Source organism: Phacochoerus africanus, chromosome 1, assembly GCF_016906955.1.
Source record: "Phacochoerus africanus isolate WHEZ1 chromosome 1, ROS_Pafr_v1, whole genome shotgun sequence".
Taxonomy (NCBI): domain Eukaryota; kingdom Metazoa; phylum Chordata; class Mammalia; order Artiodactyla; family Suidae; genus Phacochoerus; species Phacochoerus africanus.
This window is the reverse complement of record NC_062544.1, coordinates 85216184-85360362: the sequence shown is the minus strand read 5'-3', so window position 1 is coordinate 85360362 and position 144179 is coordinate 85216184. Positions and strand designations below refer to the sequence as shown.

The 144179-nt window shown below is 39.3% G+C and overlaps 1 long non-coding RNA gene and 1 other non-coding gene across 3 annotated transcripts; one reads left to right on the top strand and one right to left on the bottom strand.

The window, feature by feature from the left end:
• Positions 1–7085: 7085 nt before the first annotated feature.
• Positions 7086–7188, top strand: LOC125114047 (U6 spliceosomal RNA). Its single transcript, XR_007131679.1, has one exon. It is a non-coding gene; the product is annotated as a U6 spliceosomal RNA (small nuclear RNA).
• Positions 7189–34945: 27757 nt separating this feature from the next.
• LOC125111968 (uncharacterized) lies at positions 34946–117861 on the bottom strand. Of its 2 annotated transcripts, none has more exons than XR_007130996.1 (4): positions 117731–117861; positions 112031–112125; positions 109294–109385; positions 34946–35145 (listed from the first exon to the last, which is right to left on the bottom strand). It is a non-coding gene; the product is annotated as an uncharacterized LOC125111968 (long non-coding RNA). The 2 variants fall into 2 exon arrangements; XR_007130997.1 differs by lacking the exon at positions 34946–35145 and adding an exon at positions 99948–100007.
• Positions 117862–144179: the final 26318 nt, after the last annotated feature.

The window sequence follows — 144179 nt, the reverse complement described above, 5'->3', positions numbered from 1 at the left end:
CAAAGCCATTTTTAGAGTGTGAGAGCATCTCAACATGGCCATAGGGTCAGAACTGTTCCCTCTCAAAGACTCCAAATGCTCCAGGAGTGCCAGTGATAGAGTCCCCCCCCCCTTTCACAATGAATGGAAATGAGAAAGGTATCTTCCTCCAAAACATGCTAAAAATATAGCAATTACCCGATACAGATGTGGTGTTATAAACTCCTATGCCAAAACATTCTGTTTCAGCCATGATTTCCATTGCAGAAAACTGTACTAATAGGAACATCCCGATTAATCTGAATTTGAGATATTTCATACAATGTATATTACCTTTCTGCTGCCTGCAACCTTCTGCCAGTTGTTTTTTTTTTTTTCTTTTTAGGAGGTGCTTTGAGGGGACCATACCATGAGAACAATACACAGCTGCTGCTGTATAGAGATATCTAATTGTCAATATTGTGGAAATTCTACAGCTTATTACGTGCATTCAGTCTAATTCTGGGCAAATTGCCAGTCACTTCAGGGACAATCAAGTGAGCCCCATTACACGTGGTACAGCATCACAGCTTTAAGATACCCGGCTGTTTTGCCTCTGGCCAGAGAATGTTTGTACCAGTGCTACCGAGTGAAGGGGGGTAACTACAAATAAAATAAAATTTGTATTTTTTCAAGTGGGCTGCATTTCAAGTCCAGATGTTAGTAATGAAAGATTCAATTTAAGGATTTAAATTACAAATAAATAAAGTATGAAACAGATGTGATTTTTAAGGAAGTTCAAATTATCCAGGAAGAAAAATATCTCTGTGCATGACAAAGTAATAGGGATTGTCTTGAAGAGTCTGTTGAAGACAATCTGCTAAGCGCAGTTCACCCTTAGGACAGGATTGGTTTGGGATGGGAAGGACTGGTGGAGCTTGTCATTAAACAAAAATTGTGTTTAATAAAACTTTATAACCGTGATTAATCCTATGAGGCCCTAAAGGAGTTTGCAGTTTCTGATAAACACATTTTCCTTGTTTGCAATGGTAATGATATTTTGAAGTGAATTGAGTAAGAACAAAAACTCTAAGGGTAGAAAAAGGAGGGCTTGGCAGGTACCACCTAGGCAGAAATTTCAGGGACGTGTAAGAAACAGGGGCCAGCCATTAGGAGACTGCATTGACATGTGTGCGACACACTCCCTCATAGATGGGGGCAAATATCACTAGAAACCAAGCTACTGAAGAGGCAGTAATGGAGCATGTCTCTATTTATACAGACAAGCTAAGAAGGCTTCTTTTCATTCTAAGCTGATCACTAGGTTTGCCTATCAAAAGGGTGACAGTGACTTAAGACACAGTGACTTAAGACACAAATTTAGAGAATACTCCTTGAAAACGAAATCAGAAGGGACCATCCAGAGTTGCCCTGTCCAGTATAGGAGCCACTGGTCCTATGTGGTTATATAAATTTAAATTCAGTAAATTTAATATAAAATTTCCTGCAAACTACTACATATAGAATGGATACACAAGGTTCTACTACATAGCCCAGGAAACTATTCAATATCCTGAGATAAACCATAATGGAAAAGACTATAAAAAAGAATGTGTGTATGTATATGTATAACTGAATCACTTTGTCGTAGAGCAGAAATTAACACATTGTAAATCAACCATACTTCAATATAAATAAGTAAATAATAAAACAAAATTTTCCATTTTTCCATCATATCAACTACATTTCAAGGACTTAGTAGCCCCATCTGGCTAGTGGCCACCATACTGGGCAGTGCTGAAAAAGAACATCACTATCACAGCAGAAAGTTCTATTGCATGGCATTATTTCAGAGTGAGGCAGGAAGATTAGATTTGGACATCAGTGGGGAGAGAGACCTTGATACTTGGTTCTCTTTATTCCAGCTATGGGACACGGTTCTCCATGGTTTTATCATCCCAAATCTCAAGAATGCCTCTGTGCATGGGCATACATGATGCTCAAACTAGGCTGGTAAAAATCATTATTACAGAGAGCTCCGGAGGCCCTAAGGAAAAGCTAATCCACAGGCCCAGCTCTGTTGACCTGGCCCCTCCTGCTGATCAGTTATCTCCAATAGGTGACTGAGGACAAGCACTTTCAGAAGTTCATCATTGCTGTAGAGGCATAACATGCATGCTGTAGCACCAACAACCAAACCTTGGCTAATCAAAAGGCCACAAAAGTAAATAATTTTTTGTGGCAACTTGGATGTGGGGAAATGCAAATTTGCAAAGCAATGGGCCTTTAATAGGAGAACCAATGCAGAAAAAAAAAAAAGAGTTAATCCCTCAGCATACAAGCTCTAACAATTGGGTCGTGTCTGGTGGAAATCTTGCCTCCTGGGCATCTCTCTGGTACCCACTGAGCATCCTTGGAGTACCAGCTCACAGGCAAACCCATCCTAGAAGAACCATACAGCTTCTTTGTGCACAGGGCATGATCCCTCTGCCACATGAACTTTTTCTGACTCCTTGGAACTGCCAGCAGCCATTCCCCTTGGATTCTGGCTGTGACAAAAGCATCACTGCCTCCCTGGCATCAGATGGAAAATGTAATTTGATGAAAACTCCAAAGTCAAAATCTTTCAGAAGTCAAAACCCTTCAGTCTGTGCCATACACTTGAGAGACTTTCATAGGGGCTCTACACCCTAAGAGTGCTTTCAAACTTCATACATTTTCCTCTATATTAAAATAGATGCCTTTCCATCATCTCTCACATGGCCCTCCCTCTTTCTCTATTTACTGAAGGGTTTTTGTTTCATAACACCACACGTAGTTCTCTCTCTAGCAGATTAGGGTAATGTGAGTATTAAAGGAATCCCAGTGTAGCAGAAATTGATACAACATTGTATACCAACTATACTCTAATAAAAAATTTAAAAATAAAATAAATAAAAGAATACTAGCTTTTTGGGGATGTTAGAGGTGGTCTAGTCCAGAGGTTGTAACTTGGGGTCCCCAGACAACTAGGAGATTCATAAATGGGCTACAGGAAGCATGTGATTTTTTCATTACATAGAAATTGTGTATGTACATTTTTCTGAGAAGAGGGTGAGCACTTTTATCAAAGGCCAAAGAAATGGTCAGCTCCAGCCCATTTTTTAATAAGAAAACTGAGGCTCAGAGAAATGAATTAACCTTCTAGAAATCACGTCAGTTAGCTGGACTCAAGTCAGACTGCAAACTCTTCTCCAGAGTCATAGCAAACCACTGTGTTCACTATAACAGACTACAGAGGGCATTTTCCTAGGGTCAAAGTTAATTCAAAATCCTTGGATCTTGTTGTAAGTCAAGAGAGCCCAAAAAAATCAGAAGTGATGATTTCAAGGAAATGCTCAGTTGAAGGAGTGTAGTGTTCTGTGTTACTGTTACCCAGATTCTCAAACTGTTACCTACATTGAGGGAAATTTGGAAAATTCAATATTGCTTAGCAAGACTTAACTTTTTGCCTTTCCTTAAATTTTGGAATTATTTTAGAAAGAGAAATTCACCACTGGTTATTTCCTAGAGGAATAATATTTATTTCATTTTCAAATACACCCATTTACTGGGTTGTGCTATATGCCTTAGATTTGGGAGTCAAGATAAGCACATAGATAACCAGGAACTGCATGTGTGTTAACACCACTTGCTCACCAGCAATTCTGAAGAGCTTGAAGAGAAAAAAAAATTGTTTTTGAACTGAAGCTTTTAAGACCCTTGAAGTATGTTTATTTATTTCTTCTGCAGCATGATGGTTAAAAGCCCAAACTTTAAAGCATATGGACTTGGACTTAATCTTGACCCCATCATAGAAGTTTTGTGACCCTGGATAAATTGTTTAACCTCTCCAAACTACAGCCTTCTCATCTGTGCAATGAAAATAACTATATAAACCACCTCACAGAACTGTTATGAGGATTATTGTAAAATAATAAGCCCAAAGACTTTGTACTGTGTATGACACAGAGAAATTGCTCAGTAAGGATGAGCTCATGATTACAATAAATTTCAGATGCCAAAGGTCAAATCTTTTCAGGTATGTAAAAAGATCAACAAACCCATTGTAGTAGGTTGAATAATGGCTCCTGAAATGACGCATCTGCCTCCTAAGTCCCAAACATGTTCAGGTAACCTGATTTGTAAAAAGGATCTTTGCAGATATAATAAAGTTAAAGATCTTAGGAGGCAACCACCTTGGTTACCCAGGTGGACCCTAAATACAATGATGAGTGCCCTTACACACAGAGAAGAGATGCACAGAAGGAGAGGAGAAAGCACATGCAGATGCAGGCAATGGTTAGAGCCTTGCAACCTTGCCAAGGGTCTCCTGGAACCACTAGGAGCTGGACATAGCAAGGAAAGATTCCTGCCAGAACCATAGGAATGCAGCTGACCACACCATGATCTCAGACATCTGGTCTCCTAAACTAGAAAAGAATATATTTCTTTTGCTTTAAGCCACCATGTTTGTGGTAATTTGTTACAGAAGCCTTAGGAAAAAAATACACCCACTATGCCTTAAGTGCAATTATATGTATTATTGATACACACAAAGGCTGCAACAATATAAAACTGCAATGATTTTAAAAATCATTGCAGGTCTCACACATAATAAAAATGTTTTATTTATACTTAACAAAACTGGCAAAAAGTTAATGAGAACTCCACCACTAGGCCACTACAGAACTCCAGGTACCTCATTCTTCTTGACAGTTTCCCTGGCATCCAGGTCTACCTTCTGGGAGCTGTACCAGAGTAACACGATCTGCAGAAAAATCTGGGGTCACTTCAGAAACTCACCCTCTTCTCCACCCCAACACGCCGATCCTCTTCTCTTGTCCTCTCTCAAAGAGAACAAACTCACAGGAAGCCCTGCACTTGGTTTCACAACAAAGAAGGGAAAATGCACAGTTGCTCAAACACAAGAATGACCCTGCTGACCACATTAAAGGAGCAAGCTGAGGAAAGGGCAGCCCAGACAAAGACATACACTGATTCAGTCCTGCCAATGGAATTTCTCTTCTGCCTCTTTTGAGGGTTTAGAATAATCAAAGGAGAGTGGTGCTGAGAAGGGGGAAAAAAATAAAACAATTTTATTTCACTCTATTCCTGTAAGTCAAATAATAATCTCTTTAGGAATGTTTATATGCCCATAAAATGGCATTATCCAAATGGTATTCATCAATGCCAAGTAATTTTTTTCCATTAAAATGGTCAAACCAGTTTGGTCACTTGCCCTAATGGCAAACAGGATCAAATACATGATCCATCTGATCTGTGAGTGCTTGGCCCAAGATCTCTCATATCTCCTTGATGGGGGTCTGTGCACACATCCCCACTCCCAGTTTGCCAATTCCAATGGTAACTGCCTCCAGGACCACCTTCCTACACTGGGGCTGCCTCACGGCACAGACTGAAGCTGAACACACCTGGGCATTTGCAACAGCTGCTCCCCTGCCCCACCTCCCACCCACCAACCAGTCAGCAGCCAGTCACTGGCCTCAGGTCACAGAACATCTGGTGGTCCGTAGGGAATATTACTTTCTCTCTTTCCCATACCTCCTTCTCCCCCTTGCTTATTCTTCCTGTGTTCCCATGGGACGGAAGAAGAGAAAAGGGTTATTTCCTAGTGGGACTGCTCTGACAAATTGGGTGTCTCCTCTTTTGGCCAAAAATACAGTTCCCTTATAAGAACACTCCCCTATCCTGGGCTGTTCCTGAGTTACATGCCTTATCTGTCTCATATGAGTCAGTTAGGGTTCTCCACTGGCCCCATTAGAGAGGGAATCCATCCCTACCATTTCATTACCCCTCCTTTGGTAGTTCTTTGAAAAAAAATGAAGCTTTATGTATGAATGATCCCCAGCAGGTGCTCTCTAATGCATGAGTCTTTTTGCCCCACATTGTAGAGGTCTCCAAAAGTCCAGCAGTGAGTAACCCCATCCATGCTCTAAATTTCCATTTCCTCTCCCTCCCCTCCTGCACCATCTCCCTCCTCTCACTCCATTTTCTCCTCTCCCTCAGCTTCTGAAAAGAGGACCAAGTCTTTACTGCCCACAGAGGATAGGGAGGTGGGAAGAAAAGATGAACTAGCCTCTTCAGCAAAGTGTGGCAGTCAGCATGGACTCCAAAAAAAGACCTTCTGGGTTCCAGTCCTAGCTTTATGATTTACTAGCTGGTTGTGTTGTTTTTTTACCTATTTTCCATTAGCAATAAATTTATCCTTTCACCCTTCTCTAGAATGTATGACACTGAGCTAGCAATCTACAAAGTGTATTTCCAGACCCCCTTGCCTAGTAGCCTACCATTCTACAGACTGAAGAAAAGAGGAAGGGGGACTTCTAGCTCCTGTCTACATCACTCCAGCAGCAGAAGACAGCTATGGTCCAACCTCCTAATCCCTCTGGTGCTCATGGCATCACCCTTATCACACCCTCTTATCAGCAGAGTTAACAGCAGCCATGCTAGTGGTCTCTATCCCACCTCCATGATTTGAGTTCCAGATGGCCTTGTTCTTTTGGCTCCCTGAATACCTTTCCTATCTCCATGGTTCACTATGTCCCTCCCTTCCCCCAGATTTCAAAACACCAATCAGCCATGCCTCCCACAGAAGTCTGTGTACCATGCCTTCAAAACTCCCTTCCAAGACTTAACCACTTGCCCTGCAGAAGTTCTTCCTCCAAGCTCCCAGCTCTTCCCACTCCAGTGATGGCTGAGCCCTACCCCCAAGAGATTCTTAATTAATTGGTCTTGGGTAGGGCCTGGGATCAAGATCTTGAAACACGCTATTATGTATCCAAAGTAGAGAACCACTGCAATAAGTCATTTTACAAAAAATGAGAAAGATCTTATGCAGATGCACCCACATATTATCACACTAGTTCTCTAAGACTATCAGCACATTTGCAAAAATGTTGTTCACAGATAAGGTGGAAGCAAGGATAGGTGTGTAATTAATTTTTGAAGTCAGAAGGTACTTACCGAAATTCCATACTTCCAGCACTAAATTGGGTACTACTCAGGACAGAAGGAAGTGAAAGACATGGTTCCTGATCATCAGATAACTTTAATTTAGTTAGAGAAGTCAAGATTAATAAACATGAGTGTCACTTAGGCAGTACATATACTTAAACTGGAATGATACAGAGATTAGCATGGCCCCTGCGCATGGATGACACATAAATTCATGAAGCATTCCATATCTTTTCTTGGGATAGAACATTTTGGGAGGTTATATGAGAAGGAGAATGTATATGTATGTATGACTGGGTCACTTTGCTGTGCAGCCAAAATTGACACAGCATTGTAAATCAACCATACTTTAATAAAAAATAAAAATTAAAAGGAAGTCAAAAAAGATTAATACACATGAAAAAATGAAGGCCTGATACAGAGACATAAAGGAGGTAATTGGCATGAAAATACAAAATCCAACAGAGATAGTTTAGTTTAGCATTAAAAACAATGCTTCTCTTTCTTTTAGGACTCACCAAAACAGGTGATCAGGTCCACCTATGGGTCTCGAATTAGATCGCAAACACTGAGCATTAGAATTAGCAGAGTCATGTTAGTTTAGGTTTCTCATGGTCCAGAGCAAGTCTGCCGGGTTGAGGGACCTTGAGATCACATCCTCTCATGAGCACACCAAAATCACAACTACTGAACAGCCATGGGTAAAAAATGACAGGAACCTACCAAAATTCTCAAGCCCCACCTGAATATTTCTGAGTCAGAGGGGCTTAGCAATCTGTATTTTAACTTTCCAAGTGATTTTTTTAACTCTCCAAGTGATCCCAAATGAGGTTGTTTTCCAATCATCCATAGAAAAAAACTGGATTAGGGATTACTCCCTTTCTTTAGCAAGCAGTGTCCTGTGTGTGGGATCCAGGGTCTGACCTCTCAGCCCATTGCCCAACCCCCCTCCTTGCCTGAGCTCCTGACCTCCTTGTCACAAATAATCTTCAGGTCCAAACTGCCCTTTCAAGACTTGAACAAGATCTCTAAACCAATCCCAGCTCTAATCTCTATCCTCACCTAATCGTTGCTGACCTTGGAGTGTACTGAGTCCACCAGCTCCTGGGGCTTTCTGCAATGTCTCTTACATGCCTACCCCCAGCCTTGTCTCCTTGCTTTTAACCTTGCCTCTGAAGCTCAGCAAGGCTCCCTCAGGCCAGATGGGCTAATATCCTCTGGGTTGTCCTTTCTGGAAAGTGAAGTTTTCTCTGTACTCTGCAGTTTGGAACAGAGTGACACTAATAGGCCATTCTGGCCACCAAAACTCATACCCTTAGCCTCATCAATTGAGAGCTTTGAGCTAACCAGCTAATGGCAGGAAAACATATTCAATTATAGAAATTACCAAATTATGACTCCTCCCTCTTGGGGAGGAAACTAGAAAGAGCTAACGGGCTTTGTGCTGTTCTGAATAATAATACTACATGTGTAAGACAGTTTCTGCATCACAAAACCTCTTACATGTCCTACCTCTGTTGATCCCTTCAACAACTTTGTAAGGGAGGCCCTGCTGTTATTTTCACGCCTGCTTTGTGATTGAGGACACTAGGGCCCTAGGGCTTGCTTTGGAAGACTGATGGCCCTCCAGAAGACTATTCAGTCATCAACTGGCATTCCTCAGGGTCCAGAGAGCCCTACAGTAGGGATAATGGGCATCCAGGCTGTGCCAGGCACTTCACATGTATTAGCTTTCTTGACTCCCCTGGCTCATTCCTCTCCAGACCCACTGGCTTCCCTGCTATCCCTCCAACAGGCCAGACACCTCCTGCCTCAGGGCCATTACCTTTGCTGGTCTCTGACTGGGATGAGCCCCTTCCAGAGGCCTATGTAACTGGCTTCCTTCCTTCATTCTTTCCCTCCTTCCTTCCACCCAGACTTTAATCAAATATCCCTTTCTCCATGCAGCCTTCCCTGACCAACCCACTTAAAATCCCAACTCCCCACCACCAATTCCTGCCCCTTCCCTGATTTTTTTTTTTCACCATTTGACACAATATTTATGTTCTTTATTGTCTAGTTCCCCCACAATAGGATATAAACTTCAGGAGCATGGATTCTTATCTGTCATATTCACCGCCTAGAGTAGGCAGGCAATACATATTTGTCAATTGAGGACACTGTAACATCCAAGCCTTCAGCATTCCTGCAGGATACGTGTTATTAGTTCCACCTTAGAGATGAGAAAAGTAAGACAAAGATTTTAAGTGACCTGCACTCAATCTAGATTTGCCACATTTAGCAAACAAAACTATAGGATGCTCAATTAAATTGGAATATCAGAAAGAAAAAAAATATATATTGTATGTATGTCACATACTTGGGACATAACACAGAAAAATCCGAAATTTTATCTAAAATTCAAATGTAACTAGACATCCTGTATTATATCTGATTGCTACTAAATCCCATTATAAGCAAGAGACAGAGCTGGGAATCTCACCCATGTTTCTTTGACCCCCAAATCTCTGCCCAAAGCCCAAAGTCTCTCATTCTGAAAAAAAAAGAGGTTCAGCAAACAAACTCATCCAGCCCCACAAAGACCACAGATGAAGATACCACCCCATCAAGCTTTGCCAAGTTTCAGTTGGGGCTCTGATATAGCTGTTCCTACTCATAAAAGGGAAAAAAACCTATTTCATTCTCCTGGGCTGTCAGCCTTATAGCTTTCATAAGCATTAAATTAATTTAAAAATCTAGAGCCTCTCAATGGAATTACAGTCCTCTAATTCAGTTGCCTGTTACTTATTCTGTATTAATAATCCCATTCTATGACCGGCCACTGGATATAGATGAGTTGATCTCATAAAATTTTTAAGTAAACCTGTTTCATTCCCAGGAGGGTCAGTGTGACAGAACATATTACAGGAGATTGACAAGAAAATATTTGGGTAGCCAGGACATTCTCCGGAGCAGCACAAGATATTTAAATGATTTGTTGGGAGTGAGGTGATACACTAAGAAAAGAATGGGGGCTGGCATGACGAAATTTTTTCTGTGGCTCTCTCAACCCATCATGTAGGGAAACTAACCAAATCTAATGCTGTTTAGCTTCATCATCTCTCATTTAGATTTTCATTAGCAAATATCTTTCCTCACCATTACCAGACATTATCATTTCCTAAGTATGAAGATTATTATAAACATGAGGAATTCAAAATCTTGGAAAGAGAAAAGTTTGGACCTCATGATCTTTCAAGGAACTTTAGTGTCCCAGAGTCTTTCTGGGTCTTCCCTATGTAGAGCTGCTCTAACAAGTTTGCTTAATAAATCACACAACTTGACACAGACCCAGCTGAGCTAGGATGGATGCACAAAGGACTTTGGGAAGGCATTCTGCACATTAAGCAGAGGGTGGAGTAGCCCATAAGGCACCTCCTGTAGAATTAATCACATCTTACTTTTTTTTTTTTAATGAGCTGAAGAATTTGTTCCACAGATGCAATTTTACTGTGAAGACATTCAAGTTATTCCTCAAGGTAAATTACAAGTTCAGAACCTCTCATAAACTATTTGTTAATTCTCAGAACACCCCAGTGGCATACAAAAGATGTAGTAGTTCTTGTGGTCTTCCTACCATGTCTTTCCTCAACTTCTAAAAGCACACACACACATGCTCATGCAGATGTACGCAAAATTCTTCCTGGCCAATCTAAACCCTCATCCTTCACCTCAGGATGACTGGTTGGGGTGGGTGTGTGACCTGAAATGGACCAAACTGAGCCTTTCCTTGAGTTTTTCTAATTGGTGCTAGCAAAGGAGTCCTCCCCTCTTGGGTCTCAGAGCTAAAAGAGTATGAACCCAAGGCTAATGGTCATCATAATTTCTGGCCTTGTGAAGAGAGCTGTCTGCTCCAGAAAAGAATACCAAGCAAGGACAAAATGGACAGAGAGAGAGTTGTTGCAGAATGGAGCCTCCCAATTTAGTCTCAGGGTCCAAAGCTGCCTGTTTCCTCCTCAAGCTTTTGCTTCAGACTTTATGAGCTGACCTAGAGTCTTTCTAATAAAGCCTTTTTTCTTTTAATTTAAGCTATTTTGAGCTGGGTTTCTCTCACTTGCCACCAGAAGAATCCAGAAAAACACAGGGAGAAAATATTATTCCCATTTTATAAATTAAAAAAATAAATAAATAAAGCACTAAAGGTTATGTGGCTTTGCCCTAACTGTAAACATAACATTAGACTTTGAAATTGCTGCTATCCATCTGAAAACTAATTCTTGCAACACACCTTTCTTAGGCAGTGACTTTCAGAGTCTTTTACAATTCACTGTAAAAAAAAAATACATTTCACACTATGGCCTATACATATGTGTATGTATGAAGCAAACATTTTGCATAATATTTACCCTTATTAAGTGTGATGCACTCTTTTATTCTCTATTCTATTTCATTCTTTCAAATACTGTTTGTGACCCACTAAATTGATTTCACCTTACACTAAACTGATTTCACAACCCACTAGTGGATCCAAAACTGTAACTGTTTTAAAAAATTGTACAATAGCCCTTTTCACAATATATCGCTAATTAAATAATCCTTCCCAGTACTACAAATTTCCCTTCAGTGAAACTCTAGAATATGTAGATTAACCTGTGCACTCGTTGTGGCCTGAGTATATGTAAATTTCCAGTCATTCCTACCAGGAATGATTAGAAAAAGAGAATATTGGGGACTGGAAGGAGAAAGAAGAAGGGTAAAAACCTGAGTGCAGTATTTTGCCATCCATCAAGCCACCAGAGAGATGAAGAGAGTGAGGTCTTATGATGCCAGCCTGATCTTGAGTCACCTCCTGTGTCTCCCCCTTATTGCAGCTTTAACATGTCCAAATCAGAGGTCTTGGTTTTCTCCCCTCTCCTGCTTTTCTAGACTTCTGGCCTCACTATGGCATCACCATGGACCAGCATGCTCAAGCCAAAGACCATTCTCCAAACCAAGCTCTGCAGTCAACACATATCTCGAATCCAACCAGCACTTTCACAAAAAGCACTCAATTTAGAACACCATCATCTCTCATTTGGACTTCTATAATCACCTCCTAATGCTTACCCCCAATCCGCTCATTCCCCCATGATCCTGTCTCAACAGAGTTGTCAAGGTAATCTTTTTACAATCTTTTTACAATCTTTTTACAATCTTTTTACAACCTTTTACAATAGGTTGCTTCCATGTCTTGGCTTTTGTAAACAAAAGATTCTAATGTATCTTTTAGAAATTAAGAGTTTTCTCTGGATGTATGCCCGGGAGTATGACTGCTGGGTCATATGGGAATTATATTTTTTGTTTTTTAATGAACCTCCATACAGTTTAAGACAAGTATTTAAATGCAGGTATCCTGATTAGAATTGAGTAAATTTGTGATAGAAGAGTTTAGGATTAGTGGACTCAGTAGGCAAGGTTTTTTTTTTAATTATAGTTGATTTACAATGTCATCTTAGTTTCAAATGTACAGCCCAGTGATAGATAGATAGATGATAGATAGATAGATAGATAGATAGATAGATAGATAGATAGATAGACAGATACAGATGTAAACATATTGAGTATATAGTTCCCTGTGCTATATAGTAGGTCCTTGTTGGTTATCTATTTTATATATAGTAATGTGTATCTGCTAATACCAAGCTCCTCATTTATCCCTCCCCATTCTCTCTCCTTTGGTAATCGTAAGTTTGTTTTCTATATAGAGAACTACCATATGACCCAGAAATCCCACTCTTGGGCATGTTGGGCATATATCTAGACAAAACTTTCCTTGAAAAAGACACATGCACCATGTGTCTTTTTTTTTTTTTTCCCCCGCTGTCCTCACAGCACTATTCACGATAGCCAAGACATGGAAACAATGCAAATGTCCATTGACAGACAATTGGATTAGGAAGATATGGTACATATACACAATGGAATACTACTCAGTCATAAAAACAACAAAATAATGCTATTTGAAGCAACATGGATGCAATTAGAGACTCTCATACTAAGTGAAGTAAGTCAGAAAGAGAAAGACAAATACCATATGACATCATTTATATCTGGAATCTAATATACAGCACAAATGAACCTTTCCACAAAAAAGAAAATCATGGACATGGAGAACTGACTTGTGATTACCAAGGGGGAGGGGGAGGGAGTGGGATGGACTGGGAATTTGGGGTTAATAGATGCAAACTATTGCCTTTGGAATGGATAAGCAATGAGATCCTTCTGTATAGCACTGGGAAGTATATGTAGTCACTTAAGATGGAGTGTGATAATGTGAGAAAAAAGAATGTATATGTGCATGTGTGACTGGGTCACCTCGCTGTACAGTAGAAAATTGACGGAACACTGTAAACCAGCTATAATGGAAAAAAATAAAAATCGTTTTTAAAAAGTTTGTTTTCTATGTCTGTTGGTCTCTTTCTGTTTTGCAAATAAATTCACTTGCGTCATTTTTTTAAGATTCCACATATAAGTGATATCATTTGCCTTTTTCTGTCTGGCTTACTTCACTTAGTATGATAACCTCTAGGTCCATCCATTTTGCTGCAAATGGCATTATTTCATTCTTTTTATGGTTGGGTAATATTCCATTGTATATCTACACCACATCTCTTTTTTTTTGGCCATGCCCATAGCATGCAGAAGTTCCCAGGGCAAGGGTCAAACCTGTGCCACAGCTGTGACCCAAGCCACAGCAGCAACAACACTGGATTCTTAAACTGCTCTGCCACCAGGGAACTCCTACCACATCTTCTTTATCCATTCATCTGTCAGTGGATATTTAGGCTGCTCCCATGGCTTGGTCATTATAAATAGTGCTGCAGTGAACCCTGGGGTGCAGTGGGCAAGGGTTTTGAAGAGTAACTAGTCATCTGATAACCTAGTCACGTATTATTCTAAGAAAGGGTTCTTATTAGCCTGATGAGATCTAGTTTATTTGCCTATTATTCTGAAAAAAAGTAGGTTTTCACAAGTTCCTGAAAAAATAAGTTTATTTGCAAATTAATTTTTCCAGACAAAAATTTTCTGAAAGAAGACAGACAGCCAAAAAACACATGAAAAGATCCTCACCATCATTAACTATTAGAGAAATGCAAATCAAAACTACAATGAGGTATCACCTCACACCATCAGAATGGCCATCATCAAAAAGTCTACAATCAGTAAATGCTGGAGAGGGTATGGAGAAAAGAGAACCCTCCTACACTATTGGTGAGAATGTAAATTGGTGTAACCACTATGGGGAACAGTATAGAAGGTCCTTAAAAAACTAAATATATGACTACCATATGATCCAGCAATCCCACTCCTGGACACATATCCAGAGAAAACTCTAATTTGAAAAAAATACATGCACCCCAATGTTCGTTGCAGCACTATTTGTAATAGCCAAGGCATGGAAGAAAGCTAAATGTCCATTGACAGAGGAATGGATAAAGAAAATGTGGTTCATATATACAATGGAATATTACTCACCATGGATAGACCTAGAGATTATCATACTAAGTGAAGTAAAACAGAGAAAGACAAATATCATATGATATAATTTGTATGAGGAATCTAACAAAAATGATACAAGAGAACTTATTTATAAGACAGAAAGAAACTTGCAGTTTTCAAAAGCAAACTTATGGTTACCACAGGGGAAGCCTTTGGGTGGAGGGTTAAGTAGGAGGATGGCAATAGTACAAACACACTACTGTATAAAATAGGTAATTAACAAGAACATACTGCATAGCACAGGGAAATCTACTCAGTAGTTTGTGATAACCCATATGAGGAAAAAGAATGGATATATGTATATGTATAACTGATTCACTTTGCTGTACACCTGAAACTAATACAACATTGTAAATCATCTATACTCCAATAAAATTTAAAATTTTTTCTGGAAGAGTAGTCATGTTAATGCAATCTTAGTTTTGTTTTTGTTTGTTTGTTTGTTTTTTGCTGCACTCACAGCATAGAAAAGTTTCTAGGCCAGGGATGGAATCCAAACCACAGCAGTGACCTATGCCACAGCAGCAACACCAGACCCTGAACCTGTTGTGACAGTGGGAACTCTACAATCTTAGTTCTTAATCCTATTAAGCTAGTAGCTGCATATGGTTTCATATATAAAGATTTTGTTTATCTGAGTTAATAATATAATGAGCTTAGAAGAATGCCTGACACATAGTAGGCACTTTAAATGTTTATTGCTATTGTCCTATAATTGCAGAAAGTCCCTGTCAGGTACACAAGAAATGTTTGCTGGATTAGTTAATTAATTATCATAGTTGGAAGGATGGAGGTGGAGCTAAATCAAATGTAAGAAAGAGAAGACTTCGATGATTGTATCACCTGCTATCTCCTTAAGGAGTCCCACTTGGAGCTATTATGGAGGGTATACTAGGAAAAATGTCAGAGGAATTCTCTGCCATTGTGAGCTGAGTGAATTAATGAAAACTCCCTAATATCATCTCCACATCAAGTATCCTTGTGCTGTGGACCACAGTGTAACCTGATCAAAAGTTAAAAATATAAAAAAGCAAAACTGTTGAACCCAAATGGAAGATGAGACCCAAGGAGGTTTGGGCCCTTCAATGCACCCACAACAAAGCAAGTGATTTTATGTCTCCTTGAAACTACAGGGGAAGAGAGATTCTGAAAATTTTCTATTAAGCAAGGATTATGAATGGAAATTGATTTTGCACTAATAATAATGTAAGATGTGTAAAGTCTTATACATAATGGCAAAGTATAATATTTTATAGTTGAAAACAAGACTCTCATACAAATATAAGATGAACACCTGCCCAAGATTTATTAACTCATTAATGAGAGAGGCAGTAAGACGAAGGTAATCTAGTTCAGAGAGCATTTTGAGGAATGGGGCATTTATAGGCATTTAAAAAGAAATGTTAGAATTAGATTGCTAGGTTAGATACAAAATGGATTAATGTTCCACAGGACAATAAAAACCATAACCCTTGGGGTTATCTTTGTACCAGACAGAAATTATTTGCATCTTTGCCATACAAAATCTACAAGTTGGCATGTAACTTCACAGAGTTTGAGCCCTTAATTAATAGTAAATAACAAAGTCAAGCAAAGGTGCATCCCCAAGATAATTAATTATGCTTACGTGGCCTGGTTAGGCAATGCTCCTATATATCATTGAAAAGACATGCCTTATTTCCAAGCTTTGGAGAACTCTATATCACAAAATTCTCTTTACTATGCCTGTGATCTTTTTGATTTTCATGAACTTAATTTCCATAGATTTATTCATTTCCATAAGCTTTTACAGGTTCTCTCTATCCTGATGCCTACCTTTACAGTGCCCATAAGGTTAAAGGTTTTTCAACTGCATATTCCACTATGAGAGAGAAATCTTTTAATTTGTTTATTTTTTCTTTATTTGGGGGGGAACATCAGCCTCACAATTGAAAAGGACTGTTTTGTACTTTGTGTCTGTGTCCCTTTAGACTACAGTTTCCTCCAGGCTAAGACCTCGTCAATTCAGAAACTTCAGCACTTGCTCGCTACACATTTTCTACTGTCTAGTGATGGCTGGCACATACTGGGAACACAATAATGATGCCTAAATAAATGAATGAATGTGATTAAAGCAAAAAATGTGCTACCCTTAATCTGGAAAAAGTTAAGAAGTTACATGACAATTTAACACATCAGTCCAGACCAAGAAACAGTCGGACAAAACAAAGGAACAGCTTCAGAACTGCAGGAGGATGCCTATTCTTTTAGGACAAGCAGAAATTAGCATACAAGGAAAAGCCTTAGGGGTAAGGCAAAGATTGTTCCAATCAGCACTTACCCCAGGAGATACCCTTTTTGCCTATCTAAAAAACACGAATCTCTTAGATCCCAACTACCACACTTAGGAATGAGTCCTGAAAAGATCTGCATTGGAGAACTGATCCTTCTGGTTTCTGGGTTTTTCCTGCCATGAGAGAATTTGCCCAATACCTAAAAAGAAGAGAAATTGTAACAGAACCTACATGGCTGTTTGTTATATTTTTCCAAGGTCTCATATGGAGAATAAACTTGAGGCGGCTTAAAATAAAAGATACCCCCTAAGGCATGTTTTTTTTTTGTAAGGCTGCACCTGTACATATAGAAATTCCCAGGTTAAGTGTTGAATTGGAGCTGCAGCTGCCAACCTATTCCACAGCCACAGCAATGCCAGATCTGAGCTGCATCTGTGACCTATACCACAGCCTCAGAAACGCTGGATCCTTAACCCACTGAGTGAGTTTAGGGAGCAAATCCACATCCTCAAGGATACTATGTTGGGTTCTTAACCCTCTGAGCCACAGTGGGAACTCCCCCAAAGATATTTGTTAGTAGAAGAAAAGTGCCATAAAGTAAGGAAGATAGGTATCTATATCAGAATCCTCATAGCCAATGCAAGAAAGAAAAATTTAACAACAAAAATCCTATTTTTAGCAAGGGAAAAAAAATAAAAATTTTTCATTGTGCGATATGCAAACTGTATGTTAATTTGCATAAATTATACAAAGAATTGACATACAAAGCTTTGTATAGGAACCCCAGATATTATGGTCAAAGCCCTTAACACGAGCTTTACAAAAGCTGAATTTATGGTCTTTAAATTTCTGTTTCTAATATTACTGCTTACCAAAAGCTAAGTCCACACTGTTATATCACATTTAGGCAACATATCCAGATAGGAAGCATTAGTTGGTCTAACCAGTTAGAAAAACAACTTAGACAATTTGTCAAAATAAAGTTAGAAAATCTTTTGGTTTAACCACTTCAGATAATAATTAGACATTCACTCTGACCAAAACTATATAAAGGCCAATTCTAAACTGAGATCTAAATGTTAAAAAGGCAGAGATATGAGTTCCCACTGTGGCACAGGGCACTGAGAATCCAGCTGCAGTAGCTTGGGTCACTGTGGAGGCACAGGTTCAATCCCCAGCCTGATGCAGTGGGTTAAAGGATCTGGCATTACTGCAGTTGTGGCAGAGGTCACAGCTATGGCTTGGATTCAGTCCCTGGCATGGGAACTTCCACATGCCACAGGTACAGCCATTAAAAAATATATATATATGCAGCAATATGTCTCACTAATCTTTGTACTCTCAGTGCCCAATATGGTGCCTGACACATAGTAGGTGCTCAACAATACTTGACAAACAGCAACTAGTGAGTGCTGCGCAACCTTCCATAACAGAGCAGTCAGAGTGTCCTGCAGTAGCAAAGATGCCCTTGAAGAGAACTCACAATGGAATACGGGCAGAGGACGGCCATGCTCTAGCTACCTGTGTTAGTATAAAGTACATCTCTTCAGGTTTAAGGCTTAATGCAGTTAGAAAGTGGTACCATTACCCATACTTTTAGAAATATATATAGGTTAAGGTTCAAAACCTACATATATGGAGTTCCCTTCATGGCTCAGCAGTTAGCAAACGAGACTAGGCTCCATGAGGATGTGGGTTCAATTCCTGCCTTCAATCAGTAGGTTAAGGATCTGGCATTGCCATGAGCTGTGGTGTAGGTCGCAAACATGGCTCAGATGCTCATTGCTGTGGCTGTTTTATAGGTCGGTGGCTGCAGCTCCAATTTGACCCCTAGCCCCATACGCCATGAGTGTGGCCCAAAAAAGGAAAAAAAAAAAAACCCTGCATATAGTCTATTCTTTAATAGAGGTTTAGTTCTTGCCAACAACTCCTTTGATGTACCTGGGTGTCCAGTGGATGTTCCTATAGTGCCCTGGCTTCCTAATCTGCAGAATGGGCAATGGGGCCAACAGCACTGGGTTCTCCTGCAAGCAACCATGATGATGCTGAGATCAGAGTGATTCCAGTGACCCAATTCAAAAACCGACCTGCCAGACAATCAAATCTGCTAAATCAGAGGTCTTCTGTGCTTTCCCTGGTTCAATGCATCCTTTACATGCACACAAAACGGGTTTTTCTAAAAACATCACTTTGACCATGCTGTCTATTAAAAACATTCCATGTTGGGGGAGCAGAAAGCAAACAAGAGAAAAAAACCAAGATAAATGTTGGGGGAGGAGTCAGGATCAAGATGGCAGAGGAGTAAGACATGATGCTCACCTTCTCCCACAAACACATCACAAAAACACATCTGGAGTTCCCATCATGACTCAGCAGAAACGAATCTGACTAGCATCCATGAGGACCCAGGTTCAATCCCTGGCCTTTCTCAGCGGGTTAAGGATCCAGCATTGCTGTGAGCTGTGGTGTAGATCACAGACGTGGCTTGGATCTAGTGTGCTGTGGCTGTGGTGTAGGCCAGCAGCTACAACTCCAATTTGACCCTTAGCCTGGGAACCTCCATATGCCATGGATGTGGCCCTAAAAAGACCAAAAGAAAACAAAAAACAAAAAACCCACATCTACACATGTAGAACGATTTGCACAGAACATCTACTGAATGCTGGCACAAGACTTTTAACCTCCAAAAAAGGCAATAAAAGTGCCATATAACTGGGCAGAACTAAAGTGGGGGGGGGGGAGAGAAAGAGAAAGAAATCAGAAAAGGACTAACATTCCTGAGAGGGAGCTGTGAAAGAGGAAGGGAACCCACACCCTGGAAAGCCACCTAACTGACAGGGAGATCAGCCTAGAAAGTGGGACCTCAAACCCTCAGAGAAAAGGGCAGCAGCTGGACTGATGAGGGCAAAGCAGAGAGAGACATTCACAGACCATCAGTACCACCACCCCCAGATACAGCAGCCTGAGATATTCAGGCAGGGACTGGGCGCTGAGACTCAGACTCCGGAAGGCAGTTCTGGGGAGAAGACTAAGGTTAACTGTGTGGAGACGCCTGAGGGGCTAAGGAGTGTGGTGTCCACAGGCTGGGGAGCAAAGAGCTGTAGCCAAGAGAACCCAGGAGGAGGTCTGGGTCCATAGGAGAAGCAAAGCACCACTGTTGGGGAGGACAAGAGGAGGAGAGGTGGACAATCATAGGAATATCTTTCTCTGCACACACGTGAACTCTCAGAGTACAGGGCTATGGGGCAGTGAGGCCCCTCTTGCTCACGCTATGGGTGGCAGAGCTGCCTGTGGGGCTAAGTATGAAAGGTTGCCATTTGTGTGATCTACAGATGGTGGGGGCAAACCAGCACAGTCATCTCAGACACCAGAGATAGCTCTGGCCTGCCACCACTAGGGGTCCATAAACAGGCACCACCTACGGCCCCAGTTACATCAGAGGTCAGTAGAGAGGAGGGCCCTGCAACCGAGCACCACCTGTTGTTCTCACTCCCATGGGGATGAACACACCCTGCTGCTGCCACTGCCAAATGCTCTGGGCACCACCTACACCTGCCTGAGAGTCACTGCCTTGTCCCAGGGCCCTGAAACTAGGAGCAGCCTATGCCACCTTCCCTCAGGTCCTCACCACTATCAAGGGCCCAGCAACCAGGAACTGGCTACTAGCCCTGACCATTGCCTCCATCTCTCTGGAAGCATGTGCAGCACCCTATCAAGGGGATAACAGACTGGACACACTGAGGAAAAAGACAGCAAGCATCCAAACCAAAAGCAGCCCTCATGCCAAAAATAAATAGTAAGCCCTCACAAAATACCCAGGGCGCTCTCGCATATAAATCACCTTCCAAGACTGCAGTGGTTGTTTTACGTAAACTCACAGAATAAGAAAAAAATATAAGCAAAATGAAGAAGCTCAGGAGCCATTAAAAGAACAGAATCCTCTTAAAGGAACAAACAATGAGACAGACTTCTTCAGTCTAACAGGCACTGAATTCAAAAAGGAGGCAGTGAAAATACTGAAGGAATTAAGAGAAAATATGAAGGAATAGAGAGCAGGTATGAACAGTAATGCAGATTACTTTAGAAAGGAACTAGAAAATATAAGGAGGTGCCAAAAAAATTAGAAAATTCATTTGCAGAGATGCAAGCTGAGTTAAAGGCACTGAAGAGCAGAATGAATAATGCAGAGGAACAAATTAGTGACTTGGAAGATAGAATAATGGAAATCACTCTATCAGGACAGCAGACAGAAAACCAAATTTAAAAAAAAAACATAAAAGCAATATAAGAGATCTATAAGCAGACCAATCTACATATAATACAGATTCCAGAAGGAGAAGAAAAAGAAAAGGGGATTGAAAATGTATTTGAAGAAATTATGGTTGAAAACTTTCCGAATCCAAAGGAAACAGATATCAAGATTCAGGAAGCACAGAGGGCCTCAAACAAGTTGAACCCAAACAGACCCACACCAAGATATATTATAATAAAAATGGTAAAAGTTAAAGATAAAGAGAGGATTCTAAAGGCAGCAAGATAAAAACAAAGACTTAATTATAAGGGAACCCCCATAAGGCTATCAGCTGATTACTCTACAGAAACACTACAGGCCAGAAGAGAGTGGCAATATATATTCAAATTTCTAAAAGAGAAAATTTTGCAGCCAAGAATACTCTACCCAGCAAGAATATCATTTAAAATAGAAGGAGAAATAAAGAATTTCTCCAAAAAACAAAAACTAAAATACAGCAATAATAAACCCATTCTAAAAGAAATACTGAAAGGGCTCCTCTAAATAAAAAAGAAGTGAGAAGAAATCAGATGGAGGAAATCATAATTGGAAAGCAATCACTTAAATAAGCCAGTATACAGATCTAAAAGGAAAAGAACCTGTTGTAAAAGTGACAATAAACATAGGAACAGCAAAAGAATAAACATGAAGATGTTAAAAAAGGACTTCAAAATCATAAAATATGGGGAAGGAAAGTAACAAAATCTGGACTCTTTTTTTTAATAATGTGTTAGAGCCTATATGACTATCAGGGTAAAGCAAGAAGATATAGGAAGGGGTTAACACACTTGAAAAACAGGGCAACCACAAATCAAAACCAAACAATACATTCATAAAAACTAAAAAGAAAAGGACACAAGTATAAAATAAAAAGAAATCATCCAACCAAAAAAAGAAAGGAACAAAAGAGAAACATAGACTCAACTGGAACACAAGGTTTAAAATGGCAATAAACTCATATTTATCAATAAATGTCTTAAATGCCAATGGACTGAAAACTTCGATCAAAAGACACAGAGAAGCAGACTGGATAAGAAAACAGAGCCTACAATATGCTGCCTACAAGAGACTCACTTTAGGGCAAAGGACACATATAAATTGAAAGTGAGGGGATGGAAAAAGATATTTCATGTGAATGGAAAAAACAGGAAAGCAGGAGTTGCAGTATTCATATCAGACAAAATAGACTTTAAAATGAAGGCCATAAAGAAAGACGAAGAAGGATACTATATAACAATAAAAGGATCAATTCAAGAATAGGATATTATACCCGTCAATATATATGCCCCTAATACAGAGGCACCCAAATACATACAACAAATGCTAACAGACATAAACGGAGAAATTAATGGGAATACAATAATAGCAGGAGACTTTAACACTCCACTCACATCAATGGACAGATTCTCCAGACAGAAAATCAATAAGGCAATGGAGGTCCTAAATGACACAATATAAAAGTTAGACTTAATTGACATTTTTCTGGACATTACATCCAAAAAAAATCAGAATATACATTATTTTCCAGTGCACATGGAACATTCTCAAGGATTGACCACATATTGGGGCACAAAGCTAACTTCAACAAGTTTAAGAGAAGAGAAATTACTTCAGGTATCTTCTCTGACCACAATGGCAAGAACCTAGAAATCAACCACAGGAAAAGAAATGAGAAAAAACTGACTACATGGAGACTAACCAAAATGCTACTAAAAAAATCAGTGGGTCAATGAGGAAATAAAAAGGGAAATTAAAAAATACCTCAATATGGAGTTCCCATTGTGGCTCAGCAGTAACAAACCCAACTAGACACCTAGCCTGGGGACTTCCATATGCTGCAGGTGCAGCCCTAAAAAGAAAAAAAAAAAAAAAAAAAAAAAAAAGGAAAAAAAATCTTGAGACAAATAACGAAAACACAACCATTCAAGAATCTATGGGAGGAGTTCCCGTCATGGCGCAGTGGTTAACAAATCCAACTAGGAACCATGAGGTTGTGGGTTCGGTCCCTGCCCTTGCTCAGTGGGTTAATGATCCGGCGTTGCCGTGAGCTGTGGTGTAGGTTGCAGACGCGGCTCGGATCCCGTGTTGCTGTGGCTCTGGCGTAGGCCAAGGGCTACAGCTCCGATTCGACCCCTAGCCTGGGAACCTCCATATGCCGCGGGAGCAGCCCAAAGAAATAGCAGAAATACAAAAAAAAAAAAAAAAAAGAATCTATGGGATATCACAAAAGCAGTTCTTAGAGGGAAGTTCATAATGATACAGGCCTTCCTCAGAACAGAAGAAAAAAATCTCAAATCAGCAATTTGACCTATCGCCTAAAAAAATTAGAAAAAGAAGAACAAGGAGTTCTCTTCTTGGCACGGTGGTTAACGAATCCAACTAGGAACCATGAGGTTGCACATTCGGTCCCTGGCCTTGCTCAATAGGTTAAGGATCCAGCATTGCCATGAGCTGTGGTGTAGGTTGCAGATGTGGCTCAGATCCCACATTGCTATGGCTCTGGCCTAGGCCAGCAGCTACAGCTCTGATTAGACCTCTAGCCTGGGAACCTCCATGTGCCTCGGGAGCGGCCCTAGAAAAGGCAAAAAGACAAAAAAAAAAAAAAACCTAAAGTCAGTAGAAGGAAGGAAATGATAAAGCTCAAGGAGGAAATAAGTAAAATAGAGATGCAAAAAACAACAGAAAAAAATCAATAAAATGAAGAGCTGGTTCTTCGAAAGGGTAAACAAAATTGACAAACCTCTGGCCAGACCCACCAAGAAGAGGAGAGAAAGAACTCAAATAAACAAAATGAGAAATGAAAAAGGAGGAATCTCAACATATACTGCAGAAATACAAAAAAAAATCAGAGAATACTATGAATTATATGCCAACAAATTTGACAACCTAGAAGAAAGGGACAACTTTCTAGAGACACATAGACTGCCGAAATTGAATCAAGAGAAACAGATCAATCGAACAGATTGATCACTAGAAATGAAATTTAATATGTCATAAAAACACTCCCTAAAAACAAAAGTCCAGGACCAGATGGCTTCAGGGTGAATCCTTCCAAACATACAAAGAATTTATACCCATCCTTCTTAAATTTTTCCAAAAGGCTGGAGAAGAAGGAATAATCCTAAAGACATTCTGTGAAGCCACCATCACCCTAATACCAAAATCAGACAAAGATACCACTACCAAAAAAGAAAATTATAGGCCAATTTATTTTTGATGAATATAGATACAAAAATTCTCAACAAAATTTTAGCTAGCTGAATCCAACAACATATAAAAAAGATTATACACTATACGAAGTGGAATTCATTCCCAAGTTCACAATGATGGTTCAACATACACAATCAATGTCATACACCACACTAACAAAACAAAAGTCAAAAACCACATGATCATCTCAATAGATGCAGAAAAAGCATTTGAAAAAATCCAACATCCATCTGTGATAAAAACTGTTATCAAAATGGATATTGAGAGAACATACCTTAACATAATCAAAGCCATTTATGACAAACCCACAGCCAATATAATACTCAATAAAGAAAAGCTGAAAGCCTTCCCACTCAAATCTGGAACAAGACAAGGATGCCCACTCTCACCACTTTCATTCAACATAGTATTGGAAGTCCTAGCCACAGCAATCAGACAAACAAAAGAAATAAAAAGTATCCAAATAGGAAGAGAAGAGGTAAAATTCCACTGTATGCAGATGACATGATACTATATATAGAAAACCCTAAGGGCTCAACACAAAAACTACTCGAACTGATCAATGAATTCAGCAAAGTAGCAGGATATAAGATTAACATTCAGAAATTGGTTGCATTTCTGTATACTAACAATGAAATATTAGGAAAGGAATACAAAAATAAAATACCTTTTAAAATTTCACCCCCCAAAATTAAATACCTAAGAATAAACCTGACCAAGGAAGTGAAAGACATATGCTGAGAAGTATAAAACATTAATCAAGGAAATTAAAGATAATTCAAATGAGTGCCCATTGTGGCACAGTGAAAATGAATCCAACTAGGAACCATAAGGTTGCAGGTTCAATCCCTGGCCTTGCTCAGTGGGTTAAGGACCCTATATTGCCGTGAGCTGTGATGTAAGTCACTGATGCAGCTCGGATCTGGCATTTCTGTGGCTGTGGCATAGACAAGTAGCTGTAGCTCTGATTCAGCCCCTAGCCTGGGAACCTTCGTATGCCACGGTGCAGCCCTAAAAAGCAAAAAAAGAGGATTCAAAGAAATGGAAAGATATTCCATGCTCCTGGATTAGAAGAATTAATATCATTAAAATGGCCATACTACCCAAAGCAATCTACAGATTAAATGCAATCCCTATCAAATTACCCATGACATTTTTCACAGAACTGGAATAAATAATCCAAATATTTATATGGAACCATAAAAGACCCAGAATTGCCAAAGCAATCCTGAGGGGGAAAAAAAATCAAGCAGGAGGTATAACTCTCCCAGACTTCAGACAATATTACAAAGCTACAGTAATCAAGACAGTGTGGTACTTATACAAAAACAGACATAGAGACCTATGGAACAGAATATTGAACCCAGGAATAAACCCAGACACCTATGGTCAATTAATCTTTGGCAAAGGAGGCAAGAATATAAAATGGGAAAAAGTCTCTTCAGCAAGTGGTGTTGGGAAAACTGGATGGCTGCATGTAAATCAATGAAACTAGAACACACCCTCATACCATGCAAAAAAATAAACTCCAAATGTCTTAAAGACTTAAACATAAGACAAGACACCATAAAACTCAGAAAGAGAAAGACAAATACCATATGATATCACTTATCTCTGGAATATAATATATGGCACAAAGGAACATTTCCACAGAAAAGAAAATCTTGGACTTGGAGAATAGAGTTGTGGTTGCCAAGGGGGAAGGGGAGGGGTGGAAGGGACTGGGAGCTTGGGGTAAATAGATACAGAATGTTGCCTTTGGGATGGATTAGCAATGGGATCCTGCTGTGTAGCACTGGGAACTCTGTCTAGTCACTTATGGTGGAACATGTAATGTGAGAAAAAAGAATGTTTACATGTAAGTGTAACTGGGTCACCATGCTGTACAGTAGAAAAAAATATATATATAAATAAATGGTTTAAAAAAACTCCTAGGAGAGAAAATAGGCAAGACATTCTCTAACATCAACCTTAAAAATGTTTTCTTAGGTCAGTCTCCCAAAGCAATAGAAATTTAAAAAATAAATAAATAAACCAATGGGACCTAATCAAACTGACAAGTTTTACACAGCGGAAGAAACCATTAAAAAAAAAAAAAGACAACCTATGAAATGGGGGAAAATTGTTTCAAATGATGCAACTGACAAGGGCTTAATCTCCAAAATATACAAACAACACATACAACTCAGCAAAAAAAACCAACACCCAACTGAAAAATGGGCATTTCTCCAAAGACATACAGATGGCCAATGGACACATGAAAAAATGCTCAACATTACTAATTATTAGAGAAATGCAAATCAAAATTAAAATGAGGTGTCACTTCACACCAATCAAAAGGCCATCAAGAGTAAGTCTTCAAGTAACAAATGCTGGAGAGGGTGTGGAGAAAAGGGAATCCTCCTACACTATTGGTAGGAATGTAAATTGGTACAACCGCTATGGAAAATAGTATGAGGTACCTCAGAAAACTAAATAGAGAACTGCCATATGACTCAGCAATCTCACTCCTAGGCATATATCTTAACAAAACTTTCATTGAAAAAGGTACATGAACCCCTAGGTGCACTGAAGCACTATTCACAATAGCCAAGACATGGAAACAATGTAAATGTCCATTGACAGATGAATGGATTAAGAAGATGTGGTACATGTACACAATGGAATACTACACAGCCATAAAAAAGAAAAATAACGCCATTTTCAGCAACATGGATACAACTAGAGACTCTCATACTAAATGAAGTAAGCCAAAAGAGAAAAACAAATACAATGTGATATCACTTATATCTGGAATCTAATACATGGCACAAATGAACCTATCTATAGAAAAGAAACGAACTCATGGACTTGGAGAACAGACCTGTGGTTGCCAAGGGGGGAGGAGGAGGGAGTGCGATTGACTGGGAGTTTGGGGTTAGAAGATGCAAACTATTGCATTTGGAGTAGATAAGCAATGAGGTCCTCCTGCGTAGCACAGGGAACTATATCGAATCACTTGTGATGGAACTGATGGAGGATAAAGTGAGAAAAAGAATACATACACACACACACACACACACACACACATATACATGTATGTATTACTGGATCACTTTTCTGCACAGCAGAAACTGACAGAACATTGTAAATCAAATATAATTTTTAAAAAAAAATTTTTTTTAAAGAGTTGGGAACTGGACAGCAATGAAGACATCCCTCAGGGACCATCCCATACCTGTGCCAAGATTAAACATCCAGTAAGCTCCTGGACAGCAAATGGGTCAGAACACAGATCAAACCCTTTGGAACCAGAAACTGTGGCTTTGCAAAACATACTCCATTGTGCATCCTCCTGCCTTATCTTTGTCTCAAATATTCTAGGGGGACAGAAAAGGAAGGGTTCTCTTGGGAGGTTATCAGCTTGATAAAATGACAAAAATGACAAAAAATGCTATCCATTTGTAGAGCAAAGTAGAGTTTCATTTATAATCACTTCTTAAATCTCACAGTAACCCACCTTGTGGACTCTAAAACAATAATCTCAAGCAGGGCTTCTCAAACTATCCCTGAACCACTTTAATTTTCTGTTTCCAATCCGTTGAGGATTAGTACTTTTGTAAAATAATGATTTGTTTCTTCATTTTTATAATAAAGATATACAAAAAATAAGCCCATACTATTATTATATTCAACTGATATAAAAAGAGGCTCAAGTTGTTTTAAAAGTCTCTGAATATTTACTGACAAATTCTGTACTTGTTATATACCAGTAAGGATCCCAGGCTGGCACCAGTCAGCGAAAAACACTGAATAGCACTGGTTTAAAAAGTGTGTTGGAAAACCCATTAGGACACCAGACAAACTTCTTGTCTCTTTCCCTCTGGGTACTCTGCTTGAGAAAAAGTCATAAAAACAAGAAACACAAAATGCCTAATGACTTTTTTTGAGGAAGGGAGAACATATCAATAAATCACTAGGTTTTGTGACATGAATCTAGCATGTGAGTTTCACTGACCTATATCCATTACCAAATGATCAAGTAAAGGTCAGTCCTTGGGATACAGGTGATTTGGTCTCTGGGGATGCATAATTTAGATTGCCATACTAGAGATCATCACAGTGTGAATTTATTAAATAGTGGCACATGCTTAGGTCCAAGACAAGTCCCAAAAGTATTCACCATTTCAAAAAGAACTCTGACTCTCCTGTTCACCACCCCCAAATTTGAGCTAAGACACTCTGGCCATTTTAAGGTTCATACCATGAGCAGAAAAGATTTGATGTTTCCATCTATGCCAAAGATCATGCAAACTGTTCAACATACACTTTATTTTCCTTCAGCAGATAAGAATCGAGACAGAATTCCTAACCCACTGGTTTCTTCCAACACACATTCAAACAATTTTCCTGTTCATTGAGCTATTTTCTCTTTCTCTTGAACTAGTTTACACTTCTCCCTGCAGTGAGATGTGGCCTTGGGATGATGGAATGTGGATAGAAGGGGTGTGTGTTTCACTTTCATACCTGTCCCTTAAAGACCCTATGTGCCTAATCCTTCATGCTCTTTCCTCTCCTCCAACAAGGTTTGAAGCCATGTGCTAAAGATGCAGAAGCCATAAACTGGAGGAGCCTCCTTACCCTCATTCCAGACCACTCATTCTAGACATTGGGAGTGAATCTGAAATGGGGTTCTGCCTTTGAGATTTAGGGGATTTGTACATCATAACAGCTGATGTCACCTTAGCTAATAAGCCTTCACGTAAACAAAAATACTCTTCTTCTCCATCATTGCACAAGGTTGGCTGATGAGTTAGAACTTCTTTATTCATCCACTCTTGTCATGATCCACTTAATGGGCCTGCTTGTATCTATTCACTAATTCAAAAATTCTTTATGGATCTTCATTGGGCACAAGTATCATATCTAAAGGTCCTTTAAAATGACACCTAGAAGAAAATTCTCTTACTTCAAAATTGGTTCTAAAGTAACTGGGCTCTGACAGCTATAATGACAAAGCAGAATGCACCTGGGGAAGTTACGCTATGGCACAGTGAAAGCAAACCTTACTAATATCCGAGAGGATGCAGGTTCAATCCCTGGCCTCGCTCAGTGGGTTGGCAATCCGGCGTTATGGTGAACTATGGTGTAGGTCACAGACACATCTTGGATTCCACATTGCTATGGCTATGGCCAGCAGCTGCAGCTCTGACTCTGATTTGACCCCTAGCCTGGGAACTTCCATATGCCATGGGTATGGCCCTAAAAAGAAAAAAAAAAAAAGAATGCACCTGGAGACTCTTTAATCTCACCCTTTTATTCCTCTCTACCCTCCCACACTCACCCCTGCACTCTTGTGTGCCAAAGCAGGGGTGGAGCTCCAGGAATGATTATGATTTTGAGGAAATGAAAGGAAATTTTCCCCGGGAGATTATCTTGTTCATCCTCAATTCAGATCCCCAATTTCACAGAGATGTCAATCTAAGATGATCATTTCCGTTGTGCTGTGACATCAGAGAGACACACGGAAAGAACATGGTTTGCCCCTGGAAAAATGAGAGATTTTGCTTCTTTTTATACGCCATCCCCTCCTCTGGGTCTTCAAGTGACTCTCAGTAAATACCAGGATTACTTGTTAAGGCTTTTAAAGTATGGTTATTTCTCACTGGTGTATAACAGCCCTGAGACAGAGCTTGGGGTGGTGCAGGGGTTGGGGGGATGTCCATATCTGAATGTGATGTGTACAGAATTGAATGGAATTTACCTGTGCACCTTACTCCAGATTCCACTCTGAAGCAGACGCGTCCACTGCCCTCGTGTTTCAACACACATTTTTCTCCTAGCTAGATATTTTGCAGTCTTTGCAGAAAGTTTAACTGTTTCACATGATCCTTCCTATACAGCTGAGCGGCTCCCTTACGCATCATCAAATTTGTTTACTTGAAATGGAAAGTTGGGATTTGCAAATCGATTTTGCTTTGATTTTTTTATAAGTAAAAAATTAAGTTTAGATGACTATAACCCAGTATATTTTATTCTTTCCTGCTCCTCACATCCAACCTGTGGTCCTATTTCTCCAAGGAAAGATTCTTTTATTGTCCCATTGTCCCATCCATACTACTCCCTTCTTCACTGTTTGTAAAAACACTGCTGGGAAATTAAAACAAGAAATGCTATTTTCCAAAGAAACTGCAGCATATCTGAGCTTAGGCAAATGACGCTGTTTTAAATGATATGAGAAACTCAGCCGAGTACAGTGTATCGCAGGCCCTGTGTAAATGGTTCATTATGGTGATGGAGATGATGCAGACACCCACTGACCTATCAGGAAAAAAGCAAAGCAGGCCTCAGGTTTCCAGACTGCTGACCCAGCTCAGGGACCAACGCTCACTCAGAATATGGATTTCAGGAAACTTCAAAACACCCTCCATCTGCAGGATTTAAGCCCCCAAGGCCAGAATCATCTATTTTTCACATTTGATTTGGGCTGGGACCTGGGGCTGAAATCAGATACCATCCCCCCCTTCTCCTCACTGCCTTCCCCTGTGCCTCAGTAACGCTGTTATTTCTCCTATTAATATCTCATCAACATCAGGCAGGTGCTTCCTATACGGAGGTTCTTCATTAACAAGTTGTCAGTGGGACAAAGAGTCAGATCCCCACTGTTGAAGGAAGCTGGCAAGAGCCTCGGGCAGAAGGAGGCCAGAGAACATCGTGCCTGTTTTCCTATAAAGCTTAAACTGGGATTCACCTATCTGACTTCTGAAAACTTTCCTGGAACTTCCCTCCCGAAGCAAACGTGGTTCTCGGATGAAATATATTTTTATGCTCCATGTCATATCTGAATCAGCAGTTTTTAAATACTCAATATATCTTTAAATGCCAACAGACAACAAGTATAGCAGGTGTTTAATTGTGGTTTAAAGATCCACATTGTTCACATTTTACAATCACAATTAAAATTAAGCAATAACACCAAAGGAGTTCCGGTAGACGGCAATAATACTTACCCGTATAGTGAAATTGATAAGGATCCAGATATAATGATGCCCATTGTAGTAACCCTGTGGTGACTGATTGCTATTCTGCCGTTAGCAAACAACCAAGAAATACTTTATTTTTTCAGAATTATCAATTTGTTTCTAGGGTATGTGAACAATGGAAACCTTAAGGGAGAATGCAATAGTTAGTGAGGTATTAAAACAGTTATATAACTAATAAAAACACTAAATCAACTTAGATATGCAGCAGTGTGTCATTTCCATTTTAATAAAAAAGTACATTATTCTCTTCCCGAAATTACAAAATTTTATTTTTTTTTTACTCTGTGCCAACATATTTGGAAAGTAAAAAAGTCATAAATCTACGGTTTCTGGAATTGTCATTTATGTGATTCTCTAGTCCTTAGAAAAGATAGAAGAAAAACAGGCATTTTTATAAAACAATCGATTTGAAAAATTATTTGCATTTGCTGCTTGCAATTTTTTTTCTTTGGGAGGTTGGGAGGGGGAGTGCAGAGACATAGGGATAAAACACATTTGATTTTTCATAGCATCCCTGTATGCTGCACGTTAAGATCTCTGGATGTGCCTGCTCAAATAGGCAGTGTGCAGAGATGCTTTATTGAGGAGAGCTTTCACATCCTCTGATGTGCAGTCTGCATGGTAACAAAGGCTCAGGCAGAGGGTCAGACTCCTGTTCAATTAAATCCAGGCAACGGCCAGATGGGAGACAGATGAGAAACTGAACCAGAAGGCTACAACAGGCTCTTATATTTGCAGGCCTGAGGTGCCTGGGAACTCTCAGCTCCCAATCTGAGCCAAGACAGCCAGACCTTATCAAGAAATGGAGAAGCACGAATTTTTCTTCTCTTAAAACACAGAAAAGGGCTTCACCAACAGGGGCCACACATAGTTTCCAAACACCCTTGAAAAATTCTCATGAGTTTATTTCCTGAGTTGCTAGTAAATACCCTCCCATATGGAAGAGCCAAAAGTAGCTTTTGTAAGAACTAGCTGTAAAATTTTAGAACTGCAAGATTGTTTGAGAAGAACTGAAGGAAAGCAAGAGGACAAAGAACAAAAGTAGTAAAAAGAAACTTTGAATTTATCCAGGGCACTGAGTCACATTTTCCCACCAAAGGCCATGGAACAGTGGTCTTTGCCTTGCCTGCACATCAGTATCCCATGGAGAGCTTTTAAATATATACATACATTGACACTTATTTAAAATATATAAATACATTGACACTTATTTAAAATATATACATATATCCCAGGTCAGTTGAAGCCACATCCCTGGGAACAGAGCCTGGGTGATTCTGACATGTGCATATCGCCAAGGGACTTGAGGGTGGATACTCTTATCTTAAAGTGTATGCACATTTTGTAATTCAACTCAGTAAAGCATTTGTTTCATTAATTAATTAATTAGGTTTTCTTTTCCACAAATATTCCAGTAAAACAATGAACCAAGATGACAGGCCATATCCCCCCATGACTTGCCCCACACCTGAGAGTGTTAGGAATGCCAGGGAAGCAAGGGTCTAAATTTTAAATTGCATAAATGAAGAAACTGAGGCTCAGAAAGGTAATGTCTTTTGGGCCTTCGGATCACACTCTACCATCTGCTCCTTTATACCATATGTAAAGGACAACATATTGATGAAATATTTTGGATTCCATTTAAGAGAACATAAGAAAATATGAAATGGCTAAAAAGTCTGATAAGAGAACCCCGTAACAATGGCAGTTACAATTTACTAAACCCTGCTAAATATCAGAAATTTGCATATTCATGTATTCATTCACGAAATCCTATTGAATATTGTCATAGAAAAAGTACTGATCTAGCCATATGGGGCTACAAAGATATTAACATGAGATGTGTTCTTTGTTCTTGGAACTTCAGGCCACTGGGGGAGACCAAGATGAACCAAAAATCACAGTCATAAGGAAATACCTAGGACGTGTGATAAATGCTCTGAAGGGAATATGGGTCCATGAGAACAAGAAGAAAGATGATCTATTAGCAGGAGACTCAGGAAAGGAAGAGAGGCCTGAGCTGAGAACATGAGTGATGCAGAAGCTCACCAAATACTGGAAGAGGACAGGGTGAGTAACGAGCATCCATCACAGAGAAAACAGCATGTACAAAAGTCCTGTGGTGAGAGAAGGCAAAGCACTTTGGAAGATGTGGGGGAGGGTTAGAGAGGCTGGAATAGAGAGAGCGTGTGGAACAGCAGATAGGAGAGGCAGGCTAAGGCCAGGCGTTTATTAGAACTAGATTTTATAACCGTCCTATGTGGAAGTTGTTTTGGTTCCATTTACAGATAAGAAAACCAAGCTCCAGCGTCTAAACAACAAAATCCAAGGTCACATCACTAGTAAGTGGCTAAGCTGGTGTTCCCCGTATGGCTCAGCAGTAATGAACCCCTACTAGTACACATAAGGATGTGGATTTAATCCCTCACCTCACTCATAAGGATGTGGATTTAATCCTGGGTTAAGGATCCAGCATTCCTGTGGCTGTGGCATAGGCCGGCAGCTGCAGCTCTGATTTGACCTCTAGCCTGGGAACTTCCATATGCCGCAGGTGCAGTCCTGAAAAGACAAAAAATAAATAAGTAAACAATAAATAAATAAATAAGTGGCTGAGGGGCAATCAAGCAAATCTGCTTTCCCGGATGATCCCCTCTGCTGCCTAGCCACTATTCATAAACACACAGAGGTTGTCTATTATACCTCCTCTGTCCCTTCTGCATCACACCTGGCTTAGGGGCCTAGACTGCAGGGTCTGCCAGTGCTGAATGGAATGCAAAGGAGTTTATCTGACAAAATCTAACTTGGCTTCTGAATGACCCAGAGTCAAAGAGCAGTGAAACAAGGAGAGAGAAACTACAGAACAGCTGAGGCAGCCAGTGCCACCCTCAAACTTATGTGAAGTGTTCCTAGTCTTATGAACAATTTTAAAAATTTTTTTATTAAAGTATAGTGGATTTACAATGTTGTGTCAATTTCTACTGTACTGCAAAGTGACTCAGTTATACACACATATATATAAACACATTATTTTTTATATTCTTTTCCATCATGGCCTATCCCAGGAAATTGGATATTGTTCTCTGTGCTATACGGTAGGATCTGTTGTTTATCCCTTCTAAATGGATGCAACTAGAGATTGTCATACTAAGTGAAGTCAGTCAGAAAAAGAAAAGCAAATAGCATATCACTTATATGTAGAATCAAAAATATAGCACGAATAGGAGTTCCCGTCATGGCTCAGCAGTAACAAACTCATAGTATCTATGAGGACTCAGGTTTCATCCCTCGCCTTGCTCAGTACATTAAGGATCCGGTGTTGCCATGAGCTGTTGTGTAGTCTCAGACGCAGCTTGGATCTGGTGTTGCTGTGGCTGTGGTATAGGCAGGCAGCTGCAGCTCCAGTTCAACCCCTAGCCTAGGAACTTCCGCATGATGCAGTGCAGCTCAAAAAAAAAAAAAAAAAAGACAAAAAAATTATATGGTACAAATGAATCTATCTACAAAACAGAAAGAGACCCACAGGAATAGAGAACATGCTTCTTATTGCCAAGGCCAAGGGTGGGAGTGGGGGACAAGGAGAAGGATGGACTGGGAGTTTAGGGTTTATAAATGCAAACAACTTCTTTTGTATTATTATGATATGTTTAACAGCATCCAACAGAAAACTCAAATTTAAATGGTTTAAGCAATGAGAGTAGTTTATTATTTCACATAACACAAGTTCCAAAGGAGGACAGCTCCAGGGTTGATTTATTCCAAAGTTCAATGAAACCATCTAAGACCAATTGGCTTCTGATCTGTTCTTCTTAGCTTGTCTGCTTTGTCCTCAATGAGCTTCCATCATGGCACAAGACAGTGGTTGCAAGTTAAGTTTCACCTGTGGACAGGACAACAATCAGCCAGTGAAGGGTCTGTTTCTTCCTTGTGGCTCCTTTTTCAGAGTGGGGAAATATTTCCCCAAATGTCTCTGCACCAGCAGACTGATCCCAGTAGCCAGAACTGGGTCCTAAGCCCACACTACACCATTAACTGTCTAGGGCAATGAATGGATCACATGTGGTTAAGACTAATCATGATTTACTTCCAAGCTGGGGATAGGGCCACCTGAAGGGCAATTATGTGAACAAAATTGGAGTCCTGTTAGCAATGAGGTAGGGGATTTATTTGAGGTAAGTAACCAATAGTATTGTTTCTACTCTCCTTGTCTTGATCAGACAAAGTCCCACCCTCTGGGCAGCAGGAATTGAATGACTTCAGGTAGACGATGTATTTAAGATCATTTAAAGATAAAAATGGAGTAACTATGGGTCAGGTATCCAAAATGTAGTCAGGTGGCCACTGCAGATGTGTTTTCAGACAAGTCACTGCATCACTGAAAACACAAATCTTTTCTGAACTGTGTCAAACTCAAGACCACCAGCCATTTTCAAAAATAATAGCTGCTAAGAGCTGCTAGCTGCACCCTTGTAGTTTCAAAGTCTGCCGACTCTTGGCAACTGTGTAATCATTTCAGACCCCAAACCAATCCTTGCTTAGCTTATTTCTCACCAGCTCCAATCCTAATTCTTGACAAACAATTTACATAACCTTGCAGGTTTTGCCTTTATAAGCTTATTTCATTTTATATTCTGGAAGAACACAATTTAAGAGCTTCTTGAATTTTGTCTCTGAGGCTACAGTCCTAACAAACCACAATGAAATACTTGTCATTTCCATCAGGTCTCTGTTTCTGAAATTGTGGTCAACAAAGTTCACTGATGGTGGTTCTGATCAGCTCAACATGGTAGAAATACAGCAGTTCACAATGGGCAGAAAGAAGACAGTCTAACTTTGAATCCTGGATCCCTCCATGCTGGGAGGGGAAGAACTGGACCCAGTGCTGGGCAGGCACTATGGTGCTGTGAAGGAGTTATCCAACCTACAGCTGTATCTCTTGCACTCCACGGCCCAGGTTAACCTGTTTGCACATGAAAGTCAGCAACACTTTCAGGCCAGCCAGCCCTAAACTCAAGGACAGAGTTTAAATTATCCTCAGATCCTATTATCAATCAGTGGGATGAAAATCATGGTGCAATCATTTGGCACATCTCTCCCTCTGTTTCCATCTCAGGGGACCAAGGTGAGCTATAAATATAAACATTAATTTGGAAAGACCCGTGATCCTCCTGAGATGATCAAAGGGTTGGAATCACAGAGGCCTTAGAGGACAAACAGGCAAGCCACCTAGCACCTTCCCTGGGGCTCAGTGACAAATGACATTAAGATTCGACAACTAGTGGGTAACTCACAAACCACTGGCAAACCTTAAAAAAAAAAAAAAAGTGCTATGCAGAGTTGCAAACAGGACCACCGGCAAACTTAGTCAGTACTTTCTGATGTTTCATTCCCTGCCCTCTGCAGATAACACCTCCCTGTTCAAACTCCCTTGATAATTCAGGCTTTCTGACAGAAGAGGAGTCATGGCTTCAGTACACCAGGGAGGAGGATCAGACAGCCGCAGGACAGGTGGGAAGAAACAAACTCTCAGAAAACAAAGATCCTTAAGGTATATGGAATGATTGGCCATCAGGGACCTGCTACATAACAGAGAATTCTACCCAACATTCTGTAATAATCTATGCGAGAGGATGAATGTGTGTACATCACTTTGTTGTACACCAGAAATTATCCAACACTGTAAATCAACTATACTTCAATAAAACTTTAAAAAATGAAAAAAAAATAAGACAAAAACAAAGATCCTAGGATCAGCAGATGGTGGTGGTGAAAGATGCCTCAGAAATAGTGTAGGACTACTTCCTCATACCACACTCTTGGCACTGTGGAATCTCAAGAGTTCCCCAGAATTTAGAAAAACGAATGCCCCTAAAAAAAGTCCAGAGATTCATTCCACGGTTACAATATTATAAACAAGCCCTTGAATCAATCCCATGATTGATGTTTCTCTTTAAAGCTTCAATCATGAACCCAACACATTCATTAGGTATCTACTACAGGCCAGGAGCTGTAGAGGTGATTTTAAGGCCACACACTTGGCATTTTGCACTCATAATTGCTTCCCCTGGCCATGACCCAAAAAAAGAAACTACAACTGACCCCATTTTAAAAGGCTGGTGTACTGGAGTTCTCATTGTGGCTCATCAGATTAAGGAACTAACATAGTCTCCATGAGGATACAGATTCAAGCCCTGGCCTTGCCCAGTGGGCTGAGGACCTGGTATTGCTGCAATTCACGACATAAATCACAGATGAGTCTTGGATCCAGTGTTGCTGTGGCTGCGGTATAGCCCTATTGCTGCAGCTCTGATTTGACCCCTAGCCCAGGAACTTCCATATGCCATAGGTGGACCATAAAAAGAAAAAAAAAGAGAAAAAAAGGCTGGTATATTTCAAAACCATAGTTGGTGAGTTTTAGAGATCAGATTTGAATCCTAGTCTATCTATGTATTTGTACAAAAATGCTGCCAAAAAACCACCCCAAATATCAGATTAAACCTACGTTCAGGAAGTTCCTATTGTGGCTCAATAGGTTACAAACCTGACTAGTATCCATGAGGACATGGTTTCAATCCCTGGCCTCATTCAGTGGGTTAAGGATCTGGCTTTGCTGTGAGCTGTGGTGTAGGTCGCAGACACGGCTCGGATCCCAAGTTGCTATGGCTGTGGCATAGGCCAGCAGCTGCAGCTCTGATTCAACCCCTGGACTGGGAACTTCCGTGTGCCACAGGTACAGCCCTAAATTAAAACAAACACGCACACAAAAAATCAATCAATCAATAAAGAATGTAATTATGCTCAAATGGCTCCTCATTGAAGTCAAGGAAAGGCCAGGCTCTGGCCTCAGCAAGCTGGTCACAACGAAAAGGAGTCCAGGGTATAGAAGAGGTTTTGATGACTCATATTAAATCAGGAGACAACCAAACTAGAACTGAAACTTTCTGCGGTTTGCCTAAGTCAGGCATTCCCTTGCTGGAGAGATGGACGTTATGATCAGTTAAACAGTTTCATCAAACTTCACACTGTAACCCTTGAGAAAAAACAGAAATAATTATTCACTGGTAGGAGTTCACAGCAAGAAGTGGGCAAACCAAAACTCTGAAAGAAGAGTGGCATCCAGTGGCCAGGGGTTAATTTGCAATGAGCCACAGATGCAGGCAGGCAACAGCAGTTGCTGGGTAACCACACCCCAGTAGAGCTTCAGCAGACCACGAGGGGTGGCAGACACCAGCCTGGGGTCTGTAGAGGAGAGAATTCAGCCAACGGCAAAGACAAATATGGTCACCCTCCTCTGGGAAGAACACAGAAACCTTCTACATTTCCTTCATTCCTGGTGTTCCCATCCAATCAGCTCTATGAAGCAAACTGTACCTTATATAACTAAAACGTAGGTTTAATTACCTCACAATTTACACCTCTACACCTGGGTCCATTAAATGTCTTAACTTGCTAATGTAAATTTTATCTTTGATCTCTCAGAATAGTTTGGTCTGTTTTTCCTTTCATTGCTGTAAAATAAGACATACCACCCATACTCCAAACCTTTAAAAAAAGTTTGATGATCCACCCTCTTACTCACTTTTCACCATCACAGGTGACTCTCCATGGGAGAGACTGACTGACTTTGTAGCTAAGGACAATATCTCAGGGTTGCAAGCAAACTTTAGCTAATCTAGTAGAATTTAAATCATACAAAGAATATTCTCTGACCATAATAGAATTAAACTACAAATCAATAACAGAAGAATAACAGGAAAACTTCCCCAATACTTAGAAATTAAACAAAACACAGTCAAATTCATAGATAAAAGAGAAAAAAATTTTTTCCCTAGGGAATTAGAAGACATTTTGAAATGAAAAAAATCCTTAGAGAGAAATTCATAGTATTAAATCTTTTCTTAAAACACAAGAACATTCTCTAAGCTTCCACCCCAAGAAACTAGAAAAGGAAGAGCACAATAAGCCCCACTTAAGCAGAAAAAGGAACTGGTAAAGAGCAGAAATAAAAAGAACTGAAAAAGTTTCCATCGTGATGCAGGGGAAACGAATCCGACTAGGAACCATGAGGTTGCAGGTTCGACCCCTGGCCTTGCTCAGTGGGTTAAGGATCTAGCATTGCCATGAGCTGTGGTGTAGGTTGCAGATGTGGCTAGGTCCTGCATTGCTGTGGCTGTGGCTGTGGCCAGCAGCTGCAGCTCCAATTGGACCCCTAGTCTGGAAACCTCCATATGCTGCAGGTGCTGCCCTAAAAAGCAAAATAATAATAATAATAATAATAATAGAAAACAAAAAAATAGAGAAAATCAATGAAACAAAAAGATTTTTTGAAATATCAATAAAATGGATAAACCTCTAACAGCACTGAAGAGGGCAGAGAGATGAGACAAATTATCAGTATCAGAAATGAAATGGAGGATCTCACCATAGACCCCCAAGTATTAAAAGATCATAATGAACTATTACATACATAAACTCAAAAACTTGGATGAATTGAACCTATTCCTTGAAAACCACAAACTACTGAAACTCACCCAAAATAAAATACACAACCTGAAAATTCTAAAAATATTTTAAAAGTTGAATTTGTAGCTTAAAACATTCTGGAAAAGAAATCTCCAGATCCAGATGGTTGCACTGGCAAATTCTACCAGGATTTAAGGAAGAAATGACACCAATGCTATACTTTCTCTTCCAGAAAGTAGAAACATGTCCCAACTAATTTTACAAGTCAAGCACTACCTTTATACCAAAACCAAAGACAGTACAAGAAAATGAAACTACAGAGCAGTATCTCTCAGAAAGGCATAAAAATTCTCAACAAATATTAACAAATCAAACCCAGCAATATATCAAAAGAATAATACAACACAACCAAGTAAGTATATTCTGGGGAAGCTAGTCTAGCTTAATATAAAAATCAGTATAAGTCACTGTCTTAACAGACTAAAGAAGAAAAACCATGTGGTTATATTAATAGATATAGAAAAAAATATTTGGCAAAATATAACACCCATTCGTTTGTTTTTGTTTTTTGGGTTTTTTTTTTGTCTTTTTTTGTCTTTTCTAGGGCCCCACCTGTGACATACGGAGGTTCCCAGGCTAGGGGTCTAATCAGAGCTGTAGTCGCCACCCTACACCACATCCATAGAAACGTCGGATCTGAGTCACATCTGTGACCTACACCACAGCTCACAGCAACCCACTGAGCGAAGCCAGGGATCAAACTGGCAACCTCATGGTTCCTAGTTGGATTCGTTAACCACTGAGCCACGATGGGAATTCCAATAATATCCATTCATGATTTCTTAAAGTCTCTCAGAAAATTAGGAATAAAAGGAAAATTCCCCAGGAGTTCTCTTGTGACTCAGTGGGCTAATGATGCAGTGTTGTCACTACAGCAGCTCAGCTCACTGCTGTGGCACAAGTTCAATCCCTGGCATGGGAATTTCCACATGTTGCAAGAGCAGCCAGAAAAAAAAGTTCCTCAAAATTATAAAAGACATTTACAAAAAATTTGCAGCTAAAATCATATTAATAATTAAAGGCTAGGTGCCCCCCCACAATCAGAAACAAGACAGGCTGTCAACGCTCACCACTTCTACTCATTGTTGTCCTAGAATTCCTAGACACTGCAATAAGGCACAAAAAAGAAAGGAAAAAAGGAGTTCCCATTATGGCTCACCAGTTAACAAACTCCATGAAGACTCAGGTTTGATCCCTAGCCTCACTCAGTGGGTTAGGGAATCCAGTGTTGTCAAGAGCTATGGCGAACATCGGAGGTACAGCTCACATCCCATGTTGCTGGGGCTGTAGTGTAGGCCCATGGCTGTAGCTTCCTAGCCTGGAACCTCCATATGCTGCAAGTGCATCCCTAAAAAGACAAAAAGACAAAAAAAAAAAGTAAAGAAAAAAAAAAACATACAGACTGGAAAAGGAGAGACAAACTGTCCCATTCAATGACCACACGATTGTCTAAGCAGAAAATTTAAAAAGAGATAAGTCAAAGAAAAACTCCTAAAATTAATAGGTGAACTAAATAGGATTGCTATGTTCAGATTTGGGTGCCGTATCTTAATAGGTCCATTGAGAAAACTGCTGGTTCTCTAAAGAAGTAGGAGTAGAAGAAAGAAAGTGTGGGAAATCATGCCATAATCAAAGCAAGTAAGGGTGCTTACAATGGAAACATAATGGTTTAACAGTTGCAAGATAGCTGTCCACAAATACCTTTCATGTGACATGTGTACAGACATTCTCCAGAGAATAAACCTTTGACCAGTATACCCTTATTTAAATATTTTATTAGAAATAATATGTAAAACTTCTCAACTACAGTGAGTTATATTGTAGGATAAACAGGGATTATATAATTTGATCCCCATACTTAATAGATAAGAAAAATTAAGATTTAAACTACAGGTTATTACTTTTCTGTCTAGTATCAGCTGCCATCGTCTGTATGTTGCTTGACACATTAAAGTGAAGAACTAGACTGAGTTGGGACCACCTGTCAAAAGAGCTGGACTGTTTCAAATGAACAGCCTAGAATTTAAATCCAATTTTTTTAATCGCAATTCTTAAGAAAAGTTTGACTATATATACATATATATATAATTAAAATATTGAGCTAAATATTATAAACACTTTAATGGGTGAGATCTGATGCTCTGGGGCCATATTTTTGTGTGTGAATCTCTGCCCCACTCATTATTAATTGTGCATCATTGGGCCACTACCTAACCTCTATGAACCTGTTTCCTTATCCACAGAATCAGGTTGGTATTACCTGCCACGCTGGGCTGTTATGAGAATTAAAGGGGTTAATACATGTAAAGAACCAAGACCAATCCTCGATAAGTTGTAAGTTGATGCCAGCTCAAGTCATTATTTTTATTCCTTTATTCCTGTTTTTATTATTATTATTATTATTATTATTACTATTTTGCTTTTTAGGGCCACAATCCACAGCATACAGAGGTTCCCAGGTTAGGGGTTGAATCAGAGCTATAACTGCCGGCTTACGCCACAGTCAAAGCAATGCCAGATCCAAGCCAAATCTGCAACCAACACCACATCTCACAGCAACGCTGGATCCTTAACCTACTGAGCAAGGCCAGGGGTCGAATCCTCAACCTCGTTCCTAGTCAGATTCGTTTCCACTGCGCCATGAAAGGAATTCCTCATTATTTTCTTATAAAAGAAATACAATGGGTTAAGTGTATTTGATGACTAAAATGTTTGCAAATAAATAATTTAAATCAAAAAAAAAATAGACTTAAAGTACTTGACCAAGATCTTAAAGCTAGCCCATACAGAGTCATGATTTAAATCTTGGCCTCTTGATCCTACCCAGGAATTGTCATGGTCCTTCAGTAAGTCGTAGAAGCTAGGACTGGAGTCCACAATATTTGGCTCTATCATTTAGTCAAGGGACCTGGGCTTCATGAGTGAGGCTGAAGGCAAAATTTGATTGTTTTGAAGGAACTTTCTAATTATGCTGAAGTTAGGCCATAGTGCTGAGTTTGAATACAAAAGGGTGCAAAATCTAATCGCCCAAGTAGTTACAGCCATTCATCAAATGAATGTGGGATAGGGTGATGAGGTGTGAGCAGATGCTATTGATGTTTTTTGCCGAATGTTTGAAAACCCAATGTGAATACTGGTGCCAAGAGCTTGTTGCTGGCTCTTAGAAACAAACAGAAGATGGAACAGCCATTTTCCCCCAATTCAGGAAACTGTTAGCCAAAAGAAGAATTTCAGTTTGATTAAGAAACACAAGTCCTTCATACATTTGCTCCTATTGTTAAATTATGGTTGTTGATGTTTTGAGGAGTAGACTCTCCTGAGAGGGTTATACTAACCACAGTGTACATCTTATGTGTGATGATGCCCTGTCCTGACAGCCAGATTAGCCCATGAATGGATTTTTAAATGATTATTCAATCCCTTCCAACAGAACCTCATTAGCTTCAACCATTGTCACCCTCTATCCTGCCAATGAGTTTGGTTTTCAGTTCAGTGAAAGCTTAGAATTTTCCTACTCATGCAAGCAGATTAAAGCTCTCAACTAACTCAGGTGTAACTCATTTAATTCACCACCCAACTAATTACTGCAGATGCAGATAAACCAGGCTAAAGGGAAAGAATTCACCTCCTCACACAAAACAAAGAGCAAGTAAGCATGTTTCTGAACACTCAGCAAAAGATGTGTCAGATGGCAGACATCTTAAAAAGTGAACAAATATTCCAATGACTTCAAAAATTAATTAATTCTAAGTAGAAAAAAAGTATAGCATGGTCTTCATACATTTGGAATCTACTTGGTTCAACCTTGAATACCATTTAACAACAGAAACAAAATCAACTGTTTCAATCAGGTAATATTTTAATTCAGCAGGTTCTCACACAATTCCATACTAAACCATATATTGTTTCTCCCCAAATGGGGCTGGATTAGCAATGAATAAATTACAGAGATTAGACTCAAGGACATGTTTTTAGATGTGAATTCTCTGTTCAGAGAGGTTAACTTTGAAATATAACTTAATTGAATGTCTTTTGCTCTAAAGAATATTAACTGGATATATCTTATTGTATTAAAAAATGTTTCGAAGGGAGATAATTTAAAAAGCAAACATCTGTTTTGACAGGTCATTTTCTCAAAAGGCATATTCAGGAAATAAGTTATTTGAGCATATACTTTGAAAACAATACAGAACCAATCTTAAACATCCTGTTAAAAATAATTCATTTTTTCATTTACAAAAGTTATGCACCGAATAAAAGTTTCAATCTTGGCAGAGAATGGTAGTCTTACTTATGGAAGTAAATCTCCATACAATTCTTTCTGTTTAATAAGTAACTACTACATGGTAACATTATATTCATCATATACCTACTAACCCATCACCATGAGATGTTTTGGAAAGATTTCATGCAATAACTACAATCCGTTCTGAGAAGTATGACCAAGGAGAACAGCCTTAGCTGTTCAAGTAGCAGCTCCATCATTCACTATGTGTGTGACCTTAGCAAATCCCTAACTCTCTGAGCCTCAATTTCTTTATCTGCAGAGTACCACAGCCTTGTAATAACATGCAGCAAACTGAACAGAAAGGAGCCTTTTAGCCAAAATTTCATTAAAATGACCAGGTCATTGGAATCTTGACTCAAAAACATCTGTAGAAATCCACTCAGTCTGGATTTTTACACCACACAGGGAGTATTTGAAATTAGCATTTCTGATAACTACAAAAGAATGTGTTCAGAATAACTGAATTTTGTTTCTGTAGTGAGAACCACAAATGACTTAACACATACAATGAACCAGATACCAACCTCCAATTCTTCTCATCCCCACTCCATCCCTCCCCTACCTCATCTCTCACTTAAGTGCTCTCTGACTGTGTGTTTTCTTAGGCGGGTAAAACTAGCAGTTCTCCATCCATGAGGCAGTGGAGGAGGTGTTTTTTTTAAACTCTCTTTGACATTAATTTACTTTTAGCTTGGAGAAAGAAACTATCAATAAACTACTGCTATGAAACATGGGGCCATGATTATTTCCAGAGAACATACTTAAAATGTCCTCCCAACTAAAGATTTTTCCCAAAAGTTATTGTCCAGAGTCAAATCCCAAACAATTTATTTTTTTGTTTGTTTTTTGTTTGTTTGTTTTTATTTTCCCACTGTACAGCAAGGGGTTCAGGTTATCCTTACATGTATACATTACATTTTTTTTCCCCACCCTTTGTTCTGTTGCAACATGAGGATCTAGACAAAGTTCTCAATGCTACTCAGCAGGATCTCCTTGTAAATCTATTCTAAGTTGTGTCTGATAAGTCCAAGCTCCCAATCCCTCCCACTCCCTCCCTCTCCCATCAGGCAGCCACAAGTCTTTTCTCCAAGTCCATGATTTTCTTTTCTGAGGAGATGTTCATTTGTGCTGGATATTAGATTCCAGTTATAAGTGATATCATATGGTATTTGTCTTTGTCTTTCTGGCTCATTTCACTCAGTATGAGATTCTCTAGCTCCATCCATGTTGCTGCAAATGGCATTATGTCATTCTTTTTTTAATGGCTGAGTAGTATTCCATTGTGTATATATACCACCTCTTCCGAATCCAATCATCTGTTGATGGACATTTGGGTTGTTTCCATGTCCTGGCTATTGTGAATAGTGCTGCAATGAACATGCGGGTGCACGTGTCTCTTTTAAGGAGAGTTTTGTCCGGATAGATGCCCAAGAGTGGGATTGTGGGGTCATATGGAAGTTCTATGTATAGATTTCTAAGGTATCTCCAAACTGTTCTCCGTAGTGGCTGTACCAGTTTACATGCCCACCAACAGTGCAGGAGGGTTCTCTTTTCTCCACACCCCCTCCAGCACTTGTTATTTGTGGATTTATTAATGATGGCCATCTGACTGGTGTGAGGTGATATCTCATGGTAGTTTTGATTTGTATTTCTCTTATAATCAGCGATGTTGAGCATTTTTTCATGTGTTTGCTGGCCATCTGTATATCTTCTTTGGAGAAATGTCTATTCAGTCTTTTGCCCATTTTTCCATTGATTGATTGGTTTTTTTGCTGTTGGGTTGTATAAGTTGCTTATATATTCTAGAGATTAAGCCCTTGTCGGTTGCATCATTTGAAACTATTTTCTCCCATTCTGTAAGTTATCTTTTTGTTTTCTTTTGGGTTTCCTTTGCTGTGGAAAAGCTTTTCAGTTTGATGAGGTCCCATGGGTTTATTTTTGCTCTAATTTCTATTGCTTTGGGAGACTGACCTGAGAAAATATTCATGATGTTGATGTCAGAGAGTGTTCTGCCTATGTTTTCTTCTAGGAGTTTGATGGTGTCCTGCCATATATTTAAGTCTTTCAGCCATTTTGAGTTTATTTTTGTGCATGGTGTGGGGGTATGTTCTAGTTTCATTGCTTTGCATGCAGCTGTCCAGGTTTCCCAGCAATGCTTGCTGAATAGACTTTCTTTTTCCATTTTATGTTCTTGCCTCCCTTGTCAAAGATTAATTGACCATAGGTGTCAGGGTTTATTTCCGGGTTCTCTATTCTGTTCCATTGGTCTGTCTGTCTGTTTTGATACCAGTACCACACTGTTTTGATGACTGTGGCTTTGTAGTATTTCTTGAAGTCTGGAAATCCCAAACAATTTATAAAAAAAAAAAAAACAGCTAAGGCAACTCAATGACTAAATGTTTGGGAAACATTACACAGTCACTCCATTCTTAAAATTCTTATTTCCTCTTAAAGGAGCTAATGTTTGCAGGCAATAGATCTGTTTAATTTTGTTTGTTATTTCCCAAACATTTTCAACTCTTGTCCTCATAGTAGCTAATTATAAATCATACTTGGGAGTCCCCTGGTAGCCTAGTGGTTAAGAATCTGGCATTATCATTGCTGTAGCTTGGGTCACTGCTGTGGCATGGGTTCAATACCTGGCTCAGGAACTTCTGCATCCCTTTGCCAAAAAATAATTGGGCTTTAGTTTTCCTCCAAACACATTTAGGAAATGCTGCTCCAATCGCTTGTTTCCTAGTGGACCAGGGAATTTTTTTTAAAACAGGAAAATCTCAGAAACCCAGAATTTAAGCAACACACTTCTAAATAATCCCTTGGTCAAAGAGAAAGTCTCAAAGGAAATTTTTTCTTTATCCTTGAACTTTAGAAAATTCACCAGACATGTTTATCAATAATTGCTATTTCCATAATACCTATTTCAATAATTTTGCCTGAATCATGGTAAACTTTTCTAACCCACTGGCCAAGAGTTGTTCTGTTTTGTTTTTGATGCAAGTTTTTTTCTTATGTTGTTCCTGGGTTCTTGAATTATTATTTATCTGCTTTCTTCCATCTAGTCACTTTTACCATATTTTTTTCTTCTATGTTCTTAGAGAATACTGTGCTTTAAATCAGTAAACCTGAGGGGGAGGAGGAAGGTTTGCAATCAGTAATGTGGTTTTCTGCAAGTACTAAAAATTTATATTACTATCTGCATCTTAGCCAGTGCCCCTTTTTATCCAACCCTGAAATTTTTTTACTATTAACAATTTTTTTTTCCATTATAGTTGGTTTACAGTGTTCTGTCAATTTTCTACTGTACAGCAAGGTGACCCAGTGACACTATGTACATACATGCATTCTTTTTTCTCACATTATCATGCTCCATCATAAGTGACCAGATATCCTGCTGTGTAGCACTGGGAACTATATCTAGTCACTTAGGATGGAGCATGATAATGTAAGGAAAAAGAATCTATACCTGTATGTGTAACTGGTTCACCATGCAATACAGTAGAAAACTGACAGAACACTGTAAACCATCTATAATGAAAAAAAATAAAAATCACTACTTAAAAAAAATGACCAAATATAGTTCCCAGTGCTATACAGCAGAATCTCATTGCTTAACCATCTCAAAGGCAAGAGTTTGCATCTATTAACCCCAAATTCCCAGTCCATCCCACTCCTCCCACCCCCCCACCCCCTCTCCCTCACCCCCATCTTGGCAACCACAAGTCTGTTCTCCAAGTCCATGATTTTCTTTTCTGTAGAAAGGTTCATTTGTGCCATATATTAGATTCCAGATATAAGTGATATTACAGTATTTGTCTTTCTCTTTCTGATTTACTTCACTTAGTATGAGAGTATCTAGTTCCAACCATGTTGCTGCAAATGATATTATTTTGTTCTGTTTTATGGCTGAGCAGTATTCCATTGTGTATATGCACCACATCATCTTAATCCATTCATCTGTTGATGGACATTTAGGTGGTTTCCATGTCTCGGCTATTGTAAATAGTGCTTCAATGAACACCCAGGTGCATGTGTGTTTTTCAAGGAAAATTTAGTCCAAATATATGCCCAAGAGTGGGATTGATGGATCATATGGTAGATGTATATGTAGTTTTTAAAGGTACCTCCATACTGTTTTCCATAGTGCCAACCCTGAAACTTCATAGTGTATATAGTAAGAGCTACCTGTGATAATGCAAATAATGTCCCTAGCATGGCATCTAGAACATAGCAACACATGTAAGCTACTGCTGTAGCTATTATTTCCATTTATATAAATAGTGTAGTACCCACAAAAGAACTAAAGTAATGTTTTTGCAGTAAAGAAAGTGTATGCAAAACTAGATATAAAAAGTCATAAATGGATTCTCCCAGTAGGCAAAATAAAATAACAATCATTATGTTTCTTTACATTATTTAGATAGTAAAAGCAATGTCCACAAAAAAATAATAAGAGGCAGGTGCAAGGATCACCATTCATCAACATTTCTGTAATGTTCAAGGTTAGGGCAGTCCTCTTACCTTTACTCAACCCCCTACTCTTTGTTCTCCTGTGATTTCCGGATAGTAAATAGTAGATTATTTTGGCTCTAGCTTGCTGTTCATACAAGGAATGAGTAATCAGAGAACTCTAGCACTTAGAAATACAGTTACTCCAAAAAAGAAAAGAAGAGAGAAAACGATACCATAAGAAAACTGTTTTTCACAGCCGCAATAACCCCAGCAATAGAACAGTAATGGCTGTTAAATAGTATCCTAATCCTACAAGAGAACAGATTATTGAAAATTTCAAAGTGGCAGCTTTGATTTGAAGATTCACCTCATTGACTATCTAATTCATTCCTAATGACATAATCATTGGTGAACAGTAAACGCAATTCAGAGGGTCAGAACTCTCCTATTAGTCATTAGCTTTTATATCCAGAGTGCTGTTTTACTACTGAGCCTTGTATTTCACTATTTAAAAGAAGAAGAAAGTATCCCCATTTCCAAGGTGATGATTATTAAAGTGCTTCCACAAACTGCACATGGTTATTATAGCACAAATAGAGAGCTGTCGGAGGCACACACAGAATGCATTTAAATCTATTCCACCAAAAAAAATTTTTTTCACAAATAAAACTCAGCTAGAGATAAATTAATTACCTTATTATGTTCCACAAGGAAAACAAGTGTTAGATACCCTGCTGCATTGTTTGTGGTAAGCAATCAATATTTTACTGTCTAACCATATTTAACTTTACGTGTATATCTACATCCCTTTCTACCAGGAATTCTAATACAGTACTCTAAGCATAACTTATAGCCATATTCAGGTGAATTAAAGATTCCCTGAAATACGCCACATGAAGGAAGTCATATTTCATCTGCATCTGTTTCTCTTATTCATTACCTAAGCCTTCAACCCCCCAATTCTCTCCACAGTTCTTTATTAATTTAAGCAAAATATGTTCAATTGGACTTTTCTTGGTAAGGCATAAATCTGCACACTTACCTATCACAGACCATTAACAAAGACCAAAAATTTTTTATAGTGAGTACTTATAACAAAATAGGTTTCTAAAATGTTACATGATTAATTAGAGAATTGTACTTGCTTGTGCTAAGCATCTTTGAAAGGTTTTCTTATAGATTCAATAGCTCCTAAAGTAAATATTGATGTTTCCTGGATTCTGAAGATGGATGGAATCAGACCACAGTAGGTGCCTGAGAAATTGTTGAATGAACCCTTTAACCACAGGGAATATTTGCATAACTACTATTTTGGTTTTTTTTTTTTTCTTATTTGAAACTTGTTATCAATGCCTCCATATTTCAAAATCCAAAACAGAGAATAACGTTCTTTAAAAAGGATATTGAGGAGTTCCTGCTGTGGCACAGTAGGTTAAGAATGGACTGCAGTGGCTCAGGTTGCTGCAGAGATGCAGATGTGATCCCTGACCCAGTACAGTGGATAAAGGAATCAGCATTACTGAGACTGTGGCACAGGTTGCAGCTGTGGCTTGAATTTTGACCCATGGCTCAAGAACTTTCGACCCCTGGCCACAAGTTCAGCCAAAAAAAAAAAAAATAGAGAGAGAGATAGTAAGCTTGACTAAAATGAAGGAGCAGAGTAGTAGGATGTGAAGCTCATTCCTCCCACAAATACATCAAAAATACATCTACAGGAAGTTCCCATTGTAGCTCAGTAGTAACAACCCTGACTAGTATCCATAAGGATGTGGGTTCAATTTCTGGCCTCGCTTGGTAGGTTAAGAATCTGAAAAAAAAAAATTAAAGGTTAAAAAAAAAAGAATCTGGCATTGCTGTGAGTTGTGGTGTAGGTCACATATGCAGCCCAGATCCTGCAGTGTTGTGGCTGTGGCAAAGGCCAGCAGCTGTACCTCTGATCTGACCCCTAGCCTGGGAATTTCCATATGCTGTGGGTGAGGCCCTAAAAAGCAAAAAGCAAAAAAAAAATCTACATATGGAATGGTTCACACAGAAAATTTACTGAATGCAGGCAAAAGATCTCAGGATTCTCTGATAGGGCAAGAAAATCTCCACAAAACTGGATAGGACAAAAGAAAAAGGAAAATGAGAAAGGAAGGGGAATGAGACCCATGCCCCTAGGAAGGATCTGGAAAAGAAGAAAAGTACCTGCACCCTGGTGAGTCCCCTACCTGTGAAGAGATCAGCCAGGGAAGAGGAGGAACTTCAGAGTCTTGGAGGAGAACACAGCAAACAGTTTGTAACAATTAAAACAGAAGCAGACCTGCACAGTCAGTGCTACCACCCTGAACTTCTCAGCCCAAGAAGACCATCCACTGGTTCAAGATGGAACTGAAACTCAGCCTTTGGAGATCAGACTCAGAGAGAGAACTAGGGCTGGTTGAGTGAGAAAAAACTGGGTTGGCAACGCAGAAACAGCCTGAAGAAGCTAGAGCACAGGGTGGCCACATTTGAGGGTAAAAGCTGAGGAAACCCATACAAGCATAGAGGCCAGGTGCCATTGTTTGGGGTGCAGGAGGGAAGGAGTGGGATCCAACACTAAAACCTGGTTCCCTGCACACACTCTTAGGTGGCAGGACACTGCCCACATCAGCTTCAGGAGTGATAGCAAAGGCTGATGCCTGGCTCTGGGAGTAGTCAAGGGAGTAGCTGCCACCAGCTCCAGGAAGCAGTCACACAAACCACCTGGCAACTGAAGGGGCCACAAGAGCAGCCACTGCCAGAACTGTCTACTGGAAGTAGTTGCATAAGCTGCCTGACTCTGGGAGGCATTGCAGGAGCCACTGCTGGAAGCCCCCACCCCCAGGTCCAGGAAAAGTCCTGTGAACAACTGCCACTTCCTTCATGGTCCTCATTGCTAGCAGCCACCTGGCAGCAAGCCAATGCCATTGCCATCATATGCTCTGGGTGCACATGAGGCAGCACCACCACCAAGAACTCCAGGACCAGAACCAGTTGTGGCATCTACACATCAGCTATCAAGGGGACCAAAAACACAGAAAGTTAGACAGTATGAGAGGACATAGAAGTATGCTTCAGACAAAGGAACAAGATAAAAACACACAAAAAAAAAACGATTAAATGAAGAGGAGATAGGCAGTCTACCTGAAAAAAGAATTCAGAGTGACAACTGTAAAGATGATCCAAGATCTCATAAAAAGAACCAAGGCACAGATCAAAAAGTTACAAGAAACGTTTAACAAAGAGCTAGAAGATTTAAAGAACAAGCAAACAAGCATGAATATCAAAATGAAATATCCAAAATGAAAAACACACTAGAAGGAATCAACAGCAGGGTAACAGAGGCAGAGTGAATAAGTGAGGTGGAATACAGAATAGTGGAAATCTGCCACAGTAAAGAATAAAGAAAAAAGAATGAAAGGAATTGAAGACAATCTAAGCGACCTCTGAAACAACATTAAATGTACCAACATTCGCACCAAGGGTCCCAGAAGGAGAAGAGAGAGAGAAAGAGACAGATAAAATATTTGAAGAGATAATAGCCAAAAACTTTCCTTATTTAGGAAAGAAAACACTTACTCAAGTTGAGGAAGCACAGAGAATCCACATAGGATAAACCCAAGGAGGAATATGCTGAGACACATGCTAACCAAATGGGCAGAAATTAAATAAAAAGAAAAAATATTAAAAGCAACAAGGGAAAAGCAACAAATAACATAAAAGAGAACCCCTATAAGGTTATCAGCTAATTTTTCAGCAGAAACTCTGAAAGCCAGAAGGGAGTGGCAAAATATATTTAAGGTGATGAAGGGGAAGAAACTAGAACCAAGAATACTCTACCTAGCAAAACTCTCATTGAGATACAACAGAGAAAACAAAAGCTTTATAGAATGCAAAAGCTAAAAGAATACAGCACCACCAAACTAGCTCTACAGAAATTATTAAAGGAGCTTCTCTAGGTTGAGAACTAAAAAGAAAATTATGAAAGGGACCATTCATCAGTAAAGGCAAACATACAGTAAAGGTAGGAAATATCATATCATGCAAATATGATATCAAGACCAGCAATTGTGAGAAGAAGAGAGTACAACTATAGGATATTGAAATTGCATTTGAAATTAAGAGACCACCAAATTTTAAAATTTTTGCATATATACAAAATGCTATATTAAAACCTCATGAGAACAACAAAACAAAAAAGTACAATAAGCACACATAAAACAAGAAAAGAAAAAGCAATCCAAATGCAACACTAAAGATAGTGATCAAAGCACAAGAGAAGAGAACAAAAAAGGAAAGGAAGAAAGAAGTCGAATATTAGCAAATCCATAAAAATTAAGAAAATGGCAATAAGTACATATATGTGAATAACTGCCTTGAATGTAAATGGATTAAAAGCTCCAACCAAAAGACATAGTCTGGCTGAAAGGATACAAAAACATGACCTATATATACACTGTCTACAAGAGACCCATTTCAGATCTAGGGACACATAAATACTGAAAATGAGGGGAAGGAAGAAGATATTCCAGGCAAATGGAAATCAAAAGAAATCTAGAGAAGCAATACTCATAACAGACAAAATAGACTTTAAAATAAAGAAGGATACAAGAGACAAAAGGACACTACATAATGATCAAGGGAACAATCCAAGAAAAATATACAAAAATTTACATATACATGCACCCAACGCAGGAGCATCACATTACAGAAGGCAACTGCTAACAGACATAAAAGGATACATTGATAGTAACACAATAATAGTGAGGAATTTTAACACCCCACTTACATCAATGGACAGATCATCCAAACAGAAAAATCAAAAAATAAACACAGGGCTTAAATGGAACATTAGCCCAGACAGACTTAATTGGCATCTATATATCATTCCATCTAAAAACAACAGAATAGGGAGATGGGATTAAAATGGCAGAAGAGAAGGATGGCGCTCAACTTCTTTCCTAAAAAAAACAAAATTCACATCTAAATGCTGAGTAATCTTCAACCAAATGGACTGGAAACCTTTAAAAAGATATCCTACTCCAGAAGATAAAGAGGAGGCCACATCAAGAGGTAGGAGGGGTGATTACATGATATAAACAACACACCTCCTGGGTGGGAAGCCCCACAGACTAGAAACTAACTGGTTCACAGAGACTCACCTACAGGAGTGAGAGGTCTGAGCCCCATATCAGACTCCCACCTGTGGGGATCTGGCACTGGAACAAAGAGCCCCTGGAGCATCTGGCATTGAAAGCCAGTGGGGCTTGTGCGCAGGAACTCCATAGGATTGGGGGAAATGGAGACGCCATTCTTAAAAGGTGCACACAGACTTTCACGTGCACTGGGTTCCAGGGCAAAGTAAACTCTCCATAGGAATCTGGGTCAAACCTGACTGCAGTTCTTGGAGGACATCATGGGAAAACAGGGGTGAATGTGGCTTGTTCTGAGGGAAGGACATTGAAGGCAAAGCTCTCGGGAATATTCGTCAGTAAAGTGCCTTTCTCTGGAGGTGGCCATTTGGGAAAATCTGGCCCCACCCATCAGCCCTGGGAAGCCCCAGCCAAGCTGAGAACAATCCAGATGGGATCACAGCCCCTCCCAGGAGTAAACAGGCTGCCTAAAGACTTCCCAGTCACGCAGCCACCTCTAATCCCATCCAGAGACTAAGCCCCACCCACCAGTGGGATTAGAATCAGCTCCACCTACCAGGGGGCAGGCATCAGCCCCTCCCATCAGGAAGCCTACAGCAAGCCCCCCTACTGACTTCAGCCACAAAGGGGGCAGACACCAGAAGTAAGAGAGGCTACAACTCTATTATCTGTAAAAAGGGCACCACACCAAAAACCTATAAAAATGAAAAGACAGAGAACTATAACTCAGATGAGGGAGAAAGGAAAAACCCCAGAAAATCAGCTAAGCAATGAGGGGATTCTCAGCCTCCAGGAAAAAGACTTTAGATTGTTGGTGCTAAAGATGATGCAAGGCATTGGAAATAAACTGGAGGCAAAGATGGATGACTTACAGGAAACACTGACCAAAGAGATACAAGATACAAAACTTAAACAAGAAGAGATGCAAAATACAATAACTGAAATAAAAAAATTCACTAGAAGCAGCTAACAGCAGAATCCAGGAGGCAGAAGAATGAATAAGCAAGGTGGAGGACAGATTAGTGGAAATTACGGATGTGGAACAGAAAAGAGAAAAAAGATTGAAAACAAATGAAGAGGGTCTCAGACAACTCTGGGACAATGTGAAACGCACCAACATCCATATTACAGGGGTGCCAGAAGGAGAAGGGAGAGAGAAGGGGACAGAAAAAGTATTCCAAGAGATAATAGCCAAAAACTTCCCTTACATGGAAAAGGAACCACTCACTCAAATCCAGGTAGCACAACAAGTACCATATAAAATAAGCCCAAGGGGGAATACACCAAGACACATATTAATCAAACTAACCAAAATTAAAGACAAAGAGAAAATCTTGAAAGCAGCTAGGGAAAAGAAATAAGTAACACACAAGGGAACCCCAATAAGGTTATCGGCAGATTTTTTTCAGCAGAAACACTGCAGGCCAGAAGGGAGTGGCACCATCTACTTAAGGTGATAAAAGGAAGAAATCTCCAACCAAGATTACTTTACCCAGCAAGGCTCTCATTCAGATTTGAAGGAGAAAGCAAAACCTTCACAGATAAGCAAAAGCTGAGAGAATTCAGAAACACTAAACCAGATTTACAACAAGTACTAAAGGAACTTCTCTAGGCAGAAAAGAAAAGGCTACAACCGGAAACAAAAATTCCACAAATGACAAGGCTCACCAGTAAAGGTATATACACAGTAAAGATACGAAATCATCCATGCAGAATTATGACACCAAAATCAGAAATCGTGAGAAGAGGAGGGTACAAATGCAGGACACAGGAGATGCACTTGCAGTTAAAAGAACAACAACTTAAATCAATCTCATATACATATAGACTCTTACATCAAAACTTCAAAATAACTGCAAACAAAAAATCTACAATTGATACACAAACAAATAAGAAAAATCAACACAAACACAACACTAAAGATAGTCATCAAACCACAAGGGGAGAGAACAAGAGAAGTGAAGAAGAAAGAGCAACAAAAACAAATCCAAAGCAATTAATGGAATGGCAATAAAAATATACATATCAATAATTACCTTAAATGTTAATGGACTAAACACCCCAACCGAAAGACAAAGACTGGCTGAATGGATACAAAAACTAGACCCATATATATGCTGTCTTCAAGACACCCACTTCACTTCTAGGGACACATACAAATTGAAAGTGAGAGGATGGAAGAAAATAGCCCATGCAATCAGGAACCAAAAGAAAGCTGGAGTAGCAATACTCATAACAGACAAAATAGACTTTAAAATGAAGAACTCTTTAAGGGACAAGGAAGGTCACTATGTAATGATCAAAGGATCTATCCAGAAGAAGATATAACAATTTTAAATATCTACGTACTCAACATAGGTACACCACAATATATAAGGCAATTGCTAACAACATTAAAAGGACAAATCGACACTAACACAATAATAGTGGTGGACTTTAACACCCCACTTACAGCAATGGACAGATCATCCAGACAGAAAATCAATAAGGAAACACAGGCCCTGAATAAAGCATTACACCAGAAGGACTTAATAGATATTTATAGGACACTCCATCCAAAAGCAGCAGAATACACATTCTTCTCAAGTGCACATGGAACATTCTCAAGATTGATCACATCCTGGGCTACAAATCCAACCTTGGTAACTTTAAGAATATTGAAATCATATCAAGCATCTTTTCCGACCACAAAGCTATGACTGGAAATCAACAACAAGAAAACAACTGTAAAAAACACAAACATGTGGAGACTAAACAAAATACTACTAAACAACCAATGGATCACTGAAGAAATCAAAGAGGAAATTAAAAAATACCTAGAAGCAAATGAAAACAAAGATATGACACTCCAAAACCTATAGGATACAGCAAAAGCTGTTCTAAGAGGAGTTTCCTCAGGAAACAAGAAAAAGCTCAAACAAACAACCTAACGTTACATCTAAAGCAGCTAGAGAGATAACAGACAAGACCTAAAGTTAGTAGAAGGAAAGAAATCATAAAGATCAGAGCAGAAATCAATGAAATAGAAACAAAGAAAACCATAGAAAAGATCAAGGAAACAAAAAGCTGTTTCTTTGAAAAGATCGATAAAATTGATAAACCCTTAGCCAGACTTATCAAGAAAAAAAGAGAGAAGATTCAAATCAATAAAATTAGAAATGAAAAAGGAGAAGTAACAACAGACATCACAGAAATACAAAGGATCATAAGAGACTACTATATGCAACTATATGCAACTATATGCCAATAAAATGGAAAACCTAGAAGAAATGGACAAATTCTTAGACAAGCACAAACTTCCAAGACTAAACCAAGATGAAATAGAAAAGATGAATGGACCAATTACAAGAACTGAAATTGAAACTGTGATTAAAAAACTTCCAACAAACAAAAGTCCAGGACCAGATGGCTTCACAGGCAAATTCTATCAAACATTTAGTGAAGATCTAACACCTCTCCTTCTGAAACTATTTCAAAAAATTTTAGAGGAAGAGATACTCCCAAACTCATTCTACAAGGTCACCATCACCCTGATACCAAAACCGGACAAAGACACCACAAAAAAGAAAACAACAGGCCAATTTCACTGATGAACATAGATGCAAAAATCCTCAACAAAATACTAGCAAACCATATCCAACAATTCATTAAAAGGATTCTACATCATGATCAAGGAGGCAAGAATATACAATGCAGAAAAGACAGCCTATTCAATAAGTGGTGCTGGGAAAACTGGACAGCCACATGGAAACGAATGAAATTAGAACACTCCCTAACACCATACACAAAAATAAACTCAAAATGGATTAAAGACCTACATATAAGACCAGACACTATAAAGCTCTTAGAGGAAAACATAGGCCAAACACTCTCTGACATAAATGACAGCAATATCTTCTCAGATCCACCTCTTAGGGTAATGACAGTGAAAACAAAAATAAACAAATGGGACCTAATTAAACTTAAAAGTTTCTGCACAGCAAAGGAAACCCTAAACAAAACAAAAAGACAACCCACAGAATGGGAGAAAATCTTTGCAAATGAATCAACTGACAAGGGATTAACCTCCAAAACTTGTAAACACCTTCTGCAGTTCAATACCAAAAAAAAAAACAAACAACTTCATCAAAAAATGGACAGAAGATCTAAACAGACAAGTCTCCAAAGAAGACATACAGATGGCCAAAAAACACATGGAAAGATGTTCAACATCACTCATTATTAGAGAAATGCCAATCAAAACCACGATGAGGTACCACCTTACACCAGCCAGAATGGCCATCATCCAAAAGTCTACAAACTGGAGAGGGTGTGGAGAAAAAGGAACCCTAGCACACCGTTGGTGGGATTGTAAATTGGTGCAACCACTGTGGAAAACAGTATGGAGAGTCCTCAGGAAACTAAAAATAGAACACACATTTGACCCAGCAATCCCACTCCTGGGCATCTATCCAGAGAAAACCATGACTCAGAAAGACACAGGTACTCTGATGTTCATTGCAGCACTATTTGCAATAGCGAAGACATGGAAACAACCTAAACATCCATCAACAGAGGAGTGGATCAAGAAGATGTGGTACATATATACAATGGAATATTACTCAGCCATTAAAAGGAACAAATACCAGCATTTTTAGTAACATGGATGGACCTAGAAACTATCATGCTAAGTGAAGTCAGCCATACAATGAGACACCAACATCAAATGCTTTCACTGACATGTGGAATTTGAAAAAAACACAGACTGAACTTCTTTGCAGAACAGATACTGACTCACAGACTTTGAAAAACTTATGGTTTCCAAAGGAGTCAGTTTTGGGGATGAGGGATTTGCTGGGGGTGTGGGATAGAAATTCTATAAAATTGGATTGTGATGATCATTGTACAACTATAAATGTAATAAATTCATTGAGTAATTTTTAAAAAATTTTTTAAAAACGCAACAGAATACACATTCTTCTCAAGTGCAAAGGGAACATTCTCCAGGATATATTATATCTTGGACCACAAATCAAGCCTCAGTAATTTTAAGAAATTTGAAATCATATCAAGCCTTTTTTCCAACCAACCACAATGCTATGATACTAGAAATCAACCACAAGAGAAAAAAAAAACTGCAAAAAATACAAACATATGGAGGCTAAACAATATGCTACTAAACAACCAACAGATCATTGAAAAAATCAAAGAGGAAATCAAAAAAAACCTAGAGACAAATGACAATGAAGATACAATGATCCAAAACCTATGGGACACAGCAAAATCAGTTCTATCTTACCTCAGGAAACAAGAAAAATACCAAATAAATAACCTAAGCTTACACCTAAAGCAACTAGAGAAAGAAGAACAAATAAAACCAAAGTTAATAGAAGGAGAGAAATCATAAAGATCAGATCAGAAAAACATGAAATAGAAACCAAGAAAACAATAGAAAAGATCAATGAAAATAAAAGCTGGTTCTTTGAAAAGAGCAACAAAATTGATAAAACTTTAACCAGACTCATCAAGGAAAAAAAAGGAGGGGGCTCAAATCAATGAAATTAGAAACAAAAAAGGAGAAATTACAACTGACACAACAGAATACAAAGAATCCTAAGAGACTACCATAAGCAACTATATGTCAATCAAATGGACAACCTAAAAGAAATGGGCAAATTCTTAGAAAGGTACAACCTTCCAAGACTGAACCAGGAAGAAATGGAAAATATGAACAGACAAATCACAAATACAAAAATTGAAACTGTAATTTAAAAACTTACAGTAAACAAAAGTCCAGGACCGGATGGCTTCACAGGCGAATTCTATCAGGAACATTTAGAAAAAGACTTAACACCTACTGTTCTGAAACTCTTCCAAAAAATTGCAGAGGAAGTAACATGCCCAAGTTCATTCCATGAAGCCACCATCACCATGATACCAAAACCAGACAAAAATATCACAAAAAAAAAGAGAAAATTACAGGCCAATATCATTGATGAACATAGATGTAAAAATCCTCAACAAAATATTAGCTAACTGAATACAATGATACATTAAAAGGATCATACACCCTGATCAAGTGGGATTTAACCCAGGGATGCAAAGATTCTTCAATATCCACAAATCAATCAATGTTATAAACAATATCAACAAACTGAAGAATAAAAACCATATGGTCATCTCAATATATGCAGAAGAAACTTTTGACAAAATTCAACAAGGATTTATGGAGTTCCCATTGTGGCTCAGCAGGTTAAGAACCCAATATAGTGTCTGTAAGGATGCAGATTTTATCCCTGGCCTTGCTCAGTGGGTTAAGTATCCAGTGTTGCTGCGAGCTGCAGCACAGTTTGCAGATGCAGCTCAGATCTGGTGTTGCTGTGGTTGTGGTATAGTCCAGCAGCTGTAGCTCCAATTTGACCCCTAGCCTGGGAACCTCCTTATGCAACAGATGCAGCCCTAAAAAGAAAAAAGAAGAAAAAACACACATTTATGATATAAATTCTCCAGAAAGTGGGCATAGAGGAAACCTACTTCAACATAATAAAGGCCATATATGACAAACCCACAGCTAACATCATTCTCAATGGTGAAAAGATGAAAGCATTTCTGCTAAGATGAGGAACAAGACAAGAATATCTGCTACCCCAACTTTTATTCTACATAGTTTTGGAAGTCCTGGCTATATCAATTAGAGAAGAAAAAGAAATCAAAGAAATCAAAATTGGAAAGAAGTAAAACTATCACTATTGCAGGTGATATGATACTATACATAGAAATGTTAACAATGCTATCGAAAACTACTAGAACTCACCAATGAATTCAATAATACTGCAGGATTCAAAATTAATACACAGAAATTTCTTGCATTCCTATACACTAACAATGAAAGAGCAGAAAAAGAAATTAAAGAATCGATCCCATTTACCAGCACATCAAAGAGAATAAAATACCTAGGAATAAACCTACCAAAAGAAGCAAAAGACGTGTGCTCTGTATAAGACACTAATGAAGGAAACTGAAGGTGACAAAAACAAATAGAAAGTTATACTGTGTCCTTGGATTAGAAGAATTGATATAGTCAAAATGACTATACTACCAAGACAATCTATAGATAGAGTGAAAACTCTTAAATTACCAATGGCATTTTTCACAGAACTAGAACAAATGATTTTTAAATTTATTTGAAAACACAAAGGACCTCGAGTATCCAAAGCAATCTTGAGAAAAACAGAGTTGGAGGAATCAGGTTCCCTGACTTCAGACTATATTACAAAGCTACAGTCATCAAAAGAGTATAGTGGTGGTGCAAAAAATATAAAAGTTGGTGGAACAGCATAGAAATCCCAGAAATAAACACACCTTTGGTCAATTAATCTCCAATAAAGAAGGAAGAAAACACAAAAGAGACAAGACAGTCTCTTCAATAAATGGTGCTAGGAAAACTGGACAACTACATGTAAATAGAATGATATTAGAACACTTTCTAAAACCATACATAAAAATAAACTCAAAATGGATTAAAGACCTAACCATAAGACCATATACTATAAAATGCAGAGTAAAACACAGGCAAAACAAACACTCTCTGACATAAATTGTTTGATCAACCTCCTATAAAAATGAAAATAAACAAATGGAATCTAATTAAACTCAAAATCTTTTGCACAGCAAAGGAAACCATAAGCAAAATAAAAAGACAACCCACAAAATGGGAGAAAATCTTTGCAAATAAAGCAATCAACAAGGGATTAATCAACAAAATATATAAACATCTCATACAGCTTTATATCAAAAAACAAACAACCCAATTAAAAAAATGGTCAAAATGAGTTCCCACTGTGGCTCAGCAGGTTAAGAACCTGATTAGTATCCATGAGGATGCGGGTTTGGTCCCTGACCTCACTCAGTAGGATAAGGATCCAGTGTTGCCACAAGCTGTGGCATAGGTCACAGCTGTGGCTCAGATCTGGCACTTCTGTGGCTATGTCTATGGCATAGGTGAGCAGCTGCAGATCTGCTTCAATCCCTAGCCTTGGAACTTCCATAAGCCACAGCTGCAGCCCTAAAAAAAGAAAAGAGAAAAATATGGTCAGAAGATCTGAACAGACATTTCTCCAAAGAAAATAGACAAATGGCCAAAAGCACATGAAAAGATGCTCAACATCACTAATTATTAGAGAAATGTAAATCAAAACCACAATGAGGTATCACCTCACACCAGTCAGAATGGCCATCATCAAAGAGTCTATAAACAATAAATGCTGGAAAGGGTGTGGAGAAAAGGGAACCCTCCTACACTCTTGGTGGAAATGTAAATAGGTGAAACCACTATGGAGAACAGCATGGAGGTTTCTTAAAAAACTAAATATAGAACTTCCATATGATCCAGCAATCCTACTCTTGGGCATTGGAGAAAACCGTAATTCAAAAAGATAAATGCAGCCCGATGTTCACTGCAGCACTATTTATAATAGCTAAGACATGGAAGCAACCAAAATGTGCATCAACAGAGGAATGAAAGAAGATCTGGTACATATATATAATGAAATATCAGCCATAAAAAAGAACACTTTTGGCAACATGAATGGACCTAGAGATTCTCATACTAAGTTAAGTAAATCAGATGGAGAAAGACAAATATCATATGAGATCACTAATATGTGGAATCTAATAAAAAATAAATGGTCTAGAAGAATTTACAGGGGTTTCCATTGTGGCACAGTGGGTTTGAATCTAACTGTGGTGGATCAGGCCACTGTGGAGGTATGGGTTCAATGCCTGGGCTACTGCAGTGGCTTAAAGGATCTGGCATTGCTACAGCAGTAACCCAGGTTGCAGCTGCAGCTCAGATTCAATCCCTAGCCCAGGAACTCCCATATGCTATAGGAGTGACCATTAAAAAAAAAAAAAAACCTACAAATCAGAAACAGACTTAAAGATTTAGAAACCAAACTTATGGCTACAAAGGGGAAATGTAGGGTGGAGGGATAAATTAGGAGGTTGGGATTAACAAATACACACTACTTTATAAAAAAATAGATAATTAACAAGGAACAACTGTGTAGCACAGGAAAATCTACTCAATAGTCCATAATTATCTATATGGGAAAGAATCTGAAAAAGAATGGATGTATATATATGCAAAACTAATTTGCTTTGCTATATACCTGAAACTAATACAACATTATAAGTCAACTATACTCCAATAAAAAAATTTATTTTTAAAAAATAAAAATGATAGTTATCAATAGAAAAAATGCGTAAGGATGATGTTGATTTTATTTCTGTGTGTATATTAATATGAGTCCTAAGAGAAGGGAGCATGAGAAAACTGTCTTTTAGTTAACTTGAAGTGACTGCATTTATTTTATTTTATAGTTTGTAAGATTAAAAGGTAATATTCATTTGACTTTACACTTAATGTTTAAATTTTTCCTTTTTTCTTTTTAGGGCTGTACCTGTGGCATACCAAAGTTCCCAGGCTAGGTGTCGAATTAAAGCTGCAGCTGCCAGCCTACACCATAGCCACAGCAACAGCAGATCCAAGCCATGTCTGCAACCAATGCTGTGGTTCATGGCAACCCTGGATGCTCAACCCACTGAGACCAGGGATCAAAGCTGCATCCTCATGGATATTAGTCAGGTTCTAACCCATCGAGCCACAATGGGAACTCCCTCAATGTTTAAATTTAATAAATGTTTTCATGTGCATGATTGCTACTTTCCTTTTTCAAAATTTCAAAGGTGAATATTCCCTTAGAGCACATTTCTAAGTCGACTCTAAAATTTCTACTAATATTGAGTGTAGAAGGCTGTCAAGTTTTAGAGGAAATAATGTATCAATAGGCACCCACCCCAATGTGCACAGAACCCTGTCAGACTTCATCTGGAGAGACAGCAAAGAAGTAAAAGGCGGAGCTTCCAGTTAATGGGATGCATTGGAATTGGTACCTCTGAATGAATGCATTCATTAATCCAACTGCAGTGATAAAAATTAACAAGTTGTTTGATAGGTGGATAGGATAGTTTTGAGCTATGCCATCACAGACATCAATAATAGTATTTTGTAACCCACAGGGGCAAAGACTGGCCCACTTACCAATGGAAAGCCTTTGTGCAGAATTTCCCAATGGCATTAAGTTCTCAATCTTCTACCTTTTCCCAAAAAATTTCAACAAAGATATTTCTATTAGAGGGGTTAAGGGAAAACATTGAAGCTTTTCCAGGACAGAAAGTTACTGCAGCCCTCACAGGAATAATTCAACCACAATCCTAACCAAGGCAACACTCACAAATCTCAGATTTTATAATATAAAAATAACTGTAACATATTACATGAAACTACATTCTGATCATTGTAAAAAAAAAAAAGAAAAGAAACTGTGTTCTTCTGAAATCTCAACTAATCTAAAGTTCTTAAGAAGTGATTCATTAGCACTGTCATCTCATAGTGTTGGAAATGATTTCTCAGTCTTTAATCCTTTATTTATAGTAAATACTTATTTGTTTGAAACCACTTAAACAATGAAGATTATGGGTAAGGGAGAATATATACCTTAAATTGGAGCTTCTCATCATTCTTTGTGTAAAAACCTCTAACAACTGAGCACATTCTATAGACTTCTCATAAAATCCAACTCACAATAAAACTTCTTTCTCTCTTAAGGCTCCCAATCTATATGTAATGGCAGCTCTTAATTTCCTTCCTTTGAATAAATCCAATTAACTTTGACCATTTTTACTGCCTTGTCTAGTTCAATTCCATCTGGCCAGTAAGTGAGGCCCAGAGAATGCCTGAAAAGTCATGAAAAAACCCAAGAAATCCCAGAAAATATCTTAAGTTTAAAATGAGATGTAACTCATTTTCATCATGTTCAGAAGACTCAATAAAAGACTGTCACAAAACAGTCAAAAATTGTATCAAGAAGGTATAACTTCAGTGTTCCATCCAGATTCCCACAGCTCTCTCAGGACCTTGCTTTGGAGAATTTCTTTCAAGCTATTGGACACACTCTTGCACATTCTAATGACTGAGAGATTCCAGAGTGTGAAAAATTTAACTTCCTTGCCACAAGTGTGGAAAAGCTTCATTTGTAAAACAAGAGTTGATCATCATAAAAAGGAGCAATCAAATATAAGAAATTTTGGTAACTAAAAATATGATTGTCATAGAAAAGATGAGAAAAAAATTAATTTTTACAACGAAATGTAAAATACACAGGGAATCAATTGAAGAGATTCACAAATAAGATACAAGAAGAAACTAAGAAAATGAAGGGGAAAAAGTAATTGGAGACACATTTCCAGAGCTGAGAAAAGACAGAGGTTGTGAGATTGAAAGCAACCATGAGTGCCTAACAGAGAAGACTCATACTTAGTGATAACAATGAGGTTTCTGATTACTGGAGATAATATGAAGATCTAAAACTGGTCACCAAAAAAGAACAGGTTACCAGCAAAGGAAGAAGAATCATTGAGGCATCAAAACTTCTCGTTAGCAACACAAGCTACTAAAAGATAATGAAATAATCCTTTAAAATTATGAGTAGAAATTATTTGAACCAAAAATTCTATTTCAGGGCAAAACGATGCATTTTTAGACAAGAAGTTTATCTCCACTAATCCTTTATAAAAAGTAACTTGAGGAGTTCCTGTCGTGGCGCAGAGGTTAATGAATCCGACTAGGAACCATGAGGTTGTGGGTTCGGTCCCTGCCCTTGCTCAGTGGGTTAAGGATCCGGCGTTGCCGTGAGCTGTGGTGTAGGTTGCAGACGTGGCTCAGATCCCGTGTTGCTGTGGCTCTGGCGTAGGCTGGCGGCTACAGCTCCGATTAGACCCCTAGCCGGGGAACCTCCATATGCCGCAGGAGCAGCCCAAAGAAATAGCAAAAAAAAAAAGCCAAAAAAAAAAGTAACTTGAGGTTGTACACAGAAATACAAGGAATAAGATGTGGAATCTAAGAAATATTATTTCTAAGGCAGGAGTTCAAATGAAAACATATCCCAGGAGGAAAGCTGCACAACAAGACTAGAAAACAATTGTTCCAAAATAGAACAGGAGGTCAGCAGATTCAAAAAAATATTTCTAAGAAAAAAGTGTATCCCATTCTATTCATTTTTAAACAAAGAAGCAAGTTGAGTTTAGCAGTTAGATTAAGACATACATTTATTTTGTCATAGTGGGAAGAGGCAAAGTGTCAATTAAAAACTCCAAGGAAAATTAATTGTATTAAGACGAAAAATGATTTAAAAACTAGAGAAACTAAAATATGGCATGATTTTGAGCAATTAAGCTGGGTAAGAACATTAAAGTGGAAGGAAAATATGTATAATGGATATTCTGGTATTCCATCTGGGCCCTTCTCATGGGCTGGACCCCCCATCTCCCATTGCTGGTAATATTAGATGCCAACGGCTCACATCTTCGTTCCTCACTGGGAATTGCCCTCAGCCTCAGAGAACTGTCTTGCCCACTGTTACATCCTCTGCAGAACTGTCTGATACCTTGGTCTCAACCACATTGCACATCAGCTGCCCCCAGTGTTCAATTCTGCCTTTATCACTTCTCTGTGACTCTCTGATGACTCTCCCAAGAAGTTCTCCATCTCAGAGTTTGTCTCCAGGAAATCCAATCTAAGACACAAATGTAAAAAGGAGCATGGATAATTCAGAAGATTGCATATGATTCTCCTTCTAAGACTGGGGCATAAGATTCACATGGAGAGATGGAGAGGTAGAGAGGAAACTAACAGATATGTGGAGGCCAGAGAGTAAAGAGATCTGAATGCTACATTCTGTAATGTGCACAGCAAACTGAAGCTATATGATGCTGGGCTCCTGTGAGAAAAATGAGATACTGTCTATGAAAATCCTTTGTGATGAGATTTAAACGTAAATGATTATTAACGGACTTCAACCTATGATATTTGAGCATGCCTGCAGGTTTGATAAACTGGGCCAACTACACATCTATTTACAAGAACTAAGAGAATTCTGTCCTATTGGGAAAAGCATTCAGAAATAAAAGCCAGTTTAACAACAGTGGTTTGAGGGCGAGCATGATTCTGAGTTGAAAAGCGTCACTTTGATTTGTCCACTTTGCCCTCACTGCCCTCCACCCCCCGCCCCAATGAACTGTATGGCAAAGGGGAATGGAGAGAAGGAGAAGGGATGGAGGAAGAATCAGGGAGGAAAAGCTATGAATAGAAACAAGAACTGGAGCAGGAGAGCTCTGTAAGTCAGTTGGCACAAATAGCCCCGCTTCATCACAAGACCCAAAATTGGGAGAGACATATATCATCTACCTCTGCCAGGAATGTTGATGCAGCACTGGCATCCTGAGAACTCCAAAGAGTGTGATACACAGTTTCCACCAAAGGAATCCCCATACATCAGCAGCAGTGATGCTCGGCAGAAGAGACTGAGCTATGGAGAGCATCTTAGCCGTGGGCCCCAGAGGCAGAGCAGTATCCCAAGACTGGAAGCCTATGCAGAAGAAAGCCAGAGCAGCAGGGGAAGAAAATGGGGGCTGTGTGCGGTACCCAGCAGAAACCACGTGGGACTCTAGGAATAAATGCCCAACCCTTTTCCAGAAGCAGAGGTCCTGTAATTAAAGATGAGAGTCAGAAAAATCTGTGTTGCTACTGTTAATGTCATCTCATTTCAACCAGGATTTACAGAGCCTGGGGGAGCAAATAATAATTACTATTATTATTTACTAGATAATAGCAATCTTTATAAGAAAAACGCCTTTCATTTCTTATTAATCACTGCCTAGCCTAATCCCCTACAAACAGGTGCTGAATAAATGCTGACTACATGAATAAATACATGCATGACTATTTCATTACCTCAAGTTCCCCTGAATTTGGAACATAAAAGATAAGATGTTAAGATGTAAAGAATTGTACATCAGGCTCATGATCAAAGAATGACTAGTGAATGACATCAAAGTCCAAAGACTGTGGAATGTTGCAGAAGCACTCAATATCCATGGGTGTATCATCTGTAAATATGTCTAGAGACTCCTCTGGAATTAATAATATTTTCCATCTGCAACATCTCCTTGGGGTGGTAGATGTCATATGCTACCACCCCCTGGGTAAATAGCATATCCTTCCCCTATGCCTGTCTAAAACTCTAAAAAGTGTTATTTGTCATTGAGTGTCTTTCCACAGGGCAAAAGCTGGGTCCTCAGTGTTTGCTAATTATTCAGAGATGCACTGAAACCTGAATCAGTTTCTCCTGCTCAGCTATGGAGGTTTACAGACGTGGTCCTTCCTTCTTATCGGCACTGTCAATAACAATATACTTGGATCTCAATTAATATGAATTTAAAACGTAACAAGCAAAATCTTACACAGTAATCATATTCCTTCCAGAATCAAAGGACACATCAAATTATTTCCCTTTTTAACGAAAATCTTTGTCCCAACTAAAACTTATGCTAACTAGGTCTTATCTAATCCTTCTGGTCTAGGCCCCAGGACTTATCTGTGTCTGAGCCCATTCTGCTCAGAAATCTCAGGTTGAAAATAAACAGAGAGAGAGAGAGAGAAATAAAAGTTTGGAATATCTGTCAGGGAGGGGGTTCAAATAATTGAACAAAATATATTTTTATAGTAAAATTGTCTATATATATTTTAACTGTAAAATGTTCTGTTTATTCCCTCCCCTTTAACACACCTTGGCAGGAATATTCTAACTGATTTCATCCAATAAACAAGGTTCAGCCCATTTTTCTTAGCAGATTTTTCTCTCCTGCAAAGTTTTCTTAACTGTGGAGCAATATTATTGCCCTCAATTGTAACATGATCTATTTCACCAGTCTCCTTTAAAGCCGTTTATCATTTGCTTCACTATTTCAGATGGAATTAATCTTCTAAAAACAGATTACACTCTAAGATGTTTTAATGGCTAAAAGCTCCATCAAGACTTTTTCACAACTTGTTAATGGAACAGAAAGCAGCCAGGTAACTGTGTTGCAGGTGCCATAATAAATGCTTACTATTGCATTCACTAAAGCCATCACTGTTGTTTCATAGACATCGAGGAAACCTCTTTGTTTCATAAATCATTGAAATATTTCAAGACCTTTTGCATGAGCCAGGATATTCTTAGAGTGTTTAGCATTAATAACAATGAAACCGACATGACAACATCTTAAAGCGATCTGAAATATTGTATGGGGAGTTCCAGCCTGCTTTCATTGGAGGAATACTAAAAATAAGTACATTTCACTACCCTTCCCCCAACAGACACACACATCCACACACCCACACACCCACACACCCACACAGTCACCACTTAGGCAACTTATTACTTTCAGGGCTAATTAAGCCTTTTTCCGTAATAGAGATACTATAACTAGACTTAACATGTAATGGAAAATTTAAATTTCAATCTATTATATGGAATAAATCTAAAAAATATAAATTAGCTGAACATATTACCCACTATCAGTGAACTCAACCTGCAGTACTTTACAATGGAAGATCCTGCTCAGAGGCAGCTTCTTACTGGCAAAATTGCTAAGTCCTATCAAAAGAAATGAACTTGGCCTTCATGAGACTCATTTCTCTTTTCCAGTTGCTCAGGCCAAAACCCTTAGAACCATCCTTGATTTCTCCTTTCACACCCCACATGCAACTATTAGCAAACCCAGACAGCCCTGATTTAACATAACTTGGGAGTCCCCTGGTGGCCTGATGGTTAAGGATCCATCATTGTCACTGCTGTGGCTTGGGTCACTGCCATGGCTTGGGTTTGATTCCTGCCCTGGAAACTTCTGAACGCCACAGGCACAGCCAAAAACAAATAAATAACATAACTGGAATTCAGCATCTCACCAATCCCATAGCCACTGTCTTATCTAAAAGTCTCCAAGCTGGTTTGCAAGCTTCCTCCTTTCTAGTGAAAGCAAAAGGACTTTCATATCATTAATAATTAAAATAAAAATAAAACAATGGTTGTTTATTTCATTATTAGCTCAGCCTCTTTGTATTATTATAATGGTATAGACTTTATAATATAAAGTCTATATTTGTCTATAAATTGAAAATAAATATCCTTATGGTGCGGATATATAAGGACCCATAAAAGAAATAATCTGGAAGACCATGTGCCCCATGTCAGGGCTAATTCAGTGTGTTCTATGAACCCACAGCATCAGCATGTCATGTGAAATCACTGCAGATGTAAATTCTAGGGCTCCCCCCAAGTCCTACTGAATCAGAATCTCTGGGATGGGGGACAGGAATATGTGTTTTAACAAGACCTTGAAGTGATTCTCTGATGTACACCGGATCTGTTTAAGACTGCCCTCTGTCAAAGCTATCTGCTGCTTACTAAATAAATTAAGGCCAAATTTCCCACCATATCATTCAAAAGCTCACAAAATATAGCCAAGCCTCCTCTAATGGTCTCCTTCCATGATCCCCACCATGTTGAATGCTCCCAGATGTTTTTGGGTACCCCTTTCTTCTCTCTGTTTGCCTCATTTATGTTATTTTCTTCACTGGATTCATCTCCAGCCATTTGTGTCTGCCTAATCAAAACCTCCAGAACTTTTAATGCCTGCCTTTTAAAAGTTACCTATTCCAAGAAGATCTGTATAATTTCAGAAGGGGAAAAAACTGCTTGCATATCCCCCCCACCTTTTTTTAATGCCCAGAGCATATTGCTTGTTTATATCTCCCTGGCACTTAGCACTGACTATACTGTATCATACATTATAGTCATGCAGGTACTTACCTCATTCCCTCTGTAGATTGTAGACTCCTTAAGAGAGGGATTCTCTAATCTTCCTTTATCCCTTAGTTTATCACAGTCCTGGAAGACTCTCAATAGTCTGCTACAAAGTTGAAATAAAGTCCCATAACTGAGCTCTGCCCATACAGTCAGCTTCCCTTCATCATTATGTTGGGGATATTGTCTCATCATAGAGAACCTAGGTTTCTCATGTACTTTGCTATACACACTGACTTTCTTTTGCCCTCACATTGCGTTTCTAAATTGGATAATCCCTCCTCCTCACTTAGTCATGATTAGCATTCAAAACTGAGTCATGAATGATGATCAAAAAAAAAAAAAAAAAAGGTTATCATGTTGAGGGCTTACCAGTGCCAGACACTCTATCAAGTACCTTCTATGATTGTCTCCTTCCATCCTTGTGTTGACTCTATTTGGTGGGCATGGTACCACTTCCATTTTACCAGATGAGGAGACTAAGGTGCAGAAAGGTTAAGGATTAAACTGCTCAAGGTCAAAGAGCTAACAGAGTAGTAGAGCCAGAAGGAATCCAGGTTGGCTGGCTCCAGAGCTTGTAGAGTTACCTTTCTGTCACTCTACCAACCACAGAAGATGACACTGCTCCAGGGTCATCCTTACATCATCTCCAAGTCTCCAGCCCTCATAACCATATGGAAAAGTCACATGCACTAGATTCAATCTCAATGACAATTTAAAACTATGATTTTTCTATGAATGTTCAATTTCAATCTAGATCATAGAAATATAAATTACTCTTCATTTGGGCTATAATCTCATATTCTAAAACTTAAATGCTAAGAAGAAAGCTCTATATAGTTTAATATTACTAGCTCAAATATAAGCACAGAGTTAATACTATTTTTCCTCTAAAGTAATCAGTACAAAGAGTCCTTTTCTTCTTGTAGTAAAATATGCAGTAGAACTTGAACTAGTAGGCAATCACTATCTTTTCTTCATAAGAAAAAAAAGCCTTTGAAATATGTACCATAACCTCTGAAAAATACAATTATCCTCCCCAAGAATTGAGGCATTTTTTTCTGACAAAAACGATGAGCAATTGATCTATAGTTCTTTTCTTTCTCAAAAAAAATTATTGTATATTGTGTAATGATCATTATAATTAAAAATTAAGATGGCTTGCAATAATTTCACCATTATTTGATTCAAAATCTTTATAAAATATTGGCATTTTCCAACATTTATTTTTCCTGTCTATGTTCCATTTAAGGCCAAATTTTCAAACCCAGCTGCCAAATTACACATATAATTACTGCATTTGCGCACAAAAATGTGATAATTGCTTACACAATTTCAGAGGCCAGCTTGAGGCTCCTTTCCAAATTTGTTTTACATGTACAGTGCGGTGTATGTAGTTTTATATGGAAATGGGGGAAAGTAGAATTCATGGTTCATCTGGATGATACATGAAAATGGGTACAAAATAAAGCCTTTCTAAAAGTGTCTAGGCCTGTCTTCATATTTTCTCTCCATAGACCTTTATAAAAGAAAAGTTTTACAGAACAGCTCAAACTCCAGCTGGAGTTGGAGTTGTGGCAATGGACAAGGATGATGCTTGTTGGTGGTTGACCCATTGTCATGAGGGCTTCTTCTATGAACTGCCTCTATCAACCTGGGCAAGAAATGATAAAGATGACATGAGGCCCACAATCGTACTGTCAGCCAGCAACAACACTAACCACAATCGTACTGTCAGCCAGCAACAACACCAACAGAGTGGTTAAGTGCTTGTGACTGGGGATTTAACCTTCCAACTTTGCCTGATGGTTGACATACTGTATGGCAAATATCCACAGATCTAGCTCACAAAGGGTACTCCTAGTGGAAGGTTTGGTTCAGGATAAAGCAAGGAAAGAAGATCTAGGTAATCATACACACTAGTGAAATGATCTGAGATACTTTTGTTTCTGCATAAATAGGATAGAAAAGTTTGCTCATTTCCACATAAGCTAATACCTAGGCTCAAAAAACACATTTCTCCATCTCAAGGACTATGGGTCTGATCTCTGACTAGCCAGATATCCGACTGTGGAAATGACCAGAAACAATAGGCTGGAAGCTTACTAAATGATGAAGGAAGCTCTATTACCAAAGAAACCCTCAGAAAAATCATCCTCCCCAAGGCCCACATGAAATAATCATAACATTTCTTGAGCATTTGATGTATGTTAAGCAACGTTCTAAGCATTTTGCATGCATTCATTCCCTCTTTACATACTTAATCCTAAAAGGAAAGTACTACTATATTACCCCCATTTTACAGCTGAGGAAAATGAAGCACAAACAGTTTAAGAAATTTTCCCAAGGTCAGACAATTAGGAAGTAGAAAGTTATTTGAACCCAGGCATTCTGACTCCAAAGCCTTTACTCTTAATCCAAATAGCATGCTGCTTATCAGGTGGAAAATAGTGGACAAGAGCTAGCCTCCCAAAGAGAAGAACTTGGGCAGCCAATGTGACTGACCATCCATAGATTTCACTGCTGGAATGCACTTCTCAACAATAAAATTGTTGTAGACTACTGACAATTACATGTTGTTTCTTATTCTTCACTTTTACAAATAGCATTTTTTATTCCAGTTATTCTATTCTTTCTTCAACATTGTGTATGGGTTGTGCTGTATGTGGATAACAATACTACAAAAAGTCCTTAGACTATAAGAAGTTTCACCCAGACATGATAGAGCAGACCCCACATCACCCAGAGAATCAAAAGTTGGAGCTAATACACTGTATCTTTGGGTTGTCTTTACTAGGGAAAAGTGAATGTTTCTGAGAGGATGAATGGAAAGCAAGGTTAGCATGGGTGCTGGGTAGCCAGAGGACATTCATTGATAACTTATCCAGGATCTACTTCACCCTTTCCAGGTTACTGGGTTGCTCATACACTTCACGGGCTTTGGAGGCCATAAATCTCATCCCTAGTTGCAAAAGTGAGTGGGTGCCTTTTTTTTTTTTTTTCTTTTTTGGCCACCCCATGGCATATGGAGTTCTTGGGCCAGGGATTAGATCCAAGCCACAACTGTGACTTAAACCACAGCTGTGGCAATACTAAATCCTTAACCCACTGTGCTAGTCGAGGGATGGAAGCTGTGTCCCAGAGCTCTGGAGACACTGTCAATCACATTGTGCTGTAGCGGGAACTTAGAATGAGTCTTAATTGTCACGTAAATCAGAATAATTCCACACCACCTCCACATCAACCTTGACATGACAATTGATTTAGGAATAGTCAGTAATCCAACTATAAACCAATCAGTTTGTAGCTTCTATTCACCATGTTGGTTCAGTTTAGTCCAAACAATGCAAAGAACAAGGCCTTTGTTCACTGGTTGAAGGAAAAGGTAACTTCTCCTCTCTCTGAATGTGAAAGTGGAAACATGTCATCTTGATGACTACTAGCAGCCACCTTACAACTACAAAGAAAGTCAGTCATGGAATAAAACCAGAACTGGATAGATGAGGGAAAGAGGGACTAAAAATACTAAAACTAGGTATCTGGTAATATCGCTGAACTAGATCAACCAATAATGAAACTCACCTAGCCCCTGAACTTCTAATTATATGAACCAATAAATCTACTTTTCTACTTAAGCCAGTCTGAGTTTTGTTTTCTGCCAATTGATATAACTTCTCAGGTTACTTGCATAGTTTTGGGAAATGATAGCCTAGAAAAGATCTGATTTCTATGTATCCCCCTAAGAAGTTTAGGCTGACACATAGAATAACTGCCCCAATTCCAGTGGTGCAGACTTCTTGTACCATGAAATTCAAAACGGTTCTAACTAGTTTGGAGGCTCCGAAGCAGTGTAAGGCAGTGGAAAACACTCAGGATTTGGTTGAGCTCAAATCCTAGCTCTTTCACTTACTAGTTGGATCAGGTGACCATATAATTTATTATCCAAATCAGGATATTTGTGAGTAAAAGGCAGTGTTGTAAACAATGCCTCTGGAAAACAGAGATAAACTGGAATAGTGCCAGGAAAACAGATGTGAAAAATCTATCTACAGCTGGATTGCTTTGGACAAGTCTTTGAGTGTCAATTCACATATCTATAAAATGGGGCTAACAGTGTTTGTCTCTCAAGGTTGTTAGAGAATTCAAGAAGATAAGACACATAATAGTGCTGGGAGAACCGGCCTGAAGAAAGACTTTTTTAATTTAAATGATTCTGTACTGAGAAATTTTAAAAACGTATTCATATATTTATAGAGTGATCTAGAGATTTTTCTTTAGAAAATAAATATTAAAGAAATAAATACAAATAAGAATCTATGAAAACTTGACAAATGTTAACAGTCTATAAAAATCAGGGCCAATTTTACACATAAGTATGATAGGTTGTCAGCCTTTAGACAATTTTCAGAGGTGCAGAAAAAGTCCCCTTCCTCCCAATAAACTTTTTTTGGTGATGCCTAAAATTTTCCAACTATTGAAAATGATTGTCCCTTATACTTCTATATCATGCAACAGTTTAGAGTTTTCTATACCATGAAATTATGAAGTAATTGGTCAGTCTCATGGCAATGACCATTGATCTGGGTGCAAACTCCTAAAGAAGTGACAACATGGGTTATCCTGTCTTGAGTTTTTTCACCCTTTTCCCAATATGCCCAATCCTGAACAGTGTAGCTTCACAGACTTCTCAAAGGATTTCGTTATTCCCATCACCAATCCAAACTTTTCCTTGCCAGATGTTGAATGGATCTTGCAAAGTCAAAAGAATTATTTCTCAGCCCCCACATTTAATCTGTACATCATGAATCTGAAGTCATGTCAGTGTTAGCAAGACACTGACACTTCTCTGAATTTGGAATATGTATTAGTCAGAATCCATTCCAAAGGCAAAAATGGCACAAGTTATCCAAACAGAAATGTTAATATAAAGACTCATTAGCTCAGCAAATAAAAGGATAGAAAGAGAACTCAAAGGTATCTTGGAGGTAACAACTTCAGGAAAAAAAAGCTACTGCCTCTAGTGCCGGGGGAATAAAGAGAAGAGGTTGAAATTATTAAAACTTGAATTATTAAAACTGATTTAGAAAAGGGGGTCCATGGAAGTGAAGCTTGGGTTTCAGAGGTGGGAGCACTGCTCACCTGGTCCTGATGTCCCTAAGTCCAGAGGAAAGTCCTGACAGCTGGAACCCAGACTTCTGAGGAGGGGGGCTCCAGCCAACTGGTGCTAGCAGCTCTGAAGAGATCAATGAAGGTTTCACAAGTGTTGAAAAAACTGCAAACTAGATTGTGATGCTGCTGTAGAAGGAACTGCCTCTACCTGGGTGAAGAAGCATTGCTGGGGTTACATTCACAGGAACAGGAAGCAAAACCAGAACAGGAAGGATCTTATGGTCTTCCTCTAGTGCCCTCTATTGGCAGAGCCTACGTGCAATCAGTTTATGAAGCCACATGTGTTTTGCAGAGCCCCAGCCTCAAGATCAAAAAGCAAAGGAAAGGTTTGGAGTTTGGAGATAATAACTTAATGACTAACACAGAGCAGCATATTTTTACTGTGTGGAGGAGGAACCCATAATTTGACTCTCAGGATAAAAATACCCAGTTCCTACAAGACATCTCTCATGCTTCCTACACCACCACCAATGGAAGTATTTTGAAAACTGTGAAGTATCACTGAAGGAAAAGTGATATAGTTATTATTTCTTCTGGAAGACAGATCTGAACAAGCAATCCCTAATGATGTGGATATCAAGAAGTGACTTGTTGACATCTAAGTGACCATATGTGTTATGTGAACTATTATCTGCCAGCAACATCATTGTATTTCTGTTCCTACAGAAATTGTGAAGGTGTTTTTTTCCCCAGGAAGCATCTTAAACAGTGATTATTCTCCATAGATATTTATGGAGCCATCATTTGAATATCTCTATTTTCTCAGGGAACTGAAGGAGAAAATACTGATTATGGAATATTCTAAAAGTCACAAAGTGTGTATAAACCTAATGAAAAGGCAGATTGTGGTCATGGTAGAATTTTGAAAGAGGTAATGATCATGGCTTCACTCTGCCTACCTTTTCAGCAATTTTTCTTTTGTATAAAATGTCTATTCATTATATCGTCTAGGTCTTTGTTGACTGAGTTTGGACAGATTTAACAAGACAGGAAAATCTATATTCTTATAGCAATTTCTGACAACCTGAATAGACATAAAAAATCTTTCTGATGTCTTTCTTCGGGGCAGTGGTCAACCACAAACGTGTTCAGAAACTTCCTTTAATGGCCAAATTGGAAGACTGGCCTTAGACCAGTGCTTTGAACATCCATATTCCTAAATGAGACCTAAAGGATACATATAACTTGAACTCTGTGTTCTAGGAAACTCCTTCAGGATAAATGGGGATGGAACAGAGCAGAGAAGGAGGATGACAGTCATCTTAGGCTTTCAAAGGCCTAAAGTGCCATAAAAGTTAGGCAAAAAGAGGAGTTCCCATAGTAGCGCAGCAGAAATGAATCTGACTAGGAACCATGAGGTTGCAGGTTCAATCCCTGGACTCACACAGTAGGTCAAGATCCGGCATTGCGGTGAGCTGCGGTGTAGGCTGGCAGCCGCAGCTCCGATTAGACCCCTAGCCTGGGAACTTCCATATGCTGGTGGGTGTGGCCCTAAAAAGACAAAAGACAAAAAAAAAAGAAAAAAGAAAAAGTTAGGCAAAAAGAAAAAAGAGGCAAGGTGGAAGGGTTTATCTAAACCCCTCCTCAGAATGGAGGGATAATGTAATGTGGTAAATTCAGCTCAGGCACTTAGCAATCATATCAAATCATGTCCTATATATGAGTAGTTCAGAGAATGGAAACATACAATAAATGTCTGAAAATTTAAGATATTTTTATCACAGCCACTGCCTAAATGGCTCATGTTCAGTTGAGAGGTCACCAGAGATGATGTAATAATTAAAAGTGTATGCTCTGGAATCAGATTACCTAAATGCAAAACAAGGTACCTCTTATCAATTAGCTACACTGATTGGGCAAGTAACTTGACTGCCTGTGTGTCAGTCTCTCATTTGTAAAATGAGGATAATAATATACCTACCTAAAATTAACTGGGGTAAGTAAAGTGTCGCAAAAATACAGTGGCTCAGAGGTTATGGACTTATTATTAATGTTATATTCACTGTGACTCTTGTTAACTAACCATGTTTCCATCTTTATATTGGCTGCCAGGTAACTCAGAGTCAAATTTCTAAACTCTCTCAGCAACTACATAGAACCTAATGACATAAGCATTTGTGTCATAACCAAACCTTTATCAAAATTTCATTCCTACTTTTACTCTTTAATTTCCAATCTTTGTGTGTATCCTATATTACTATAAATACCTTTATAAGTATCCTCAGAATCTTTTTAAGATAAATATATATAATGCAAAAATAAAACTTTATCCTTTTAAAAGTTGTCCTCAGATTCATTTTGTAACAATAAAGCAGGAAGGAAGGGAAGGAGAGAGGGAGGAAGGGAGGAAGGAAGGTTATTTTCCCAGACAAGGTGATGAGTTCCTCGAATATAAAGGGTCCATTTATCTGACTAGCAAAAATTCAAAAGTTTGATAACACTTTCTGTTAATAAGGCTGAGGGAAAACAGGCAATTTGATAAGTTATCAATATTACAAATTCATGATACTACTGACCCAGCATTTTCTCATCTAGGCATTTATCCTACAGATATACTGATACCCAGACAAAATGCCCTATGTTCAAAGTTACTCACTTCAGCCTTATTTCTAGGAGCAACAAAATAAATGTCCATTGATAAAGGCCTGGATAAATAAATTATTTTACTTCTCAAACCCTTGGAATGCTCATAGTCAATGGACACTCAGACTATAATGTTTGGTGATTAAATTGGTCCCAACAGAGCCAGTAAGCATTGATCTTCATCCTACTTTAAAACAATGCCTTATATTGCCAGGCCAGTTGTCTGCTGCCTATAAGGGAGATAGAGGGTAAATGAATTTCTAGTACATAAATATACATTGCTTTCATTTATGCATTCAGTCTCATATACTGCTGGTAAGAATGTAAGTTAAACTTTTACAGAAGGCAATGGGGCATTATATCCCAATGCAGAACCTTATAAAGAGGGTTGGACTGACCATTAACATCAGGCCAAATACTCTGTCTTTCTTTCAATATCTAAGCATTTTTAGATAACACAATAAAAAAATAACAACCACCATGACACTTTATACCCTGTGATAAACCAAAACAATAGGCTCATTGTCTTGGTTTTCTACTGCTGCATAATAAATTGCCCCCAAACTTAGGAGCTTAAAACAATAAAATTTATTATCTCACATAATTTCTTGTGTCAGAGATCCCAGAGGGGCTTAGATAAGTGGTTCTGCATCAAGGTCTCTCATGAGGTTGCAGTTAATAGCATCCAGGGTACAGTCATCTGAAGGCTTAACTGGAGTTGGAGGAGCTGCCTTCAAGGTGGCCCATTCACATGCCAGACTGTCAAGTCAGTGCTAGTAGGAGGTCTCAATTTCTCACCATGTGGACCTTCCCATGGGGGTTCCATGAGTGCCCCTTTGACATGACAGCTGGTTACACCCAGAGAAAATGACCCAAGAACAAGCAGGGTGGAAGCTGCAATGCCTTTAATGATCTTGTAAGCTACACACAATCTCTTTCCCCTTACATCCTATTCTTAAGAAGCAATTCACTGTATGGCCCACAATCAAGTGAAGAATTAGATTCCATTTTTTGAAGGGATAATTTTGAAGAATTTATAGACCTATTTTAAAACCATCATGATCACCTTGTGCTTCTAGTCTGCCAAATTGAGTACTTTCTATAACCCTATCACTCCCTAACAAAAACAATTTTATCCCTAACTTTGGCTAAACTGGTGTCTAAAGATGTATCATGACATTTGTGGATTGGATGTGATAATCATGCAAGCAAGTTGCTATCTTAACCATGAATAGATTAATGTAACTGATAATTTTGCAGTTTTCCCTTAAATACTAGTTTTCGGTTTTTGTTTTTAGCTTTTTTTTAGGGCTGCATCCACAGCATATGGAAGTCCCAGGGATAGGGGTCAAATTGGAGCCACAGCTGCCAGCCTACACCACAGCCATAGCAATGCAGGATCTGAGCCGCATCTTTGAACTACACCACAGCTCATGGGAACACCAGATCTTTAACCCACTGAGCAATGCCAGGGAGGAACCTGCATCCTCATGTTGGATTTGTTTCTGCTTCACCACAATGGGAACTCTCACTGGTTAGGTTTTTAATAGACCAGGCAGTCTCTCTGAAGTCTGGCTCCCTTACACTATTTGTAAGTGAATTTTTTCTCTCTCTTTTTTTTTTTTTTGGCCACACCCACAGCATACGGAAGTTCCCAGGCCAGGAATCAAATCCAAGCTGCAGCTGTGACCTATGGCATAGCTGCAGCAATGCCAGATCCTTAACCAACTGTGCTGGGTTGGGGATCAGAACCCATACTGCCTTAGAGACAATGCCAGATCCTTAACCTACTGTGCCACAGCAGGAATTCCTCTCTCTCTTTGTAAATACATCTAAGCATTCCTTTCACAATGTCTGAGTAGGACCTCCCACCTTACTCTCTAATGCTTCCATCCAGCCTCATGGAGGAAGAAAGTTGTAGAGAAATGGGAAACAAGATGGACCAAGCAAGATCAGAGAGTAGCAGGAATACACAAAGGGAGATCATATGCTCCTACTTGCCATCTTACACTGCTACCATTGCTGTGAGGTAGCTCCTGCTCCTTCAGCCTGGGCCCCAGAATGAATATGCATTGAACAAAGCCATCCCAGGAATCTGCAGACTATAGCATAAAGTAGAGAACTCCAGCTGACACTCAGACTCATGAACAAAAATAAATATTATTTTAAGCCATCAAATTTTGATGTAATTTGTTAGGCAGCAAAAGCTAGCTGATACATCCAGTTTTATTTAGGTGACCACTCCTACACCAATAATTTTTGACTGGCAAGTGTGACCATGAAAGAAAACTACATCTTCTGCACATCTTTGAAAGAGAAGGGGGAAATCGTTCTCAAAAGAAGGTTGTGGGGAGAGTTCTGGGCACACAAATCAATAGGGATGCACCAGAGACTGGAATTTCTCAACTGTTGTCTATGTTTTCATTCCTTTATTCAACAAACATTCCATCCAGTGAATTCCACCTTGGCTGCATCCCATGGGCCACTCTGAAGAGTTCTTTGAGGAAGACTGTTGGAGAAGCCATTGAAAATGGTGCCAGGAAAAGCCAGAGAACTGAAGGGCACAAAACAGCAGCCATAGTAGCATTTTCCTTATACCTATAAACCAAATTTCTGTTGTTCCTTCCTTTCTGCTCCACATACCACTGTCAACAAAGTTCATGGAAGTTACAAAATGAATATTTGGAGCACACATTAGTGCTATTTCTCTATTATTGTAGCAGTTGTTCTTTAAACCAGAACTTTCCTGTAACATATCCCCAATCATTTGGGGCTTTGATTCCTCTATTTGAAGTATGCCACATGTCCTCTCAAAATAACTTCTTATAACTGCCTAACGACTGTGGGTGGCCTGTGATCACCTTGTCAAAGCGCCTTTTACACCCAGAGCTGGTTGCCAGATTCCACATTATTTACTTACTACCCAGCTGCCCCCCTCCCCACAACTTATGCTCCAAATATCATCTCCTTCTTTTTTTTTTTCTTTTGGACTGGCAGTTGGTGGGCCGAACAGCAATTTGCACTTATTTGCTCGGCTTAAACCCTATTGTCAACATCCTTATCCACAATACACAACCATTCCAGAGGTGTGAGCTGAGCTTTTCAGAAAAGCTGAAAAGGTGAGTAGGGGAGGGAGACAGGCTGAGGCAAGGCTTCCTGGGGTCCTCAGCCAAAGCACACATTGTTACCGAACTGCTTTTTCTCCTCCTCGCCTCTATTTGGGGTGGATTTTCATTTGGAATTAAAAACAGATCACAGCTTGCTGTTTGTTTGCTATTGTCAGGTCAGACCAAGCACTCAGGGAGAGGGTGGTATCACTGTGTGTGTAGAATTTCCTTGGCAGTTTAATAGGGATGATGGAATTTGTCTGCATTTATATAGTACTTTCTCTCCCAGATTCTCAAAGGCCTCCCCAAACAGAACTTAATCCTCCCCAAAGTCAGGTGTGGATGGGACTTTGTCCCCCTCCTCCCTTGAGCCCACTTTAGAGGGTGTAGCTCAGGAAGAAGAGTGAAAGCACATAGGAAGCAAGCAGTGAAGGCTGACACTTCCTTAGAGAGCCACAGATATGGCCTTTGTTCTACTTAGAAAAAAAGCATCCCTTCTGGGTAGACATCTTTCAAAATGGTACCTCCCAGCTACACTGACTCAGTCCCATGCCAGGGCACACAGCTTAGTGAGTGGACTATGAATTGGATTTTTGTCACCCTTGTCCCCGCAGCGAGGCAGTTTTGTACATGGCACAACTGTACAAGTTGGCCCTGAGTTATTACACCCAATGAAGTGAACAAGGTTTCTTGTACTTAGAGTCAGAATTTTGTCCAAGGGGCTCACTATACCCCCATTGCACTGTTGACAAATTGAAGAGACCGTAAATGCCTTAACATCCATGGAAAATTACTGTTTAGAAACCTCTAAGAGTCTTTGCAGGTATCATTTATTCAATAAATATTTATTAAGTACTTATATACAAAGCACAAGCCCCATCCAGGAGCCAAAAGCCCTTTGTGAAGACCACAAAAACTGCAATAAATAACTGCAGCTTCAGCAGGCAGCTTCTGACACAGTCTCCAGTGATCCCCACTGCTTGGTACTAATGCTCTTATGTAATCTCCTCCCCTGGAAAATGGGCCAGACCTATGACTCAAGGAATTCTAACACATTCTAAAGAACAGTCTGTAGTGATTTGAGTGATGGCCTATCACTTCCCTGATAGGGTCACAAAAGGCTGACTTCCTTCTTGCCAGCTTCTCTCAATTGCTCACTCTGATATAGCAATCCTCCATTCTGTAGATGCTCTATGGGGAGACCCACATGGCAAAGATCTGAGGCCTCCAGATAATGGCTTGTGAAGAACTGAGGCCTCAGTCCAGCAACCTGAGGAACTGAATTCTGCCCACTACTACATGAGTGAGTGAGGAAGCAGATCCTTCCCAGTCAAGGCTTGATATGAATGCTACCTTGTGAGAGACCCTAAGCAAGAAGACCCAGTTACCTTATCCCCCCAAAAAAAATGTGAAATAATAAATGTATGCTATTTTAGGTCACTACATATTGGGATAATGTGTTACGTAGCACAAGGCTACAATCACCAGGTTGTAAACAAGGTTACAGAAGTTACATTTCATCACACTTGCCATCTTCTAAGGGTTAGAAGCCCACTCTCAAGGGAAGGAGATTATACAAAGACATAAACTCCAGGAGGTAGAGTTCATGGGAGGCCATCTTGGAAGCAACCTACCCTATCCCCAAGCAACTTTCTCTATCATTTCCTCACCCTATCCCTTCCTCAAGCCCTCAAAAGACCTTGGTGATTCTCTCTGCCCCACCACATCTCTATTCTCCCATCACCATGTTAATCTGTATGCAGCTTGTGCAATTCAGTGAAAACTCTGACAAAGCCTCCTAATGAGGCTACCTACTGTCTTTCTGCTCTCCAGCGGGCACCCAGAAATCTGATTACTATTTCCATTGTATTGTATAATTTTCCTATTCAAAAATGCTCACTGGCTCCCAAATTCCTCTTCTATCAGTAAAGACTTTTCCCAGTCTAACCAAGTGTTCCTTTCCAATGATATTTTTCTTCCCACTCCCTTCTGACCAAACAGGGATACTCATTGTCCCTACATCATGGCCAGATTATCTCCATTTCCATGGCTTTGCCTGCTGTTCTCCTACCTTAAACATTACCCCCTGCTCTCCTTCTGTTGAATTTTCCTCCAAAAGTTATGACTCAGCTCAAATTGTATCTCACTTCTGAAGCTTTAAAACTTCTGAAAGAGTGTCCTGGACATAGCTGGTCAAGTAATCAATGTGTTAACATAGTTTGAATCATTCTAGGTCCAAATGGTCTCTTCTTTCAGACTCTTGAACTACCCCCTTACCCATACCGAACCACTGGTACAACACTTATCACAGACCACTGTTAATTTGCAATCTCAGTAGAAAAAGAATAAAGCTACCAATATCTGCATATCAACTGAAGGTATAAAACAGGTTAAAATATGAAACAATTTTGAAGAGCGTACAATCTACCATCAGCCTTGACCACAGTCACCATGTGTCTGGAACTGTCCTATCAACCTTCCTAGCATCCTATCCCTTGTTATCCTGTTTTCAGTGATTTATCATTATTAACCCAAAGAATATATTGCAATTTGCATTCATAAGTATGAAATTAATGAGTTCTCAGATACTATTTCTTAGCTTAATGTATAATCCAGTGAAGCATTCTAACAACCAAAGCTAATAATTAGTGTCACCTACTAAATATCCTAGATTACATCGTTCTACCTAATCATCACAACAACCCATTTTGTAATAGAGGAAAGTGGAGACCCAGAGAGGCTAAGTAATGTGTCAAAAGTAAATTACTTTTGGTGACTAGTAAACCAAGATTCCAACACCAATCTGGCTGATTCCAAATCCCACACAATTCCCTCTTTTGGACATCACAACTTGAAGATGTGGTCTCATGCATGTTTAGGAGGCATCATATTTATTTTTCATGGCTATCATTGGATGGAAGGTAGCCTATATCATTCTCCCTTAAATGATTTTGTCATCTTTTAGCAGTTGTGCCAATCCTATTTCTGCCTATAGGAAAATCATTTCCTCTACACCTCCGAATGAAATGAAGTGCAGACTAGCCAACCCACTAAGAAAATTTAATTGTAAAAGAGGGATGGATGGTGGAATTTGATGGAATCGGCCTATCCTACCCTGAGTCTTCTAATGTAATATTCTTATTGGTCTTGGAAAAAACCTTCAAATAGTTTTGTTTTGTTTTTTTTTTTCCATAAATAAGTTGCCTAAAAATCCTGCCTTCAGAAAGAGTTTTCTCAAGAGATATCAGTATTATATATTAAAAAACACACAAACACGTTTCCTAGAAATGCAAGGAGATAAAAGGTACAGCTTCATTTCACAATTTAGCAAACCTTGTCCTAAAGACATCTCAGGTAACAGCTTGATTGGTATTCGTTCCTGGGTTCTCCAGAACCATCTGTTCAAAGAATGTCAAATGAAAGTGCCTAATTCATGTAATATGTTGACATTAACCAAGCCCATCCATCTGGCAAAGCTGAAGGTGCAGAGGGGGTCAGGGGGATGCTGAAACTGGATTGATTTATAAGGTCTGGGAAGCAAACGCCTGGGAACCATGAGTGTGGCCTGTGGACAGAGGGGGGCAGCAGAGAGCTGTTGGAGAAGTAAGTTCATCAGGGAGCTTCCAAGGGGGCAGGTGGTTCTGGTCACTGTGGAGACCTTGGCTGGGACACCCTGCCCCAGGGTTAGTAACCCAGCTGAAGAATTAGTCCTATTGAGATCCCTGGCTGGGATTCACAAACAGGGCACTCCGTTTTCCACACTGGCCAGAGATCTTCTTAAATCTGTCTCTGATCATGTCATTCTGCTAAAAAAGCACTTTACTCAATCTCCCTATTGCTTAAAACCTGAGCCCTCAACCTCTAGCATGCATCAACATGACTTGGAGGACTTTGTAAAAAAACAGATCACCGGGCCCTACTGTCAGAATTTCTCATAGGTTAAGTCTGGGGCAGGGCCTGAGAATTTGCATCTCTGACAAGGTCCCAGATGCTAATTGTTGCTGGTCCCTGATGGTCCAGGGACCACACCTGTGAACCACCAGCTTAGATCATGCTTAAGCTGCCCGCCCGCCCCCATCCTGTCTGACTCCTCCTCTAAGCACCCACTTCCACCAGCATCCCCCACACCTTCACATATTCTGTTTCACCCGGGAATTTCCATCAGCTCCCCAGGGGAACTGTGTTTACCCACACCTCTTGGCCTGTTCACATCTGCCCTCTCTGCTGCTATCCTCCCTCTATCTCTTCACCTGGCTGATGCTTACTTGCCTTTAAGTCCCAAGCTAAAGGCCTCCCTCTACAACCTCCCATAGTGTCCTGGGCTTCACTTCCTTCACTGTGTTGATAACCATGTGTGTGTGTTTGTCTATCAGCCTTGGGAGAGCAGGGGCTCCCCTACACATCCACCATGGTAAATCCACCATCATCTCTCCATGTGGATACTCACCAGTAACCACGCTACATTTCTGTCTCCTTCTTTGGCTCTCCATGACTATTTCAAACAATCTTCCCTTTCTTCAGATCCATAACCTTCCCCCCCCTTCTCTATCATACTCAACAGATGGCCTTGCCTACTCCTTCTCAGAGAAAATAGAAGTCACCAAACAGAAATCTCTCAACTTCCCACCACCAAATTGACAAACCCACCAGCATCTGCACCCACCGCATTCCCCTGACCTCCTGTTACAGCAGAGGAACTGCCCAAACTTTCTGACTAAACCTAGAGCCTCCATCTATGCAGCGGTTTCCTCCTCTTGCTTCCTCAGAAACCCCCACTATCAATACACCCTCTTCATGTACCAACTTCTTCCTTTCCTCTGACTTTCTCCCTGCCATTTTTAGAGCACCCTTAACGCTCTCTTCTATAAATAACCATCTTTCTCAGGCTCCATGTCACCCTGAAATTACTATCTTATGTCTGTTTGCTCCTGCCCCCCACAAATATGTCCAACTATATGATTTCCATTTCCTCATCTCCCATTCACTACACAAGCCATTTTGCCTCAAAAACTTGTCCTCACTAACATTGCTGAGGACCCTTCTTTAGCAGAATCCAAGGATGCTTTCGGTTCCCACCATACTTGGCCCAGTTGACTCCCTGTACCCTTAGCTTCCCTGGCAACCCCCACCCCCCCTGCCCAGGTCTTCTAGCCATCAGGCCATTCCTCCTTTGAGGCATGGTTCTCCTCTGCCTCTTGTAAATTCTGGTATTCTGTTGGGGCAATCCTAGAACCTTTTGTCTGAAGTCAGCCTGGATAACTTTTTGCATCCCCATCAATTCAGTCACTATCCACATACCAACCACTCCCGTTACTGGGGATGTCTTCACTCTCTGACACCCAGATTCATGAAACCCATTGCCCACTCTATTTTCTTTGGTGTTCACGGGTCCCTCATACTCAACTGAATTCATTATCTTCCTCCAAACATGCTCCTTCTAGGTGCTTCTTATTAAAGGAAATGGCCCTGAGGCATACATTCTCAACACCTCCCTCTGCCTCCTATTCCCAGCTCACCAAATACACAACTCTTCAACTCCACTAGCCTCTTCCATCTCCTCTACCACCACAGCCCAAGCCACCACTCTACAGCCACTAGTCTCCTGGAAACATCTCTGGCCCTCTCCAGTCCATTTCTCCCACTTCTCTAGAAAAGTCTTTCTAAAAACAAATGTCACCTCTTTGTTTAAACCCCACAATGAACAGCCATCACTGGCAGGATAATTCAGTCTTGCTTTGGCTCCATTCCCCAGCCACAATGATGTTCTTTCAGCTTCTCCAAAAGCACCAAGCCCCTACTCGCCTTAGGGTCTACGCATATACTGTTCTCTCTCTGGATGTGTGGTCTCACACCCGTTCTTGCCTGGCAAACTTCCACTCATCCTTTAGGGCTCAGCCTCAGATCCTCTGAGGGAAGTTTCATTGACCCTTCTCCTCCACCTACCACCCTCTCTGCTGATACCTCTCCCTCCATCTCTTCTCCTGGCTGAGTTAAGTCTACCAGTTAAACACTCTCACAGCATACTGAGCTTTTCCTTCATAGCACTCAGCATAATTGTAGTCTATCAATTATTTGTGAAATTATTTTTTAATGCTTCTCTCTCTACCTCCAAGGATCACACAGTCAAGGATCAAATCTTTCTTATTCTTGCCACATCTCCACTACCTTTAACGATACCTGGCTTATACTGAGCTGACAACAAATCTCTGTTGAAGAAATAATGAATGATTAAAGCGAAGTATGTCATAATTTGGATTGGCTGGTTCGCTGATTTTCTGCATTTTGCAATTTCCTCTATACTCATCACATAACAAATAATAGCTCATATTTCTTCAGAGTTTTCTATCTTTCACTGTCCTAGATATATTACATTCTTACAAAATACCTCTGAGCTAGGTACTATTATTAGCTCCATCCCACAGTAGAAGAAACTGAGGCACAGAGAGGTTAAGAATCTTGCCCAAGGAGTTCCCGTCGTGGCGCAGTGGTTAACGAATCCGACTAGGAACCATGAGGTTGCGGATTCGGTCCCTGCCCTTGCTCAGTGGGTTAACGATCCGGCGTTGCCCTGAGCTGTGGTGTAGGTTGCAGACGCGGCTCGGATCCTGCGTTGCTGTGCCTCCGGCGTAGGCCGGTGGCTACAGCTCCGATTCAACCCCTAGCCTGGGAACCTCCATATGCCGCGGGAGCGGCCCAAGAAATAGCAACAACAACAACAGCAAAAAGACAAAAGACAAAAGACAAAAAAAAAAAAAAAAGAATCTTGCCCAAGGAAACAGCTAATAAGAAATAAGCTGAGGAGTTCTCTTGTGGTGCAGAGGGTTAAGAATCCAGCATTCTCACTGCAGCAACTTGGGTCACCACTGTGGCTCAGGCTTAATCCCTGACCTCCACATGCCATAAATGCAGCCCCCCCTCCACCCCCACAAAAAAAAAAAAAGAGAAATGAGCTGGGATATAAATCAAGGTAGTCTGGCCATAGTTCTAAAACCCTATGATATACTGTCTCTCAAGATCTTTTTGGTATGTAGGAAAAAGACCTCTGTTGAGTGTTGGGACTTGTGCATTAATAAGACTACTGTTACGGTGAAAGGGGGAAAAAAGTTGATACAACAGTGGTTCTCAGAATTTAACATGCATTACATTCACCTAGAGAGATTGTTAAAATATAGATGCCCCAGCACCAGATGCAGTAGGTCTGAGGTGTGGAAACCAAGAATTTGCATTTCTAACAAGTTCCCAGGTGATGCCAAAGCACTTGGTCAAGGAGCGCACTTTTAGGATTTTCACAAGATCTCTCAATCTTTAAAAATGGTTAGTACCTTTCCCCTGTGATGTGCAAGGAAAGAAGGGAGGGAGGAACAGAGCGAGGAAGTGGGAAGAGAAGGGGAAGTTTTTCCAGAGGAAATTTTAAATGCAAACAACATAGAACAAGGATAAGTGATGTTCCAGTTTTCTCATCCACTAGATTCTCCTCACCTCTTTCTTCCAACCTCACAGCACAGCTGTGGTATGTACCTCCTTTTGAAGAAAAGAAAGGATTTGCCTGTAGCAAGATGAGTGTGAACTCATAAGATCACTACTACAACCCTTACACTAGAGATAAAGAAACTGAGACTCCAAGAAACTAAATCACTGAGAGCACAAAGTTAGTAAGCAGAGTCTCAATCTCAAATTCAGGTTGGTGTGACTCCAAATCCCTAGCCTTTCTACTACTTCATACTCGCCTTCATATTTCCACTCACCTTTTTAATTCCCCTAAATCCATGAATAACAAAAAGTAATTTCTCCCACATTTGTACAGAAACTGTCAACTGAAAAACAGAGATCTAGGGACTTCTCCGGTGGCTCAGCAGGTTAAGGATCTTGTGTTGTCACTGCTGTGGCTCAGGTTGCCATGAGGCAGGTTTGATCCCTGTCTCCAGAACTTCTGCATGACATGGGTGAGGCCAGGAAAAAAAAAAAAAGCCACAGATCTAAATCCATCTCTCCCCCCCCCCATATATTCTTTTAATGCCTCTTTTTCTGGTTACTTATTTGAAATTGGTTGCTATTGATATCAAATGCATAGTGAAAAAACTCCAGATCTTGAATCAAAGAATTAGTACAACCTCTCTAAGAAGTACATAGCACCCCAAATTAACCATGGAATGATTTGTCTTTCTTGAACTACCAGACATACTGCATCTTATTGTCCTCCTGGTGTGCTTGAGAAAGGCTTTTAGAATTCCACTGCAGTGCTGTGAGGCCCTACCTCCCCCAGGATTAATCACAAATATTTTATAAAGATGAAGTTTCTTTATATCTTTGTTCTTTGTATCTTGGCTTTTGTTAGCGCATTTTAATTAGGATCTGGTATCTGCAATAAACAGTAAACATAAAGAGCTTTGCAAAAATGTATTAGACTGTTTGTTTTCACACTCTAATGCATATTTGCACAATTTTACCATGAAAAAAGGAAAACATGCTAAGCTCTTGGGCTCTATCCCAAATGTCCTGGAATAGAATCCGGAAATTACTAAAAATGCAACTAAACCTCATCATATTCCAGCAATTAACCTAAGAAACGAGGGTCCATTCTCTGTATGAAAAAACATTTTTGAGGGGAGAAGTCTGTGGAGGAGAAGTCTTCTCGATAACACACATATCACATTCTCCAAACCTGTTTTGAAATTTGGACTATTTCCCTTTCATGCTAAAAGAGCTTAATAAACAAATTAAGTTGGGTAATGTGTTATTTTGCTCTTTCAGAGTGTTAAGAAAGCTTCTTCCACTAAGCGAAGACAGGGAAGACTGCTAAGCATAAAACATGGCATAAAATAATCACGTGTGGTCTCATTTTTGAAAGTTGCTGGGGATTAATAATTTCCCTACTAAACAGTTATACACTGGAATGAATTATTATTAAAACAGTAGAACCATGGTGGATGCTGATGACAAATGACTGTTTGAGGGGTCTTATTTGAACATACCCGTATAATCAAAAAGTAGCAAAAACTTTAAAAAAATCTCCAAACGTGACTTGTGTACAGTTGTTATTGACAGGACACCCTGATAGTGTTCGAATATGATGCAAAAATCGTAACAGTATGAGCAATTCAGAGGCAATAAAATGATTTCCCTTCTATATCTATCCCTTAATATGTTTCCAAATAAAACACAGGATTAAGTAATATATTTTTTTGCATGATTTACGTATGGATTAAAACGCAGTAAACAACAGATAAAAGGTATAGTACCAGGCATCAGTTTAAAATATAAAAATCATTACATTTTATTTGAAGGAGACATATAAAAATGCCAATGTGAACTGTAAAGAAAGAAAAAGTATTAGCTCACAGGTCCCAAGTCTAAGTTAGACTTGGTGTTTCTAAATCCCCTTTAGGGGAATGATGTGGCTGAATTTAATTAGAAATCTGTTTTTGTAAGCTTAAAGTTGTGAAAAAGTTAAAAGGTGGGATCATGCAAAAATAAAAATGACTCTGAGGATCTTAGGGAATTTGAACTGGTAAACTTAGATTTTATTTCCTGCCAACTGTTTGCAGGAGGATTAAGAGATGTACAGGAATTATTAGTTTTAGATAAAAGCCAGCATTTTATAAAGCAATTAATTTTTCATTAGTTCCACATAATTTTGGCAAAAAATAGTTTTGTTCCAATAAAGCTATTACATTTCAAGAGGTTACTCTAAAATATAGCCATTAACTTTGCATTAATTTAACCAGATTTATAATAGGCTAAACTACGGGCAGGGAAGCAGTAATAGTTTTTTACAGAATATATTAGAATTAAAAGGAAAAAATTAAGATGAAAAATATTTTAAAACAGGTCATAAAACTTCTAAATTTCTAAGCATGGTTATGCATTTATTTAAAAGACACTTTCCTATAATGTTTCTTAAGCATATAAAATGAATTATATTAAGTTCACCTTAAGTTTTTGCATGGGGTTATCTTGGAAATATCAGAAATCTTATTTTATAACAATAAGTGTATGTTATAATACAATAAATAAAGTATACTTTAAGAATTTTTGTGTAATACTTGTTAGCACTGGAAATTTATTCACAGAGCCATAAACTACCCTTCCCAGTGCTAGAACTACCTTTAATGTATCGACAGAATCCCCCTCACATGGAATTCTGAGTGGCCAATTTACCCAGATCACTGAAGTGTCTCCTCTTCAATTTGAGTTCTTTAAACCTCACCGGAGGAGTTCCTGCTGTGGTGCAGGAGGGTAAGAATCTAACTGCAGATGCACGGGTCACTGCAGAGGCACAGGTTCAACCCCTGGCTGGACACAGTGTGCTAAGAATCTGGTATTGCCATAGCTGTAGGTCACAGTGACAGCTCGGATTCAATCTCCGTGGCCTGGGAACTTCCATATGTGACTGATGTGAACATTAAAAAATAATAATAATAAAATAAAAGAACCCTCATCAAAATGACAAAGTTTAATTGATTGAGGATAAAATACCTCAAAGCCCTTGTAGGAAAAACAAACTTACGGTTAACAAAGGGATAAGAGGGAGGGGATAAATTAGGGGTTTGGGGCTAAAATAGACATACTACTATGTACAAAATAATCAACAAAGACCTACTGTGTAGCACAGAGAACCATACTCAATATTTTTTAATAATCTATAAGAGAAAAGAACCTTAGAAAGAATACATATATATGTATATATGTACTATATATATACATACACACCTGCATACAGGTGTATGTACATGTCTAACTGAATCACTGTGCTATACACCTGAAACTAACACATTGTAAATCAACTATACTTCAATAAAATTTTTTTTAATTTTAAAAAACTATAAGTCAGGTCATGTCATTCCTAAACTGAAAACCCTCCGCTGGTTTTATTCAACCTTGAATAAAACCTCACTCTTTACAGGGCCCTATAGAGGCCATGACTTCCTCTTTTTTTTTTTTTTTTTTTGCTTTTTTGGCTTTTTAGAGGCACACCCACAGCACATGGAAGTTCCCAGGCTATGGGTCCAATCGGAGCTACAGCTGCCAGCCAACACCACAGCCACTGCAACGTCAGATCTAAGCCGCACATGCGACCTATACCACAGCTCATGGCAATGCTGAATCCTTAACACACTGAGCAAGGCAGCCAGGGATTGAACCCACATCCTCATGGATACTAGTAGGATTCGTTTCCACTTCACCACAACAGGAACTCCAAGGCCATGACTCCTATTTCTCCCTCTGAGTAACACCTCCCCTGGTGTACAGTTCAGCCTAACCCTGTGAGTTTCCTTCAAGGTTTCTGCCCCAACTCCCTTCCCCATCATGCACAGAAACCAGATAAATGTTGAGTTCCTATGTTACCACCACTTTGGTTCTAAGACATTTGTTCCAACATGTTCTGGATGAGACTTTCTGTCCGTCCAGTTTTCAAATTTGTTGCCTGGTCTTGTGTCTCTTTTTGCCTCTTTGACCTGGGCACCCATTACACTCCTTCATGTAGGATCCTGCCTTTGGCTTGAACACCACCTTTTTGCATACTCAGCCTGGTTCAGTGAAGACCCAGCACTTTCTTCATGAGCATTGCTCAAATAGGAGGTATCTTTGACTAGGTACACAGCACCATGTGGCTCCAGGGAAGAACCTCAAAATCTAACATTAATCTAGTCTCTAATGATTGCATGTGTGTTCATATTGTCTCCTCTAGTACCTCATCAGGTCTTTCATGGTAAGTGATGTATTTACCAACTTAGACCATGTGAAAGGGGAGTGCTGAGGACCCAGCAGATGTCATAACCAAATGTGGGCTCAGTTCAGGGCATGATGGGACTCCACAATGAGCAGGCTCCCAAAGGGACATGAAGGCAGAGCTGAGGAAACCAAACCAAGAGAAGGGCAGATCATTCATTCATTTACTCGATTACCATCCAACAGCAACTTCGATATCCTGATACCTGATACCTATGCTAGATTTTGCAGAAAAAGAAATGAATAAAACATAGTTATTTACTTTTGATTTCTTCCAAATTATCGTCATTATTATTTTGCTTTTTCAAGCCACACCTGTGGCATATGGAAGTTCCCAGGCAAGGGACTGAATTGGAGCTACAGCTGCTGGCCTACGCCACAGCCACACCAGGCACCTGATCCCCATCAGTGATCTACAGCACAGCTCATGGCAACACTGGATCCCCAAGCCACTGAGTGAGGCCAGCGATCAAACCTGCATCCTCATGGATACTAGTTATGTTCCTTACCACGGAGCCACAATGGGAACTCCCTCTTTCCAAATTCTTGACTCTCCATCAGCATGAACACGGTAATGCACAACACTCACACACACTCACGTATTTTTACTTCTGTACTCAGTACATTTAAGATTGCTTTAATAAGAATAGTGGACAATATATACAGAAAGTCCAAGAGAAAAAAATGGGAAAACAATGAAATATAATAATAGAATTCACTTAAGTGGTAGATTACTGGATAAATGTATAAAAATCAATTCATTTCCTACATACAAACAACAATCAAGTAGAAATTATTCCCATGGGCAACACCTAAAAAAGTATAAAATAGCTAATAATAAACCTAATAAGAATTATGTATAAAGTATGTATAAAGAACACTATGTATAAAAAATGTTGAGGCACATGATATTTTCAAGATTTGGAGGAAAAGAGAATTTCATATGTCCACAGGTATATAAAATGATACACATTCTGCAAGGCAGTTTTCACTACATACCAAAAACCGTAAAGGGGTGTTTGCCCTTTCACATAACAACTCTACAATTTATCTTAAGAGCTAATTGGACAAAGGTGTATATACATAGATGTGCATCACAGCATTATTTATTACACTCAAAAAAACTGAAACAGCTTAAATGTCCAAAAACTAAAGTTTTTGTTAAATAAATAATGGTACAGTGGGGAATGATGGAAGAAAACATGCCATTAATATTTTAAAGTGTATTTACTGACATGGAGGAAATTTATGAGGTTCAATAAATAATATATTTTAAATAATATATATAACATGATACAATTTTTGAAAGAAAAAACTTTCAACACTATGTGCATAAAGCATGTGCTAATAGTGTTAAAATGCTATATACAGCAGAATGTTAATAATGTTATCTTTAAATTATACAATTTGGGGTGATTTTTATTTTCATCTGTTTATCCCTGTTTATTTAATACTGCCTGTGAAATAAGCCCAAATCATAAATCCAGAGTTATTTCTTCAATGACCCCTCGGTCTTTCCCTTTTCTCCCTCACTAAGTGAATAAATGATAGAAGAGGCTGGAACTTGTTATCACCAATTAATAGTCATTAACCCCCTCCCCTCTTGCACAGCCTCTGTAATTTGCAGAATACGGAAATGAGTATGAAATTCTCTGCCCTGGATCTCTATCCACTTTACTGAACCTATTAGTGCTTTCTGCTTTTAAGCTAGAACTTTAGGCAGCATATCCAAAATGATGATATGTTCACACGTAAAGCAAGTAACTAAAACTTACATGAATATGAGCCTGTTTTATGTACCTAAAAGCTCACTGTAGCTTTTATCTGTGTAGTTTATCATTTCTCAGAACTGCAACTATGTCATTTGCACTGTCATTTTAGAGATGGTTAAAAGGTTGATTTTGAATATGAAAAATAATTCTTAGACTACATAACAGGGCTATAATTGCTAATTAATCACTCATAGTGAAAGGTAGCCAGGGGAGTTCTCACTGTGGCACAGTGAGTTAACAACCCAACTATAGTGACTTGGGCTGCTGTGGAGGTGCAGATTCAAATCCCTAGCCCAGCACAGTAGCTGCAGTTTGGATTCAATCTCTGGCCCAGGAACTTCCATGTGCCATGGGTGTGGCCATGAAAAATTTAAAAAAAAAATAAAGGGGATTTCCACTCGTGGCTCAGCAGAAATGAATCTGACTAGCACCCATGAGGATGCAGATTCAATCCCTGGCCTTGCTCAGTGGGTTAAAGATCAAGCGTTGCCGTGAGCTATGGTGCAGATCAAAGATGTGGCTCAGATCCCGTGTTGCTATGGCTGTGGTATAGGCCAGCAGCTACAGCTCCAATTCGACCCCTAGCCTGGGAACCTCCATATGCCACTAGCGTGGCCCTAAAAAGATAAAAAAAAAAAAAAAAAAGAAGAAGAAAAAGAAAGGTAGCCAGAGCCAAATAGACTAACCATTTATTACTCTTATGTTCTATGGTTTAATGTTTTTAATTAACTTAACCAAATTCTGGCAAACTTTCTATTAAGAAAAACAAAATCCAAGATAACAAGGAACCACTTTTTGATGGTTCATGTTCACTTAAATATATTTTCTTAGTATAGTATTTATTTATATTTTATTACTCAATGAATTTATTACATTTGTAGTTGTACAATGATCATCACAATCCGATTTTATAGAATTTCCATCTCACAACCCCAGCGCATCCCCCCACCCCCAGAACTGTCTCCTTTGGAAACCATAAGTTTTTCAAAGTCTGTGAGTCAGTATCTGTTCTGCAAAGAAGTTCAGTCTGTCCTTTTTTCAAATTCCACATGTCAGTGAAAGCATTTGGTGTTGGTGTCTCATTGTATGGCTGACTTCACTTAGCATGATAGTTTCTAGGTCCATCCATGTTACTAAAAATGCTGGTATTTGTTTCTTTTAATGGCTGAGTAATATTCCACTGTGTATTTGTACCACATCTTCTTGGTCCACTCCTCTGTTGATGGATGTTTAGGTTGTTTCCATGTTTTGGCTATTGCAAATAGTGCTGCAATGAACATCAGAGTACCTGTGTCTTTCTGAGTCATGGTTTTCTCTGGATAGATGCCCAGGAGTGGGATTGCTGGGTCAAATGTGTGTTCTATTTTTAGTTTCCTGAGGACTCTCCATACTGTTTTCCACAGTGGTTGCACCAATTTACAATCCCACCAACGGTGTGCTAGGGTTCCTTTTTCTCCACACCCTCTCCAGTTTGTAGACTTTTGGATGATGGCCATTCTGGCTGGTGTAAGGTGGTACCTCATCGGGGTTTTGATTGGCATTTCTCTAATAATGAGTGATGTTGAACATCTTTCCATGTGTTTTTTGGCCATCTGTATGTCTTCTTTGGAGACTTGTCTGTTTAGATCTTCTGTCCATTTTTTGATGGGGTTGTTTGGTTTTTTTTTTTTTGGTATTGAACTGCAGAAGGTGTTTGCAAGTTTTAGAGGTTAATCCCTTGTCAGTCGATTCATTTGCAAAGATTTTCTCCCATTCTGTGGGTTGTCTTTTTGTTTTGTTTAGGGTTTCCTTTGCTGTGCAGAAACTTTTAAGTTTAATTAGGTCCCATTTGTTTATTTTTGTTTTCACTGTCATTACCCTAAGAGGTGGATCTGAGAAGATATTGCTGTCATTTATGTCAGAGAGTGTTTGGCCTATGTTTTCCTCTAAGAGCTTTATAGTGTCTGGTCTTATATGTAGGTCTTTAATCCATTTTGAGTTTATTTTTGTGTATGGTGTTAGGGAGTGTTCTAATTTCATTCTTTTCCATGTGGCTGTCCAGTTTTCCCAGCACCATTTATTGAACAGGCTGTCTTTTCTCTCATTGTATATTCTCACCTCAAAGTAAAAAATGACCATATAAATTGCGTACTAATGATAAAACATATTTCAAAAGACAAAGGCCAACATAAAGTACTATTTATTTTTTAAAAACTGAGCATTCCTATTTTATTTATTATTTTGTCTTTTGTCTTTTATAGGGCCGTGCCCATGGCACATGGAGGTTCCCAGGCTAGGGGTCTAATCGGACCTGCTGCTGCAAACCTACGCCACAGTCACAGCAACGCCAGATCCAAGCCACGCCTGTGACCTACACCACAGCTCACAGCAACACTGGATCCTTAACCCACTGAGCCAGGTCAGGGATCGAACCCACAACCTCATGGATACTAGTCGGATTCGTTGCCACTGCACCACAATGGGAACTCTGAGCATTCCTATTTTAAGCAAGAGAGAATTTGCAATACAGTGGGTAACTTTAAACATGAATAAATTCTAAATTTTACTTGGTAAGAAAAATAAGTGAATTTTATCTTCTTTTATTCCTTAAGTACTAAGATCTCACAAACTCCTTTATTCCTATGAGGCAGCACATACCAGATCAAACAAATATAAACTTACAAAACTTTTGAAATTATGTGATTATTCATTTGGGCCAATTTTTATCAGTTACTTCCTAATATTTTCCTACATCAATCACTGATGATCTTAGGAAGAGAAGTATTGGCCGAATGGTACTTGTCCTTTTAGAATACTGAAGCAAAGTTTTCATCCTTTTAGAGCTATCAATTCCCACTGAGAACCAACTCTTTTGACAGTATTAAATAAATAATAAGAATAGGAATTCCCCTTGTGGCTCAGTGGAAACAAATCTGACTAGCATCCATGACAATACAGGTTTGATCCCTGGCCTTGCTCAGTGGGTTAAGAATCCAGTGTTGCCGTGAGCAGTGATATAGGTGGCAGACGTGGCTTGGACCTGACATTGCTGTGGCTGTGGTGTAGGCCAGGGGCTACAGCTCTGACTCAACCCCTAGCTGGGAACTTCCATATGCTGAGGGTGTGGCCCTAAAATAAATAAATACATAAACAAATAAATAATAAGAATAAACTTATAGCATCCAATGTCTGATACAGCACCCAGCTAAATGAATTTTAGGACAATGTTAAGTACTTTGAAATCTTCAGAGAGTAGAAAGGATAATATACTGTATCTGGAACATCATTCTATCAGAAATTAATATTTTGATTCTTCATTTTATTTCAATATTTTCACTTTGATCTCTTACATTGCCTATCTGTATTTTATAGAAATGACTGGGTTTAATATAATACAGAAATAAGCAAAAAAGTTCTATGTAGCTCAAAATTTTTTAAGGGGTGGTGGTCTAGTCCTTCCTATCATTGGTGTTTAATAAAAGTTTATTGTATTATGTTGAATAGCACTGAACCAGTACTTAAAAGAAGCATCTGTTACATAATAGAGATAAACTCTCTTTTCACTCTCTCTGGGACCACTGGCTGGTCATGTGCCCAATCTGGGCCTCAGTCTCCTCATCTAATAAAAATGTTGGCGGGAGTTCCCGTCGTGGCACAGTGGTTAACAAATTTGAATAGGAACCATGAGGCTGCGGGTTCGGTCCCCGCCCTTGCTCAGTGGGTTAAGGATCTGGCGTTGCCATGAGCTGTGGTGTAGGTTGCAGACTCGGCTCGGATTCCGCGTTGCTGTGGCTCTGGCGTAGGCTGGCGGCTACAGCTCTGATTAGACCCCTAGCCTGGGAACCTCCATATGCCGCGGGAGCAGCCCAAAGAAATAGTAAAAAAAAAAAAGCCAAAATAAATAAATAAATAAATAAATAAATGAAAATGTTGGCACTAGTCACAACAGCCAAGATATGGAAACAACCTAAACGTCCATCAACAGACGAATGGATTAAGACGATGCGGTACATATACATAATAGAATACTATTCAATCATAAAAAAGAACAAAATAATGCCATTTGCAGCAGCATGGATACAACTAGAGATTCTCATACTAAGTGAAGTAAGTCAGAAAGAGAAAGACAAAATACCATATGATATCACTTATATGTGGAATCAAATATATGGCGCAAATGCAACTTTCTACAGAAAAGAAACTTTCGGAGTTGGAGAACAGACTTGTGTTTGCCAAGAGGGAGGGGGAAGGAGTGGAATGGACTTGGGGTTTGGGGTTAATAGATGCAAACTATTGCATCTGGAGTGGATAAACAATGAGATCCTGCTGCATGGCATAGGGAACTATATCTAGTCACTTGTGATGGAACATGATGGAGGATAATGTGAGAAAAAGAATATATATATATATGTATGACTGAGTCACTTTTCTATACAGCAGAAATTGACAGAACATTGTAAATCCACTATACTGGAAAAAATAAATATCTTTAAAAAAATGTTGGCAATCTCCAGCTGCAGTATCTTTGAGCACATGAAATCCAAGTTGAGAAATACCTGTGCTTGAAAATGTTTAATTAGGGTGGCTTGTGACAATACAGGGGTACTTCATTAGAAATCCCAACCTAAGAACCCTCAATTTTAGAGGACTCCAAAGTTCATACATTGAGAAAACTAAATTTCCTCACAAGAAAGATAAAACAATTACCTTCAAATATCAATTCACCTTGACTAATGGCATAATTTCCTCAAAATGATTTTGGAATCAAACCAGCTATTCCACCCAGAGTGCACCCTTCCAGAGCCAAAGAAATTTATTTTTTATAAGTGAAGATATCAAGGATCATCATATATTAAGTAACCCCTAAGTTCCCAAGGGTTGAGATACGTGGAAACTATACTGCTCACATTCACAAGTTTTAAACATAAAGGTATAGTCAATAATCTATAAACTTTAAAAATGACAAGTATAAACATACCTGGGTCTTAACACAAATTGAAACTTACAAACTGATATCTCTTTCTAGACCACTTCATCTGTGATCAAATTTTACTATAGGCACTTTGCCAGTAGTTATAGGCAAAATGTTTCTGAAACCTGACTTAAAACAAAAACAAAAACAAAAAATCTCACTAGGTTAAATAATTTTAATAAAACCAAAAGCAATTTCTATTGTTTTAAATCTATAATTTAAAGTTTCATACCTGGATGTCATTTAAGAATTTTCGCCAAATTTTCGATTATTTCCTTATAATTGAATTTCTAAAAAACAAAAGATATAAATAATAAAGTTTGTCTGACTGACCAAAAAAAAGATATGTGGAAAATAAAAAACAAAAGGAATTTGGTAATTACTTAGGCTGTTTCTTCCCTTTTTCAGTATCACCATGAATTCATTCACAGAACTAAGGAGCATTTTTAAAATTCCATTATGGTTTCACTTCTGGTAGTTCTGACTCCCCTGAGATGAAAATAGTGAGGACCATTTCTTTGAAACTTGGGTGAAGATGAAGATTCACTGCCCTAAGAGATGAGCACACTTCCTCCTTTCTGATGGCTGATGTGTAGTTTATCGCGCTTTCCTCTTCCCCAGCCTGCCAAGAAGCTTAAACTTGAGGTCGAAACTCAATCACGTGAACAACTGTATTTAGCATATTTTCCTTGTCCTTTTTCATATAGCCTGCTTTTCTATTTTATTAACCTTGTTGCTAAGTCACTTTTTATAAGTCATTGCAAACTCTTTTGGAGAGAGGTGAAGTATAAATAAATACAACTGTAAAATGAGCATAACATGTAAAAATTACAGTCTCTATTCAAAGAACAACATTCTTCACATCTATAGAAGGATATTAAAATTAAAAGTGAACTTATTTGGAAGTGAACAGCATGATATCAGCAAAATTTAGACAAGTAAGTAATTTGTTAGATGCTTCATCAACCGTCTCAATCCATTTTGCTTTATTAATCTCTTGGGGGAAATTGAGACCTCTCTGAACACTTGGAGTGCTCAATTAAATTAAATATTTTGTGAAAATACATGTAACTAATTCTTAGGTGAACGTCTCACTTCAAAGTGGAAACAAAACTCTTAAGAACTGGAGGCTCTATGTTATTTAGGGGAGTGTCGGCTGTAAAACAAACTCAAAAATGCATAAAGGCTCAAATACACTTAAAGTTTATTTTTCGATTTCAGAGAGAGAGGATTAAGATGGCAGAATATAAGGACTGGAGTTCAACTTCTCTCCCAAAAACAACAAAATTCACAACTAAAGACTGAGCAATCTCCACCCAAATGGACCAGAAACCTTACAAAAGATACCCTACTCCAGAAGAAAAAGAGGAGGCCACATCAAGAGGCAGGAGGGGCAGTTTCACGATATAAACAACCCCATACCTCTGGGTGGGAAGCTCCACAGACTGAAAACTAACTGGCTCACAGAGACTCACCTACAGGAGTGAGAGTTCTGGGCCCCACATCAAACCCTCACATGCTGGGATCTGTCACTGGGAGAAAGAGCCCCTGGAGCATCTGGCATTGAAGGCCAGCTGGGCTTGTGCACAGGAGCTCCACAGGACTGGGGGAAACGGAGACCCCATTCTTAAAAGGCGCACACAGAGTTTCACGTGCATTAGGTCCCAGGGCAGAGAGAGGTCTCTACAGGAACCTAGGTCAAACCCGACTGCAGTTCTTTGAGGACATCATGGGAAAACAGGGGTGAATGTGGCTTGTTCTGAGGGAAGGACATTGAAGGCAAAGCTCTCAGGAATATTCAGTATTTGCCTTTCTCTGGAGGTGGCCATTTGGGAAAATCTGGCCCCAGCCGTCAGTCAGTGCTGAGAAGCCCCAGAGCAAACAACAATCCAGGTGGGATCACAGCCCCACCCCTCAATAAACAGGCTACCTAAAGAGCCTCAGGCACACAGCAGCCCCTAATCCCATCCAGAGACTAAGCCCCACCCACCAGAGGGATTAGAATCGGCTCCACCTACCAGGGGGCAGGCATCAGCCCCTCCCATCAGGAAGCCTACAGCAAGCCCCCCTACTGACTTCAGCCACAAGGGGGGCAGACACCAGAAGTAAGAGAGGCTTACTTATTATTATCTACAGATAATATACTCTATTATCTGTAAAAAGGGCACCACACCAAAAACCTATAAAAATGAAAAGACAGAGAACTATAACTCAGATGAGGGAGAAAGGAAAAACCCCAGAAAATCAGCTAAGCAATGAGGAGATTCTCAGCCTCCAGGAAAAAGACTTTAGATTGTTGGTGCTAAAGATGATGCAAGGCATTGGAAATAAACTGGAGGCAAAGATGGATGACTTATAGGAAACACTGACCAAAGAGATACAAGATACAAAACTTAAACAAGAAGAGATGCAAAATACAATAACTGAAATAAAAAAATTCACTAGAAGCAGCTAACAGCAGAATCCAGGAGGCAGAAGAATGAATAAGCAAGGTGGAGGACAGATTAGTGGAAATTACGGATGCAGAACAGAAAAGAGAAAAAAGATTGAAAACAAATGAAGAGTCTCAGAGAACTCTGGGACAATGTGAAACGCACCAACATCCATATTACAGGGGTGCCAGAAGGAGAAGGGAGAGAGAAGGGGACAGAAAAAGTATTCCAAGAGATAATAGCCAAAAACTTCCCTTACATGGAAAAGGAACCACTCACTCAAATCCAGGTAGCACAACGAGTACCATATAAAATAAGCCCAAGGGGGAATACACCAAGACACATATTAATCAAACTAACCAAAATTAAAGACAAAGAGAAAATCTTGAAAGCAGCTAGGGAAAAGAAACAAGTAACACACAAGGGAACCCCAATAAGGTTATCAGCAGATTTTTCAGCAGAAACTCTGCAGGCCAGAAGGGAGTGGCACCATATACTTAACATGAAGAAAGAAAAAGCTCCAACCAAGATTACTTTACCCAGCAAGGCTCTCATTCAGATTTGAAGGAGAAAGCAAAACCTTCACAGATAAGCAAAAGCTAAGAGAATTCAGAAACACTAAACCAGCCTTACAACAAGTACTAAAGGAACTTCTCTAGGCAGAAAAGAAAAGGCTACAACTGGAAACAAAAATTCCACAAATGACAAGGCTCACCAGTAGAGGTATATACACAGTAAAGATACGAAATCGTCCATGCACAATCATACCACCAAAATCAGACAGAAATCGTGAGAAGAGGAGGGTACAAATGCAGGACACTGGAGATGAACTTGCAATTAAGAGAACAACAACTTAAAACAATCTCATATACATATAGACTCATATCAAAACTTCAGAATAACTGCAAACCAAAAATCTACAGTTGATACACAAACAAGGAATCTCTGGAGAAGAAATATATCTCATAGTAAACGAGTGCATAATCCACCAGGAAGGGGGTCATTTGACATCATTCTTGGAATGCTGAAATCTTCTTAGATCTGATTCTGATTTCCTCTCCATCAAAGAATTTATGATAATTATAATTAAATAAGACAACTGTACAATTAAATAATACAGTTCTACAATTGTATTATTAATAACCATTTCTCTCCATGGCACAATGTAAGGTCTATAATGTCTTGTTTATCACATCACCTAGAATGGTGTAATGCCTTTACTGAAGAATCAATAAGATGTAACAAATTGTGAGGACATATTTGTATAGTTACACTGTTTTTTAACCAATTTATGCATTTTATATTTTACTTATTTTCAGAGGGTGTATTATTTTTGTTATTCTTACTAGTTAAGGTATTCTTTTTATAATGGTATATAAGGCTTTCTTCTTTATAAATTTTAGTTGCATAATGCTAATTTTTACAGAAAAATTGAAATGTAATAGATAATACCAAATAGTAAAGATGAAAGCCATACAAAATGGGATAAAGTATAGAATAAATTTCCTATTTGTCTCAGCATATTTTCCATTCCACTTCTCCAGAGGGAATCACTTAATCTGTTTCTTAAGATCCATGATATAATAATCTGTGTGAATGTAATTGTGTTTAAATATATGTATTTTATTCTGTAAAAAAAAAAAATAAAATTACCAAAAAAAACTGAAGTATAGCTGACTTACAATATCATATTAGAGTCAAGTGTACACAGTGATTTAATATTTTATAGATGATAATCCACATATTTTTATTATAAAATATTGGCTATATTCCTTGTGCTATACATACCTGTAGTTTATTTATTTTTTACCTAGCAGTCTGTACCCCTTAATCCCCTTCCTCTATCTTGCACCTCCCCCACCCCACTCGCCAATGGTAACCACTATTTTGTTCTGTGTACCCGTGAGTCTGTTTGTTTTGCTATATTCATTCATTCATTTTTTTATTTCATATAAATGAAACATATAATGTCTTTCTCCATCTGACTTATGTCATTAAGCATAGTACCCTACAGGTTCATCCATGTTGTTGCAAACGGCAAGAACTTCATTCTTTTTATGACAGTCACTTCAGACCACTGTTTTGCATAATTGTTCAGAAGAGGATAGGTGGGGGTGGATAATCATCACTGAGAAGGAAGAACAGCCTCCAGAGGAATGGATGAGGAGCACAAAGTGAGGATACTTGACAGAGAAGAAGTAAAGCCCTAACGAAGCCTGAAAGGAGACCATGAATTGTTCCTCACCCCATTGTTCAATATTCCCTTAGTAATTTAACCCCCATGCACCCTCAAGTTTTGGCAAGACACACGACCTCCCATCTTGAAACTACATTTCCCAGCTAGATATGGCCCTGTGACTAAGTTCCCAACAATGGCATAGAAGCAGAAAGTCCTGGGGGCACTTTCACAGAAGGACTTTTTCCCCCTCTACTCACTTTCCTTTTTCAACCATGACCCTAGAACAGGACATCTTGTTCATTTTGTAACATGGACTAATTTGGCATGCTGGTGAATGTCCTGAGATCTTAAAGAATGATGCATTAAATACATAAAGATACAAAGGATTACCAAGGAAATCAATCATACCAAAATTATAAGAATTACGAAGGAAGTCAGTCATCATGAAATACAGTTATAAAATATTTTTCAGTAAATGTATGATATGTTACCCTATTTCTTTATTGATATATTACATAATACACTTTAACCAGGGGGGTCTACTGACTAACGTGATTTTAAGGTGATGAGTATAAATGGTAGTTGAGATAACTGCAGTAACTATAATGTATTTTGACAATACCTGTGCCTTCCAATGGTTACAAAGTCTCTAGTCCTAACATCACTATGAGTTGTCACCCATAATTGAAGAAGAAACTACATTTCTGTTAGCGGTTTTCTTATTTAAGCTCATAGACATTCCAAAGTCTATCCACAGACCCCAGATTAGTGGATATTAGAGCAACTAGATAGAAGGAATATGAGACCCTGGATGACCCATGTAACAGAACCACCACCTGCCCTGGACTCCCTCCCTATTGATCTCTGGACTGTTACTTAAACAGAGAGAAATTTCTATACTGTCATCCCTTTTTCTGTATATTTCTTCAGTTATGACAGGGGAACTGTACTCCAACTCAGTAGTTCTCAAACTTTTTGATCTTCAGACCCCTTTAGAATCTTAAAAATTTGTTGAGGACTTCTAATAATTGAGGGTATCAGAGACCTGACTTTGGGAATTGCTGCTGTGACTAATGCAACCTCCAAGACCTAAAGCAGGCAATAAATTGGATGGGGACTGCTCAGGAAAAAGGGACACAAGGTGATAAGAAATGGGTCAGTGTGAAGTTTAATGCCCTACACCATGATCCTGGCCAAGCCAATCCCTGAGAGAGTGCTGTAATACAGCAGGACCCCATGGGACTTTTGTGGGACAGGACCGTCCTCTCCCCACCCCAATCATGTCCTCCAGCTGACTCTTGCCTGTAGCTAAAGATTAAATTTAGTCACAGAAATGAAAAAAATGCAGAAGCAAAGGAAAGCAATCAAGACAAAATAATGATAGTTAACCAAAGAAAGACAAGGACCTTTAGTTCCTCCTCAAGGGCTATAGATTAACAGTCTGAGCTGTATCCTTTCAGCAGTTCTGTAGAGCCTGAAACCCCCACCAGGTGGAAGAAGTTAACTATATGATGAGCAGACTGTAGCCATGACAGAAGCTGCTCCATCTTTTCCAATTCTGAAAAGTGGCCTCAAGGAAATAGGAACAAAATGACCCTGGAACTGAAGATTAACTGTACTTAAAATAATCAAGATGACTCTGGTAAAAGCATCGTCAAAATGATTTTGTTTGTTTGTTTTTCAGGGCTGTACCTGCAGCTTATGGAGGTTCCCAGGCTAGGGGTCAAATGGGAGCTACAGCTGCTGACCTACACCACAGCCACAGCCACAGCAACACAAGGTCTGAGCCGCATCTGTGACCCATACCACAGCTCACAGCAACACCCGACCCCCAACCCACTGAGTAAGGCCAGGGATTGAACCCACATCCTCATGGTTCCCAGTCAGATTTGTTTCCACTGCACCACAACGGGAACTCTTCAAGATGATTGTTGAAGCTGACTGTGCTGTTCTGCACATAGCACACACACACATCCCCCCCAACCCCCCACACACCTAATGCCTATGTACCCCTGCAACTCCCCTCTCAAAGCTCTAGGCCCCTGACTGGCAAGTGTGGTGTTGGTTCTTTGGGATAGGAATCCACCTTCTCCCTAGGACTGCCAGCCTCCTCAATAAAGCTATCTTTCCTTTTACTCAACACTGGTCTCTCAGCATTGGATTCTTGAGGGAGGAGCAGCCAAACCAGAGTTCTGGTAACAGTATGGACATTAGTTCCACAGGCTGCCCTGGACAGGCCAGCATCTGGGTTTCATTAACTTCCCTGACCACTCTCGTCAAGGTTTTGCCCAGCCAAGAAGGCCTCTCAGGTTCTCGTTATTGAGATCTAGTCATTTCTCTTGTTTTGTCCATGTAGTATTCCTCCTGCACCCCACTTCTTTTCCAGACTGCCTATTTTCTGAAATAGCTCCCATCTACAAATCTGTCCAGATGTTTTGCAGTGGGATGGGGAAGGTTATAGTATGACCCAGCTGTCAGGCTGCAGCTAATCAATGCAGAGGTGGACCTCGGACTCAAGCTATGCCCATAACACTTTGCTGAAAATATTGACCCTGGGAGTGCAAATTGGTCAGTCTCCCTCCAGATGGCTGAAGCCGTAAGAGAGAAACCAGTGGTTCACAAACCAGACATGCATTAGAATCAATCACCTGGAGAGCTTGTTAGACTGCTGGGCACTACTACCCCAGCAGTCTGATTCTGTAGGTCTGGGGGAGGGCCTGAGATTTTGCATTTCTAATGATTACCCAGGTGAGCCTAACACTGCTACTTTGTGGACCACTCTTTGATGTAAAATTCAAAAACTATCAGGGCTCAAGGTCATGGGTCCCATTCCATAACTACAGAGGTTGAAAAAAAAAATGTGTCTGGAGAGAGAGAAAAAAAGAGATAAACAGACAAAGGGGCAGGGATGAGAGGGAAGGCAGTAGGAGGAAGAACTAGACGTAGAGATAGAAATAGAAAGAGACAGACAGATAGAGAGCCTGAAATATAGAAGTATGAGATTCACAGATACCATCCTGGAAGTATTCAAGGGCTGTTCCAGTGGTTCCTGAAACTCAGCCACATGCCTATGAGGCTTCACAAAATCCCCTGCATCCTTGTAATATAATAAAATGTAAGTTATAGTTGGGTTTCTGCCCCCATTAAGCCTAATATCTCCCAGAACCACCCTCGCAGAACTGGCCTTTCCCTGAAATTGGAGCCATAAACCAAGGAAATAGAAACAAAATTGTCATGAAGCCTCACCCAGACAACAAGACTGAGCTAAGATCTGCATCAAAGTTGTTAGTTGTAAAGACCCTCAATGCCAACAGCATTCTCAGCCACAGCTCAGGGGATAGCATAACAGACACAGGCAGGCTCTGGTGAGAACACATTGGTTATGATCCAGCTCTGCAGCTTGCCAGGTACTTAAACTCCCTAAGCCTCAGTTTCCTTATCTATAAGCTGAGGATCACAACAGCACCTGGCTCAGAAGATACTTGTGAAAATGAAACGAGATCTGTAGGGCAGCTTAACACATCTGGAGCAGATGAGCTCTCAAAAATGTTGATTACGGTTATTATTAATTATCATTTCTGGTCTCTTCACACTGTGATTCTGGATCTGCAGAACCAAATTCATGGACCTTGGTCTCTGGTCCTCTGGATCTGGCTTTTATGCCTGATCTTTCCAGGCTATGTAATCCCATATACAGCTCCTCACTCCAGGTCCAGCCCTAGGGGATCCAGCTAATAGTTTTACCAGGAGATAATTCAGGCTTCCAAACCATTATAGCTGTTAATTCTATCAAAGATTGAGCATCTTCGAGTGTCCTAGCCCCAACCATCTAGGTAAGATTTCAAGGCAAAATAAGACCTGAGAATGGATTTCAGCAAACTGGTAACAAGGGTTAGCTTATATGTGACAAGATGATGGAAGCATGGTATGGTGAGAAGAGTTCCAATCCTAGGTCCAGGTGTTATTGGGGTTTCTCATGAAGTGTCCATGGCTTCGGGTATGGGGATCTGGGACCAGGATAAAGAATCTGATAAGGGGTAGAGAGACATCACTCCTGTTAGCCAGTACACCCACAATGCCAGACACTTTCATCACCTACCACGCAACCATGGCAAAATCAATCCCTGTCTTCAGTTTCTCCTATATTCAGCTTGCTAGGCTCTGTGCCCTAAAAACCCAGGACAGCCACCTGCCACAGGGCCAACTCCTAGAATAAACCAACCCTCACATCCTAATAAGGGACAGCACCTAAAAACAGTTAACACAAGTTCTATACCCTTTGGATATTTCCATCCATGAGACCCTCATCTCTGTTATCCTCATAAATCCTCTCTCATGCTGTCATGTGCTTTTACCACTTCTACCCAATTCACCTGCCTTCTCCTACTCACCTCGGTAGCAGTGTCTTCTCTGTTCTCTGGGGCTTCTTTCCATGAACAAAATGTGACCCTCCTCTGGGAACAGCGTCTCCTTGATAACCTTCTCAAATTGGGGCTGTGGATTCTCCCATGACTCCAGCATCTCCCTTGACTCTTTCAAAATTTCCTCCTCTGAGCCTTTCCCATTCATTTCATGGTTTTGGTTATTGCCTATGTATTGATAATTACTAAAGCTTTATTTCCATCCCATCTTTTCCTCTGGTCACCAGATTCGTATATCTAAACTGCCCTTGGAAATCTCTAAAGTTGTCCCGTAGGCACCTTGAAATCAAACGTTCTAAATGGAACACTCCCATCTCCTCCACTCAGCCCTAAGCAACCATCAGTCTACTTTCTATCTCTGGATTTACCTTTTCTAGACATTTTATATAAATAGAATCATACAATATGTGGTCTTTTGTGACTAGCTTCTCCCTTAGTATAATGTTTTTAAAGATCCATCTAATGCCCTATAAGCAGCCCTGAACTAAAGGTGGGCAAGGAGATACAGAAAACACCATATTCTGCACCCAGAGTTGATCCTTACCATTGACCAGAAATTCCTCTATTTGTGGTCATCTCTGCCTCTCAATTGGCCAGTCCAAAGAATGTCCTCACTCATCTTCCGCAACTCTCTTCCTGCTTGACAGAGAAAGTGGGGAGTAAAAAACCAGAAGGAACTACAGTAAACTACATTAAATTCCTTTCCCTACCCTTCTCCTCTGGGAAAAAATAAAGCCTTCCTTGTCTCTTTTTCTCACCCATTTCTAGGAAAATTTGTCCCTCTTATCCAAAGCTAATCTTTCACCTGGACTCTTGATCCTATTTTCCCCCCTTTCATCACTAAAGGTCTCAGGTCACCCCTGAACTGACACATATGATGAAAACTTCTCAATTGTAATGTTACTTTACCTCCACATAGCACCTGAGGTTGTTGCCCAATCTTCTAAAACTATTTCCTCCTTAGTTTCTATGACATTTCTCTTTTGCAGTTTTCCTTCTACATCTCTGGATATCCCCATTCAGTGTTTTGGTTAATCTGACACCCCTTGAATTTCTCTCCAAACATCCCACTTCCATCCCCATTGCCTCACTAGCATTGAGAATAGTCCAGAATACCTCTGTCTCAAGTCAAGATTACTGAGTTATTTTTCTAGCTCTCTTCTCCAGCCCAGCTCACCCTCCAGCCAACATCTATCAGTGGCTCCTCATCAGTCAGGCCTGATGGAGGGCAAGGTTGGTGGCAGAGATAAGTTCTAAAGCTGGTCCCCTCCCTGCTTCCCTCTGCCTGGGACATGTACAAGATTTTCTATTGGGGAGCTGCTGCTTCTGTCTTGAAAAAAATCTCATCTGCCACAGTTGCAAACGAATACCAGGGGTTTTTAGACAATTGTATTTGACTTTCTAACCCAGCAGCAACTGTGGAGTACTCGCTAAATTGAATCATCCTTTTGTCTTGATATCTCCCTCATCCCTAAACCCTGCACATCAGCTGCAACTTTCTGATAATGACTACCCCAGGATTGATACTGATTGGTAGCAATTGTGAATTGTTGCATGAACTGTGAATTATGAATTGTGAATATCCTATTCACTATTGGGATACTCATGTCTTTTAAGTCTGAAAGAGGAATCACATGCTTCACACAAAAGTAAATGCAACAATAATAATAACAACAATAATAATAAAGACCACATTTTTCCTTTGATTTTGGCCTCCAAGTATCTCAGAATTAAATTTGTGTTTCAACTTAATAACTGTCTAAAGCCCCTATCTGTGGTATCTACAAAACTTTGTTCCTATTTTCCATTTGTCTTATCTTGAAGTCTTATTTGGATTTCTCATTTGATGTGTTAGTTTTCTATTGCTGCATACCAAATTGCCATAAGGTTAGTGGCTTAAAACAACATGCATTTATAATCTCTGCTTCTATGGGTCAGGAGTCAGACAGAGCTTAGCTGTTTCTTCTGCTTAGGGTCTCACAAAACTGCAATATAGGTGACGGCTGGACTGCATTCCTTTCTGGAACCCAAGATCACATGGTTGTTTGTGGAATTTAGTTTTGTGCAGATGTAGGACTGGGGTCTCCACTTCCCTCTTGGCTGTCAACCAGGGACCATTCCCAACTCTATGCAGGCCCTCATAATTCCTTGCCACATGGCCCTCTCCCAGCCCTCTCACAACCCTGCAACTTACTTCTTCACAGCCAATAGGAGAACCTCCCAGTCTGCAAAGGCAGTCTTACATAATCCCACAGAATCATGGAAATGGCCATACTATCACTTTTGCCATATAACTTCATCAAGGGGGTTATATCTACAGATCCTACTCATACTCAAAGGGAGGAGATTATAGATGACATTGTACACCTGTCAGGTCCCCTCCTCACTTCCCTCATACCTAATCTTACATTTTTAGTTTTTTTGTTTGTTTGTTTGTTTGTTTTGCTGCCTTTTCTAGGGCTGCTCCTGCAGCATATGGAGGGTCCCAAGCTAGGAGTTGTAGCCACCAGCCTACGCCACAGCCACAGCCACAGCAACGCGGGATCCGAGCCACATCTGTGACCCACACCACAGCTCACAGCAACACCAGATCCTTAACCCACTGAGCAAGGCCAGGGATTGAATCTGCAACCTCATGGTTCCTAGTCAGATTCAGTAACCACTGCGCCACGACAGGAACTCCCATTTTTACTTTTTATGTTAAAAAATTGCATAACCATATGTATCCTGAAATCTATCTTGGATTTTTTTTTTTTTCTTTTTAGAGTCGCACTTGTGGCATATGGAGGTTCCCAGGCTAGGGGTCAAATTGGAGCTGTAGACGCTGGCCTCTACCACAGCCACAGCAATGCCAGACCAGAGTCTTCAACCTACACCATAGCTCACAGCTACACTGGATTCCTGACCCACTGAGCAAGGCCAGGGATCAAAACTGGATATTAGTTGGATTCGTTTCCACTGCACCACAATGGGAACTCCTATCTCAAGATATTTTACAGAATAAGTTAAATGGTAAGTTAAGAGACAATCTCACAATGTAGGGTAGATTGATTCTGAAATTACTTCCCAATTACTCCCTCCCTTGAATCCATGCCTCATGTGATATGACTTTGCAGCTCATTCCAGAAATTCTCAGATGGGCTCACACCTTTCTTTGGCTATAGACGGCGGCTGACGTAACAGTATGAGAGTACAAGGCCTAAACCTGCAGAGGGATTGCATGTTTTTGCTTTCCTCCTCTTGGATCCACACCACTTCCAAGGTCATAAGTCAAGGCTTACCTGCTACCATGTGAAGCAAAGACAAGCTCCTATCTTGACCAGTCGTGATCCTCCACTGACCAACCAGCTGACCACAGACGCATGAGGGAGACCACCTAAGCAAGACCAGTCAAGCCTATTTTATTTTATTTTATTTTATTTTAGTCTTTTTTTTAGGGCTGCACCTGTGGCATATGGAAGTTCCCAGGCTAGGGGTTGAATTGGAGCCACAGCTGCTGGCCTACCCCACAGCCACAGCAACACCAGGTCTGATCTCTGTCTGTGACCTACATGGCAGCTCAAAGCAACACCAGATCCTTAACCCACTGAATGGGGCCAGGGATCAAACCCATGTCCTCATGGATAATAGTTGGGTTCATTACCACTGAGTCACAACAGGAACTCCAGCAAAGCCTATTTTAGATCAACAGAACCTCCCTGTCAATCTATACATTCATAATAAACTATAAATATTGTTGTTTTAAGCTACAAAAATTTGGGTTTGTTTGTTATACAGCAATGGCTAACTGATGTATGTGGGGAAATGCAACAAAGGACTTGACTGTATAGTGGAAGCAAAGCATCTAAAAAGGCACAATTCATATACAAATGAATGTGTTTCATGTACTCAAATCTCTATGTTTCATATATCCAATCACTACCACTGATGGCAGGACATTTCAACCTGTGTGTCCAATAATCTTCACTTCAAAGACTGATATGTGACCTGGAGTCCTTTCCACAGTGATTAGAGCAATAAAGAGACAGAGAAATCAAATGAGAGGGGGGAAAAAAAGCATTTTGCTGTGCTGTTCTACACACAGCTGCCCTAATAGAGAAATGCGCAGTTTCTCCTTCCCTTGCAGTTTTTCAGTTCAGAATTACTTTAAAATAAATCCCAATGAAAGCAGTAATCAATTATGTCAAGAAGAAAACAAAGTTTGATCTGAAAATACTAACAGAATCTAACATTTTAGGAATAAATTACTGTGTCATGTCCTATGGCAACATTGCATCAAATTGCTTAAAGATAAATTGTACAATCAGCTCCTGGGTATCTTACATGGATTACCCTTTTTGCAGAATATGAAGGGCAAACATTTAATTCTAGGTTTCTATCCCTCTTCTCTTCAATGCATTTCCCTTCTGACTACTATTAGTCAATAGTATGCTAAGGGGACAGAAATTGAGTGTAATATAGTAATAATTCATTTATATTGCATCATACAAACATAAGGCATTCAGTACAAATAAATTTCCAAGACGGCCTAAAAGTTAGCCAAGCACCTTTGCTTTTTAAAAAACTATAACCATTCTAGTATAAATTTTCCTAAAAAGTACTATACATTTTCCCTCCTAATAAAACGGAATGTGCTTTACTCCTTAAATAAACATTTCTTGTGAAGGTACTTTAGTAGATGTTAAAAGGAGGCAAAGGTGAATCAAAACAGGATTCCAGCCTCCAGTGGCTTACAAGTAAAGAGTGGGAGATGGACAATAAAATATGTACATAGGTGATTCTAGTGGTAAGGTCATGAAAATGGAAAGGAAAGTGATATACAAATTCAAAGAAAATACTGAATCCATTTAGTGACATGAGAGAAGGCTTCGTGAAGTTGGATCTTGAAGACAAGAGGGTGAATCAAGAGAGGCACTTGCTCCAGATCTAAAATTTAAGTATGTATCAAAAAATTCAGTAATCAAGATATGTAATATTATTTTAATAATTTTTTTTTCTTTTTAGGGAGGCATCTGCAGAATATGGAAGTTCCCAGGCTAGGGATCAAATCAGAGCTGCAGCTGCTGGTAACAGCCACAGTCACAGCCACACCAGATCCAAGCTGTGTCTGTGACCTACACCACAATTCAAGGCAATGTAGGATCCTTAAGCCACTGAGTGAGGCCAGGGATTGAACCTGCATCTTCATGGATGGTAATTGGGTTTGTAACCCTCTGAGCCACAATGGGAACTCCTAATAAATAATTTTTAAAAGTCAAAAATTAATGCAAAAATGTCTATATCTATGACGAAGAAAATATTAAAATTCTAAGTAAAGACTGGACCAGAAACAGTATCATGCAGAAACCTTTTGGGTCTGAGGCAAAAGGAAGAAGTCCATAAGAGGCTATTTTAATTGGTGACTAAAAAGCCCACCAACTAGGAAATAATGCCATTTTGTAAAACTATAGTCTATTGGTTAAAAAAAAAAAAAGTAGTAGTTTACAGAAAGGAATGATCATTTTTATGATCATTTACATCTTTTTACAGTTTGTGGTGCCACACCCAAAGTGAAATATTTAAAAAAAAAAAAAAGAGGAAATTGCACTTATGCTGATGATTTGCTAATAGGAGAAGATACTGCATTTTGTCTCCTAACCAATTAGAATGATTAGATGGAATCTAAAACCTGATATCAACCTTCAAGTTGTAAGTCAGAGTACTGGGTCAGAACTGTACTGCTCTAATAACAGCATTCATGTTTTTCTCTACACTTAATTCTAGAGACAGCTCTCTCTAGGCAGCCCGAGGCACCCATCTGCCTTGGGGGGGAATTAGGACTGTTAAAAAGGAATGTAAAGGAAAAGAAAGCTAATATTTAGCCTCTGACTTAGAAAATAAAATTTTCAAATGCACAGCAAGCCTTAAAAGAGTTCTTGACTGGGCAACAGAGACCTGCTGTAGGCATATTCTGTGATAATCTACATGGGGAAAGAAACTGAAAAACAACGGGTGTGGGTATATGTATAACTGAATTACGTTGTTGTACGGAATAAATTATCACAACATTGTAAATCAAGTATACTTCAATAAAACTTTAACAAATGAAAAAAATTAAAAAGCAGGTTCTCTTGTGGCATAGTGAGTTAAGGATCAGGCATTGTCACTGCTGTGGCTCGGTTTCACTGCTGTGGCTGGATTCGATCCCTGGTCCAGGAACTCCCACATGCCACAAACACAGCCCCCACACCAACCCCCAAAAAGCAAGGCTCTGTCAAAAGAAAAGGAAAGAAAAGGAATTAAGAAATTTCTAACTTCCCTCATCTCCAGCTTTAACTTATCAAGAAAGGAGCTGATCTAGATCAGATTGTCTTCCATAGTGAAGATAAATATCCCATCCAAGGCCAAGGCCATGTGGCCTACTGCCCTAGGTAAGGAGGATGTGATACATAGGAAGTGAAAAACCCAACACTTGCTGCTTCTTATATAAAGAGCTTTAGGGAAGAGAGAAACAAAACAGGAAAGAGATGAGCTTCTCTGAAAATAGCAAGCTTGAGAGTAAAGGAAGTAATTAAACCAGAGGGGATTTTCATAAATTCAATCTTAAGGCACAGGAGAAGTTTGCCTCCCAGGCTGCACTGACTCCAGCTTCAGGGACAGCCCCATTGAAGTCAAACAAGAGCAGAATTAGGCAGAGTGTGAGAGCCATGGTTTAGTTTTCTTGAGTCCAAGTTAGGCATGGACAGAACTTGCAAGTTCTCTCCAAAGTATCTCTCCAAAGGGAGATAGAACAGTAACTGATAGGAGAGCCCAGGAGCTTTCTGGGACTCACAGTGAGAAAGGACAAGGTCACCACATAGCAGAGACCCTGCCATAGATGGCCTTAGCCAGGAACAGGGAAGGTGTGCCAATGTGAAGCATGGCAAGTGTAAGTGAACAGATGTGTGTATGGGTGCACAGGTTATACAAGGAATAGTCACATGGGAAGACTTCCAGGTCCTGGCCAAGCCAAGTGTAACTATACTCTGTCATAAAAGCTGCCACTTCTAGCAGCTTATGTAATTCAGTGTTCTCTTAGCCTATATGGTAAGATGAAACCATGTAGATAAAGGACAATTCTGCAAAGACCAGGGGAGCTGGAAGACACCATGAGGTGGATATTGTGGATGCTCTGCCCAGATCCCCTTGGGTCCCTTAACATGATCTATGTGCACCAACCCCACCTCCTTTCCTATGTCCTTTTGCCTCCAATTCCTTCCCTTGAAACTCTTCTTTGGATGTGTCTTTCAGGCTACCAGAGCAGCTGGTGGGGTGGTGGGGGGCAGGGGGCATGAAGGGAATAGGAAAGCTCTTTACCTTAAGCCCTCAAGTGGGGACTACTTTGGGAAATAAGACAACAACATTCCCCACAGGACCAGTTTCACTCAACCGTCTGTCTACCTGCCTCTTCCTGAAACTGCACAATTATTTGGCTGGTTCCTCCTCCTCTTCTTACTCTGGTTCCTCCTGTTTACTTTGTTCCTCTTGTTCTTTTTGTGTTTCCTGAGCTTAATACCTAATTCACTTATTTTTCTTCTTTTCAGTGTTAATGTTTTAAGTCTATGAAATTTCCTCTGAGTGCAGCTTTGTATAACACTGTGAGTTTTAATACAATGTGAATATATTATAGTAATCATGTAATTCTAAATATTCTATTACTGGATTGACTTCTTTGATCTAAAAGATAAATTATAAGATGATTTTATAAGGCATAAGTGTTTCTATTCAGTTAAATATAAATGGATATAAAAATATATGCCCTCATAAAAGCCTGCACATGAATGCTCATAGTAGCATTATTCATAATAATAAAAAAACAGAAACAACCCAAATGTCCATCAACTGTTGAATTGATAAACAAAATGTAGTTTGTCCACACAATGAAATGTTATTTGGCAATAAAAAGGAATGATGTACTGATATAGCTACAACATGGACGAATCTTGAAAACATCCTAGATGCAAGACGCCTGTCACAGATGACTATACCTTTTATGAATTAAATTTATATGAAATGTCAAAAACAGGCAAATCCACAGAACTAGAAAGTAGATTAAGTAGTTCCCAGGATGGGGAGGAGGGTATGGAGAGTGACTGCTATTAGTACAATGTTTCTTGAAGGGGAGGTGATGAAAGTGTCATGAAATTAAATAATGGTATTGATTAAACAACTCTGTGAATATACTAAAAACCACTGAACTTTACACCTCGAGTGAACTTTATGGTAATGAATTATATGTCAATAAATGTTTTAGTACAAAATGTAGTACAAAAATTTTTCTTAAATGGGTGCTCCTATTTCCATCAATTATATCCATAGGATACATATCTATATATCCTATATTCATAAATTGGTTGCTCCTATATACATATCCAGAAAAATATATAAAATGGAATATTTTCTTTTTTTTTCTTTGTTTTGGCCACACCCACAGTATGCATAAGTTCCCAGGCCAGGGATCAAACATGTGCCATAGCAGTAACCTGAGCCACTGCAGTGACAATGCCAGATCTTTAACCCACTGCACACAAGGGATCCCCTTTTTTTTTTTTCCTATTTTAGGTCCTTGTTGGTTATGGTTTTTACATACAATAGTGTGTATCTGTTAATCTCAAACTCCTAATTTATCCCTCCCCAATCAATGGAATTTTTTAACGTTGTGTACTTACATAAGTAGGCACTAATATGCATACAATTTGATGAATTTTCTAATGAATGCACCAGTGAAACAGCTATCTAAATCAAGATGTTATCAGCACTCTAGAAGCCCCCTGAGCACTCCCTCTTCCAGGCATTCCTTGGGAGCATTTCTTTAAAGAATCCTCATCTCAAGATCTACTTCTGGAAAACCAACCTAAGACAGTGTGGATAAAAGTATCTCTTTTCTTTGTCCTCCCTCAAATACCCAGAAGCCATTTCTGAGAGAGGAGAGGAGAAAAAGGAAATCCAAGAAAGATTCTTACCTGAAAGAATTGTAAGCAGGGGTTGTACTCTGACTCTCCTGGATGATTAAACTGAGAGGAGCAAAACTGAGAAAGATTGAAATAGTCATTGGCTAGTGGCTGTGGTCACAGCTGTTCAAGAGCTGGGGGACCATGAGAAAGGTCAAAGCAGGTATAGAGAAACGAAACAACTACAGTTCCCTGCATATCTGATGCCCTGTGAGTTTCTCAGACAACCACTCCAGGGAGACAGGCTACAAGACAACAGAGCTAAGTAACTAGCATGTCGTGGTGCCCACTGAAGGTGTTTATCCCCCACTGTCTTGCACTGTGACCCCAGAGAAGTAATTTAACCTCTCTTTGCCTTTGAGTCCTCAGCTAGAAATAAAGGGGGGAAATGCTGAATTGTATGTGGTTTTCACATCAATGGTAACGTACTTATAACTGGTGCAAAGAACTTTCACTTTTTCCTCAGAGAAGGCAAATGTTCATACTTACAAATGACCAGTACAAGATAGGTTCCAGCCATAGAGAGTCTGTGATGAAATCCCCTGTGACAGGCTTCCACAGGGCAGGGAGAGGAGTCAAGTTCCCCTGTGGCCTTCAGCTGCCTAGGACTGTCAAAGTAACCTTTGAGGAGACAAATCAGTCCCTTAAGGAAAAAATATGCTGTCCTTTTGACAATGAACTAAACCCCTAGCCTTGGAAAAAGACTTAGATGTGGTCAGCTTATTGGTCAGTAATCCAAATATTGAAGAGGACTGCTTTAAAAATCCAATCATCTAAGTTGCTGTAGTGAAAGGATTTAGGTAGAAAGGAGACCAGCACTAATGGATATCATACTAGCGAGATTCTCTTAAAGCTGAGTATTTAGTCCTGACATTGTCATATTTTACAGGATGGTAAAACTCACCTCAACAGAAGAATGAATTTGAAGCTCCTTGGAGTAATATTCAAGATTGTTCATGATATGGTTCTTCCTGCTTCTTCAAAGTCATTTTGCACCAAATCTGTTGGCTATTGGGTTGTAGAGTATTGATCTGCTGTCCCCCCAACCATTACCTGTGTTTTAATACCCACTCTTCTCTATTTTGGACCAAATATATATTTTTTTTCTTTTGCTTTTTAGGACCGCACCTATGGCATGTGGAGGTTCCCAGACTAGGGGTCGAATTGGAGCTGTAACTGCTGGCCTACCCCACAGTCACAGCAATGCAGAATCCAAGCTGCATCTGCAACCTACACCACAGCTCACAGCAACGCTGGATTCTTTAACCCACTGAGCAAGGCCAGGGATAGAACCTGAATTCTCAGGGGTGCTAACCAGATTCGTTAACCGCTGAGCCACGGCAGGAACTCCAGGACTTTTTACATATTTTTTATTCAGTAATTTCTATTTTTCTTAAGAGGCAGACTCACTTACTAGCCAAATGAGTTGGATCCTGGTTTTTTAAAAAATACAACTATAAAAGACAGTTTGGGAGTAATTGGATAATTTGAACATGTCCTGGATATTAGCTAATAGCAGAGAACTACTGCTAATAGTATAATCGCTATGTAAGAGAATGCCCCTCCTGTTAAGGTGGGTACACGAATTACTTAAGGTGGAATGCTTGATGTTTGTAACAGACTTCCAAATACATTAGAAAATATATAGAGAGAAGATACAGCAAAGGTAGCAAAATGTTAAAAATCGTCTAATCTAAAGGGTAGGTATTCAAATGTTCTTTGAGATCTTTTTTCAATCTTTCTTTATGTTTGAAAATTTTCATAATGAAAAGTTGGGGTTGGGGGAAACCAAAGTTCCTGGCATTGTTCTAAACCAAAAGTAAGTACTATGTGGAGTGTTTTTCTAAAAAGAAATGACCTCAGCCATCGCCTCTTAAATGATATAAACTTTGACTTTTGCATTTGGGTCCACATCTCACCCCAGTGCTAGTACCAGAAAAGGGCATGCTTGCTGACATGCATGCAGCAGGAAAATGTGTCAGCTTATTGTTAGCCCTCCCTCACTCTCCAGACACAAGTAGGGCTCAAGGGAGATCAAAGTGCCAAACTTTGGGAAGGTGCTTGTTAAAACGTAAAATCCAGAGTTCCCGTCATGGCACAGTGGTTAACGAATCCGACTAGGAACCATGAGGTTGCAGGTTCAGTCCCTGCCCTTGCTCAGTGGGTTAACGATCTGGCGTTGCCATGAGCTGTGGTGTAGGTTGCAGACGCGGCTCGGATCCCGCGTTGCTGTGGCTCTGGCATAGGCCGGTGGCTACAGCTCCGATTCAACCCCTAGCCTGGGAACCTCCATATGCCGCGGGAGCGGCCCAAAGAAATAGCAAAAAGACAAAAGAAAAAACAAAAACAAAAAAACAAACAAACGTAAAATCCTATTATAAGTGGAGTCAGTCAAGTCACTGCAACCAGAAAATGATTTCTATTAGAGTTCAGATCTCCAACACTGGAAATTCGAGTAATCAAAGACAACTTTATGAAAAAAGTGGTAAACAAGTAGAATCTTTTTTTTTTTTCTTTTCTAGGGCCACACCCGTGGCATATGGAGGTTCCCAGGCTAGGGGTCTAATTGGAGCTGTAGCCGCCGGCCTATGCCACAGCCACAGCAACATGGGATCCGAGCCACATCTGTGACCTACACCATAGCTCACGGCAATGCTGGATCCTTAACCCACTAAGCAAGGCCAGGGATCAAACCCACAACCTCATCGTTCCTAGTCAGATTCACTAACCACTGAGCAACAACAGGAACTCCAACAAGAAGAATCTTGAAACATGAAATCCAATTTGGACTGGGGAGAAGGGATTCCTGGTAGAGTATAAATATGTTTTGGGAGTTCCTGTTGTGGCTCAGTGGTTAATGAACCCGACTAGTATCCATGAGGACACAGGTACGATCCCTGGCCCCACTCAGTGGGTTGAGGATCCAGCATTGCTGTGAGCTGTGGTGTAGGTTGCAGACGCACCTTGGATCCTGCATTGCTGTGACTGTGGTATAGGCTGGCAGCTACAGCTCTGATTCAACCCTTAGTCTGGAAAACACCATATGCCTCAGATATGGCCCTAAAAACACAAAAGACAAAAATAAATAAATAAGTAAAAATAAATATGTTTTGAATAAATGAGGGGAAAACAGAACAGCCAAAGTCTGTTTGTATGGCAATGAGTAGAATGAATTCATTCATTCAGCAACATTTGTTGGTACCCACTGTATATAAAGCAGTGTGCTAGGGACTATAGGTATCATTGTCAGTAAAACAGTATCTAATGTCCTAGATTATAGGCTGGCAAACCTCAGGGTTTGCAGATAATACAAGGCCCACCACCTATTTTTATAAATAAAGTTTTATTGAAACAAACATTTGCTTACATTTTCTCTATGCTGTTTTGCAGTCCAACAGCAGGACTGAGTAGTTGCAACAGAGACCTTATGCTCACAAAGTCTGAAATATTTAGACTTTGTGAGTTCCCATCATGGCTCAGTGGTTAACAAACCTAACTAGCATCCATGAGGATGTGGGTTTGATCCCTGATCTTGCTCAGTGCATTGAGGATCTGGCATTACTGTGAGCTATGGTGTAGGTCACAGATGTGCTCAGATCCTGAGTTGCTGTGGCCCTGGCTTAGGCCAGCGGCTACAGCTCTGATTGGATCCCTAGCCTGGGAACTATGCTGCGGGTGTGGCCCTAAAAAGACAAAATAATAATAATAATGATAATAATATAAAATAAAATAAAATATTTATTCTTTGAGTATTTATAGGAAAAACTCTGCAGACCTTAGCCCAAGAATATAGTGTACTGAGGGGAGAAAAATATCAGTTAAATAACCACAAGTAAATTAAAAGTGAGGCTTTGATAAGGTCCATGAACATGAGATATATAGTATCACAGGAGTACATAATAAAAGAACTTAACCTAATCAGAGCAATAAAAGAAGACTCCTTGGGAAATAAAAGCTGAGATCAAAGCTAAATGTTGAGTGGGAGGTGACCAAATGAAACAGAAAAAGAAGAGCATCTCAGGCACAGAGATTATCACACTCAAAGACCCTCTGAGGATATGGTGAATTTGAGGGAATAAGGAAACTTCACTGGAGCTGTAGTTCAAAGCATGAGGGAAACACGGTACAAGATGAGACTGGAGATGAAGGCAAAGTCCAGACCATAAAGGACCTTGAAGACCAGGCTGGGAGGTTGACTTTCATGTTAGAGTAAAGGGAATCCACTGATGTATTCTAAGCAGGTGAGTGATGTGACCCATTATATCCTAAAAACATCACCCAAGTCATTTGGAAAATATAGGAATGGTGTTAATGTTCCTCCTAGCTTGAGTCCCTGCTTTGTTAATCTGCTTTGCCACTCAGAACTCCAAAAATGGGAGTACCATGATTTTACCAGACTTCCCAGGAACTTTTTCTTTCTTTTTTTTTTTTTTTTTTTTTTTTTTAGGGCCGCACTTGCAGCTTATGGGGGTTCCCAGGCTAGGGATCCAATCAGAGCTGTAGCTGCTGGCCCATGCCACAGCCACAGCAACTCAGGATCTGAGCCGCATCTTCGACCCACGCCACAGCTCACGGCAAAGCCAGATCCTTAATGCACTGAGAAAGGCCAGGGATCAAACCTGTATCCTCATGGATGCTAGCCAGATTCGTTAACTGCTGAGCCACAACAGGAACTCCTCCCAGGAATTTTTATGTTATCTCTGGATCTCATCCCCAAAGCCCTTCTCATCTGTTAACTATGTCTCTAGTTGCAGCCTGGGATGAGTTTCCCTTAACCCAAGCTGGTATTTTCAGTCTCAGCTGGCCATAGGAGAAATACTTTGTGTTATAACCTAATGGCGTGCTTGAATCAGCACAATTGCTTTACACGCAATTAGGTGCCTACCCAGGATCCAGCTTTGCCTGCGTGTCTTAGCCTCTCTTCATTTTCTGCAGTTGGTCCTCTGAATCGCATTGGGTTTGTGGAGTTTCCAGGCGTTCAGGTCTCCTTGGTGTGGTTCATGCAAATGTTTACTCAAAGTTCCTGGCTCATCTGCTTCTACAATTACATGGCTTTCGGCAGAATTCAACACTGCTTATTATCAAAGCCCTGCATCCTCTGTGATGCCTGTGATGACAGTGAATCCCCCAACACCTATCCAGTTATGCAAGCTGTGACTTGGAAGACATCCTTTTTTTTTGCTTTTTAGGGCTGTACCTGCGGCATATGGAAGTTCCCAAGCTAGGGGTCAAATCAGAGCTACAGCTGCCAGCCACAGCCACAGCAACTTGGGATCTGAGACGATTCTGTGACCTATACCACAGCTCACAGCCACACCAGATCTTTAACCCACTGAGCGAGGCCAGGGACCGAACCCACAACATGGTTCCTAGTTGGATTCGTTTCCACTGAACCACGATGGGAACTCCAGGAAGTCATCCTTGACACCTCTCTCTGTCTCACATCCAAACCATCCCCAAGCTCTGTCTGTTGTATACATAGACACCCCACCATCTCAATGCATTAATTGACAAAAGTTGACATGCTCACATTTCATGTCCATTGTGGGTCAGCTGTGTACTTCTGCATGTGGCCTTCATAGCGTAACCCAGTTTGATGGAGCAGCCTCTATCTAGGACATTGATAATGAGTGGCAAATATAGCTGAGAATGTGGTAAACCTCTTTATGGGTCTTGAATTTTCTGCTCACAAGTTTCACATCAAACTTCACTACTGTTGGGAAAGGAAGTCTCACGCACACAATTTTTCAATGCCCACAGGGCCACTTAAGAGTGGGCATTGGGCCTGGTTTACCTCATCAATATTATAAAAAGAGCCCACACAGCCTGTGCTGGGCTCATCGCCTTGGGTGGGAATATCTTTCCTTGTTTCTGGCTCAATGCTGCTTTTTTTGTTCTGCTTATAGCCAACTGCTCTCTCAGTCCCCCTTGGGGAGGGGACAGGGGTCTTTTCTCCTACAGTATGAAAGGGGTGTGCCTAGTTGAATTGCCCTGCATTGGCCAAAGGAGAGACCTTGGCCATGGGGGAACCAGTGCCCACTGTGGAAGCTAATCTTGTTCTCTTCTGCATAAGTAAGCATTGTTCTATTCAGTGCTTGACTTCACTGTGTTTTCCTTGGTGAAGCTGATACCAAGATGCAGTGGGTAGAAGTGCTGGGAGTCCTGCCCTGGAATTGGTTACCGGTACAAGTACCCTGATCAACAGTTCCCCCTCCCTCCACCAATTTATTGGTCAAAGCAAGTCAGTTCAGATGACACAAGTGTGTTCGGGGTGGTGTGGCAACCGTGCCTCAGTTCAACAAGATGGGGGTGTTTAGTCTTCTTTCAGGGAATACAAGTTGGAGCTATAAGCTGAGGTTCAAAGATAACATACAAGTCCCTGGGATGTCTAATAAAATCACAGAATCCCCTGACTTTGGGGTTCTGAGTAGCAAAGCAGGTTAGCAAAGCAGGGACTCAGGCAATGGAGGAACACTACAAGAAACAGTCATTGAAAGTACAATTTAGGTGCTTAGTCACAGGACATGAAGAGGAGAGTCCAAAGACAGGGAAATAGTTCTGACTTGACCTACGGAAGTGACAGAAATGAGAAACAGGATCAACTATGAAATATATATTAAAGAACTGATGGATGATCCAGCACAAGTTGGGTAGGAGAGAAAGAGTCAAAGGTGACAAATATTCTGAACTCTCCAGGAAACTCCACTGTGGTGGTTCTTTGACTCTGTTGACTCAGCAAAGCTGTAACTACTTTTCCCAGCATTCCTTTCTCTCAAACATTCCATGCTAGTATTTGCCATAAGATACAATTTTGCATGAACTTTCAAAGGCAGAAGCAAAGCAACACCTATATTTTTAACCTCCAAAGGTCTGTGCAAGCTGCAGGACATTGTGGCAGCTCATGTGCATTGTCACTGACTTGCATAGGGCAGCAGTGATCACAGCTCCTGTCAGATGTCTTCCTTCAGCTGCTCTGGGTGCTGTCTCAAAGCAGGACACCTCTAAGGCAGCAGTTGCCCCTTCAGGACACCCACAGCAACAGAATGGAATCAGTGAGAAGTGGACACAGATTTCAGATCATTCTCATAGATTTCAGATTGTACTTGTTCTTGTCCACATATGGCTTTCCTTCCTGATGGTCTGGTTGACCTATAAGGACTTCAGATTTAGTTAGAGCATCAGCTTTCCTGGACTGCCTCACCAGCTCCCACAAGGCAGAGAGCATCCACCTTAACTCATGGCAGTTCTGTTTCTCCCATTATTTGTGACAGAACCTGCATCATTTTAAGAAAAAATAAATTATAGTTGATTTACAGTGCTGTGCCAATTTCTGCTGTACAGCAAAGTGACCCAGTCATACACACACACACAAACACACACACCTATATACACATATATATCTTTTTTTAATATTCTTTCCCATCATGGTCTACCCCAGGAGACTGCATATAGTTCCCTATGCTATACAGTAGGACCTTGTTGCTTATCCATTCTAAAAGTAATAACTTGCATCTACTAAACCAAAACTCTCATTCCATCCCATTCCCAATCCCCTCCCCCTTGGCAACCACAAGTCTGTTCTCTATGACTATGAGTCTGTTTCTGTTTTGTAGATAAGTTCATTTGTGCCATATTTTAGATTCCACATACAAGTGATATATTGTATTTGTCTTTCTCTTTCTGCATTAATTTACCCAGGATGAGAATCTCTAGATGCATCCATGTTGCTGCAAATGACATTATTTCATTCTTTTTAATGGCTGAGTAATATTCCATTGTGTATATGTACCATATCTTCTTTTTTTTTTCATTTTTTTATTCCTCAAATGAATTTATCACATCTGTAGTTGTATAATGATCATAACAATCTGATTTCACAGGATTTCCATCCCACAGCCCAAGCACATCCCCCCACCCCCCAAACTGTCTCCTCCAGAGACCTTAAGTTTTTCAATGTCTGTGAGTCAGCATCTGTTCTGCAAAGAAGTTCTGTCTGTGCTTTTTTCAGATTCCACATGTCAGTGAAAGCATTCGATGTTGGTGTCTCATTGTATGGCTGACTTCACTTAGCATGATAGTTTCTAGGTCCATCCACGTTGCTAAAAATGCTGGTATTTCGTTCCTTTTAATGGCCGAGTAATATTCCACTGTGTATATGTACCACATCTTCTGGATTCACTCCTCTGTTGATGGACATTTAGGTTGTTTCCATGTTTTGGCTATTGTAAATAGTGCTGCAATGAACATTGGAGTACATGTGTCTTTGTGAGTCGTGGTTTTCTCTGGATAGATGCCCAGGAGTGGGATTGCTGGATCAAATGGGAGTTCTATGTTTAGTTTTCTGAGGAATCTCCCCATACTGTTTTTCACAGTGGTTGCACCAATTTACAATCCCACCAACAGTGTGCTAGGGTTCCTTTTTCTCCACCCCCTCTCCAGCACTTCTTGTTTGTAGACTTTTGGATGATGGCCATTCTGGCTGGTGTAAGGTGGTACCTCATCGTGGTTTTGATTGGCATTTCTCTAATAATGAGTGATGTTGAACATCTTTTCATGTGTTTTTTGGCCATCTGCCTGTCTTCTTTGGAGACTTGTCTGTTTAGATCTTCTGTCCATTTTTTGATGGGGTTGTACCACATCTTCTTAATTCATTCATCTGTTGATGGACATTTAGGATGTTTCCAAGTCTTGGCTGTTGTGAATAGTGCTGCTATGAACATAGGGGTGCTGTTGCTGTGGCTGTGGCATAGGCCAGCAGCTGTAGCTCTGATTCAACCCCTAGCCTGAGAACCTCCAATGCTGCAAATGTGGCCCTAAAAAGCAAAAAAAATAAAAAATAAATAATTCAGACTTCTTTTATATTGAAAGGGGAGGGAGTAAAGTCAAATATCTCCTGATCCTGGTCAGCCTTGGGAGGGGATGTGTTAACTTCTTCCTCCCTATAGTCATTCACAGGTGGGCTTGGTCAGAATGTTTCCTGTGAGCTATACATAAGTACCCAGAGATGGGTACTTATGTATAACTTAAGTGTACAGGCAACATTCCTTTAGTAATTAACTTGTGATAGAATCCAAGGTTCTTCCCTATTACAATCATTACAGTGGGGTTTTGTTTTGTTTTGTTTTGTTTTTTGAGAGAGGGTTAAGTTGAGTTGGGGTGTTAAAGATCTGGGGTACAAGATCATTTCCCCTTGACATACAATTTTTGCTTTGGTCCTTTTAGGGCCACACCTGCATTATATGGAAATTCCCACGCTAGGGGTCAATTCAGTGCTGCAGCTGCCAGCCACAGCCACAGCCACAGAAACACCAGATCCAAACGGCATCTGCAACCTATACCACAGCTCAAGGCAATGCCAGATCCTTAATCCACTGAGTGGGGCCAGTGATCAAACCTGCATCCTTATGGATACTAGTCAGCTTTGTTACCACTGAGCCACAGGGGGAACTCCTGCCACACAAATATTGATCACTTCTGAGCATATCAACTGGTTTTTTAAAAGACAGACAAAACTTTTCCTAGAGTGACTCTGGAAATGACTTGACTGTTAAAACAATTTTAATAAGTCTATGTTAATATAGTTTAAAGATTTATCTCTACTCAGGGTTGTCAATATTTTAATGAAAAAGAAAATGTGTCTGATGTTTGGTTTCCTGCCAAGCCAAAGGTGATAGTTAGGAGATACAGAGTAGGAACCCAGGCCAGGGATTGAACCTACACCTCTGCAGTAAGCCAAGCCATTACAGTTGGATTCTTAACCCACTGCACCACAGCAGGAACTCCAAAATGTGACAATCTGATATATGTATATATTGTGAAATGATTACCACAAAGAGTGTTAACACCTCTGTCATCTTACATAATCACCATTATTTTGTGTGTGTTGTAATAACACTTAAGATTTACTCTTTCAGGAGTTCTCTTGTGGCACAGCAGGTTAAGGGTCTGGCATTGTCACTGCAGCAGCTCAGGTCACTGCTGTGATGTGGGTTTGATCCCTGGCCTGGGAACCTCCGCATGCTGCGGATGTGGCCCCCCCCCCCAAAAAAATTTACTCTTTTGGCAACTTTCAAGAATATAATACAGTTAACTGTAACTATTCATTGCTAACTATAATCACCATGCTGTCCATTAGATCCCCAGAACTTACTCATCTTCTAATGGGAAATCTGTATCCTTTGACCAAATCTCCCAATTTTCCCCACCTCCTACTCCCTGGCATCCACCATTCTACTCTGTTTCTGTGAGTTCAGATTTTTAGACCCCACATATGTGAGAGAACATACAGTATTTGTCTTTCTCTGTCTGACTTATTTCACTTAGCATAATGTTCTCAGGGTCCATCCATATGGTCACAAAAGGCAGAAATTCCTTCTTTTTGTAGCTGAATAATATGTCACATCTTCTTAATCCACTTATCTATTGATGGACACTTGGGTTTCTGTGCCTTGGCTATCAGCAATGAACATGGAAGTGCAGATACCTCTTGGAGAGAGGGATTTCATTTTCTTCATATATATATACCCAGAAGTTGGATTTCTGATCATATGGTAGGTAGTGCTATTCTTAACTTTTTCAAGAATCACTATACTATTTTCCATATGGACTATACCAATTTACATTCCCACCAACAGTGCACAAGGATTCTCTTTTTCAGAAACATTTTAAAAAATCTACTCTTTATTGGTTTAAAAATTTCATGAAACCCTTTACACCATGTATAAAAATTAAAATGGATCTAAATTTAACAACTAAAACCACAAAACTCAAAGAAGAAAACACGGGAATAAATATTCATGATTTTAGCTTTGGGAATGGTTTCTGATGTATGACACCAAAAGCACAGGCAGTAGCCACAACGAAATAGATAAACTGGACTTCATTAAAGTTAAAAAATTTTGTAAGTCAAAGGACCCTATCAAGAGAATGGAAAGACAACTTACAGAATGAGAGAAAATATTTGGAAATCACATATCTGATAAGGGCTTAGTATCCAGAATAAATACAGAACACCTAGAACTCATCAATGAAAAGACAAATAACCCTTTCTAAAAATGGGCAAAGGACTTGAATGAACATCTTTTCAAAGAATATATACAAATGGCCAGTAAGTACATGAAAAAATGCTCAACATTTTTAGTCATTAGGGAAATGCAAATCAAAACCACAATGAGACACCACTTCAAATATATTAGGATGACTATTAATAAATGAATAAATGAACAAACAGCAGAAAATAACAAACGTTGGTAAGGATGCAGAAAATTTTGACTCTTGTACATTGTAGGTAGCAATATAAAATGGTGCAGTCACCCGTGAAAAACTGTTTTAACAGTTCCTCAGAAAGCTAAATATAGAATTGCCATATGATCCAACAATTCTATTCCTAAGTATATTCCTAAATAGAGTTGAAAACAAGGACTCAAGTACATATTTGCATACCAGTATTCATTCCACTATTATTTACAATAGCCAAAATGTTGAAACAACCCAAGTAGCCACTGACAGATGAAATATATCCATACAATGGAATATTATTCAGTCATAAAAGGGAATTCTGATAAATGCTACAAAATGAATGAAAGTTGAAAATACTATGCTAGGTGAAATATGACAGACAAAAAAGGGAAAATGTTATATGATTCCACTTATATGAACTAAAATAGACAAATTGATAGACAAAAAATTAGAGGTTACCAGGGGCTAAAGAGAGGGAGGAATGGGGAGTTAATTGCTTAACGGGGATAGAATTTCTATTTGGGGTAATGAAAAAAATTTGGAACTAGATAGTGGTGATTGTTGAACAACACTGTGAATGTCATTAATGCCATGTAATTAATGTAAAAATGGTTAAGATGGCAAATTTTATGTTATTGCCTTTTATCACTATAAAACAATACTTCTTAAAAATTCATGAAAAAATGAGTTTCCACTGTGGCTCAACGGGATGGGCAGCATCTCTGGAGCCCTGGTACAAATCTTGATTCCTCATCCAGCACAGTGTCTTAAGGATCCTGCATTGCCACAGCTGTGGCGTAGGTCACAACTGTGGCTTGGATCTTATCCCTGGCCTGGGAACACCACAGGTTGGCCAAAAAAGGGGAAAAAAAAAACGAAAAAATAAAAAATTTATGAAACCAACTCTGTTTCCCAATTTACACTGTCAGATAAACGTCGCTGAAATTAACAGGAAACAGGAGTTCCTGTTATGGTGCAGCGGAAACAAATCCAATTAGTGTCTGTGAGGATGCAGGTTTGATACCTGCCCTTGCTCAGTAGATTGGGGATCTGGCATTGCTGTGGCTGTGGTGTAGGCCGGCAGCTATAACTCCAATTCGACCCCTAGCCTGGGAACCTCTATATGCCATGGGTGTGGCCCTAGAGAGGAAAAAAAACAAAAAACAAGAAGAAAAAAAAAGAAAAAATTAACAGGAAATGTGAAGTTCCTGTTGATGATAACAAGGGCTGGATTACTAATTTATGCCAGAGATGAGATACAGATGTTGTCATGGTATAAATATTACTAATACCTGGCATTAGTTCATAGGACACTCAGGAAACCACCCTGAATCTGGAACAAGGCTTCACAGACCACTGATTTAGAAGGAAATGTACTGTGGAATATATAGGCCCTCATTTTAAAGAGACAGATTTCCTTTTCTCTCCTGATTTAATTAAGTTTCTGTTTAAGACAATCCTATTGTGTGTGGATTTATTATAGTTGAGATTAGTTTAAAAAAAAATAAACACAGAAAGTAATGTGGGCTTTAAGTAAGAAAATCAATTTAAGTTGTCATTATGCAGAATTGGTGTTTTAAAGGAAAAACCCATAAAATCTGACCCTCTCATGTTTCTGTATTGTGAATCATGTCATCATAATAGAGATTATTTAGATATTGCCAATAGTTTCCAGTAAAATTTTGAAGCGTGGGAATACAGGTAACATTTAAAAAAAAAAAATCCCTGATCTTTCTTTATGCTGAATATATATTTGAGCATGCAAAAAAAACAGTGTATTTAGGAGCCCATTAGAAATTCAGATGCAGAATTTCCTTTCATCTGATCATGAAGAAGTGGATTAATACAGATAATATGAACACAGAAAGATAAAACGATGTCATGTTGGTTATTCAATAATCCATTACTCAAAGATAAAAGTTTTCTAATAGCCACTAAAAAGAAAATCAAAGAATATATAAATTTTAATTTAGCATAGCATTGCATCACATCACAGCTTATGGGAGGATTCCAAAGCAGCTAGCAACAGATGGATCACTGGTCATTCACTAAGAATTTGGACTTCCAAAGGTAAAGAAAATTGGACTGTTCCAAAAAAAAATGTAAATAAAAAGAATTTAAATTCCCCACAGTAAAAACCTTATGGAGAACTGTTATGAATTTAGGCACTACTGAATAAAACTGCAGTTAAGAAAGCCAATTATTTTTATAGGGAAAATAAATTTTCCTATGATAATTCAGATAAAACTGGTAAATGGATAACTGCCTTAATAAAAGGGAGAGAGAAAGCTCAACAGCAATTTTTACTAAACAAGAAGTGATAATGAGGAAAGAGATAAGGAATATCTTTAAGGCATGTTATGAGAGTACATAAATCTGAGAACCTGGTAAGTGTGGTAGGTTTAGAAAGTTTGGGGGAGATAAATTGAAATCTTAAATTTCTTCTTCTCCTTCTCCTTCTCCTTCTTCTTCGTGTGTGTGTGTGTGTGTCTTTTTAGGGTCCTACCCAGGGCATATGGAAGTTCCCAGGTGAGGGGTCAAATCAGAGCTGTAGCTGAAATCAGAGCTGTAGCTGCCAGCCTACACCACAGCCACAGCAATCCTGGATCGGAGCTGCGTCTACCACCTATACCGCAGCTCACGGCAATGCCGGATCCTTAACCCACTAAGCGAGGCCAGGGATCAAACCCACGTCCTCAAAGTTACTAGTCAGGTATGTTGTCAGTGAGCCACAATGGGAACACCTTAAATTTCTTCTTAAATGAGAAGATGACAGATCTAAAATTTAAAAAAAAAAAATCCAGAAAATAAGATGAAAGATCTGCCTATCTTAGAAATGTGCATATAGGATCTCCCCCAAATTTGGAGAGGTCTAAAATAGGACCCACAGTTTCTGTTGACACATTTCAATGATGTGGAAGACCCAATCCCATTTTGAAGTCACTATATTTTACTGAATTGTTCCTAAAACAAATAACTGGTACTGTGAAAAATCATTTGCCTGCATTAGTCAGGACTCTCTTAATCATAAATGACAAAAACTAATTCAGGTTGGCTTAAGAAAACTAGCAGGGTAGGTTGGTTACCATAGCTGGGAGAAGATACTGGGTTAGAGAAGCTTACGGACTGTTGATTGGAATTTACCACTGCCTGGGTTTTTTTCTCCTTTCTATTTATTCCCAGTCTCTGTGTACCTCTAATGTCTACATCTACCTCCAGCAGCCAGAATAAAGCACAGCTATGAAAAGCCGGGATTAAAGTAACTAGAAGCAAGAGAGAGAGTGAGAGGGAAAAAGTGCCTCTAGAGCAAGGGAGCCCCAGTTTCGATCCCCAGAACCAAGGATGTTCCTGAAACTTTTCCTGGGGTAGAAGACCAGGAAGCTGTTAAAGTGTAAAACCCCTGAGTTCAGAAAAGGAGTTGGGAACACAGGTTTTTATTTGGAAGAAGTCAAGGAAGTTTCCAATAGCATTTCTGCTGTTGTGAAGACAACATGAAATAACAAATGCAATGCACATTGCTCACTTCTGGAAAGAAGGCAAGTCCTCAGTAAGTGTTGTCCTAAAGGGTCTACAGAGTTCATGCTTCTAATGAATGGAGTTAGTTAAATAAATCATTGCAGATCTGCATGATGGGAGAGTATTCTGTTCTTTAAAATCATGTTTGTGAAGAATAGTAAAATGACATGGGAGGGTGCCTTCAATTTATGATTAAGAGGGAAAGTCAGAACACAAAATGGAAATTTTACTAAGTAGGAATATATATTACATGCAAACACTTGCAGTAAAAGAATGTTCACAGTGGTTATCTCTGGATAGTGAGAATAACAGGGATTTAAGTTTTTTCTTTAAGAATTTAACTAAAATGAATGTATTTCACTCTATTATCCATATTTTAAAATAAATGTGTAATACTTTAGAGTCAGAAAACATTTTATTGAAAACAGTTGATTTACAACGTTGTGTTAGTTTCTGGTATACAGTAAAGTGATTCAGATACATTTTTTCAGATACTTTTCCATTATAGGTTTTTACAAGATGTTGAATACAGTTCCCTGTGCTATACAGTAGGTCCTCGTTTATCTATTTTATATATAGTAATGTGTATCTTTTCCTCCTAAACTCCTAATGGATTCCCCCTCCCCTTTCCCCTTTGGTAACCGTACGTTTGTTTTCTATGTCAGTGAGTCTATTTCTAGAAAACAATTTTTATACAAAGAAAGTTTGGTCAATAGCATCAAATATTATAGAATGTTAAAAAAGAGGGGAGGTGATTGGTCTTGGCTGATGAACATCGATGGCAGTTTTATTAAAATAGTAATGGTGGAAGCTATTTTTTAATATTACAAATATTTCACACAGAAGAAAATATTTAAAGAAACAGAAGACTATCACAATTGTTAAAGCCTTCTGTGTACTTCTTTCTAATAACATCTCCTTTTCTTCCCTGCAAGAGTAGAGATGAGTTAGAATGCTGTCCTTAAAGCCACTTTTATAGAATCAAAGGAGCAAGTGTTGAGAGGACAGAGGGAGGGCCTGGGAAGCTCTTTGAAGATTTGGTGGAAAAGTGAAGGAGAATCAGAAGACAACAGCTTAAGGAGGATGCAGACTGGAGAGAAGGGTTTTAATGTAGACTAGAGCAGAAGCGAGCAAGTTTCTGGCAGAAGGAAAGGTGCCAGATAAAGATTCAGGATACAGGAGAGATGGGAAGCTATAACTAAGACAATTCACTGTCAAAAGGGTAGAAACGTTTGAACTAGGCACTTTGGGATAAAATTTAGCTACATCACTGAACCATCTGTTCTAGTCAATAAGGCAATTCCATTCATTCAATTTAATGCATTTATTTTCCCCTTCCTTTATATATTCCTTCATCTTAGCATACACATTTTTCAAGCATACACATCCCAATAAAAATTTTATAAAAGCAAATAAATGGTTAAAACTCAACAAAACATTAGCAGAATACACTGAGAGAAGGATGTCACTGCAGTTCCCTGAAGAACTGAACCCTGTAAAAGAGAGTATTTCTTTTTTTTTTCATTTCAAATAGTGCCACACGCATAAATCAATTTATGGTCTCATTTTTATATTATTATTGAAAATGAATAAAAGAGCATCTTGGCTGTTCAAGATGTTACTCTATTTTTCTCAACAAGATTATGCAATAATATCCAAATCCTAACCAACAGAATGAGTTGGGTTATGGAACAAATTATTCATAGAGATAGGACTCGCTTCATAAAAGGTAGACTCTCATGAAACAATGTGAGCACGGTCTGAGCATTATTAGTTGCGCCCCAAATATTTCATTCCCAGTTCTGATGGTAGTAAAATATACTAAACTAGCATTTGATAGTATTAAAATGGGTATATGCTTTTGAAAAATTTAAAGGATGTGGTCTTAAGAAACCACTTACAATATTCAGTTGGTGTGCTTCCCCAAGGCATATATCTTTGAAGACATTTATTAAAATTAATCAGCATTAACCTGCATTCTTTATTTAAAGGGTAGAGTGATCCAGAATAGCATCTGTCTCTGTAATTATATTTGCCTGATATTAAATTGCTTTTGTACATGTTTTAGGCAAAATTATAATGTATTAAGGTATTATAAACTCAGCTTCTAATTATTTATTACTGAAAATTATTTATTGCTAAAATTATTTTGAATTTTCCTTCATCTAAAAGACATAAACAGTATATTATGTTTTGTCCCTGAAAGATATTACATGGACATATGTTTGAGTCTCAATATTTTATGATTAGAAAGGTAGAGTCATGGAATCGGTCTGTGAAATCATTTTCAAACTGACTCATTTATTAATGAGACAGTTACTATTATTCACAGATAATTTTCAGAGGACTATACATTTTAAAAAAGAAAACAAAATTTTCCTCTGTGGAGTAACATTATCATCATTTTGGTAAATATTTGGGACATATTTCCAGAAGAAAAAATAAAGAACTTCTCTAGGGACTGCCATTGCCCTTGGGTAAGTTATTTAACTTCTGAGCATAGGCCAGTACCCAAGGATAGTGAGTTTATCTACAGCTATCAGTCATGCCCTTGTAGGTCCCACTGATAGATTATCACACTCACAGAAAAAACCCAGTGATCATTAACCGGCCTGCCAATGAGCAAGGGCCTATTGTACAATTCAATATTTTGAACTATGTCCTTTGATAAAGGAAAATTTAAATTAAAAATATGTTAAAATTCAATAAAATACATAAAAATTTAAACACTGGATTAGAACATAAAATTATTTCCAACTATGGCCAGTATATTAGCCAGAGTCCATTCAGGGAAGCAAAACATTGTTTGGTGTTTCAAACAGAGATATTTAATACAAAGATTTTTACATAGGCATTGAAAGATTGCAAGTGGGATGCTAAGGTAACCTAGATAAAACACCAGGAAAAACTATCACCTTGAGGGCTGGGAAAACAAATAGGAAGAGCTGGCATTACTAGAACCTAAAAGTTCTGTGGGATTTTAGGGTAGGAGCTCATTTCTGCTTTAGTGTCTAAGGAGGGTCATAGCTATAGCCAAGTGGGTGCTAGAAGGCCAAGAAGGTGGAGCTGGAAGGTAATGAAAATGTGATTCAGGGGATAGTGTGGCAGGTACTAGGACATTTGGTGGGGTTGTGGGGGTTGAGGGAGTGTGGTATGCCTGCTGCATATATCTCTGAGGAGCAGCTGTGGGCTGGTTTTGGAAGCTCCAAGAAAAGCTGGGGGTTCTAGCGATAGCTGTTCTCTTCTGCTTGGAGGGATTCAAACTTTAGCTGGAGACCAAGAGAGGGAATGTTAATTCCTCCTTCTGTCTTCCAAGCTCCTATCAATGCCTCCTACTGGTAGAATCTATCTGGAAGTGAGCTGGAGGATGAAGTTTAGGAGTCTCAGTTCCAATAGCACAGAGTGGCCTATAGACAGGGGTGCTTGGGATTGAGAAAAATAGGCAGATAACTGGCAAGGTAGTTGTGCGCATTTCGCAGTTTTATTTATTTATTTATCTATTTTTCTTTTTAATGATTTTAATTTTTTTTTCCGTTACAGCTGGTTTACAGTGTTCTCTCTCTCTCTCTTTTTTTTTTTTTGTCTTTTTAGGACCTCTCCCATGGCATGTGGAGGTTCCCAGGCTAGGGCCCAATCCAAGCTGCAGCAGCCAGCCTACATCAGAACCCCAGCAACACAGGATCCAAGCCACATCTGCGACCTACACCACAGCTCATGGCAATGCCAGATCCTTAACCCTCTGAGTGAGGCCAGGGATCAAACCTGCATCCTCATGGATGCTAGTCAGGTTCGTTAACCACTGAGCCACAATGGGAACTCCCATTTCATAGTTTATAATGGAAACTTAAAGGACTGTAAGGACTGGCTCATAGGCTAAAGGGGTTAAGGTATATTTTGCCATGAGAATAATCAGAAGAATCCCATGGCCCTCTTGGGAAACAGGCTGGGGGAAAATTCGCCCCAAGATTCTTATATTGCTGCATGCCTCATCAGCAGGAGCACTGACAACTAGCTATCCACTGTCTTTTCAAGAATTGTTCATATAACAAATAGCTTTGGAAGACAGAGATAGTCTGTCTCTCTGGAATAGAGGGAATGTTTGTTTGCTGTCCAGTATAATAAAGATACTGTTTCTCCCAGGACAAAAGTTGGAAAAGTTTGCTGGCATGAGGAATGAAGGAGACGATTATAGAAGACTGGGGTTTCCTCAGCTGTGACACAAACCTACTGCATAGGCATCTACCTGATCTGTCCTGCATCACCCTCCTGAAACTTGGGTAACAAAAGGACTCCAGGTATGAAGCTTATGCTGCTTTTTGTGCCATGAGTAAGAAAGTCCATTGTCTAGGACTCCAAGAGTCCCATGTCTTCTGTCAACATCCATGAGGCAGGCTAACCTAAATGTTTACTAGTTTGGTAAACCTCTGGTCCTTCACAGTTCTTGAGAGGAACTTCTGTTTGATTCAAGAGACATTTATCATGAAATTACTGCTTAACCAACTTACATGGACATGTCCAGAGTACACAAGATGATCATGTTCAGTCCTCAGGCAAGTCACAGTGTAAAAGGAAAGGGATGTTCTCTGGTACCACCTCTAGCACCATCACCTTCGCTACCACCATCACTACCTCCATCACCACCTCCATCACTACCACCATAGACTCTAACCCACAAAAACTCAGCAGAGTAGAGAAAGCTGATACAAGGCAGTGCCTTGAGTCTATCTGCTGTCATGCTTCCAGCATATTGTTAACAGTCTTCATCTGCCATTGTCTCCTCTCAATGTTTTTGCCATTTGGGTTTAGTCTTCGTTGTACCTTTGGTGGGGTGTTAGAAGGTGAAAACTGTCAGAGCTCTTCAACTCTCCATGTTTGAATAGAAGTCCCTAAACTTTCATTTTCTATCCAGTATGCTAGGTATCTTTTTTGTTTCTCTATAGACTAGTGAACTCTAAACTTCGGGATCCTGCCTTGTAAAAGGAGACCTGCTTTGATGTCGTTTTAGAGGTAGAAATGGCATATCCATCTTAAAATCTTTCTTCAGTAACTTGATTCCCTCTGAGGGGAAAATGTTTTGATCTGTTATCCATCATTAATATTGACATGCAAAGAGGTTTTAGGTCTTTTAATAGGGAGAAAAACCAGAGGCCTCCATTTAGGATCTTAGGTGATGATTTGCAAAGGAGGATCTCTTGGAGAAAAGGGATCTGAAGATACTACCAACTTTCTTTCCAATTTTACTTGGGGCCAGCAGAATGTTTTTTTCATTGAGCTGAGATATATATCTGTACAAGTCTCTAACTTCACAGGAAATAAATAGTGTGTTAAACCCAAACACTTCACCGAAGCTTCAACTACCCCTGAACTATCCTTGTAATGAAGAGAGAAAGCACAGCTTCTGCATCTTCTGCCCATTAAATGAGAGTAGTTTACCTTTCCACCAGTTTAAACAAAATAGCAACTCAATGGTCCTCCTAGGACTAACAAATAAGAAAAGAGTGCTCTAATCAATGTTACTGCCAGGCTTAATAGTTTTCTGATATTTGGTCTAAATTTTATTGCTGTCAGTTGAATATCTCTTTTTAAGCAATTCTATTTGCCTCTCAATTATGTGCATATGTTTCATGTAATATATATCCTTGTGGTAAAAGAGTAAGGGGACATTGAGATTGACATTGCTTATTTAGCTCTTCTTCTTATTACAATCAATGGTTTCTTTATGATCGCTCTGTTAAACTAAGCATTTATTAGGTTTTTTATTTTGGGTTTGATGAAATCAGTGCTGCTGGCCACGTACCTCTGTGTTCAGTATTTTCCTCCCATGTTATGAGAAAGTTGGTAAGTGTCTTTTCATCAAGGTGTTTTTAAGGTAATTTTTATGTTTTGTTTAACATGGCTCAAAGAGCACCCCCCCAAATCAAGATACAGATGCTGATTAAAACACATGGCTGTCTGCTTCCCTGCATATTGGCCCAGTGCCTGGAAGGATCACGCACCAGCAGGTGGATAGGATTGTGGCTGATACACCTGACATGAGAATGGACTGTAATGAAACCCAGGCTGCACTCCAGTAAAAATCAGGATCTTCTTTCCTTTGACAAAATCACTTCAGATCAAGCCTCTATTATGGCAGAACTAACTAATGGTTTCAAAATTAAAATCAGGATGGACTTCAGTATCATCCTGTTGTTGCCGCATGTTGCAGGAATCTTAGACTTGGTTGGGGGGTGGTACTGTGAAGATGGAGGAGGAAAAAAAAAAGCACTGTGGTTCACTGATTGCAAAAAAAAAATGGCTTCAATTCTTTATCCTCCTTGATGGATCACTTTGTAGTGCCTTCTCAGTCTGAATCTAGCTTGGAAAGGTAACTTGTTTGAACCAATTGATATTAGCAAATATGTGCAAGCAGAAGCTTGAAAAGCAAGTGCTTACTTGTCTCAATTTACACTTCTGTACCTCCACCTTCAGCATGAGAAAATGAGAGGCCTATTCTGCTGGTGGATGAGAGGCAAATGCCTAGTTACCCTAAAACCATGTAGGCCCTCATGGGACCTTCTCAGAACAGACCCCGGCACATCTTCTGTCTGCCTCTTGTTTGTAGAAAAATTTTAGCCTCCCAGGCCTTCCCTGAGTTCCAAAGAACAAATTTAATCAGAGAAGTGAAAAAATGCAGAAACAAAGGAAATGCAGAAATAAATGCAGGACAAAATAATAATAGTTTAGTCATTAAACAAAGTCCAGTTCCTCAAGGACTATAGACAATATTCTGAGCCATATCCTTGAGCTATTTTGCAGATATTGAAATCCCCACCAGGTGGAAGAAGTTAACTGTATGCTGACCACAAGCATGTAGACCCTAGACTGGTTGGAACCAGAAGGTTGGTGACGTTGACTCCTCAACACCAACCAGCTGGAAGAATGCGCATGAGCTGATTGTGCAGCCTATGACACTCTTCCCCAAACTGTCTTTAAAAATCTTTCCTGAAAGTCACTGGGGAGTTTCAGCCTTTTGAACATTAGCTGCCCAGACTCCTTGCTTGGCTTCTGTAATAAATGCTGCTCTTTCTTTTACCACAGTTCAGTGTCCGTATATTGATTGGCTTTATTGCATGTGGGTGAGAAGACCCAGGTTTGGCTCAGTAACAAACTCTGTCACCTGGCAATAGTAAGCAACAAATCTGACACATCAGCCAGTCCAGTCTAGATCAGGTGAACTACATACCTAAGCCTAACCAGTCTGTGACTGAACCACAGACTATGAGCTAAATAAATGCCAATTCATTTAAGCCATGGAGATTTGGAGTGGTGAGCATTACCTTGGTAATTGGTGACTAATATGACCAGTCTTCAAAGCAACAAACATTTGCTGAGTGCCTAGTAGGTTTTTTGATGTTGCAAGGATGATTGAGCCATTGTTCCTGTCCTCAAAATGCTTGTACACTAGTAAGAAACAGATTTTTGTAAACAAGTGACCTTCATGTAAAGTAGCGCTAAATGCAAGAACACATATTCTGCTGTGAAAGCATTATTCAGTTTCAGTGATCAAAAAGAATGCTTACAATGTGAAAATGTATTATATTACAAGTAGATACACATGCATACATACACATATGTGTCACCTGCACAATATGGAACACAGAATCAGGAACACCCACTCAAACGACTATAGCCAAGTCTGTGTTCACTGGTCTGATGCCTAAGGATCATGATGTTCACATATCTTTCAATTTGGTGTTGGGGAGAGGATTCCCTGTCATCTTGAGCCCCAATCAGAACTCATCCCTTCAGGGGAAAGAAATAAAAAATACCATTCACTTCCTCAAGGTTCATGTGAAACTCACAGAGCCAACTGGCCAGAGGACAGAGAAGGATCCAATTAGAAGAGAGAGCTGAGGCATCTTTGTCCAGTACCTTGCTACTCAAAATGTGGTGCAGGGACCAGGAATATCAGCTTTGTCTGGGAACTCCTTAGAAATGTAGATCTCAAGCCTCATCCCAGACACACTGAATTGGAGTCTTCATTATAACAAGGATTCCAGGTGATTCTTTTTTTAAAAAATGAATTATCTGGAGAATTTATTTATTTATTTATTTACTTATTTATGTCTTTTTGCCTTTTCTAGGGCTGCTCCCACAGCATATGGAGGTTCCCAGGCTAGGGGTCTAATCAGAGCTGTAGTTGCTGGCCTACCAGAGCCACAGCACTGCAGGATCAGAGCCATGTCTGCAACCTACGCCACAGCTCACAGCAACGCCGGATCCTTAACCCACTGAGCAAGGCCAGGGATCGAACCCGAAACCTCATGGTTCCTAGTCGGATTCGTTAACCGCTGAGCCACGATGGGAACTTCCTGGAGAATTTATTTTTATTTTATTTTTCTAGGGTTGCACCCGAGGCATATGGAAGTTCCCCGGCTAGGGGTTGAATCAGAGCTGCAGCTGCTGGCCTATAATATTCCATTTCATGGATATATCATTAGTATTTAATCATTTCCCTTTTGTTTTTTTTTTAATAGTTGATTCACAATGTTGAGTTAGTTTCTAGTGTAAAGTTATATACATATAAATGTGTATTCTTTTTCATTATGGTTTATTACAAGATATTGAGTATAGTTCCCTGTGCTACACAGTAGGTCCTTGTTTATCTATTTTATATATAGTACTGTGTATACATTAATCTCGAACTCTTAATTTATCCCTTCCCTCTGCCTTTCCCCCTTGGTAACCTAAGTTTGTTTTCTATGTCTATGAGTCTCTTTCTGTTTTATAAATAAGAAAGTTTTTTAATTCCAGTGCTTTACCTATAATAATCTTCCAATAAATATTTTCTACAAAAATCATGGTCTCATTGCTGTTTAATTTCTTTCTTCCTTTCTTTTAATTCTATGGCTGCATTCACAGTACATGGAAGTTCCTGGGCCAGGGATTGAATCTGAGCTCCAGTTGTGACCTGTGCTGCAGCTGCGGCAATGTCGTATCCTTTAACCGACTCTGCCAGGCCAGGGATCACACCTGGTGACTGCAAGCCAAGCTGACACAAAGTCTTAATCCATTGTGCTACGACAGGAACTCCACTGATTAATTTCTTTTTTCTTTTTTGTCTTTTTGCCTTTTGTAGGGCTGCTCCCAGGGCATGTGGAGGTTCCTAGGCCAGGGGTCTAATCGGAGCTATAGCGCTGGCCTGTGCCAGAGCCACAGCAACATGGGATCCAAGTCGCATCTGTGACCTACACCACAGCTCATGGCAATGCCAGATCCTTAACCCAGTGAGCAAGGCCAGGGATCGAACCTGCAACCTCATGGTTACTAGTTGGATTCGTTAACCACTGAGCCATGATGGGAACTCTGATTAATTTCTTTTAGATAGATAACTGGAAGTAGAATTGTTGGGGCCAAAGATGTGAACCTACATAAATCTCTTAATACTGGGAACTTAACAATTTGGGGATATGTATTAAGAGATTTATATAGGTTCACATCTTTGGATGCAATAATTCTAGAGTATTATTTTTTATTATTCTTTATTTGTGAGACAAAAAACAATTGGTATTTTTGTTTTCCTTTAATTTGCATCTTTCCTAATTTTAATTGCTCATTGTATTTCTTCTTAAAAGGCAAAACTATGGAGACAGTAAAAAGATTAGTGGTTGTGGGGCAAGGGGAGATGTGGAAGAGAGGGGTGAATAGTTGGAATTCAAAATTTTTAGGGCAATGAAAATACTCTGTATGATACCATAATGATGGATACAAGTCATTATACATTTGTCCAAATGCATGGAATATACAACACCAAGAGTGAATCATAATGTAAACTGTGAACCATGGATGATTATGATGTGTCAATGGAGGTTCATCAATTGTAAGACAAGTACCACTCTGGTGGAGGCTGCTGATAATAGGGAAGGTTATAAGTGTGTGGGAGTGTGGACTGTATGAGAAAACTCTCTACCATCTCCTCACTTTCGCTGTGAACCTAAAGTTTTAGGTTCTGAAAAAATAAAGACAAAAAAAAAGAGAGAGAGAGACAAATAAAAAATGTTTCATGGCATACAGAAGATTTAAATGTTATTGGAGTTAAATCTATTAATCCTTGAGAGTTCCCTTCGTGGCTCAGCAGTTAACAAACCCAGCTAGGATCCATGAGGATGTGGGTTTGATCTCTGGCCTTGCTCAGTGGGTTAAGTATCCAGTGTTGCTGTAGCTGAAGTTGTAATCCTTTGTGGGTATTTTTGTTTTTGGTATTTTTAGGGCCACACTCGCGGCATATGGAAGTTCCCAGGCTATGAGTCAAATCAGAGCTGGAGCTGCCAGTCTACACCACAGCCATAGTAATGCCAGATCTGAGCCACCTTTGCCACCTACACTACAGCTCATGGGAATGCTGGATCCTTAACCCACTGAGCAAGGCCAGGGATCTAACCTGCAACCTCATGGATACTAGTTGGGTTCTTGCCACTGAGCCACAACAGAAACTCCTGTGATTTCTTAAACTTTTTATGTTTAGATTGTCCTTCTTAAGGACATATTAATTAATTAATTCTTTCTGATAATTTAACATTTCAATTTTTACATTTAATTTTTTTTTTGGTCACAACTGGGACATGTGGAAACTCCCAAGCAAGGGATAGAATCTAAGCCACAAAAGTGACAATACCACGTCCTTGACCACTAGGCTACCAAGGAACTTTTTAATCTACCTAAAAGTTATCTTGATATCTTGTGAAATGACGAACTAACTTACTCTGTCACCCCCCACTTCCACTGAGTACCACCAAATTTAGCTAATTTTCACAAAAGGAATAAATGTTCAATGATATTTTGGGAAATAGTTTTGCAGTATTTTATTATTAAGAATTATGTGGGCTATCATTTAAGATGGTTATTAAGGAGATACGATTTTACTTTTGGTCAGTTATGAGTTTCTATCACAAATGAATGTTCACTTTATTAAATAACTTTTTCAGCCTCTCCTAAGATGATAATGAATTTTTCAGTTTGTCTAATGATATGATATGATCATGTAGATAGATGGATAGCTATATGATTTCCTGACATTAGAGCACCTTTGCATTATAAGTCTAAATACAACTAACTCATGGCAGATTATTTTAATATCACTGATTAATTCACTTTATTAAGACCGTATTTCATTTGTGATTTTTGATCCTATTAAATAAGTAAAATTGTGTATTACCTTTTTATGTTTTATTATCAAAGTTTCATAAAATCATTTGGATAATTTTCCAATAAAACTGCCATCTTATTGGCTCTTAGGTACACTTTTCATGAAACCAGTATTTCTTTACATTTTGTCTCTTTCTTCACAGAAGCACCTCATGAATTTATCAACTCTTCTGCTTGTTTTCTTTTATCAATTCCATACTGCCATCTTTTCCTAGTTTCTCTGGTTGAGTTTTTTGTCGTTGCTGTTTTGTGCGGTGGATTTTTTAGATGAAGTATAATACAGTTACACAAAAATGCACAAATATATATATATAAAGGTCAAATCACAATAATCAGAATCAGTTAAATACATCTGTCTCTTGTAAGAAAGAAAAAATGGAACATTATTCTATGGAGAATTGAAAAGGGAAAACTTCCAACTGTGGAGCACAAATTCTGGTGTATATATATTAGTAACCTTAATAATTACATTATGCAAACTATATCTGCTATATATTACTCCAACTATTTTAGAACTATTCCT